Source organism: Panthera pardus, unplaced genomic scaffold (assembly GCF_024362965.1).
Source record: "Panthera pardus isolate Hobbes unplaced genomic scaffold, ASM2436296v1 HiC_scaffold_13, whole genome shotgun sequence".
Classification (NCBI taxonomy): Eukaryota; Metazoa; Chordata; class Mammalia; order Carnivora; family Felidae; genus Panthera; species Panthera pardus.
In genome coordinates this window covers 33,925,330-34,069,508 of record NW_026526688.1, presented here as the reverse complement: position 1 = coordinate 34,069,508, position 144,179 = coordinate 33,925,330, and the positions used below count along the sequence as shown (strand labels likewise).

Below are 144,179 nucleotides of genomic sequence, written 5' to 3'. Positions count from 1 at the left end.
ACTCAAGAAGGGAGTCACAATGGTAAAGTAGGAAAATGAAGACAATTTATTGAAAAAGACATTTTTTACAAAAAGAAAGGTGTAAGCAAAGAAATAAGACAACCATCCTAAACGAAACCTCCCCCTTACTTTGCTTTTAACCATGTCGATTTATGGACCAAAAGCCCGAGATCAATGGTTCCTCAAGTTCCTGGCTGAGCATTAGAATTATCTAGGGAGCTTTTAACAAACACCAAAGTCCGGGCCTTCCCTGTGAAATATGTGATTTAATTGGCTTGGGGTGACATCTGGGTGTTGGTATCTTTAATAGCTCTGCAGATGATTGCAATGTGTAGCCAGGGTTGAGAGCCACTAGTCTAGAAACTGTCTCAACTGCCTATATGAAATATATAGATAACGTAATCAGAAGTGTATTTTATTGAGATTTCAACTCAAAGTGTGAAACTTAAATGATCTTTGATTTTTTTCACTTTCAGGAAATGTTGTAGTTAGACGTTAAACACACCTGGGCATAATAGTACACCATAATGAATCAGATCTTTGGAGCAACAGAGAGGCATGGTCTTTAACCTGGTCTTAAATACTATTGGTTAAAATCTCCAACTGGCAGTAACTTCCACAGTGATAAGCACTGATCTTTAATAAAAACAGAATTGCACAATTTGTGCTCCTAAGACTAAACCTTAACTCTTAACTATAGTGATGGATACATAAATTGGAAAATTCTTTGGAAGGGGCTGTCCAGTGTTCATTCTGATGCCTCCCTCCTTTCCTTCTCTCTTTCCATATCTGAATCACCCGCAGCCATTGTCAGGGTGCCTATCAAAAATCCCTTCAAAATTCTGGTTCGCCCGATGAATACTTACATAACTTTTGACAACCTCAGTGTGTAAAGTGGAAATGATGTTACTAGTCTTATGGTTTTTATTAGAACAAAAATTAGAATGATTTATGGAAGGGTAAACTGTAGACTTTTGCTACTCAACTTTTGAGAACTCAACCTAGAAAACTCACATTGCTTATTTTCTTTGTTTTTACTGTCAAATATCGCTGTGGGAAGTATTCCAAAGATACTGATCCTACCGAAGTATTTATTTTGTTTCTATAAAATTTTATTTTGAAAATGTTATTTCACCTGAAGATTGTTCTGAAAACATTAAAAGTTTTTTTTTGTTTATTTATTCATTTTTTGAGAGAGAGAGAGAGAGTGCACAAGCAGGGGAGGGGCAGAGTGAGAGGGAGAGACAGAATCTGAAGCAGGATCCAGGTTCTGAGCTGTCAGCACAGAGCCAGACATGGGGCTGGAACTCATGAACCTTGAGATCATGACCTGAGCCAAAGCTGAACACTTGACTGAGCCACCCAGGCGCCCCTAAAAAAAATTTTAAGGTATAAAAATGTTATACAACTTATCTATTGCAGATTAATCTGATAATTACTTCTGCAATTAGGTACATTGTGTTGGCTCACCTGTGTAAAAAATATTGCACACTTTCATTTTGTCTCCACATGTGACTGGTGTCTAAACTATATATAGTTTATATATAGGACCATATATATAGTTCTATAGGATCATAGTACTATATATACGGTTCTATATATAGAATTCCAAACTATTTAAAAGTTATTCTGAAGGCACCTGGGTGGCTCACTTGGAGAAGCTTCTGACTTCGGCTCAGGTCATGATCTCACAGTCTGTGGGTTCAATCCCCCCATAGGGATCTGTACTGACAGTTCAGTCTGGTGCCTGCTTCAGGTTCTGTGTCTCCCTCTCTCTCTGCCCCTCCCCTGCTCGTGCTCTGTCTCTCAAAAATAAGTACATGTTAAAATTTTTTTAAATACAAGTGTTTTTTGTGAAACAATAACTTTATAAATATCCGAACTCAATGCACTGTAAAACAATCATTTTGGTAAACATTCATTTATTACAGTTGATTTATTTCCTCTAAATAAACGCATAACTGCTCAAAATTATTTAAGAACCTATGTAGAGGTACAAGAACACAGTTACAAATCTATTTCTAGCTTCATTTTGAAGAAACACTGATCTTGGCAAAAATCTGGTTTATGTTAGATGGATGATTGCTGGTGAGAAGGCATACAGTAAAACTGTTCCGTGGCCTGCACCTGCTCTTTTCTTTTTAAATTAAAATATAAAAGCATTTGTTTTCAGAGATGTATCTGACTATTGTGGCATAAGTGAATAATTACATAAAAACAGACCCTGAAAGCAGTTGAGCATTAAAATGCCTGCAGAGTCTCATTTTACTTGTAAGTTATAACTGCCTTAAAATAGCTAGACCAGGGGTGCCTGGGTGGCTCAGTCGGTTAAGCGTCTGACTTCGGCTCAGGTCATGATCTCACAGTCTGTGGGTTCGAGCCCCGTGTCGGGCTCTGTGCTGACCGCTCCGAGCCTGGAGCCTGCTTCGGATTCTGTGTCTCCCTCTCTCTCTGCCCCTCCCCTGCTCATGCTCTGTCTCTCTCTGTCGCAAAAATAAATAAAAACATTAAAAAAAAATTTAAAAAAAATAGCCAGACCACTCACTGATCATAATTGTAAGAAACTGACAAAACCAGACCATTTTAATGTTGTGAAATTGATTCAAACCTGCTGATACGGCATTCCTTCACTGAGCTGAGGTCATATTATATTTAAAAAAATACAAATAAATACATCGAACTGTGTGTGAGTCTTATTTCTATAATACACCCAGTGTTTAAAATAAGCTTCTCAAAGAGAAGTGGGTAACTTCAGAATACGGATCCGGACTTGACTATTACCCACTGAAGTATTCCATGCCAGTCTGGGTGTCATTGCTGTTCTATAATTTTTGAATTTAACCTTTTCAGTCTTCCTATTGTATTATTTAAAATGGTTATGTCATACCTTATCCACTTACCTCCAGTCTCCACTTCTCCCCCTTTTTAGCCCCTGTGAATAGATGCCTTCTCTCTATTAACAAGCATGATTGGGTCCATCCACTGGAGGGCTGCATTAATTTTTCTACGTTTTATCTGGCTATTTCCCTGAATTTTCATCTTCCCTATCTCTCTTTGCTCCTGCCAAAAAAATCTCTCCTCTCAGATTAACTTGACTGAATCTCATCTTCTCCTGCTCCTCTGGAACCTGCTAAGTCATCATATCCTCTCTGTTCAGCTTCTTCTCTCTCTCCCTTTTCATGGGCTTGTTGCCTTGAGACATATTCGTGCCACACCCTCCTAATATAAACTCTCCTTTCTTCTCTTTCTACCTTATATTACCATGATACTTTCCTCTTTCTTGGACCCTACATTTCTGAAGTGAGTAGTATCTCCTCATTCCCCTTTCAATATTTAACCTCTCATTATTCCTCTTCACCCCCTGTTCCCAAACTTTATGTCCTGTGGCTTCCCAGTTGCATTTCCTGCCATTCGTCATTCCTCTCTTTGTGGCCCTAGCCCCCGCTTTGTCCTCTGTGATAATGGCTGTCCTCATTTTTGCCTTACATCCCACGCCCTTCCACCGAAGTCATTTTTCTTTCTAGCCTTCCCAGTTCACTTTTACACTAAATGCATTCTACAACTATCTTCTCTTTTTTACACTTTCTCCCTTAAGATTATTAACCATTCCCACAAATTCTAATATGTCTATCAACTCTCAAATTTGTTCAATGCCAAATTTGACTCTTCTTGGGTCATGGCTTGCATTTTCAATTGTTTGATGGTCACCCTCACCAAATTCATGTAAAATTAATTCGTTATGTTTCGGTCAGGCACATTTTTTCTAGTGCTTCGTATTTCTATCAGTTGAATTATCAGCTATATAACATTATCACTTCGATTTCACTCAACTACCTACCCACCCATATTTACTCTAAATGTAATTGGATTCATATTTAAAAAGCATTTGTTCAGTCTAGCCACACAGTAAAAAATTCTCCTAAATATACATACCTTATGTTTTCTTTATGGTCATTTATTTTTATGAGTAATATGAATGTTTAGTAAATATTATTAGTATGAAATGGGTTACTAGAAATAGTTGGATTCGATGGAACAGTACTAATGGAAGAAGGGAATGGGTTTATAGTAATCTGACACACAACTGTTGTCTAGGAACTAAGCAAATCTAATATCTAGTGTGGCATGAATCTTTTTTACAATAATTACTGCATTCTGCCTTTAGCGTCTTTTCAAATTTATCTTATTTTATATCTCAGGTTGCAATGTTAAATGATAGTAGGGATTATGTCCTGTTCACCTTTGTTTTTTGTTTGTTGTTTTTTTTGTTGTTGTTTTTTGTTGTTGTTGTTAATATTTTATTTTTAAGTAATCTCTACACCAACGTGAGACTCAAACTCACAACCCTGAGAGTGAGTCACATGTTCTACCAGGGAGCCAGCCACGTACCCATAGCTCTGTTTTATCTATAGCCTCTAGAACATTCCCCTTATATAATAGGTAATCAATAGATAGTCACTAGCTTCACGAGGACACTCCGTTCTTAAGATATTGTGGAAGAAACCACCCCCAAAATGGAACGGCTGATGGGAAGATTGCCGATCACGGAGTAAGGATTACAAAAAACAATCATTGCTTGCAGATACATTTTGTCCTAGGCCTGGACATAGCTGTGCATCCTCAGCAAGAAACAGGAAATGAATACTAGAAGTACATACAATTCTGCCCTGTGTTACCACCATGTGTTTCTTATATTCCATTTGTTTCCTTTGTGATTGGCAAGCACTACATATTTAGCTTAACTATTCATTCTGGGAGTTCTTCCAGAAATATGAGCTTAGCTCACTTATGAAACTTGGGCAATTTCACTACATGATTATTACTAGTAATAACAACAATTAGTTAATAAAGAGAAACATTGATTCGGAACCAACAGAGCTCTGTGGAATCATTTGCTGTTTGAAACGTGATTGGACGTGGTGCCTGCAGTGCCCGTGAGCAGAGTGTAGACATTTTAAATCAGCCTGAGCCAAGAATTACGGACACAAACCTTAGGGGAACTAACTTCCAACTTTATAAATTTCCTCATAAATTTTCAGGGTTACCTTTTTGAAAATTTTCATGAAATCCCAGCACCTTCCATTTCATTTTGGAACCTGGATTGTCTTAGAATCAAGCCACTGTTTTTATCTGACTTTTACAGTTGATTTCATGCTGCCTTTCCATTAGTTTTACTGGTCCCGGCTCTAGCACCGTGCCTAAAAATGCTGGCATGTCAAGAAAATCCAACTTTGGGGTCTTATTGCCAGCATGTTATGTATGATCTCATAGAATGCTTAGTGGTTAAATGGATGGTCTTCGTTCATTGTGGCAATAGGAATTAGTTTTCAATATACTCATTTGCTGAAAACGAATGTGCCGGTGTAGGCTACTGCTTATGCCAGCAGTGTGTAAAATTACAAACACATTATAAGAAACCTTAGAACATGAAGACTTGACTTAAATCTTGAAGATATATATTTTTTTTAAGTTTATGTATTTTGAGAGAGAGAGAGAGAGAGGGCATGAGCAGGGGAGGGACAGAGAGAGTGGGAGAGAGAGAATCCCAAACACCAAACACGCTCTGCATTGTCAGCAGGGAGCCCGAGGCAGGGCTCGAACCCACCAACTGTGAGATCATGACGTGAGATCTTGTCCGACGCATAACCGACTGAGCCACCCAGGTGCCCCTTGGAGAGTTTTAAAATTAGTAGTTTGATATTTGATTTCTTAGACTCACACAGGAAAGATAGAATACTTACAGGAAAGAAGTGAAGGGGAGAAAAAGGAAAAGAAAAGAAAAATGTAAAAAAAAAAAAAGCCCTTCCTTTGAATTTTACTGCCTCTTTTAGCCTGTATAGGCAAAGCAAAGCTCAGAATTCATTACCAAATACGTATCCCGTGAGCCTAAGTCCAATTAAATGTTAGTGTAAACATTTTCAAAATGACAAATAGCTAAATAAATGGAATAACGTTTCAAGTAACACTGGACAATAAAGATCAGAAAATGTTTGAATGTTATGACAGATTGTGAGCTCTTCAATGCCGGGAAAGATATTTTGCTTCATCTTGGTATCTATTCAGGAAGCTGGTATATTTTAGGTGAAGACATAAATGTGAATATGTTAATATATAATTTGATATAAATAGATATGTGAATACATGTATACAGTTTATATATAGCTATACTTAAGTATGTATAACATATAAACGCATATGTGAAATTTACAAAGGTGTAGTACCGTCTCAACGAGCTTGTGTTTTCATGACCTTAATAGTCACAGCCGTATGCTTCTATTGCTCTGTGGAAACATGAAGAGTTAAATTCAGAAAAGTAAGACAAAGCGGGAGCCCAGCATTCTTTAGTGTGACACATTGGGAATATTCCTACAAAACAGAAATGTCTATGGCCTGATGTGTGTTACCTGAGAATATGGCCCCACAGAGATAACAGAATGAAGAAACATCTTGGTGACTTGCCTATTTTCAAGAGATGTGCTACAGTGTATTACAAATGGAAGGCATTCCTGCTCCAAAATAACACCCCCCCCCCACTCTTTATATAAAGTTAACCTCATATGTCTGTTTCTTTATGGAAAATTTTAAAGCCAGCTCCTAAAACACTTTGGAGATTTAATAAAGGTTTACCAAAAGGGTAGAATGGACTTTCTCCCCTGTTTATTAATCCTCCAAACCCAAGTCTCGTCTCACCTCCTCCTAGAGGCATCTAAAGTCCAGAAAGGGAAATTAAAAATCATCTTACTGGCTGTATTATTTTCGACACGAGAAAACTGAGATGGAGAGAGGTTAAGTGAATTACCTAAGGCCACACAGTCTGTTGCTCTGAGGCCAGAGCCTAAAACTTCCAGGCAAAGCCTACTCCATTTTCCTGGCTTCCTCGCCATCCCTAGTGAACTTCTCAGGCTTTGAAAATTACCAAAAAATGCAATAGGATGTTAGTATTCTGGGAAATGGGTGAAATGTTCCAGGACAAGCCGCCTTGCCTTCTCAGGAAGTGAGGCTTCCTGACAAAGAAAAGAGACGTAGGCGGCCCTTTGGAGGCAAGGCCTCCCTTGTCCTGGCTGGTTAATTCGAGGGGGTGATGATGAGAACGACAGCAGGGTAAGAACAACCTCCTTGCCAACATTATTATTGTCTACCTTTGGTATCAAGAATCGGTGTACGTTCTAGAACATTGATTTTGAAACTGGATCTCTAAATGGACTTCAGGAGTCAGTGTCTCCCACATAAAAATCTATGCAGAAATTTTCTCTTTTGCATTCATCTGGGATAAAATCCACTGACGTCCTCAAATTTTCTGAGGGTGTTATGAACCAAATAGGGGTTCAAAATCACTGATTTTACTTTCAACGAAGGTAAATGCTATGATACAAATTGTAATGTTGGGATTTTGTCTTTGGTATTTCCACCCTCTCCCTTCTGTAATGTTTTGCCTTTGTTAATACTCCGTTTGTATCATCCCTTACCATTTTGCGTACTCAGTATTCTCACTCTTTTTCTCCCTTTTAAAAGTTTATCTTCGAGGGAAAAAAAAAGTGCCCCAAACTTTAGACTCCCACTGAGACGGACGTCTTGGCTCAGTAATCCTTGGCTCTTTGCCATTCTCTCTTTTAGGCCAACTTGAATGATTCCAGAACTCTTTCTGTGTTTATCAATTTAACCTTCTAGAGAACATAGAGTTTTGTCTGTGGGAGCGAGGTCACATTTCTATTAAGTTCTAAGAATTCTCTAATATCTCTTGAGATTTGTGTTGTTTGATCTTCAGTTTTTGAGAAGTCTGTTCTTAAATTCCCAAGCATAAGCCTCCTAGAGATTCAATGCAATCTCCATTCTAAAGGCATTTAGATTCTAAAGGCTTTTTTTTTTTACGGAACTAAGAAAAACATTCCTAAATTTTTTTCAGAATCAAAAAAGACCCTGAATTGTCAAAGAAATCTTGAGAAATAAGAACAAAGCAGAAGGTATCACACTTCCTGATTTCAAGCTATACTACAAAGCTATAGTTGTCAAAACAGTATAGGACTAGCATGAAAATAGACAAATAGACCATGGAGCAGAATAGTCAGCCCAGAAATAAACCTAAACATATAGGCAACTAATGTTTTACAAGGGAGCCAAGTATACTCAGTGGAGAAAAGACAATCTATTCAATAAATGCGTGCTGGAATAATTACATGTTTGCATGTAAAAGAGTAAAGCTGCACACCATTCACAAAAATTAACTCAAAGAAGGTTGGTGACTTAAGTGGAAGACCTGAAGCCATGCAACACCTAGAAGAAAACATAAAAATTAAGCTTCTTGATATAGATTTTGGTAATTTTTTTGGATGTGACACCTAAATCATAAGCAACAACAACCACCACCACCTGAGATTACATCAAACTAAAAAGCTTCTGCACAGCAGAAGAAACCATCAACAAAGTGAAAAATAACCTACAGAATGGGAAAAAAAACATTTGCACACCACATATATGATAAGAGGTTAATATCCAAAATATAGAAAAACTCGTATAACTCAATAGCAAAAAGTCCATAACCCAATTAAAGAATGGGAAAGGGACTTGAATAGACATTTCCTGAAAGAAGACATATAAAAGGCCAATGGGTGCATGAGAAAATGCTCAACCTCACTGGTCATTAGGGAAATGCAGACTAAAACCACCGTGGGATATCCCCTCAGCCCTGTTGGAATGGCCATCATCAGAAAGATGAGAGATAACAAATGCTGGCATAAATGTGGAGAGAAGGGAACCCTTGTCCATTGTTGTTGAGACAGTAAGTTGGTGCAGCCACTATGGAAAATAGTATGGAGGAACCTCAAAAAAAAACTAATTAAAGAGAGAACTACCACATTATCCAACAATTCCATTGCTGGGGACAGTACAGCTACTATAAGCATCATGCTGTAAACAAACATTGCTTTGGAAACATAGGAAAGCTAAGCCTTGAAAATTTTATGGCACAGATTTTCCTTGACTCGCAATGGGGTTATGTCCCAATAAACCATTTTACGTTGAAAATATCCCAAGTTGGAAAAAATGCATTTAATACACTTAACCTACCCAACATCATAGATTAGCCTTAAATGTGCTGAGAACATTTACGTGAGCCCACAGTTAAGCAAACTCATCTAACACAGAGACTGTTTTATACTAAAGTATTGAATGCCTCATGTAATTTATTGAATACCGTACTGGAAGTGAAATACGCAATAATTGCCTGAGTCTGGAATGATTGTCGGTGTATTGGTCGCTTGCCACTGTGATCTGGGTGGCTGACCAGGGGCTGTGGCTTGCGGCCACCACCCAGCATCATGAGGAAATATTGCATCGCGTGGCAATAGTCTGGGGAAAAAGCTAAATTCGAAACTCAATGTACAATTTCTACTGATGGTGTACCACTTTAATGCCCTTGTAAGTCAAAAAATCATAAACCAATGCACTATAAGTCAGGGAAGGTCTGTCTTCTGATGATATCTGAGTAGGGGAGGTGAGCGAGTAACAAGGTATAAAGTAATTTTAGTTTATTTTGATTTTGTTAGCTTTTTTGAGAAAGAAAATTTGCATATATCTAAGGTGCATAGCAAGATGTTCTGAGATATGCATACATTATGAGCTCATTACCACAATCAGACTAATTAATATATCCATCACCTCTCACAGCTACCTCTTTTTTTCTTGTGGTAAAGACACTGGACACCTACCCTCTTGGTAAATTGCAAGTTTATGGCTCATTAGTGTTAATTCTAGTCACCATGCTGTACATTAGGTCTCCAGAATTTACTCGTATTATTACTTTTCTCCCACCTTCTCACCTCTGGTTACCACCATTCTACTGTCACTATGAGTTTGACTTCTTTTTAAACATTTTTTTTTTTTAGATTCTACATATAAGTGAGAAAAGGACTTCCAGACTAGCCTGGATAAAACAGATTTGCTTTGGGAACGAAAGGAAGGAAGGTGGAGCACCTAGAGGAAGATAAGTTATGTGGGGCCACCTATTCTGGAATAAATTTAAACAGTGTTATCACTACAGATTTAGGTACAAAATAAGGCCTGTTTGCACTGGCTTTGGCAAAAAAGATGCTGGGGAAAGTGACTTGCCTACAAGACTGACCCCAGAGATACAAGTGGGTGAAAAAGATAGTATATGACTTGGCAAATAACTCGGGTGGCCAATGAATCAGGCATCAGAACAAAATGGTGGGGACTTCAGGCAAAGGTTAATTTTCAGATTTCTGCAAGAAATTAAGGAGGCAATTATTATTTGTGAGAACTGCCCATGGATGTAAGATCTTTCACACTGATTTGGGTCTCGAGCAGAGCTCCAGGCTTAAAGTGAGACTGCGACAGGCCCAAGGGCCTCTCTCCCTGCCGAAAAGTAAACAAAATCCCAAATCAGAAACAGAGGACAGTGGAGGGAGGCCAAGACTTGGTTAAGTTGGAGAAGGGGTTTATCAGCCAAATAACTTGTATCTAGAACTCTTTTCTGGAAATATAAATGTCTGGATGACCAAAGGGACACCGAAACTGTCACAGAAATCTAGCAGGTATGATTAGACCATTTTATTCCTTAGTCTAGAAGGGGCAACAATTTCTACTAATAAGGTCTACCAGGTGCGGAACAGAATAGAGACAATAGTTTACATCTTACGTGCTATGCTATTTAGGATTGACAAAATTCTGGTATGAGACAGATTGAGTCTATGGGTGGTAACACCGGTTGAACTGCTGTGAAGAACTTAGGGTGGCTAGATGCAGGGGAAATTCGTGAAGACTACAGAAAAGATGGAAGTCATGTTTTGGAAAGATTAGTCTAAATGAGACAAGTAAAATATTCCTTAGGAGAAAAAGCTTAGGCTTAGGGGAGCCAATTTTTTAAAATATTTTTTTAATGTTTATGTTTATTTTTGACAGAGAGAGAGAGACAGAGCATGAGCGAGGGAGGGGCAGAGAGAGAGGAAGACACAGAATCCGAAGCAGGCTCCAGGCTCCGAGCTGTCAGCACAGAGCCCGACGCGGGGCTCGAACTCACACTGCGAGATCGTGACCTGAGCCGTAGTCGGGCGCTCAACAGACTGAGCCACCCGGGCGCCCCGGGGAGCCAATTTATACACTGGAACATTACAGAAGACCAGGCATAGCCATAGAAATTGAGAAAGGGGGGAATGAACATGACATAAAAACTACATGTGAGTAGAAAAGCTTGCAAGTATCTGATTAAGAGTTTGCTCATTTTGGCTAGTTTTCTGTCCCTTATGCATTTTAAAAGCTTGTTGTGTGCTCCGCACCTATAAGCATTGCTATATTAAAGGATGGTCATACACTGTCCAGGAGGTGTTTTTTCAGAGATTGTTACTTGCTCCCTGTTGTTGTACTTTGGTTATTTTATTACCCTGCTCGTAGTGATATTTTGGACCCCCCACCTGGTGTGCTTTGATTTTTTTCCTTGGAGTAGCCCTGGAAAGGAAAACAGAGAGACAAACGGGAGACAAAAACATGCAAACACACAAACAAATAAACAAAAACAAAAAACTAAAGACTAAAAACAAAAAAACCCCCAAACACCGACTACAAGTAAAGACGAGGGTGGGGGGTGGTGTCGATGGAAGAGCACGGACAAAGAGAGAAAGGACAGGGACGGGGGGGGGGGGGGGGGGGGTGTGGAGAAAAAATAAACATTGACTAGGCGGGGAGACTAAAAGGCTTAATCCAGAGAGAGAGAAAGGAAAATAAAGAAGGAGGCGGGGAAAACGAAACACAGATAAAGTTACCCAGACAGAGAAAGTATAGGGCTTGATTATTCCAGAGAGAGAGAAAGGAGTGTAAAGAAGGAGCTGTAGAACATGTATCAAGAGAATGGATTAAATATGTCTGTTTAGACAGACCACTAACCAGAGTAACCAGCCTAGGGGAGGGAAGAGAGAAGGAGGCTGTTGTTTAAGATAGCGTTGGAAGTTCTAGCATCAGCAACCAGACAAAATGAAATCAAAGGCATCAAAATTGGCAAAGATGAAGTCGAGCTTTCACTTTTTGCAGATGACATGATACTATACATGGAAAACCCGATAGACTCCACCAAAAGTCTGCTAGAACTGATAACATGAATTCAGCAAAGTCGCAGGATCCAAAATTAATGTACAGAAATCAGTTGCACGTTTACACACCAATAATGAAGCAACAGAAAGATGAATAAAGAAACAGATCCCATTCACAATTGCACCAAGAGTCATAAAATACCTAGGAATAACCTTAACCAAAGATGTAAAAGATCTGTATGCTGAAAACTACAGAAAGCTTATGAAGGAAATTGAAGAAGATACAAAGAAATGGAAAAACATTCCATGCTCATGGATTGGAAGAATAAATATTGTTAAAATGTCAATACTACCCAAAGCAATCTACAGATTCAATGCAATCCCAATAAAAATTGCACCAGCATTCTTCTCGAAGCTAGAACAAGCAATCCTAAAATTTGTATGGAACCACAAAAGACCCCGAAGAGCCAAAGTAATATTGAAGAAGAAAACCAAAGCGGGAGGCATCACAATCCCAGACTTTAGCCTCTACTACAAAGCTGTAATCATCAAGACAGCATGGTATTGGCACAAAAACAGACACGTAGACCAATGGAATAGAATAGAGATTCCAGAATTGGACCCAGAAATGTATGGCCAACTAATCTTTGACAAAGCAGGAAAGTATCCAATGGAAAAAAAGACAGTCTCTTTAACAAATGGTGCTAGGAGAACTGGACAGCAACATGCAGAAGAATGAAACTAGACCACTTTCTTACACCATTCACAAAAATAAACTCAAAATGGATGAAGGACCTGAATGTGAAACAGGAAACCATCAAAAGCGTAGAGGAGAAAGCAGGGAAAAACCTCTCTGACCTCAGCCGCAGCAATTTCTTACTTGACACATCCCCAAAGGCAAGGGAATTAAAGGCAAAAATGAACTATTGGGACCTCATGAAGATAAAAACTTCTGCACTGCAAAGGAAACAATCAACAAAACTAAAAGGCAACCAACGGAATGGGAAAAGATATTTGCAAATGACATATCGGACAAAGGGCTAGTATCCAAAATCTGTAAAGAACTCACCAAACTCCACACCTGAAAAACAAAAAATCCAGTAAAGAAATGGGCAGAAGACATCCAAAGACACTTTTCTAAAGAAGACATCCAGATGGCCAATAGGTGCATGAAAAGATGCTCAACATCACTCATCATCAGGGAAATAAAAATCAAAGCCACACTGAGATACCACCTCACGCTGGTCAGAGTGACTAAAATTAACAACTCAGCAAATAACAGATGCTGGGAGGATGTGGAGAAACGGGAACCCTCCTGCACCGTTGGTAGGAATGCAAACTGGTGCAACCGCTCTGGAAAACAATGTGGAGGTTCCTCAAAAAATTAAAAATAGATCTACCCTATGACCCAGCAATAGCACTGCTAGGAATTGACCCAAGGGATACAGGAGTGCTGATGCACAGGGGCACTTGTATCCCAATGTTTATAGCAGCACTTTCAACAATAGCCAAATTATGGAAAGAGCCTAAATGTCCACAACTGATGAATGGATAAAGAAGATGTGGTTTATAAACACAATGGAATACTACTTGGCAACGAGAAAGAATGAAATATGGCCTTTTGTAGCAACATGGATAGAACTGGAGAGTGTTATGGTAAGTGAAATAAGTCATACAGAGAAAGACAGATACCTTGTTTTCACTCATATGTGGATCTTGAGAAATTTAACAGAAGACCGGGGGGAGGGGAAGGGGGCAAAAAAAAAAAAAAGTTACAGAGATGGAAGGAGGAAAACCATAAGAGACTCTTGAATACTGAGAACAAACTGAGGGTTGACTGGGGGGGGGAGGGGTGCGGAGAGGGGAAAGTGGGTGATGGGCATTAAGGAGGGCACCTGTTGGGATGAGCACTGGGTATTGTATGGAAACCAATTTGACAATAAATTATATATATATATACATATATATATATATATATGTGTGTGTATATATATGTACATATATACACACATATATATATAAAATATGTATGTGTATATATATATATACATATATATAAAATATGTATGTGTATATATATATATATGTATGTGTATATATTTATAAAGAGTGTAGGTACAGATGAGTCATTATATAATTTACCATCCAAATCAAGCCATATTGAGAGTAAAAAGTGGTAATACCAATAGGTAGGCAAAGACAACAGGAGTAAATGGGGGCTGTCCTGGCATGTTTAGATGTATGGTCTGGATATGGGGTCAAAGTACAAGAAGGATTCTTGGGTTTGATCAGCTCATGGGAAAATCCAATCCAGCATACAGGAAAATAGCACTTTGAATTTACTCACCCTTTGTGTGGTATAGGATCACAGGGGTGTTAAATCACCTAAGTATGTGTTATTTCTACTTTTTAGACCCATTTTGTTATACCAGCTACTATGACTCATATGTGAAGTGTTAGTATTGTAATGCTCAAGGCTTTGCACTCATACTAACTAGTTCAAAAACTATCTGAAAGAGAGTTTCCCAAACCATACTGTAAGAAATGCTACCTGAAATAATATGGTGGTTTTAAAACATGTCCTCAAATTCTTTGACATTCCTTCCATGAAGAAGAGTCTAATTCCCTCCTCTTAGTGACTTGCCTCTAATAAATAGACTATGGTAGAAATTTTACTGCATGCTTTTTTAGGGTAGGTTATAGATACAACTTCCCCCCAGGTCTCTCTTGGGACACTTGCCCTTGGAACTGAGAGGCAGTGCTCGGAGGGAATGTCCAGGCCATGTAGGGAGACGTTAGGCATGTGGCCCAGCTGATACCCAGCTTGGGTCCCAGGCAACGGCCAGCACTGACCTCCAGACACGGAGAAAATGATCCTTCTCATGTTTCAAGCCCCAGCTGCTGTCACACTGCGATTGTATGAGATCCCAAGCAAGAACTGCCTAGCCCAGGCAAATCCCCGAAATGTGAGGGATAATAACACTCATATATGATCGTTTTATAAGTATCGGTGGGTGTGAGATGGTATATTACACAGCAAAAGATAACTGGAATAGATGGAAACTATTCTTCCACTAAAAAAAAAGAGTTCCATGACCAAATATCTTCTGGCAATTCTAGATACTATCTCGGCATGTCACCAGATATAGTAACATTGAAGTTTCTGATGGGTCTTACAGTCGAGAAAGCTGATTTGTCGTAACTGGTGCCTTCAATGACCACCTCTGCCCCACCATTTTGGTGGAAACAACTCGTAATATCAAAAGAATCACCCATTTTCACAGAGAGTATTGAAAAAAAAAAAAAACTAGAAAAGCTCTCTATTTCTATTCGGTATTGCAGGTTGTTACCGAATTATCTCATTACGAGCTAAATTCACGCTCTTATGTGCATCGCTATCTTTCTAATTTGGCCAAAATAGATACTGTTCAACTGAATAAAACCTTTTGCTCCAATTCACCAAATGTCCTTTCTGGACCAGTCAAGGTCTTTATCTGAAGAATGGGCTAGACAGAACCCAGGGGTGACAGCCCAGATTATTAGGCTGGAACAGAATAAAACTCAAGTCTGTGGGTAGCCTAAGCCCAAATGATCTACCTAGATGTCTCGTGAGTCTCTAGCTCTGATCTCAAAATGCCATCTGAAGTTTATGAGAAGTAAAGATCAGCAGGCTGAAACAATGCTGGAACAATAGTAAGGCGCACAGAACCATGATAATAAGCACGTAGGGCTCTGGGAGACGGTGATGAGTAATACACAATTCAGTCTGAGATCTAGCTTTAACGAGAAACGATAACGACAAGTGTGCATTAGTCACGACTCGCTTTGTAATCTGATTTAAGCCACACCCTCTTATGTCAGATGTGGCCAGCCCTGTTCCTCTTTTCCATCCACAACTGGTGGGAACAGATGGCTCTGAGAGATTTGTTTTGTAAGATGAGCTTCTGAATATTCTAGTGCACTTTTTTACGTGAGCTCTACCTCTAAGCACAAGGCCTTCAAATCCTTTATCTATCACAGTGTTAAGGGATGCCAACCTCTCTCAGTCTATGCTGACAAATCTCATACCCTGGCCCCCATCCGTTTCTGCCTAAATTAACAGATGAGAAAGGCTATAACTGGAGCAGAGGTTTGAAGGGGAAAAGAAGTTCTTGATTGAGAGGTAGGAAAACTAAGTTTATTTCCTTTTTTGGCAAAAACTGATGGTGGGATTTTTTTTTTTAAGTGACTTGGCCTCACCAACTTCAGCTTTCTTAGGAAAATAAGTGGGTTTAGCTCAAAGGCTCCCTAAGGATTCTTCCCACCGAACTTGTCATTCGGTAGCTCAGATCCCTGGTGCATTCAGCAGCACTCTGTTGGGGTTAAAAAGGGTATGTCGTGTTGTGAAAAGTGGGTTTGATTTTCACAGCTCAGTTTTTCCCCTTCCTGGTTCTATCTTCTCCGTCTCCTCCACCGATTTCAAATTCTCTTCTCCCCACACACACTATGTGCTAACTTTGCCCCGACCGGCCTCCCTGGACTTCCTGTCCCTTTTACTTTTCATTAGTTCTAAATTCTAAATATCTTGTCCTCATTTCCTCATCGGCTCCTCTCTCTCAACCTTCAGGCTTGTATCCAGGTTGTTAGCAATCAGTGGAACTGTTGCTTATGTCCTCAGCCTGCTTCTTCCTCTCTAAGCATTGTATCTTCTTACGACAAGTGCGTCCTGCCTGGACAGAAAGACTAACCCAAACATGACCAATGGCGATATTGCCTCTTCCCTGCCATCTTCTCCCATCTGTGGTATGCTATCTAGGATTGCCTACCCTTGATTATAAAGTCTCAGAGGAGGAGAATGTTCTGCACTTGAGTGCTGGGCGTATGAGAACTGAATTCTCAGGCTTATTTGTTACGGGCTGTGTGATCTCCGGCAAGGAACTGCTGTATGACCTGGGCAAATTTATGTTAATGATACCTGTAATATATTAGCTGTTTTCCTACCTTGCTCGAGTTTCTTCAAAGCAGCTGGCACTGTGCTTATAACAAGAGGGTAATCTGTAATCACTTATGAAGTGAATGAATGAAACTGGTTAAAAAATAGGAATCTCAAAAAAAAAAAAGATACGAAAACCAATGAAGCATTAAGAGTGTCATTTTCAGTTAATAAATGGAACAGAGAGACGCATTCACCTGCTAATTGACTGACTTCTCTAAGAAAAGCCAAAGTTTTGAAAAAGTCAGTAAGATTTCTCTGTAGCTCCCACTTTTCATGGTTCTTTTGAAATGTTCTAAATCCCACACCTTCACAGAAGGTGTATGTAAGGTTTCGAAACGGAAGTAAAATAAGACATGCTTCTGGAAAATATCACTATGCTAAGAATTAGTTGATTGCAAATTTGCAGGTGACCATCAGGTCGCGTTTCTAAGGACCGCATGAGTACGCTACACTGACCACAGATAGATTTGCCACTAAATACAGTTGACCTTTGAACAACACAAATGTGACTTCTGGGCTCACTTATGCACAGATTTATTTTGATAAATATAGTACAGTACCGGAAATATATCTTCTCTCCCTTCTTTATTTTCTTAATAACATTTTCGTTTCTCGAGCTTACTTTATTGTCAGAACACAGTATATAATACATATAACATATGAAATATGTTTTAAGCAACTGTGTGTATGATCTCTAAGGCTTCCAGTTAACAGCAGGCTATTCGTTAAGGTTTGGGGGAGTCGAATGGTGTATGGGGAGTTTTGACTATATAGGGGGTCGGTACCCCTAACCCTCTGCACAGTTCAAGAGTCAACTGCACATTTTTGTTTCCAGTGAATGTTGTTGCCCATTTTGGCAAGAGTGGGACTAATTTATAGATTACTAATTTGCTCTGATGTTGTGGGTACAGATATGCATATACAAACACATGTATATCGATCAATCCATCGATATACTAAAGACAGATATATCATAGATAGATGTAGATATACTTTCCCAGGAAACAGTAGCTCAGCTAACCAAGACTGCAATCCAATTTGCCAGTAGCTGAAGTAACAAGAGATGTTCTAGTTCAACTGTGTCTGTCTCCAAGCGGTAAGAGCGTTCACATGCTCATACGTGAACATTCCCTGTAACAATGTCATAGTGAAATTTTAGAAACAATCCCAACAAAAGGGCATTAGCTAAACTGCATGTCCATACAATGGATCAGTACAAGTGCTTCAGAACTGTACCCATTAATTTAAAGATTCTCACAATAAATTGGTAAATGACAGGAATGCCATAAAACTTAATATCATGATCTCACTTTGGAAAAAGCAATACACATGTGTAGATAAATAGATGTGTAGAAGAATTTTCCAGAAGAATATACCCTGGAGTGATAACTTGTCTCTGGTTTGGGGAAATAAGACCTTTAAAAGCCCTTTATTTTTCTTTTTTGCTTGTTGGTACATTACGTTTTTCTGTATTCAACATGAATTAACATCACAGGAAGGATATTTGGCCATGTATTTTAAAGCCCAGGAATCATCATGCCCTCAGCATAAGAAAATTTTTGTACTTTGGAATATAGCTCAAGAAAATATTAGTAATGTGTACAACATGCACAAAGTATTGAACTTTTTTTAACGGTTGTACCCTTGACAATATAAAGCATTATTATTTAAAAAAAAATTGCTGAGGTGCCTGGGTGGCCCAGTCAGTTAAGTGTCTGCCTTCAGCTCAGGTCATGATCTTGTGGTCTGTGAGTTTGAGCCCCGCATTGGGCTCTGTGCTGGCAGCTCAGAGCCTGGAGCCTGCTAAGGATTCTGTGTCTCTCTCTCTACCCCTCCCCACCCATGCTCTGTCTCCGTCTGTCTCTCAAAAATGAATAAATGTTAATTTTTTTTAATTTTGCCAATTTGATGGGTGAAAAAATGTTTATTTATGTTTGTATTTTATATATCAATCTTTAAGCAATCTGGAATTCATATTGGACAGAAATTCTAAGGTAATACTTTCCTTTTCTATATTAGTAGACTTACTAATTAGTAAACCTACTAATTAATATCATTTATCATTTATTGAGTATTCTAAACTTATATGAAATTGTAACCTTATTTTGCACTAAATTTTAAAATATATTCTGGTTCATTCCTGGATTGTGTACTTTGATTCTCTTATTTGTCTATTACTATTCCTATACAAGACTTTTAAATACAAAGCTTCATGATTGATTCTAACATCCGTTGAAAATTTACCTTCACTTGTTCTCACTTTAATGAAAGGGCCATTTACAAAGTTTGACACAGGTAAATTGCTGATATATTTCCTTAGGTGTCTGGGCCAGTAAGTTCATTATGACTTATTTACATGCATAGACAGGTTTCTGCTGCAGATCAGTGCTTCTCCTAATCAGCTTTTTTGCTATAAATTTCCTTACTCTCTGCCACTCAGCTTATTTCCTAGGAACAAGCAATAACAATGTAGAACATTCTTATAGCTCCTTGGATTCTGTGGTTTGTGTTTCATTCTATTTATTCTACTGTTCTGGTCTCATTCACAAGGTATCACTGCTCCTGATAAATACCTTTCCTACAGTAAACACATTCTAAAGTGTGTACCCAGAAGCTAAGGTATGTCAAGCAATTCTGGCAATGATTCATTAGGAAACGCATGCTTTAGACATTTGAGATTATTCTGGAAGCTTCTGTGATACGTGAAGATAATTCAAGGCAATATTTTTACATGAAAACTCTCATCTCCCATTTCTGCTTTCTTCTTATTTTTCTCCTACAATTGCATCTTGTCTCATGGAATTGCACATTTTTCCGTCAAGTCCTGGTATCCTTGGTTATCTTTCCAAACGGAAAGTACTTTGGTGAATATTTTTCTATCCTCTTGTCTAAAAATTTCTCCACCATCTTGTCACCTCCCCACTGCTCTGTCGTGCAAGCTCTCCAACGTGCCTTCCAGAATGAGTTTCACTGTTTACAAAACCTGCATAGTTTAACATCTCTTCACTTGATCCATCTACTGCAAGGAGGGTGCATATCTGTAGCTTCTTTGTAGGCAATCTTCATTCTGTTACCTCCTAGGAATGCAGCAGTGTGATTAGTTTTCCTAAGTTTCCCACTGCCATTTGCAAATGCTCAACTCTTGTACATGCTGCAAGCATGTCTTTTTCCTTGCAGTCAGGCAGCCCTCTACATGTCCTTAGCCTCCACGCTATTTCTCCCTTTTCACCTACAATTTAGTACACCCTTCACAGTGTTTCCTCTTTCGCACCCAGTTCCTGCCATCATCGCACGTGATTACGATGTTCACGTAATCTGATAGAAAACCTTAGCTTATCTCTCAGTTTCTGGATGCTCAGTTGCATTTATCGTCTCTCTTCTTACGCTGTTTGCAGAAATAACTTCATTCTTGACCTGTTCGTCCCTCTAAAATTCTTCAGCTTTGAAACATTTAAAAAAAGTTTTGATTTCTTACTATGTTATAAAAATAACTGTGCTCATTTTAGAAAATATTAAGGGATCACAAATATATAAAGAAAATACAAGTCACCAGTAAGCTCATGATATTGGCAATTTGTATTATATATGGACCCTTATATCTATCATCTATTTCACCACCTAAATGGAAGACCTCTTTAACTGCCTATAGCTCTTGAATAATCGCCAAGAGTGTGACAAGCAGCGGTATACCAACTGTCCTGCAGGACATCTAAACAGCCCTGTGTTCTCTACCTCTCCAGGGGACTTTGGAGTGTCCGGAGCAGAAATATTTGGTCCCTATGTTCACATTGCCGGCTTACATAGTCTTCTTTTGCGTGTTTTTCTCATTACAGGCAGCTCTCTTTGCATGTTTGAGTGTGGTTCCTTCCCATGCCTTTCTCTTTCCGTTCAGAGATTTTTAAAAATACATTTTGGAGGCCAGCATATGCCTCCTCAATCGTTTCTATTCCTTTCATAAAATTACTTTAACATTCACGCCTTTTGATTAAATGAGAGCATTCCATTGCCTTAATTCTCTACATATTTTCATAGACTCCAAGCTGGTTATTTTATCTATATTCAACTTGGATGGAAAGATATCTTTCTAGTTCTGATGTTTTCTAATACGTATGTGGATGGGACTGCGCTGCAGATTTACGGATCCCAACATCCAACATGCTCCTCAAGTCCCTCACTTAGAGCAGGAGACTTGGCTCTTTTTTTTTTTTTCTTAGAAGAAATATTTTTCATAGTGTGTGTACTGTTTTCATTAGCTGCCAATATTTTTTAGCTGTTTCCGTATGTGTAGCCACTTATAATCTAAAACTCCAGTGTAATCCATTTATAAACCCTCACATAAGTGGTCAACTGTTATTTGACAAAGGAACCAAGAATACTCAGTGGAGACAGCTTAGACTCTTCAGTAAAAGGTATGGGGAAAACCGGACAATCACATGCAGAAGAATGAAGTTGGACCCTGATTGTATACCATACACACAAAATAAACGCAAGAAAAGGATTAAAGACGTGTAGAAGACCTGAAACCATGAAAGTCCTAGAAGAAAACACAGGGGACAAGCTCATTTACAGTGGTCCTGACAATGACTTTTTGGATGTGACACCAAAAGCACCATCGGCAAAAGCCAAAAAATAGTAAGTTGGACTACAGCAAATTTAAAAACTTCTGGATGGCAAAAGAAACAATCAACAAAATTGTTGGTTTGTAACCTCCTCCGGAGCTCCCTGGGTGTAATCCGAAACTGGTCCCTGAACGTGGAGGGCTGGGAGAGACCAAAGAAAGAGGCAGGCCACTCCACGCTAGTAGGTGGCAGTTTTAAGAAGCAAAGGGAACTTGCATACAAGGCTCGTCTTGAGTAGCAGCAAGACAAATGGATCCTTGCACCTGCCCCTCCTCCCAATCTTAAACATTCATAAAGAGACCTTCGCTGGGTTCAGTCATGTACACTCTTCAGATGTTCTCCTCGCCACATCACTATCTCAAAAGCTGCGTCCTTGGAGCAGCTTCTGGGAGTGGGAAAGGCAGGTGGAACCCACATTCCAAGGATAGAGGGGAGGATGTGAAGCTTCTGATTGCCTGGGTCCTGTTCACAGGGCAACCGGCAGTCACATCTTTTTGATGACCTTCCCCAACACTCCACCCCTTGTGGCCAGCTCTTACAATCTCACATGCCACCCTCTTCTGCCATGGCCCTGCGTGGTCAACAAGGGGCTTCCCGAGCATGGAAGTGGCCCTTTCGATGGCTGTCTGGTTGCACTGAAGGCAGCTGCTACGGCCACAATACAGGCACATACATAAGAAAACAGAGATTAAATAATGATGCCCCAAATCAGTGACAGCTTTTTTCCTTAAGAGCCCCATGATCTGGACCATTGATTTATCAAGTTCCTTAAACTGCGGGTTGGATCACTCAGGATATTTACTTGTGTCCCCATGTGACTTAGGTATGAACACACAACATTCTGTTTAGATAATGGCACAGATGTCTCCTTGAGGCGTATATATCTATATCTATCTATCTACCTATCTATCTATCTATATATATAATGTCTTAGGCTATTCATTTTGGAAAGCAGTTTTTCTCATGAGAGACATTTCAGTGTTCAGTAAGGATGGGTTTCGTTGGCTAGCAGTTATGGCTTGCTGGGTGAATTTAGTAAAGGCTTCTATGTGCGTTATGCTATCCTCCAGGCAAATCAAGGAGACAAAGATGGCTGCCAATTGATCATACTAGTGGAATATAGTATCCATCGGCCTTAAAAAGAGGGAGGCTAGTAGTTTTAGGAACCTGACTTGGCTTTGCCTAGTGTACCTGTTGGCTAGGGGAAGCAGCCTTATCAGGCATGAAGTGATGGGCTAGGGGTGGGATATGCTAGACCGGGACGCCCGCCTTTTTCCCTCTTTCAATGATGTGTGCTCCATTTCAGGTATAAGACATTTTAGCAGGTCCAGGTTGAAGTAGGACATTGGGATCCTTGTGGAGACTGAGTAGTTCCCCTTGACCTGGGGGTGTGAATAACTCACCCATCTCAGCAAGACCTCCCACTGTAAATTCCAGAATGCTCTTGCAGCATGGTTATCCATGGTGGAAACCTCCATAACCATGGTTGTTTCCATTAACCTCCATACCTTCACAGTATTGGGTGTCTTGGCAAGGGTCCCCTGCTTGAACTGTGGGGCAACAGGACCTAGTGGGTGATTATTCACATGTATTCAAGCCTGGACCAATACTTCAGTCTACCTGGCCGAGATGGTTTTACCTGTTAATAATTTAACCTACTGCTTTAATATTCCATTTTTCTTCTCTGCCAGCCCTTTTGCTTGTGAGTTATAGGAAATATAAAAGCAGTCTTGCATGTTATGGCTTTTGAAATGTGTTCCTTAAGGACTGTCTTGTCAATGAAGGTATCCATAGGTGGTATATACCTTTTATAATCCTCTAATGGTGGCAGCCTAGTCTGCACAATAATAGAGAAAAGCTTAGATTAGGCCGGATGTAGTGTCCACACAAATCAAGGCACATTTAGATCCCTTACTCAGAAGGAAAGGGCCAAGAAAATCAGTATGCCAATCCCTCACTGGTTGGAAACTCCGGATTCTTTTGGGTGGTTGCCTTGGGCATTGTTTAAAACGCACAAGACATGGGGCGCTTGGGTGGCTCAGTCGGTTAAGCGTCTGACTTTGACTCAGGTCATGATCTCACGGTCTGTGAGTTCGAGCCCTGCGTCGGACTCTGTGCTGACAGCTCAGAGCCTGGAGCCTGTTTCAGATTCTGTGTCTCCCTCTCTCTCTGCCCCTCCCCTGCTCACGCTCTGTCTCTCTCTGTCTCAAAAATAAATAAACGTTAAAAAAAAATTAAAAAAAAAATAAAAACAAAACGCACAAGACATGCTGTTACTACATTAACCAAGTCACTATTCTTCAAGGGCAATTGGCATTCTTGGCAATATGCCATCTTATTTGGGCACCATGGTAGCCGCTCTTTTTACATACCCAATCTACTGTATGTACTGATGGGGTCAATAGCTAGGACTCATACCCGAGCTAGGACATCAACTTCCTAATTACCAGGGGCTCTCGGTGTCTTATGAGCGGAAACATGAAAAACACTGACGGCTGCCTTAGGCTCTTGTAGATAGACCCCAAAGTCTTTCCACAGATCTTGTCCCTAGAAGGGCTTATTTATGATCATTCACTCTTCAGTTGTCCAAGCCATAGGAATAATCCCTTTATAATAGCCCAACTGTCAGTGCAAAGGGTTAATGTTTAGGGCTCCTGAGGGATTGATCTCCAGCCAGCCTGCTCTGAGCTCAGCCTACTGGTGGCTTTGTGAAAGGCTTTAGCTGGAGGAGTGCCACATAGACTCCCAGAAGGGATATTGGGTTTCTACCCCTTCCAGAGCTGGGGCCAAAATTCTGGGAGCATTTTTTCCCTCCTTGTCTCTACCAGAGGGTCTGGCCCATACCTTCTAAATTCAAAGACACAGCTAACTCAAATGTTAACCCTGCTTAGGGGATCCCAGAACTTTAATCTGCTTTGTTGGTATTGTTGCCTTCTCAAAGGCAGCTTGTTGCTCTGATTCCCAGTCCCACACATGCCCTTTCTTTATCAGACAGCACAAGGGATGGGGGCACTGTGCCAGGTGTGGATTAAAAATCTTCCCAAATCCCCAAATCCCTACAAAGACTTGCACCTCTTTCACATTTTTTTTAACTTTTTTTTAACATTTATTTATTATTGAGAGACTGAGAGACACAGAGCGTGAGCAGGGGAGGGGTAGAGAGAGGGGGAGACATAGAATGTGAAGTAAGCTCCAGGCTCTGAGCTGTCAGCACAGAGCCCGACACGGGGCTCGAACTCACAAACTGAAAGATCGTGACCTGAGCCAAAGTCGGTCATTTAACCAACTGAGCCACTCAGGCACCCCAACCTCTTTCACATTCTTGAGGGTTGTATGAACTTGGACCTTATCAATCACAACTTTTGGTACAACATCCATTTTACCTGACCAGATGACTCCCAAAACCTTACAGTGGTGCCTGGGCCTTGAGTTTTTCATGGGTTTATTGCCCATCTTATCCCTCACAGATGGCCCAGCAAAGTCTGTAAGGTGTCCTGCTGCAGAGGCAAATCTTCACTAGTTAACATTCTACTATCAATGTAATGGACCCATTTTACTGATGGAGGAAGAACAGGGATGGGTCCCAGCTACTATCCTGTCACATATTCTGTATCTATGCAGGCAGCCTTGTGGGAGCAGCTGAAAAGTTCATCATTGTCCCTCCTACCTGAAAGCAAATTGATCTTCGTTATCAGAAACCTGTACTTCTTAAAGTCATTTCTTTTTTTTTTTTTTTTTTTTAATTTTTAACGTTTTATTTATTTTTGAGACAGAGAGAGACAGAGCATGAATGGGGGAGGGTCAGAGAGAGGGAGACACAGAATCCGAAACAGGCTCCGGGCTCCGAGCTGTCAGCACAAGGGCCCGATGCGGGGCTCGAACTCACGGACCGCGAGATCGTGACCCGAGCCGAAGTCGGCGCTCAACCGACTGAGCCACCCAGGCGCCCCTCTTAAAGTCATTTCTATGAATGTTGCTGAAGGAAGGAATTTTTAAGCTCAATGTGGAGCTCAGTGAAGGGCTCGATCCCACAACCACTGGATCGTGACCTGAGCCGAAATCAAGATGCTCAACCAACTGAGCCACCCAGGCGCCCCAGAAGATGAAGCACTTTTGTAGGAATACATTTTTTTCCGAAGCATCGGAGTGAAACAATAATTGTCTGCAAATGACCAAAGACTTAAAAATTGCCACAATTAAAGACGTGGTGAGAGTTCATTGTATTGCAATTGACAAAGGAATTTGATTATTTCTGTGACATACATGCTTACATTTTAAAATGATGACCGATGACATTATACCAGGACAAATGAAATGGAATGAGTCCACCTCAAGGGTCATCTTGTGGTCACGGCTTCTCAATGACCTCCCGCAGCACTCGCTAAAAAACAAAAGGATTAAAAGCACAGCTTTTAACCATACAAGTCCCTTTTGGAACACTTGGATGTATTTGGTGTTTAGTTAGTTGTGGTGGTGCATTATAAAGCAATTGACAAGAGAATTTCTACGTTTTAAAAGCCCCCTCCCTTCTTTTTCCTTAGTCTCTGTGGGCAGCGTTTTTGTTATCTTCAAAGACAGGAAAAGATTTACAACTTTAAAAGACAGAGAAAGAATGCAAGTTTTCTCCTAGGAGTTTGGGGGTGATTGCTATTTAATGTTTCCTTTGTCTTAAGGGTCAGAAGGCATGGGGCATTTTGTCCATTTCCACGTCAATTACAACACCCTCCTCTTTATTTTCATTACTTTCTCAGAGTTCCGTTTCTTAGTGTTCTAATCCAGCTTTGGCACCAGTGCATGGGACTTAAATGGAGGCATCTCGGGCCCTCTCGGTTTTGCAAAATAGCCTGTGAAGGCTCTAATTTGTTATCCTGCTCTCCCACCCGGTCAAACTCCCAACTGGTGATCAAGTTCCCACTGCCCTCCTGGGCCCTGCATCACCAGCACAAGACACAGCTTCACCACCAAGAGCCCCAACACTTTAAGATGCAGAGCCTCCCTCTCCCCAGGTATGCCCAAATAAACTCCTTGGGAAAATAATAATAATAATAATAATATAATGGTAATGGGAGTGGGAGTGGGAGGAAATGGTAGCAGGATTTTCCCACAGAGAGTCGTGACACCGAGGCTTTTCTTTCCAGGAAGCAACTTTATTCATGCCGGAACCACTCATTGGGTTCACACCCAAAGAACTGAGCCCCAAACGACCAGCAGCATAGTTTTTTTTATACATTTTCTATTTCTTTGTCTTCCATATATGGTAACACACACAAACATGTAGTCTGATTAAGTAGTCTCAGTTTACAAGGTCATGAGGGATGTTGTCACGTAGGCGCATAGCCAGGTTACCTTGAAGTTTTTTTGTTTTTTCCTTTTCTCTCTCTCTTTTTTTCCTCCTTAGGGAGGGGACCCTACCACAAAATTATAAGAGGAGTTAGATAGGTCTATGTCCTGGATAGTGGTGATGATATCATAGATGTAGACTTATATCCAAATTTATCAACTTGTATACATTAAATATGTACAGCTTTTTTTTACACGTCAATCATACTTCAGGAAAGTGGTTTTAAAAAAGTCTGCTGATTTAAATGTAAACCTCGTCAAAAATACCTTCATAGAAATATCCAGAATAATATGTGACCAAATATGTGGGCATTATGGCTCAGCCAAGGTCACACATAAAATTAACCATCAATATTTTTAAACGATATTCTGAATTTTAATTTCTTCAAACACTTTTCTCTCAGTTCCTTGACATTTAGTTACATTTATCTCCTCTCTTCTTAAGGCACTCTCAGATATGGCTTCATTCTTGACCTATTAAGCCACCTGTGTAATCCAAAAATTAATTGAATATATGAATAATTGGATGGTTTGCATTGATACATGTAGTGTATAAGTGATCACACATTGATAAGATCATGGGTTAACAATTTTGCTTAGTTACGTTGGCAGAGAAATCAGAAAAGATCGCTTTGTCCTGTATTTTGATCCTATCAACCTTACCGAACACTTCTTAGGAACCCAGCAACATGTGACACAGAAACAGAATTTGTAAAATGACTTAGATATAAAATTGATCAATTAGTTGAACAGTTACTCTCATCAAACAATGTTCTTCCATATAGTTTGTTTGAAAGTAAGACCCCACCATTAATCTTAGAGTTCCTCCAATGTACAGAAACAACCTAAAATCTATTGATGGATGAATGCATAAAGAAAAATTTGTGTATATATATATATATATATATATATATATATATATACACACACACACAATATAGTATTTTTCAATCTTAAAAAAGAAGGAAATCCTATTTATGACAAACATGGATGGACCTGGAGAAAGTTATATTAATGAAATAAGTTAGATACAGAAAGAGAAATATATAGTTTTTGTTCTTCCTGGCTTATATTGATCCCAACCTGCTCAAAAGAAGCATATTTGGGTCTCAGAGTCTACTCAAAAAACAACAAAAAACAAAAACATTTACTCAGGACTTGCAATCAGCATCTGGTGCTCAATTCCAGCTGTTTTTAGTTCATTTCTACGAACCTGTCACATCTTCAGGCATTATGGGGGGTGCTCCCATACTTTGGGGAGCCCCCCATACATGGGGGGTATCCCTTACTTTGTAGAATGGGTTCAGGATTTCTAATCCGGAGAAGCTGGCCCTCCTTGTCCTACAAAGGATCACTTGGAGGGCCTTCTTTGATATGCAAATGTAGGACACATTTTTCTAGGAATAGTGGATTAGTATATAACAAGTCCTTTCACTCTCTCTGTCTTTTTAATGGTTAAAAAGTTGCAATACCCATTTGGTATGCAGTAGATCTCTGTGGCGAACGTGACGATTTAAATAAAGAGCACTGGGTTTTCTAAGGAGGAAAAGGTCAAATCGCAACCTCTATGCCCTGTGATGATTAACTGCATGTGTCAACTTGGCTAGACCGTAGTACCCAGATACTTGGTGAAACAATATTCTGTTTCTGTGAAGGTATTTTTTCAGATGAGATTAACACTTAAATCAATAGACTTCAGTCAAGCAGATTACCCACCATAATATGATGCGTGGGCCTCATCCAGTTTGTTAAAGGCCTTCATAGAAAAAAGATTGACCTTCCTTGAGAGAGATGGCATTCTGCCAGCAGACTGCTTTCAGACTTGAGCTAACATCAGCTCTTTTGGGTCTCCAGCCCGCTGGCATACCCCGCAGAGTTTGGAGTTGCCAGCCTCCCGAATTGTGTGAAGCAACTCAGGGAATGCTTCGGGCCTCTGAATTACATCACACGGGAGAAAAGGGAATTTAAGCTGGAAAGCTGGGCTTTAGATAAAGATTTAAGTTTGACTGAGAAGAGTTAGGTTTGAAGCAGTATAGAAAGAACTGTTATCGCCTTTAGATCTAGTTACTCTGGAACGAACAAGTCAATGTGAACAGCATCTAACTAAGCCCATGTGAACTAAGAACCTTAATGCCCTATCTGAAACACCATCGTAGGGAAGTGTAGGGAAGGTCCAGGGCCTATAAAAATGCTTCTACAGTATGGACCAGTTTCAGATCAATAACTATACAATTGCAATAACAGACCAGTCAGAATCCAATCCTCATTCTACGCCCAATATCTTGGAAGAGCATGCCATTCTATCAACTATGTAAAGCTGTAAAAGTTATTGAATGATTTTTGGGAGTGGGGGTAAAAGAGGAATAAATGGACTTCCTGATAATAGTGTGTAAGGAGGGCTCATACGGGTTACTGAAAACTTTTCTAAAGTGAAAAATCTGTACCACAATTCTAGGTTAATAAGTAACAGAATTCTTCCTAGCAAAACTTTAAACAATCTTTAATTTAAATTTACTCATTTAACCAATATTAACAAATATTTAGGGGCGCCTGGGTGGCTCAGTCGGTTAAGTGGCCGACTTCGGCTCAGGTCATGATCTCACGGTCCGTGAGTTCGAGCCCTGCGTCGGGCTCTGTGCTGACAGCTCAGAGCCTGGAGCCTGTTTTGGATTCTGTGTCTCCCTCTCTCTCTGAGCCTCCCCCATTCATGCTATGTCTCTCTCTGTCTCAAAAATAAATAAACGTTAAAAAAAAATTTTAACAAATATTTATTGGACACTTGCTCTGAAGCAAGCACAGTTACAAGTCCTGGGAATAACTTGTTGAACAATTACTTGCCCTTATGGAACTTGACATTCAGGTGGGCAGGAGACAGACCATAAAAATGAGGAAATAAGTAAACAAATGCATAATGTAGAATGCTAGTGTGTGATAATTGCAGCAGAAAAAAATAATAAAACACAGGGGGGATAGGTTGTGCTAGAGAGGAGAAAAACGAAAATTTCTGATCAGGTTACCTCTCATCGAGAAGGCTATGTTAGCCCAAATACCTGATGTAACTGTTACTGGAGATGTCTGTGCTGAGTGCTTAATAATGCCTTTTACTTACCCCATTGGTGAGGGAGAGATTCCTGCCCTATTGTTATGGGGATGGCTGAAACATGACCCCATACACTGGAAAGATGAGATCAACAATTTATGTCACAGATACTCACAACCCAGAGCTGGAGAATGCCCATGGCATGCACCCCACACCCAAACACCCAAGGGTTGCACTTGGGCATGGAGTGAACCAGGGATTGTGAGAGGTAGGCTTAGTAGTATCCAGGGGATGGGGTACTCTCCACCACCCCCTGCCCCGAGCCCCCCTCCCCTTGCCCCGGTTCCCCTGGAAGTATGTGATTGGCTTGTTTGGGTAATTCTGTAGGTTCATAGGGAACTGAAGCCTGCTATTCAGGAGATAAGCAGGAACTGTGCCTGCCTGGTCCTGTTAACCAAGGGGGCCTGACCCACGGAAATAAGGGTAGAGAGGGAAACTCATAGTTAGGCCAATCCAGGCCCTCTGGTGTTTCCCCAGATGTCAAGGAATGCATAATATCGTATCTTAATTTTAGTTCTTATGCCAGATGGAGGGCTGGGGGGGGGGGGGCGGTGCAGGATGGAGCACAGAAATTGAAGGATCCGCTATGAAGATGGACAGTGTCCATCCTCATTGAACCTGGATGACAAAGTGATCTTCTAGCCCCTGGTACTTAATAAGCCCTCGTCAGCTTGTTAACTACATTAGATTATGCAAATGGCGAATCAGCTTGATTAGACCCAATAAGTCTCTGCTGATCACCTATTGCTTTTAGATCCAGATTTTGCATGTGGAAAGGAAAGACCACGTTGTATTATGCGTATACCTAGGAAATACTGTGGGTTCAGTTCCACAACACCGCAATGCAGTGAATGTGGCAATAGAGCGAGTCAAATACATTTGTTGGATTTTCAATGAATATAAAAATCATGTTTACACTGTACTGTATAGTCTATTAGGTGTGCAATAGCATCACGTCTAAAGAAACAACATACCTACTTTAATTAAAAAATACTTTATTGGGGCGCCTGGGTGGCTCAGTTGGTTAAGCGGCCGACATCGGCTCAGGTCATGATCTCGTGGTCCGTGAGTTCGAGCCCCGCGTCGGGCTCTGTGCTGACAGCTCAGAGCCTGGAGCCTGTTTCGGATTCTGTGTCTCCCTCTCTCTGACCCTCCCCCCCTTCATGCTCTGTTTCTCTCTGTCTCAAAAATAAATAAACGTTAAAAAAAATACTTTATTGCTAAAAACTGCTAATTGTTATTGAGCTTTTAGCCAGTCATAATCACTGATTACAGGTAACCATAACAAATACAATAATGAAAAAAATTTGAAATATTGCAGGAATTACCAGAATGTAACACAGAGACATGAGGTCAGCCAACTCTGTCGGAAGAAATGGCACCAATAGCCTTTGTTGGTGCGAGGTGGCCACAAACCCTCAATTTGTAAAAAAAAAAAACACAAAAAAACCCACACAATACCTGTGAAGTGCAGTAAGACGAGATATGCCTGTACAAAGAGCCTAATGGAATGTAGCAGGTTTTAAACTAGCTAATAATTTTGTGCCAGAGGGTTATTGGCTGGTTATAATAGCAAAACCTAAGCAAGAAACTAAACTCTTATGTAAATAGAGTACCTGAAAGGTGATAACAAAATCTCTCTGCCTTCTTATGTAAAAATGTATTTACTAAGCTTAAAAGCAAATCACTTCCTTTCATTCTTGTCACGGTATCTACTTACCACAGGTAGGAATATGATAAGTTAGAATAGGGAACCCTGAGGCTTTAAAGGGGTTTTGGTTTTAAAAGACTAATCGCTATTTTTCCTCCTTTTATTCTAAGACTCGGCTGTTGATGGCTTGTGGTTCACAGGCTCTGCTTGTTTTTTAAGTGATCCTCTTCTAACCATTAATTCAGTGTGCAAACACATATTTAGTAGCTACTCGTTTCGAAGAATTATGCTGGGGTCTTGGGATATGAGGATGACCAGCCCATATCCTAAAGGAGAGCTCAGTTTAGGGGAGGGAAGCCCTGTCAATAATTTTGTAAAATATTTTGATTTTTTGGTATTGATTATATAATGTTTAAATTATTAAAAACAAAATGGCAACCACTACTTAAGAATCAAGAAATACAGAAAGAAAGAGATAGAAACCATCCATCTCCCAGCACGTATAGAAAAGCTTCTTTCTCTAGGGGCACCTGGGTGGCTCAGTCAGTTGAGCATCTGACACTCATTTTGGCTCAGGTCATGATCTCATGGTTCATGAACTTGAAACCTGGGTCAGGGAGCCTGCTTGAGATTTCTCTCTCCTTCTCTCTCTGCCCCTCCTCCACGCATGCTCTCTCTGTCTCTCTCTCTCTCTCTCTCTCTCTCTGTCTCTCTGTCTCTCCCTCCCTCCTTCTCTCCCTCTCTAAATAAACAAACAAAAAAAGATTGTCTTTCTACCTTTCCCCATCCCCCCTCTCTAAAATGTAAATAAATAAATACATACATACATACATAAGAAAAGAAAACTTCTCCAAATATTTTGGCTTTTTTTTTCTTTGTTTGTTTTTCATTCCGAATAGGTTTGTGAGGTTCTATTCAGATTTTGATCATTTTGTATATAGCTTTATTGCTTTACTTTTGTTCTAGTATCATTATGTAGAGATTTCCCATCGTACCAAACTTCATCGCACAGGTAATTTAAAATAATGGTTTAATATGTCACTGAGTGTAGCAGGTTCCATAGCTACCTTCGTATTTGGGGGATAATTTGGTTTTAACCTTTTCCTTTAAAAATAATGTAATTAACATCTTGCTGCCTCAAACCCGTTTGCTACCTCAGACAATTTTCTTAGAGTCATTCTCAGTGGTGGAATTCCTTGTTTCAAATATACAAAAATATTTAAAAATGTTGAATCTGGCGACCCGTCTGTCTGCTCTTGGAGATTACGTTCCCACTTTAAGTTTGTGCTTTCGGTTGTTCTGTTACCGGAAGTGGAGGTAGAGACGTGACTAGGTGACATTTCAACATGTGTGCATCGTGTGCAGAGGACAGAGAGAAGGAATATATCCAGCCAAGTTAAAACCTGCGCTCCGTATGCCCCTTGCCATTAGCCTTTAATAGCATCCCTGGAGGCGCTGACTCAGCACCAGCTCTGAGCGGTTCTTTCCTAGGTGCAGGCTAAACAGTGGAGGCAGTGCCTCAGTGTTCAGGCACCTTATAGTCCGTCTTTGGCTTGAAGGAACAGTATGGCTGTGTCTGCTCCAGAAGCAATTGCAAATGCACAACAGTTCAGAAATGTTTTCATTAAGTGAAAACTTATATTAAAGATCCTGTACTCAAGGGTGCCAAGATTTGTCCCACATGCTTAGGAAAGATCAACTGTCTTTGGTTTTTCAATGCTACTTCCTTCTCAAGGTTGTGGCGAGAATGGATCCCTGCAACGACCTCACAGTTCTTGAGTTCGAGCCCCGCGTCGGGCTCTGCGCTGACAGTTCTGGATGTTCCGCTTGGGATTCTCTCTCTCCCTCTCTCTCTCTGCCCCCTCCCTACTTTGTACACTGTCTCTCGAAATAAAACAAGCAAGCACGCAAGCAAACAAACAAAAAGATGGAATGATCCATGCTAATGTGAAGACTGGCATATTCTGATCACCCAGAAAGACTTTGCTCCCTTCTCTCTTCCTCTTAGGAAGACCTTGCATCCTTGGCCTAAGTAGATGGTCACCGAATTATCTTTTCCTCCTGGTTCCGGTACTAACACCATCTGCTTGTATTTCTACACGACCGTCTTTGAAATAATTAAATTGGAAAGCAGAAAGGATAGTGAGGATTCTGGGTTGAAAAGAGATTTTCGTAAAGCGAGGAAAGATATCATCTTCCTCATGTGTAATGGAATTCCTTTTCTGCCCTTAGTGACTAGAATACCTGGGAGTAGAGGCATTATGGTCCTGGTAGTGAAACAGTTACAGTAATGTCTTCCTGGTGCTCCCGTAAGAACCAGAAACAGACTCAGTTTCCTGGAGCCCCAACATCACCCCTCCATAGTGATGCAGGGACCGAAGGCAAGAAGGAAATGGCAGATACAATGAAATTTCCTTATAACCTGCAGGCCATTGACAACTACTTGAGGAAGGCAGAGTGAAACTTTCTCCAGGAACTCCTTACTGTCTTAAGGCTAATGGTTTGCTAGAGGGAAAAATAACCTTAGCTTAACAATAGCTAGGCCTCCAGTCATCTGTGTCTTCTTTAGCCTATGAAAATCTCTTGGAAAACTTTCTCTTGACTTTACCTCCCCAACTCCCAGATATATAATCAGTCTCTCCTCAGGGTCCTGGGACAGCTCTTCCTGCTCCCAAATCCTGTCCCTGTGCTTTAATTGTAGTGGTGAGTCACACATAGTGAGTCCCTGGGGGACACCGAGGTTTTTCTTTCCAGGAGCAGCTTTATTCGTGCCAGCAGGGGCTCAGCGGGCTAAGACCCTAAAGTCTCCCGTATATGGTAACATACAGTCTGAATGGGCAGTCTGTGTTACAGTCATGAGGAATGTTGCACATGCGCATAGAGCCAGGTTGCCTTCCCTTAAGGTTTTCACCACATTCCTTAGGTAGGTGCTCTACCATATTAAAAAATCACCTTTTTTTTGTACCAAAGATGTCTCAAGAATTCTTTCTTGGCCTTTGGCTCCAAACTGCCCCACCATCGCCCCAAAACCTCATCAGGTGCTTTTCTGGCCTTTTGTATTTTAAGAGGCCTCTTCCCTTTTTTTAAAGTCTTAGGAATGGGGAATGATCTAGATAAGAGTTCCCAGCCATGTTGAAAAACTGTATTGTTGCTGGGGCCTCATTTCTAGTTTTTGCAAAGAGTTGCAAGGTAAGGACAGTTGCTTTCAATACTTCAAGGGATGTCAACCCAAAAGACATTGTAGGTTGCTATACCCATCTGGTTCCATTTCATCGTGTGAGTATTTTTAGAAACTTCCAAGTACCAATGAAAATATGCATCCTGCTCAGGTTGTTTAGTCTAATAGCTGGCTTTCTCAATTTGGGTGCGCGTATACACTCATTAGATATCTTTTAAAAGATCCTCATTTAGGCCATTTGAGTGTTAAAGTCATCCTCAGTGTAATCTTCTTAAAACTTTCTTTTGACATTCTTCATCTGGGAATTTCTAGGCTCTGCCTGAACAGAGGTATTCAATCTGCCAGTCCATTTACCAAAGGGGGGCTTTCTCTCTGTCTCGCTTGCTTGTTTGCTTCCTTCCTTCCTTCTCTTTCTTTTGTTCTTTCTTTCTTTCTTTCTTTCTTTCTTTCTTTCTTTCTTTCTTTCAAAATTTCTTTCTTTCTTTCTTTCCTTCTCTCTTTCTTTCTTGCTTTCTCTCTTTTCTTTCTTTCTTAATTTCTTTCTTTCTTTCCTTCTCTCTTTCCTTTCTTTCTTTCTTTCTTTCTTTCTCTCTTTCTTTCATCTTTCTTTCTTTCTCTCTCTCTTTTTTTTCCCTAAAAGGGTATTTCTCTTAAAACACTTCCCCAGAGATCTCCCTTACCCCCCACTGCTTTAGATAAGGGCAAAACCCTAAAGCTGATTTGTAGGGTAATTGCCTCTCACCTCCCTGAAGGAATTCTCTGATTAAAAGCTCCAGGGTGGCCACTGAACCTGTTCAGTGAACCAAGGTACACAGACTAGACAAATCAAGTGCCAAGGAGGATTCTCCGATGCCCCCCACCACCGGCTCCTGCAACATAAATGAGCTGGACCAGCTGAGCTGCGGCTGCCCACTGCATTGCCTACTGGGAGCTCGGGGAACCCTAAGGGGTTAGACCAGAGGTCCCACCTGGCTCCCCAAATCTGTAACTGAACTCAAAGGATTCACTGCTTGGGGCGCTTTAAATTGAACATTACTCAAGGGAGTGTTGAAAGCAACGATTACTAGCAAGGAGACAGGGAGATGGCTCTCAAAGTGCTGTCTCATGTAATCCCTTTCCTGTGGTGTCTTGTAATACACAGAACAATGGCCGAACTACTGCAGCAACAGTTTGTTCACTTTCCCTTTTCCCTTCCATCCTTTCCTCCACCATTTCCAATAGGATATCTAACAATCCCTTGGGCTTTTGGGGGGGGCGTCCTTATACTCATGTGCTAGTCTAAAATTGTCAAAAAACTGGGACAAGTCTCTCCACATAGAGGTGACTGGCCAGCTTGGGATTTCCCCCAAGGACAAGAGGCTTTCCCTGGGGAAGGGCCCCTTTACCTGTGCTTGTTTCGTTTTTCCATATCCTGGCTGGCTGGCCAACTGTTAGAAGACGGGGGAGAGGCAGCAGAGTAACCTCCAAACTGAGAAGGCACTTGGAGACCAAAACACAAAGCAGGACCCCGCATACAGTTTACACAGGGTTCTATTCAGAGTAACTTACTGACGGGGGAATCTGGCGGATGATGATCCTGACAGCTGCACAGACGTTCTCCACCAACTCCAAACCTGCGTCTGCAGATTTTGTAAAGTGAGGGGATCTGAAGAAGGTATGTGGCAAAGTCAAAGGGTCCACTTACTTGGCAGCTAACACTTAACAGATCTCGCGATACCACTGGTGCACAGGAGTGGGGGGGGAGGGAAGGGACCTATATTATCTCTACCAGTTATCTAAACAACTTTAGGGAAGAGCAGAATAAGCCTCCCTGCGTTTCTGTTGGGGTCTCCATTAATGTCCAAGGGGCCTGGAACATGTAGCCCAGGGAAGGTCATCTCACGAACATGGATGAGATGAAGGGCCAAATGTGGAGTCGGTATTGTGGGCACGTCTACAAAATGCTTTTCAAATGTATGATAGCCTCTGATCCTTGTCAACTCCAGCGAAGCAGAATGCTAGAAGTTACCCGTTACGTGACTTTGGAACCTAACTTTATCTATAATCAAGGTTTACGAGAAAGTCATAATCCCTGTATAATACAGCAAGTGGCAGAGCAGGACCCGAACCAAGATCCTGTGCTCTTCCTCACGATACAACACCACAACAACATCTACTACTGTAATTGCCAGATTTCGGTGAGAAATAAGGGAGATCGCATCTTCAAAGCATTAGCCAGGTTTCTGGCACTTAGTAAGTGTTGAAAGAATTAGCTCTCGCCATCATTATTTTGTTTTTAGGGGTAGTCGTCCAAATCTCTATTCTGATAATGTCTTGCAATGTGACTTCGGAAAACCTAATTTTTTTCTGAACAAAAATACCCAATCGCGCTATTAGAAAGAAGTTATTTCTGTGGATTAATAATTGGGAATCCCTTGCAAGGTGACTGTAAGCTCAGTCCATAGCATTGTTATAAATTAGTGTGCGTGGAGCAGGAGTAGCACAGGAGGAGTTCTCTCCTGGGCATGGGGATAATGTGACATGTGTTTCACTCAATAGGAGTAGGGGACCATGTCCCCAAATCACATGTCGCGTGATATTCATGGTCCCTGTAGGAGTTGTAATGAAAGAACTTTTTGGAAAACGAATTAATATAAATAAAACCCACAATGAGATGTTACATCATACCTGTCACAATGGCTAAAATTAACAACACAAGAAACAACAGGTGTTGGTGAGGATACGGAGAAAGGGGAACCCTCTTGCACCGTTGGTGGGAATGCAAACTGGTGCAGCCACTCTGGAGGACAGTGTGGAGGTTCCTCAAGAAATTAAGAATAGAAACTACCCTATAATCTAGCAATGGCACTATTAGGTATTTACCCAAATGATACAAAAATACAGATTCTAAGAGGCACATGCACCCCAGTGTTTATAAGAGCATTATCAACAGTAGCCAAACTATGAAACTATGGAAAGAGCCCAAATGTCCACTGACTGATGAATGGATAAAGAAAATGTGATGCGCACACACACACACACACACACACACACACACACACACTGGAATATTACTTGGCCACCAAAAAGAATGAAATCTTGCCATTTGCAATGACGTGGATGGAGCTAGAATGTATTAGGCTAAGTGAAATAGGTCAATCAGAGAAAGAAAAATATCATATGGTTTCACGTATATGGGGAATTTAAGAAACAAAACAAATGAACAGTGAAGAGAGGGAAACAAACCACAAAAGACTCTTAATGATAAAAAACAAACAGGGTTGATGGAGGGAGGTGGGTGCGGGGATGGGCTAGATGGGTGATGGGCTCTAAGGAGGGCACTTGTGATGAACACTGGGTGTTGTGTGTAAGTGAGGCATCACTGAATTCTACTCCTGAAACCAATACTGCACTTTATGGTGGCTAAAATTGAAATTAAAAATATTTAAAAAATAGATTAATAAAAATTCTTTAAGGATTTGGGATGCACAAGATTGTGCGGATCAACAGCAAAGACCGTGACATGCTTTTTAACCCCTAGTTTGAAATCTAAGTAAAGAGGCTCTTTTTTTATGAATAAAATAATAATTTGAGATAGCATAGAAGTATATTCATCCACAGAAGCTTATCAGTGATTGTGACAGGCCAGAGAATTCAAGAGGCCCTGTAGATGGCCATGTACAGGTCTGACCCTTATGGCATGCTGCTTGGGTCTAAAGCTTGCTTCTTTTGCAGAACAACTGCATGGTTTTGCCTCACATCTTTTTACCTTAGTGCATTCTTGTTTTAAAAAAAAAATGCTAATAAAAGTACCACTTAGCTCACAAGAAAGTTGTGAGGATAAAAATACGTTAACTCACATATAAAAACTCAATACGTGGAATCTATCATTCTTTGAAATAGATCTCTAGCTTGGTTCCAGACCTATCTGTTTATTTTTTAATTAACAGCTGGACATCCTGTCTCCATGTGACACATCCCAAACTGGTATTTTTCTTCTTACCTGCTTTACTGCATGAATCCACTCTTTCAGGGAATAGTACAAGTGTGTGTATAAGACATATACTTATATCATATGTATCATATATATATAAATATGTATGGCACCATGGATCACTATAGTTTATCACAGTCTCTGAGTGCTAACTGGTGCTTTTTCACACTGTACCGCAGTACTCTGAGCTAAGCATATTATGAAATGTATGTGGCTCACTCATGTAACTATTCTTTCTGTCATTTATTTTCTGCTCCGGCAAAGAGTTTGACCAATAACGATGATAAAAGATATAAGTGGTAACGTCGCATCTATCCCAAGAAACAAAGGAGAAAATTAAACTAAATGTCAGAATTCAACTTTTGGGGGACGTGGGTGGCTCCGTCTGTCAAGCGTCTGACTTGTGGGTTCAGCTCAGGTCATGATCTCACAGTTTGTGAGATCGAGCCCCGCATCTGGCTCTGAGAGTACAGAGCCTGCTTGAGATTCTTGCTTTGCCACTCCCCTACTGCCCCCCCTCCCCCCCGCTTTGCACACATTCTCTCTCTCTCTCTTTCTCAAAATAAATAAACTAAAAAAAAAAATCAATTTTTATGTTTGCTCCATTCATCTTCTAAGAAATAATGAGGAAAGTAGAGAATAAAATTCATTTAGAGATTGGTATAAATCATTTGACATTAGAGGATACTATAAATATAATTCTAGGCTATGCAGAGTGACCAAAGCTTCTGAGAATGACAGCTGGAAAGGCATGGCATGATTACAGATTTAAAGAGAACTGAAGGACGATCGTCAGTTTAAAAATGTCGTATGCATCCCTACGCAGACCGAGATCATTCTTCATTTCCAATGCACCGCCCACTGAAATGGGCAAGTGTGCAAGTTGCCACGTTGATTAGAACCTGTCAGTGGTGCCCATTCCCTACAGGGACAAAGCCAGAAATGAACTTGTTCTGTTTAGTAGGATCTCTTCCCATTCTTCCAGGTACTCTGCTCCAACAATGCTAAAGTATTACCGTAAACGAGAATGACATTACATCCTCATTTTTTCTCAAAGTTAATTTTTCATTGACCTCATTGTTCCTGCCTCCAGGAAGTCTTCCTTGCCCTGCTAAGGGTCGCCTCTGACCCCCATGCCTGCATCTTTCCTAGCCTAAAGGACAGTGTATCATAATGTATAGACAGCACTCACTTAGCACATCTTTGTGGGACATGTCCTTGCCTATCTCCCTCGCCAGGCTGTAAGCATCTCAAAGGGAATGACTACATTTTCAACTGTGATCTCAGGGTCTTTCACCTTATAAGTACTAATGAATGTGCATAGAATTAATGGGGAAATCATGTAATAATTAAAAAGTGGGTATAAACTTAAAAAAACATTTTTTAATGTTTATTTATTTTTGAGAGAGACAGAGACAGAATGTGAGTGGGTTAGGGGCAGAGAGAGAGGGAGACACAGAATCTGAAGCAGGCTTCAGGCTCCCAGCTGTCAGCACAGAGCCTGACCCGGGACTCGAACTCACGAGCCGTGAGATCATGATGTGAGCCGAAGTCGGATGCTCAACTGACTGAGCCACCCAGGCGCCCCAAAAGTGGGTATAAACTTTCTGTTCCCTGAAAAAGACAAAGCAGTAGAACTTGGATTGAGAGCAAAGAAACCTGGGAGATTCCTAATCCTACAGCTGAAATGCTCAGTAAGTAGATATAAAAATTCTCTTGTGGTTGTTGGCTGATGCCTATATGACATTTTGAGAAATCCCTTTTCATTGAAATCGCTCTATTACAAAAATGCGCTTCAGAATCCATAGAATAATGCCTAATTTTAGTGGATTAAGAATGGATTTAATAGTAATAACCTCAGGATTATCTCATGGAATGTGTATTTTATAGGAATATGTATATATATATATACATATATATGTATATATATATACACACATAATTTCTCAACAGAAATAAGACTGAGTGTATAAATCAGCTGTTAGAATGTGTGACTAAGAGCTCAAACAATACTAAGTTCAAATTCCACTTCTGCTACTTACTAGATAAAATGACTTTGGGCAAACTTTTTTTTTTTGTTTATTTATTTTGTGTGTGTGTGAGAGAGAGAGGGAGTGCAGGGGAGGGACAGAGAGGGAGAGAGAGAATCCCAAGCCCTACTTGGGGCTCGAACCAGGGAACCCTGATATCATGACCTGAACTGAAATCAATAGTGGGATGCTTAATCGACTGAGCCCCCCAGGCGCCCCTGGGCAAACTTCTTATTCTTATTTACTATATAAAGGAGGACAGCTGAGGCTTAATCTTTTGAATCTTTTATCTTTTTATTTTGAAGAGGCTTTTTTTTTAAGTTTATTTATTTTGAAAGGTGGGGAGGGGCAGGGAGAGAGAGAGAATCCCAAGCAGGCTCCACACCGTTAGGGCAGAGCCCAACGTGGGGCTCGAACCCATGAACCGTGAGATCATGACCTGAGCTGAAGTCACGAGTTGGACTCTCAACTGACTGAGCCACCCAGGCGCCCCTGAATCTTTTATCTTTTTAAATCCCAGGTTTTTAATCAACAAAATAGGGGTAAGATGGCATTTATCATACAGAAGTTGTCATAAGAATTAATATGATCGTAAGTATCAAGGACCTGGAACTTAGTAAGGGAGCTCACCACGAGCTATTTAGTGAGTCATACACTGTGCTATCTGGACATGCCTGCTCAGCCTCACTACCACCAATGACAGCCCCTCAAGGTTTTTTCTGGAAATTACGTCCTTTGAGTCTAATAAGGCTTTTTCCCACTCCTCATTGTTAGTGATGATACTGAAGATGCCCTTGGAGATCTGAACAACCTTGAGCTTGTATTGTCCTACATTCTTATTTCAGGATGGCTCAAGCTCCCTGAGAGCACCATTGTGGGAGAACAGAATACAAGATAACTGGAAAAGAGAATTTTATCTAGTAATTGGAGTGGATTAGAAATTGCTTCACTGAACCGCATCTGTATGTGCGGGAAGAATGCCATTTGCAAATACATATATAGCAAATACATCTGTAAACATAGCATATATTTAGCAATACATATATAATACATAGCAAATACATATATAAAAATTTGCATACATTTATAACATACATAATAAATGTGCACACTTACCAAGGTCCATCCAAGCCAGTTAGCCCAAGGTAGGTGGGCTATAGTCATATACTGGAAATGTACTACTCCAGAGTGGGGAATGTGGGGAAGCAAGAAAGAGAAACAATAGCTTATGGTAAAGGAGCCTTAGAGCCAGGAGGCAGCCAGAACTTCCTCCTGCAGGGCCATTGTTGCAGGACAACAGCTTCAGGGTTGTGCAACACCTTTAGTAAACACTTCCTGAAGCAGAGACAAGAATGAACCTGGGAGTTTCATTTTGTCTCACTTGAGAGGAGTCAGGGACAGATCAAGCAGTGCACCCTGAGCGAGAAGGGCAGGCACTCTGCCCCTGGGCTCATCCAGCATGCTGCAGGGGCTTCTTCTGACGGTCACGGTCACGTTCCTCCTTTCTCCAGTTCCAGGTCGGTGTTTAATTCCTTTTCGGGTTCTGTTAGATACGGCAGTGAACTGCTTGCTTTTCACCTTCTCTCAATAGCTTTTTTTTTTTTTTAAATGAATTTTACTCACCAGTTGGGCTGGTTTTAGTCTGCTGTTTTGGAGGAGGGGGCTGTGACTGCTGTGAACCCTCAATGTAAAGGAGAGGGAAGGAGACGACTTGAATCCATTTTCCTATGTCTGATATGGGAATACATAGCCATCAAAGGGAAAACTTCATACAGCTTAATTGAAGCAGAGAATATGATCTTCGTGTCACAAAGTAGAATTCGTCAAATCCCGCTTGTCATTTTCAGAGCAGTAAAGACGCAGCGGATTTGACTAGCTACCGCTGTGCACAAGGCTTTCAGAAAGTATCTGCTGTAATTATAGGGACCAGTTTGGCTCGTCCTGTTCCTTTTGAGTGCACGTTTTGATGTTTGGTCCTGCCATTACTGGTGATAATAAGTATGACTAATTAAGAATAAACAGGTGACCAGCTTGATCTTTCTAAAGCATTGTGCTATTACCTGATCAAAACAAGGTTATCGTTAAGCTTAAATGGATCATTTATTTCTATTTTGCTGGTTATCAAACATGTAAGACTTCAAAAGGAGAGAAATTTTACTTCTCCGTAATAAGTCACTTCTGGCATGTCCCTCTATTTCTGAGAAATTCACCAATTAGATGTTGGTTAAATTTAATTGGGTAACACATTTCCTTAACTTATTTCTATTTCCAGAGCTTATTTAAGTCACCACATTAGCTTCGGTGCGTGAAAATCCTTCCCATTCAATCTTTTCTTGGGTTTTAGAGTGCTTGTGGAGGCGTAGGAATGGGAACAGATCATCAACAAGAAGTATAGTGTTAGGGAGGGAAAGATTCTCTTCTCTCTCACACTCTCCCTACTTGGTCACTAAAAGTAATTCTCCCCACCTCCTCCCCACTGTTTCTGATTTCTTTTCCAGGCTTGTGAGAGTTTTACTTTACATCATTAAATATAGAACTGTACTGGGCATTTAAGTTATTGACTTCAATTTCTACTTTGGGAGTCAACCTTAATAGAAACCTTCTTTCCCTACATGTCTCCAAAAGTGCTATCTCTAAAAATTCTTTGGGATCCCTCACTTGGTTGGACCCTGAGAATTGCTTGGGAACTAGCTTTATTGAACAGCATAAAGATCAAGCAGGATCCATTAACAGCTAATCCTGGAGTCCACCCACATGACAGGCTTTTCACCACATTGGGCATACTAGCTGATTCTGTTCTCTCGTCTTTGCATTCACAACATGACACCAAGGACAGCTTCCTTAGAAACCATGCCTAAAACCGTGATGTCTTCAAGTATTTGGTGGTGGGGACAGAGGGTTTGCAGTATCTCTTGTGAGAACAGGGTGACCGACAGACTGTTACTCCCTCATCTTCTATCTTGAACAGAGAGTCTCCCCCCACTTTACCTTCCATTTTTTATTTTCAAGACTGTCTCCTTGGCAGTGAGTATTATTCCCACTGATATTGTTCCTACATGGATTTCTTTCCCAGCCAGAATGTAAAAAATAAAGCAATTCTCATTTTCTCATCTCTTCCTTTTTGTTGATCTGCCCCCACCATGCAAAGAAAAAATATGTGCCTCGCACCACAACTTGTGCCCAGTTTCCATAGACATGAAATAAAAGAATGAAGTATAATTAGGCCAGCTGTTTGTACGCACTTCACAATCCCCTGAGAAAAATAACTTCTAGGATTTCATCATAGGAAAAAACCCAAATATTTAAAAGGATGTAACAGTTGTTTGGGGGTGAGATGTACGTGCACTGACAAAAGAGAAAGTTCTTTAATATATTTCAACAGGATATCCAGAGGGTACAGTACTTTTTAAAATTACTTTGCTTCAAATTAACAATTCTTTCTTATCTTCATAAAATGACTAGATGAGCCTCAAAAGCATTTATAATTTAATCTTCATAGCCAAAATGATAGATTTAATGAGGATGCATTTTTCCTCGATGTTTGCCGTCACTTTTACTACACTAAGCTCCAAATCACCAGAGTTTGAGGGGGTGCAGTGTAGCCCAGATCTGAAGTCAATATTGAATAAACTCTGATCCCGGGCTTAATGTCATGTGTTTAGTTTGGAAAGACATTCTTTAAACGATTTGGAACAGATTTGATCAAAAATGAAAATGCCAAATATTATATACAAATGTGCTAAACTCCAAAATTGCCCCCAAACACATTAAAACAGAATGTGGCAATCCAGACCAGTGCCTGTTATATTAATCTTGCCAATGAGTATTCACTTTTCTAAAGCCAATATACAGTAAAATAATTATCTCAGGCAATCTAAAATAATAGTTTTGTTTTTTCTCCATCTAGTGTTGCTGGTCAGAAGTAATCCAACGTGTGAGTTCTGTGGGAGAGAGAGAAAGCGAGTACTAAAATGAATTAGTAGAAACATATTGTGTTACATCTCGGATTTGTGTAATCCCAGGATGGCAGTTAGTTGTGTTTGTTCCACAGGCTTCCAAGTAATTAGCCTGATTTTATTCAGCTGGGAGGAGGCTGCGTCATTTCCATCAACCTTATGGATGATTGAGCCAAACAATATTTCGGTCTGCTGTGTGTCTCTAACTTGTGTAATCTGTGATCATTTGAATCTCATTCTTTCAGGGGCCTTCTTGGTCCCACAAAAATAAGAGCCATTAAGAGAACGTCTGTTTCCTGTAGAGAATGTACTATGTTGCAAGAGCTTGGGAAGAGCCGAAAATCTGTTGCTTGCACACTGAAGATAGTGAGAGGTTGCCAGAGGCTTTTTCAAGAAGTATTCTGGTTTCTTTGTTGATGGATTTTATTTGCCATTTGGAAGTGTGCAGCCATCAAAGAGCTGGAAGTAAATTTCTCCGCTAATGTACATATTTGACTTCATATAAGTCAATTGGTAGTTTCCGATTTCATGAAATGTTAAGATTTAGATACTAAGTAGTAAGCATGGAGATGAGTGTATATGTCACGAAAACTTGCATTGGCCGGATGGCCTGTTTCCCTCACCCCTTCTGAAAGGGGAATGTGTGTGTGCTATCATTTTTTGCTTTGATAAAAAGAATCAGCCGGATAGTTATTATTTTATGACCCAAGGGCAACTTGGGCTGATATTTACTCTTGGAATAGTGCATCATGGATGAAAACCAATTTTCAAACCGCATTGTTGGAAGAGTTACTTTGGCTGCACATTGGTGACTATATGGCTTCATGAAGTCCATATTAATGGGACTAATTGCACTGATTGGACATAACCCACAAGACAGCATGTGGTTGCCTTATGGTGTGCCTGTTTGGTATTACAGGTTTGCAAGAAGCTTCAGGGAATTGTGTCAATACCGTCAGTTAATTTGTGGCAAGAGTAATTTTCTGAACCTCTTGGCATCTTATTATTTTGACATAATTATGATAATTAGGAAAATTTTAACTCAATGCTAAAATGATCGATTTAATGTTCCTTTAGGCTTTTTAATTTCTGTTATAAAATTTGTTAATAAATACTTATTATTTTCCTTTACAAAAAAATAAATTCGATAGAAATAAAAATGCCCAGTGATTATCTCTGCAACAGCAAGAAGAAGGTCTTGAGGTATCTTATCTAGTTCTTGAAGTCTTGTCTATGTAATGAGACTTATTTTATCAAAACCAATTAAAACTTTATCCAAATGATCCTCATCTCTTCAAAGAGATTACAGAGAATTCGGTATTTGTTTGCAGAAAAACATGGACTACATGAACTGTCCTTAAAGGTCATTTAATCTTCTTTTTAACCAATTAAAAAATTAGAACCAAACTCAAAGTTCCAGTATCCTAGGGTTGATTCTATGATTTTAAATGTTTTCAAAATGTTTTTAAGAGTAAATCTCAAGTAAATCTCATTGAAAGAAAAGCTACTGCATATCCCTTTAATGGACTGGTTTTTACCTAATGAGATTTAGCCAATGGCTCTTAAGTGGTCAAGTGCATTTAGCCATCCTAAAATGATAAAAGAAAATGGACATAACTAGGAATTTTTTAAAGTTTCTGCTTTAGGGTCGCCTGGGTGTCTCAGTCAGTTGAGCATCCAACTTCTGCTCAGGTCATGATCTTGCGGTCTGTGAGTTTAAGCCCCACGTTGGGCTCTGTGCTGACAGCTCAGAGCCTGGAGCCTGCTTTGGATTCCATGTCCCCCTCTCTGTCTCTGTTCCTCTTCCGCTCGTGCTCTGTCTCTCTCTGTCTCAAAAATAAATAAGCATTAAAAAAAAATTAAACCTTCTGCTTTAGTTTCTAAACAACATTTAAAAAAATACTCTCTGGTACATCTTTGGAATAAGCGTACAAGTCACCCAATATGACTGACAAAAAATACTCAATGTTATTTGTTAAAAGATCAAAAAATAATATAAATTTATATTACCATAGAATTTAGGTTTGAGTGCTTTAATAAGTTGGGATTATCTTTAGAAAGCACTCTAGTCATTACCCAGAGAACTAAAGCCCTTCCAGACCACAGTGTTAGTAAATTGCCAGCCTGGGCCCATACTTTGATTTTTGGTTTCTACTGCATCTATATTCTGGGTAGACCAGTAGCCCCTTCAGAAGCCAAAGAGCTGACCTATTGACATTTACTTAGACACTATTCTACACGGAGGAAGGACTCCATCAAGTGGGAAAATAAAAAAGAAAATAGAAAATTCAGTGTTAGTTTTCGGAAAACTGAATTCATCTCAAAAATAACTTGTAGAAACAATGCTGAGATGAGAATTCAAAATATAGATAGAAGGTTTGGATGAGGTAACTGTTCAATTGTCTTTCCATATGGCTCCAGGCTCAAAGTTCCCTTCCAGACCAGTAATAGTGTTCTAATTGTTTGCTTCTCTAATTTTATTCTTTTCATGCTTTGTATGCAAAAATAAATTTACCTGTATTGCAAAAGCCAAGCATTCTATGGAGCTGGCATTGGAGCTTTATTACTGCATCATAGTTTTCTTCGTTAATGTAGAATATTGCTATTGGACAATACGAAAAAATATTAGAATCAGAAATGGCATACATCATTGATTTCATTTTTGTAACACTGTGTAGTTTTCAGAGTACTTCTACTCAATTATGCTGACACTGATAGAAGATTGTCTTAGAAGATTAGTTTGGTTTCTGCCTTCCTGTGCTGGCCTGTATTGCTTGCTACGTTCCTCCGCAGAAGATTCAAGGTAGCAAAGAGAAATGGAAAAATCCAAAAGAAATACTTTCACCAAATAGAGATACACTTGCAAGCTTTCAGTGGGGATGTATATGAAGGTCTAGGCTAAAGATCTGAGAGGAAGGGTGGGTTTCTGATTTTGTCTCTCTACTCTTAAATCACTCTGGCATAAAACTCAGTTAAGCCTCTGTATGTGGCATTATTGCCGAAATGCAATACGGCTAATTATTACCAACCGGCTTGTTTATTTCTTCTGCTTCACTCAATCTGTTCTTACCTTTTTTTCCCTCCTCAGTAAACGCGATAAAAGAACTCTCTGGAGTGAAGAACTATGAAGTGGTTTATCCCAGAAGACTTCATTCACTACATAAAAGAGAGGTCAAGGAGCCAGAACAACAGGTACTTCTTTTGACTTAACCAAGAGTCTTGAAAAAAAAATGCATATAATTACAGGTGGTATACATATAGATATATAACTCTAATACATAAATATATACACATATTTATATTTATATTTATATAGAGACATTTTCATTTGTTATTTGACCTATATTATTTTTATTAATCGTCACAATAACCCAATGTTCTATTTTGAGCCTCATTTTGCAGATTAAGGTTCTGACGGTTGAAATAAACTGTCCAAGGTCACACAGAGAGTAAACCTTAATACTTTTATGGTAATTTCTAATTCTGTGTACTTCCAAAGAAATGAGATACAGTTTATTTTATCTATCTATTATCTACTTATCGATCATCTGCATATCTATGTACACACGTACAAACAAAACCATGAACATTAAAACTGAAGTAGAAAATAAAATATTGTGAATCAATTAATATATATATATGCATATTAAGTTAAGATGAATTACTGTAATTAAACATGAAATTTATTTTTGTCTTTCCTAAAGAGAAAGTTATTAAAGTTTGTAGAATTCTTACTACTTAATGAAACAACACAGTCTCAGTCAAAAGCTAAAAGCTAAAACATGATGATCCATTCAACAGTTTTCTCATTACCTGCACTCAGGAGTCTTCTGCTAGGAGACAGGAAAAATACAGATAAATGAGACATAAATAATAACTTGTAGAAATATTGTAAGATGCAACTCACTGGGAGTACATATCCCCCCCACTGGATAAGCTTCCCCACAGATGATTTCTTCTAAAGCAAACATGTTTATAATAGCAGAACCCATAGGAGACCCTGTTTATTGAAATTATTCTCTCTCAACAAAATGTTTCTGGTAAATTTAAATGGGACCTGTATGCACTGGGTTCCTCATCAGTACGGCCCTCTTCAAATGCTTTCCAGTATTCTCTTAAAAACGCCAGATACCTTTTGTCACTGAATATTTTGAGGAAAGTTAATACACGTCCAGTGTTTTAAAGTGAATCCCTCATAAAACAAATTTAAGCTTTTGAACAATTTATTTTGTTGAAAAACTCTAGAATCATTACTGACGCCTATTAGATGATCAATCTTAAGTTTTGGAAGAATTGAGTGGATGGATGCAGTTGATACAATGTGCTTGATATTTATTGCCAATACATTATTTTTCTAGTCCACAACTTGATTCACGGATTGTATAAGCCTTATGTTTTCTTGATTCATAGTAAAAGTGGAAAGGATCCGAATTCAGAAGTCTTGTTTATATTCACATCTTAACTTTGTTAATTTTCTCTGTTAGACACTGATGAGCTTCAATTTTTTCATCTTAAAATCGAGATAATAATAGGAATGCTTATTTTATATGGCTATTTGGAGAAGACTTACGTGCAAAGCAAAGCAGGATGCAATTATTAACTCCCTGCTCATGATTATGCTATGGCACTGTCTTATATAACTCACCACCTTCTACTTCTGACTAACTGTCATGGCTCTTTTGCTTAATATAATGATTTATTAAGCCGTTTTGTTATCTTTCTGCTTCTCAACACAACCTCCTTTTTAGTCAGCTTTGGTAATCGCAAAGCCTTTCTTGGTAATATGTTTATTTCTACCACTCGGCCCTTCTTATGGATTTTTTTTTCCTATTTAACATGTTCTCCCCATTTGTAACACCCAGTTCATATTCTATTCTTGTAAAGTAAACATGGAATATTTGTATATGTACTGATAGATCCTTTTCCTGGAGTCATGCTTCAGGAATGGTCAGTGTTACACCATTTGGTTCTTGATTTTCTCTTAATATTGATTTCACTATCATTATCGTGTGTGTGTGTGTGTGTGTGTGTGTGTCCAAGTGACTGTGAGAATAAGTTTAATCTTCTCATCTGGGTTGAAACTGCCCACGTCAATAAAAAAAAAGTGTTTTTTTTTTCTACCTTTAACATGCCTCTGCTCCTCCTTACCCTCACCTGTCAACGTGTCCTATGGAAGGTATTCCATAAATGTTCATTGATTCAAGGAAATCCCCACAGAACACACCAATCGTACCTTTTGGAGGAAATAAAAACATTACACCAAATTCCATAGACAACCAAAGGGAAATGTGCCTAAACGATTGGAGGGCTTTAATGTTTCTTTAAAGGGTGAATTTTATTTTTATTTTTGTCGTTTTGTGGAGTATATTTGCAAGAGTTTCCTTGTTGCCTTCAGTTGTCGACAGTAGGAGGCAACATGTTATTAGCCATGAAGAATGTGACAGGGCGAGGACTGAATGCTTCCGACCATCTCACAAATACGTGTAACTCAATCATGTTTGCCTTTTAGTATTATTCAACTAGCATTGATGTTCTCAGGTGCTGGTTGATGCCTTTGAGGTACCGGCCAGCAAGAATGTGATCAAACCATTAAAAACCACTAAAAACAATTCCTGGCTGAAGAAACATTCCAAAAGCGTTGATCTGCTTTTCCCAGTCACTGTTTTCATCCTCTGATATTTCAGAATCTCACCTCCTTTCCCTCGTCACAGATGTCTAGCTCTCATTCTTACAGTGCCTGGACTACTGTGTATAGAATCACCAGATTCTAGCAAATAAAAATACAGGACACCCGGTTAAATTTGGATGTCAGATAAACAATGAAAGCTTTTTTTTTTTTTTTTTTTTGTATACGTCATCTCCAATATCATGTGGGTCATGCTTGTATTTAAAAATTATTCACTTTATCTGGAATTCAGATTTAACAATGCCCTGTATTCTAGGCGGCGATCATACCATGGGGCTTTTTTCACGTCCCTATGAACGTGTTCTGTCTACAAATATAAGGTCCTGTGCTGCTGCATGTCTGATATTTCAGTCCTGCCTGGTCAGGCTTGCTGAGTTCTGCCATGACACTTGTTTCACAAGCACAGACCATAGAAGCCAGGGCCTCCTTGTCTATCTAACACGCAGCAGGCACATTCTCTTCCCTTCCACAGAATCTTCTCTTTTTGTTCACATACAGCTTATGGCCAACAAGAACTCTGTTATACAAATAAGCCAAGTTGTTAGAAGCTATCTTCGTAGGGGAAGGAAAAAAAAGAGGTTAGAGTGGGAGAGAGCCAAAGCATAAGAGACTCTTAAAAACTGAGAACAAACTGAGGGTTGATGGGGGGTGAGAGGGCGGGGAGGGTGGGTGATGGGTATTGAGGAGGGCACCTTTTGGGATGAGCACTGGGTGTTGTATGGAAACCAGTTTGACAATAAATTTCATATATTGAAAAAAAAAGAAGCTCTCTTCGTGGCTTCTGCATTGAGACTATTGGTCCTCCTTGTGCAAAGGATTGATTAGCAATTATTCAAAATAACTAGAATTTGGAATGCATGTGACGGAAGGGATCTCTACACCCTGAAGATGTTATATACATTCTCAGTGAAATTAATCACTTCTCAAAGCAGGGAAGATGAGGACTTGTATACTTATTATTATTTTTTAAATATTTTTTTATTTTTTTAATAATTTATTGTCACATTAGCTAACATACAGTGTATACAGTGTAGTCTTGGCTTTGGGAGTAGATTCCTGTGATTCATCACCTCCATACAACACCCAGTGCTCATCCCAAGAAGTGCCCTCCTCAATGCCCATCACCCATTTCCCTGCCCTCCTACCCCGCCTCCCACCCCCATGAACCCTCAGTTTGTTCTTTGTATTTAAGAGCCTCTTATGGTTTGTCTCCCTCTCTGTTTGTAACTTATTTTTTCTTCCCTTCCCCTATGGTCTTCTGTTAAGTTTCTCAAATTCCACATATGAACACAAAGATATATGTCTTTTTCTGCCTGGCTTATTTCACTTAGCATAATACCCTCCAGTTCCATCCATGTTGTTGCAAATGGCAAGATTTCATTCTTTTTCATCGCTGAGAGGTTTTTCATTGTGTGTGTGTGTGTGTGTGTGTGTGTGTGTGTGTGTATCTATATCTATATCCGTATCTATCTATCTATCTATCTATCTATACCTTCTTTACCCACTCATCAGTTGATGGACATTTGGGCTCTTTCTGGAATTTGGTTATTGTTTATTTATCCAAAGGATACAGGGGTGCTAATTCATAGGGGCACATATACCCCTATGTTTAATAGCAGCGCTATCAACTACATACGTACTATTAATCAACTGTGCCCTCTACTGGTCTAGAGAACAGAGGCACTGGCTTTACCTTCAGCTGTGCCAAGAGCATGGCCCCATCCTTCTGACTTCATCATGCCTGGCATCATGAAATAGTCCTCTGAAAAATTTTCTGGAGGGAATACTCAGGGGCTGAGTAGAAACTTGCATGTTTTTTTCATTATTGTATTTTTGGTTATGCTGCGTATGCATGGCATAAGGAAAACTGAATAACTATTTGTTGAATAAATGAGCAAATGGATAATAAACAAATGAACAAATGGGCACATCCATGAATTAGTGTAACTGGAATATATTACCCATATATCTGCATAGAAATGTATTCAGTAAGTACTTAATTAAGGTCCCGGGTGCTGGGAACTTAATATTCAAAGGTAATTCCTATCTTCCCAGGAGTCTGCCTATAGAGCCCACACACTTCCTTTGAGGCCAAAACTGCCAGGCTGTTGGCTCATGTCACAAAATAAAACATCTGGCGGCACAGTACCTTCCTTATGTTGGGAACAATTTCAGGTCTTAGCTGGGTCCACCAGAGTTTCTGGAGGCCTCAGACTACTGTATGTCATGGCAACAGTTGTATTACTGGAACCACACCTCCCTGGGACTTTGAGGGCTTCCTTGGCTATTTATTTTCTGTGTGCATGGGCATCATCTTGACTTCATCCTCTTGCTCCCATCCCAGGAACGTCCAGGATGGTGGCCTTCTCAATCCACCCACTAAACCTTACCCATGGATGGTGTTTCTCCTGGAGGAAGTGTTTATTTATATGTCCCTATGGCCAGCTAACCTTATTCATTGGGCTCCAAATAATTTCCATCTAGTGGACACTGTCCAAATCAAGGTGCATCTTTCCTCTCCTAACCCATAGTTCAGGACCCGGGTTGTATACAAGTAGGATACGCTTTTTATTAGCAGGCATTGCTTTCCACTATGGACTTCTACTTGGAAAGTACAGTTCTAACATCACCTAGAACACCCTCTTTCATAAAGACTTGTTTTCTTCCTTGCTGTTTCCTTTCATCTATAATCTCTATGCTAGTGTTGGCTAAAACTTCCAGTCCAAAAGCAACAACTTTTCTAAAACCACCACCAAATAAATTTTAGGTGAAAATCTACAAAAATCCATTGCTGACAGGAAATGCATATCTGGAAGCCTCTTCTGGGTAGAAGATTACATTTACTATCCTCCAAATATTTTAATTCCATCTGGCCTTTCTTAAACCTGAATAATAAGTGGTTACAATGATTCCCTATAATTTTTATTTTCAACCCTCAGGCTTTTCTTCCCCCCCAGCTCCTGGTGTTTATAAACATGAAGTGAATTACAGCAGCCTCTCCTCATCTAGATCCACACATTGTACTTAGGAGTTTTTGACTTCAGAGAAGACTCCAATAATTGATCATTTAAAGGGAATGTGGGCCATAATGGTTGACTTTGGAGGTGGCAAACCCCGGCGTAATCCTCCTGATCTGGAGGCCCAAACTCACTATTGTCCCTTGCTGAGCTCAGGTATTGCTCTGGCCAGGAGACGGAGGAGAGAAGAAAAGCAGAGAAAACCACACTCAGTCATATTCGGTCTGCCGTAGTTAGATCTCTTTAATAACAATGTCCTGGCACTCCGCAGTGAGTTTTTAGATTCACTGTTTTATAGAACAGAATCAACGTTCAGTACACAATAACATCTTCTTTAACACACTGCTGTACAGTCCTATCTCCTCTTGTATATAAAAAAAAATCTCAATTTCCAACCATTCTCCTTTTCTCCATGAGGTTTATTTGAGGCAATACTTTCCCATTCTGAACTCCTAAGACTTATTTTCTTCCTGATGACTTCTTTCTGCTTTCGGATACATATTTCTGTTGTTTTGTCCATATTCTAGCTTCCATTTAGCCTTGAGAAGACCTCCAGACCAAAAATCATCAGTAAGAGTCGTTGAGGTCTCTGGGTCTGTGTGCTTACTATTCCTTCTTCTCAAATAACTTCCCCACCCTGCTTCACCTGGCTAATTCATGTCTCGGCTTACATGTTACTTCCTCAGGAAGGCCTTTTCTGACCTTAAGATGTTAGACACCCTACACTGCATTCCTATTTATGTCCCTTATCATATAAATCATTTTTATTATCTGTATTTCCAGAAGATTTTAAGCTTCCTGACAGTTGGCATCAATTTTTTCTTGCTTAGAGTTGAATTTCCGGAACCAAATAGAGTCATGCTTATAACTCAAATAATATTTGTATATATCATGCCTGTAACTGAAATAATATTTGTAAAATGCATGGGTGGATGGGTGGATGGATGGATAGATGGATGGATATACAGGTCTCAGGTAATTTGTCCATTCAGGTGGCAGAGTTGTGTGATTTGTTAAAAGAGGCCAGAAGCAGACATTTGCTATTATATGGACTACTGCTAAAGAAAGCAGGCATTGTTTGCTGATGATTAAAAGATGAACGCAGCCAAATCAATTATTTGTGTATTTATAATTACCAGCGAATGTTTGTGCATTTTTGCAGGAAAAATTTGAAACTGAATTGAAGTATGAAATGACAGTTAATGGGAAAATTGCAGTGCTTTACTTGAAAAAAAGCAAGTAAGTGTTTTTACTTCTCACATTACCCTCACCAACAAAACGTTAGCAGGTGGAAACTGTGCTGAATGAGTCTGTTTCTGCTTAAGGCTCTCAAAAACCTCGGCTAATAAGCTTTTTCTCTCGACTGGCCCACGGGGTTGGGTGAATATATGTTCCTACTGAAGTGGTTTACGTTGAGCAAAACAATAGTTTATTAGTGTTTCAATTCTTCTAGTAATAAAACACAGTGAATGAGGTACAAGCAGATATACATTTTATCAAGTTCAAGGAAAAGGCAGATTTCTAGACCTTCCCCTACATTATTTTGTTATTTTAATATTTTAATTTTAAATTTATTTATTCAAATTCAAGTCAGTTAACGTACAGTGTAGTATGGGTTTCAGGGGTAGAACCCAGTGATTTATCACTTGCATATAATCCACAGTGCTCATCTCAACAAGTGCCCTCCTTAATGCCCATCATCCATTTAGCCCACCCCCCACCCACCACCCTTCCAGCATCCCTCAGTTTGTTCTCTGTATTTAAGTGTCTCTTACAGTTTGCCTCCCTCTCTCTTTGTAACTTATTTTTCCTCTCCTTCCCCTATGTTCATCTGTTGTGTTTCTTAAATTCCACATATGAGTGAAATTATATGACATTATTGTATTTTATTTACTAGTACTGAAAGATTAGATTTGTTTATTTATTGAGAGAGAGAGAGACAGAGCACATGGGCTGAGGAGGGGAAGAGAGAGAGGGAGAGAGAGAGAGAGAGAGAGAGAATCCTAAGCAGTCTCTGCATTGACAGTGAGGCTTGATCCCATGAACCTCGAGATCATGACCTGAGCTGAAATCAAGAGTCTGACACTTAACCAACTGAGCCACGCAGGTGCCCCCTGAAAGATTAGGTTTTAAAACGATTCGCAGTCATTTCCATCAGGAAAAAAAAATATATCTAAGTTAAAAAAAATTTTTTTTTAACGTTTATTTATTTTTGAGACAGAGAGAGACAGAGCATGAACGGGGGAGGGTCAGAGAGAGGGAGACACAGAATCCAAAACAGGCTCCAGGCTCTGAGCTGTCAGCCCAGAGCCCGACGCGGGGCTTGAACTCACGGACCGGGAGATCATGACCTGAGTCAAAGTCAGCCACTTAACTGACTGAGCCACCCAGGCGCCCCAAGATATATCTAAGTTAAATAACCCCTAGGACCAATTGGGCTCTCCTGATTCCAACACCAGTGCTCTTTCCCACGCAGTTACACACTAACCCGCCCACTTTTCTCATGCAATTACATTGTCCTCGTGCTCCTCATTCTCTTTATTCACCCCGGCCACAGGCAACATTTCTTGCAAATTTCATGGCCTCTGCTCTTGCCCAGATCTTGATCATCCTACATCTTGACTATTTCAAACGTAGTTTCCCCACCGAATTCTGTGCTTTCAAGCTCTTTCAATCCTTTAATTATCCTATGTAGTACAGCAAGATTTTTTTTCATTCAAATAGACTCTTTGCCTTTTGCAAAACTTCACAACAGCCTGGAGTTTGGAAATCACGTGGCAGGGTGGAAATAGTACAGGTGTGGACTTGAAGCAGACCTAGATATGATCCTTTGCCACTGGAACTGTGTAATTGTTATGGAACCTGGCCTGGATCCACCCAGCCGAAGAACCAAGCGGCACTCAGGGATCTCGGAAGGCAGGAGGTTTATTTCACACCGGCAGGCTCAGAGAAGATCACTCTCCAGAGGTCTGAGTTCGTAAGCAGAGGGAACAATTTATAGTCTGTGACTTCCGCATTCCGCATTAGTAGTAATTTGGCCAGTGTGGCAAGAGGGGTAGGAAGAGGAACCGGGAAGGGGAGTCTTTGGGCAGAGACTGGAATTTCCCTATCAGTCCTGTCAGCCACCTTATAACAAATTTTTCCCTATCATAATCTCATCTGGAAAATAATGTGAGTCATATTTACCATGTAAGACTTCAGAAAAGATGAAATGAATGATCCATGTAAAGTGTGTAACTCAGTGGCTGGTATAAAGACGGCATTTTACACCTACTAGTTACTTCCTTTTCTCCCCACCCCGCCTCTTTAAAAGGTATATCCAGACTCTTATGTGCTGGTGGGTCATTGAAAGAACTCAGAAAAGCTCGGTCAAAATTCTGGAAGGGCCCTACCTACCAAATGCAGGTCAGTTCCCAATAGACTTTCACTGCTACGGTTGTTAGCAGTCGCTGGGAACTGAAAAGGACTGGCGAAAATGTAGTTATCGTAAACTGGTGAGAGACGCTGCCCTTTTTAGTCATTTTTATCAACTCTACCCTTCTTACTTCCATTTGGAAATGGAAATTTATCTCCCCAAATAAGTATAAAAGTCTGGTGAAAAAGCAGATACTGTTCATGGCAGTCAGGAATATCTCTGGTCCTCTCAGTCTTCATGCTTGTATTAGTCTTGAGGGGTTAGGAGGATGAGCTCAGGAGCTAGAACATTCCTGCGCATCCAGTGAAAGCTTTCATTTTGATAACTGGACTTTTAAAAAAAAATTTTTTTAAATGTTTATTTTTGCGAGAGAGAGAGAGAGAGAGAGAGAGAGAGACAGAGAGAGAGAGAGAGAGAGAGAGAGAGAGAGATGTGAGCGGGGGAGGGGCAAAGAGAAAGGGAGACTCAGAATCCAAAGCAGGCTCCATGCTCTGAGCTGTCAGCACACAGCCCGACACGGGGCTTGAACCCATGAACCGTGAGATCATGACCTGACCTGAAATTGGACACTCAACAGACTGAGCCACCCAGGCACCCCTGATCACTGGACTTTTCAATTAGCGTGAGTAACCATGAATTTATTTTTCTTTTTTTCTTCAGGGGTCTCCTTGCACCAGGTTACACGGAAACACATTATAATTCCACTGGAGGGGAGGTCACCACCAGCCCACAGATCATGGTAAAATAGAATATCCTAGATTCATTGTCAATCAGGGTATGACTCACACACCCAAAGGCAGTGTCATTGCCATACAAACAGGGAAAGTGAAAGCATTTACGACATTGGTGCCTTTTCCAGCGGTAGTAATTTCTTAATTGATCCTCCAATATTCGTACAGTTTGACAAGAACAAACGCATTTCTTGACCCATGGTCAAGACCCATGGTAACCCTTTCCAGCCTTCAGAGGCTCCCTCTAGGAGAGTAGGCAGGAGTCTCTCATCTTCATTAGAAGAGTGAAAAATTGAATACGTCTTGTGTCCTTTTTTTTTTCCACTTCTTTTCTTTTCTTTCTTTCTTTCTTTCTTTCTTTCTTTCTTTCTTTCTTTCTTTCTTTCTTTTAGAGGGAGAGAGAGAGAACAGGGGGTAGGGGCAGAGGGAGAGAAAGAGAATCCCAAGCAGGCTCTATACTCAGTGCAGAGCCCAACATAGGTCTTGATCCCACAACCCTGGGATCATGGCCTGAGCCAAAATCAAGAGTCTGACACTTGACCAAATGAGGTACGCAGGCGCCCCTACATCTCATGATTTTAGTCAATGCCAATCACCTCACTGGATTGTATAGTCTCTTGATCTCAAGACTATTTCCTCAATGACAGAACTGTAGAATTCTGTTTTTTTTGTAAATACTCTTTTTACTCTTAACTCCTATTTAGAGAAGGCAACTGTGTTAAGTAGTGTGAGGGGTATTTTATCATTTCCATCTTTTCTGAGCTCCATTTTACTTTTGGAAGGCTTTCACTCATTCTCCTCATAGTGATGGCACAGACATTTCTGTGGGTCAATACTCATCGGCCCCAAAGCAGAAAGTTTGCTTGATTAAAGTACATCCATATGGAAAAGTGCTACAGTTGGGCATTTTGCTCCAAATGGAAGCAGAGATGTCATACTAATCCAGTTAATCTGCTGAAACTTTTTGAATGAGTCAAGAAACAACAACACAATCTGGAAAACCTATTCATTGGAAAGAGCTTGTAGGTGTCAGAAAAAATAATTAATGAGCAATCAGCCCAGGGAAAGGATATTGATGTTCTGGGGACTTGGGTTTTCAATTTTCATCTGCATGTTGTTTCTTCCAGACTGAATTCACCCCTGTTACCCTTTTTTCTGGAAGACTCATATTTACACCAACATTTAACAAATGTTCTTTAAGCATTGGGCTAATTAACCAAATATTAAAGGTTTTAACCACAAAAAGCTTCTTAACCATTTTTTTTTTTTGTATCTCTAAGTTGACTGTTGTTCAGCACAAAAGGATTTGAAAATATTATAGATCTTGTTGCCAGATTTCAAATTCAGATTTAGGAGTGGATCTAAGAACACACACACTTTCCTTTACAAAACTCTTTTTTTTTCTTGTTTAGGATGACTGTTATTACCAAGGACATGTCATTAATGAAAAAGTTTCTGATGCCAGCATCAGCACGTGTAGGGGCCTAAGGTAAGGCTTCAAGAATGGTTTGTGTATATCTGCGGTGATGGGTGAGTGTGTGTGTTTTAATAAAGCTGAAGAATCTCAAATATAATGAATTGTATTGTAGTTAAGTATGAATCCTAAGGGCTCAAGAATTTTGAAATTTGAAGGAAACATGTCTCTTTTTTTATTTTTATTTATTTATGTTTTCAATATAGGAAATTTATTGTCAAATTGGTTTCCATACAACACCCAGTGCTCATCCCAAAAGGTGCCCTCCTCAATACCCATCACCCACCCTCCCCTCCCTCCCACCCCCCCATCAACCCTCAGTTTGGAAACAGGTCTCTTGATAGTAGTTTGTAAATTACACATTTGAATTACTTGCAGAAGTGTGTTTGTTTGTCTGCTTTTTTCAAAATACAGGGTTTTGTTTTGTTTTGTTTTTTTTTTTTGAGCTCGAATCCTTAGGAAACAGGAGCTCCTCTCCACCTTCTCTCTTTACTCTAAATTCCCTCTTCAGCTTGTCCTATCCAAGCCTATGACATCATTTTCTTCTGTAGGCATCTGTCTACAGTGAGATATTTCTTCTGATGCCCAGACTTGATTATCTAATTTTGTCTTCCATATCTCCACATCTCTTCCATATCTGGATAGCTTAATGAAATCTCAATCCTGATGAACCCCAAATCAAACTAATGATTTCCTCCCAAATCTGGTGTTTTTCCAGTGGTCCCTATGCCAGTGAATGGTATAATCAACCAACTTCTTGCCCAATCCAGAAACCTAGGTTCCTTGATGATTTCTTGCCTCTCAACTACCCACTTTGAATCCATTATCAAGCCCCATTGATTATACGTTCTAAATGTTCACTGAGATTATTCAATACATTCTCGTTCTACTGCCACATCCTACTCCAAGGTACCATGGTCCTTTATGCAGATCATTGCAACAAATCATCTACTTCTCTCTTCACATCCAGTCTTGTCTTCTAATTCAATGTACACTTAATCCAGTCTCTTGCTATATATTCTTATGCTTTTTCTTCATAGCAATTATCTGTAATTATGAATATTACATATAATATACGTACTTGTGGGTTAAATGTGACTCTTTGATCCACATCCATCTTCCTTGTTTGACTATAAGCTCCACAAGAGGAGAAACCACAACTCTTTTCTTTCTTACTGTCTGCCCTTAATCCAATGACTAATGAATAATGGGAAAGCCCTAAATATTGGTGAAATGAATATTAGCTTGGGGTTCCAGCAGGGATAATTGATAATAAATTGATAATATTTGTTGATCAAGTGCTTTATATATTATGTCCTTCAATCCTTACAATCATTCTAATAGGTAGGTACTTTTCTCATTTTATAAAAGGAGAAACTGAAGCTGTGTGAGTCTAGGTAATTTTCCCATAGAATCAGAGCTAAAAAGTTATAGACCCAGATTTTTAATCCTTATTTATAGGACTCCAAAGTCTTAATTTTCAGGCACCTTTAGAGCAGACAAGGCTTGAGAATTGGAAGAACACTGGGTGAGAATCAGGAAGTTTCCATTCTAGTGTCAGCTCTGACACAACAGGTGAGCTATGTGACATCACAATAGTCGCTTCTCTCCAACGGGCCCCATTTCCTCATAGAAAAAATAAGTCGAGGTCATCTCTAGGTATATCTTCAGCTGCAATGTTACCCTATTTTCCGTGGCCGTGAGCTTGAAATTATACGGCGTTGGTAACTTTTTGCGATCTCTAAGTCTATAGTGCTTTCAAAAGCAGGAATATTTTTTAAGAAGCCTGGGTTCTCATGTTTTCCAGAGGCTACTTCAGTCAGGGAGATCAAAGGTACTTCATTGAACCTTTAAGCCCCACAAATCAGGATGCACAAGAACATGCACTCTTCAAGTATGATCCCGAGGAAAAGAAGGCTAACAGCACCTGCGGGACGGATGACATATTGTGGGTACACGGATCTCGGCAGAATGTGGTTCCACCTGCCACCAGTCTGGTGGTATGTATATTTTTATTTTTTATTTGCAGCGCTCTCATGTATCTCGTCCTGGTTGCCCCGTCTTCCAGTCTCAGTAGTTGCGATTAATGGAAACTCGATAGTCATTGTCGAACTAGTAGCCCTATAGTAGGCTCTAGAGACACTAACATCTTGTTGTACATTGATGATTTATTTAATAAGTATTTACGGATCGACTATTATGCGTAAGGTTAAAATGCATAAGGTTAAAACCTATCGATGCGTAAAGTTAAAATGAAGTGTAAATATGATGCTTGCCCTCTAGGAAAAGACAACTTTGCCAATGCTACAACACACAACAAAGGTCTAAAGTATTACTTTGACGTTAAATATCCTGCCGTCTTCATGAATGAACTCATTCAACAGATTTCTTTCTTGGAGTGCTGCCATGGGTGCTGGGGATGTAGCAGTGAGCAAAAATAAACACAGGATGTGTCCAGAGGAATTTAGAATACTCTTACATACATGAATTCATCTTCCGGTCACAGAAGAAAAGTGAATATGGCTTGTTTGAAGCCACAGGTGGATCTAAAAGGTCATTGCCATAATCACTCTCCTTTCCTTCCGGAGACACTATATCTAATCATTTCTTCTGTTTTCAGAATCCATTAAGCACGGGGCAGAGGTGGTCTGAATAAAAGAAAATCTCAATCCGCTGGGTTTCATTTGAGTTCACTTTGCTGGGGGTTTAAATTCTACCCGTGATATGGTATCTAGGAACCCAGAGGAACCACTCCTAGAGACGAAGACTCAAGGATTATTTCCAGGTTTTGGCCTGAGCAAATGATGAATGGGAGTACTGTTAACTGATGTGGGAGAATGAGGGAGAAGCAGATTTTGTCTGCAGTTTGGGAATCGGTGGTTGTAATTTTGACCACGTTAAGTTGTGGTATCGGACATTCGAATGGATGCATGAAGTAAGGAGTTAATTATAAGAGTCTGGCCTTTAGAGAAGAGGCCAAGACTGGAGATACACGTTTGATAGTAATTAGTGCAGGGTTCCTATTTAAATAAGGCAGAACACGTAAAAAGCTACCGATGCCACATAATTTCAAGCTCATGGCAGTAGACTATAGTATAACATTGTGATTCCCTAGGAAGACTGCCTGGATAAAGCAAAGGGTTGAGCTTTAATGACAGCCTCTAATACTTAGTGGTCAGAGGAGAGGGTTACAGGAGTTACAAACCCCAAATGGTTAGGGCCCCGCTTCCCTCCGTAACCTCACCTACCTTCTGCTCCCCACCCACCGATGACCTCCCCCATTATGTTCTGACAAACACATCCTTTTTTCTCTGTGCTTTCAACATGCCAATATCAATTCGCTTTAGAGTCTTGTTCACTTTTTTTTTTTTTTCCCTCAGCTGGAATGATCTTCCAATGTGTCTTCCCTTTCCTGGTTTCTCATTTTCATTAATAATGTCTGCTGCACGACCAAGTCTTCAGAACTAACCATATATTCTGAAATAACTCCCTTGTCACTCAATATCCCATCACTCCATTTACTCCTTCGAGTAGCACTAAGATCACCACCTGATAGCCCTATGCCTGTCTACTGGGAGCTGCTTAAGCCCATGGGCCATGTCTGGTTCACTGCCTTATGCCTGGTGCCCCCAGCACTGGTGGTGGGGTTAGGTGCTAAATGAATGTGCTGCTCCTGTGGAGGGTGGGAGGGAAGTGCATAGCTCACCAGATGACGCCTAGAAGTCTTGCTCATGGAAGTTTATTTACCTGTTAAAAGACAAGCACTTCCTGAAATGCAACATGATAAACTTTGATAGTTTATCAGTTAGTATGAATAATGTATCTGCTACTTGTCAGTGGCAAAATCCACTTATGAAATGTGTCTTTTGCTGTCGTGGTTTAGTGGAGAAAAGGGAACAGAAACTAGGGAAGCTTGGAATGTGGGAAAGAGATCCAGTTCTGCTTAAGGAGAAGCAAGCAGAGGGGCACATGGGTGGCTCAGTTGGTTGAGCGTCCAATTTCTGCTCAGGTCATGATCTCCTGATTCAGGAGTTCAAGCTCCGCCCTGCGTCAGGCTCTGTGCTGACAGCTCAGAGCCTGGAGCTTGCTTCAGATTTTGTCCCCTGTTCCCCCCCGCCCTGCCCCTCCTCTCTCTCTCTCTCTCTCTGTCTCTCAAAAATAAACATTTAAAAAATAAAAATAAAAGAGCAGACTAGGTGCCATGGTAGCTCTGGACATTGCACCATTGCTAAGGAAGGAGGTATTCACTGGGAGAGGAATGAAAGGCTACTTAAAAACAAAAACAACATGAATAAAACACTGGGAGGTTGCAGAAGTCAGAGTTTCTCTATTTCAGGGCAGGAGAGCGGGAAGAGTCCATGGTTCAAAAAAATCCAAAGACTTTGGTTTTAGTTCCAGCACACTTATTAGTTGTGCAATCATTTAAATTCTGGCAAAATGAAGGGGTCAGACTAGAATATCACCGATATCCCTGCTAGTTCTGGTATTCTGAGCCTCTCATCATAGTTAATTCTGGTTGGTTAGAGTTCAAATGATAATGTTGTCTTTCTTTATTGCCAAGTATCAACCCATCTCTTAGAAAATTACACATTTCAAAGAAAAGAATGACTTTTGCGGAGAATGATGTTGTCTCAGTAATTTTCCTTTTTATATTTATTATAGAAATCAAAAGACCGGAAAGGTTGGGAACGTAAGAAATACATAGAGTTTTATTTGGTCCTGGATAATGGTGAGGTAATTATATCAGATACCTATGTCTTTTCAAATCTCCTATATAAATTTATTGTGTGAAATATTAAATATATGGATCAGTTTTCAAAAGTCATGAATATGAGCTATTCCTTTTTTGAATTGTTCTGACCCTAGGAAATTTGACATTTAATTAGAGTGTTAATGACTTCTCCTTTTCAGGAATGTACACCTGATATGATAGGTATAAAGTGAATTCTTTGCACTTTATCCTTTATTTTTGTCTCCAAACTTAGCCTCCAATTAAGTTCCTTTGTTATTTTGTCTTTCATTAAGCGGTTAAATCATTGGCAAGTTAGAATATATGCTCATCAGAAAGTGGTAAATGCATAGGACTCATGAATGGAATCTTCTGAAAAAAGGCACTTTTGGGGGGTAACATTCATTGTTTATATTCTTTTGCAAGAATTCATTTTCATATATTGGAAATCTAAGGTTCACATGTATGCTCCCACAAGGAGAAGTTTTATGCTATGATAATCTAAGTTAATTTGTTTAAGTCATAAAGCTTGGCCTCTAATTCTACTAAATTCATTTACCATTTACCATTCATATATATATTTTTAATGAATAGCATATTCCTTGCACTGAATCTGCACAGCTTATGAAACCATGATATTTAAGTGAACATACATTTGGGATAATTCCATAGAGACTTACACTGAGCTCCTACTGCAGGCGTAAAACATCATCTCTACTCCAAAAGTGCTTTAATTTAGCTAAAGCAGTAAGGAACCATTTTGCATCTTTTAACTGTTAACTTTCATAACTGTTTGTTCATTATAACCACTGATAAGCAAAATAACCCGAAGTTGCCTTTTTTCACCTTCTAATGATATTCATTTCTACCAATGCCCATATCTTGTCTCGTTTCTTGTTTGTTTGTTTGTAGTTTAAAAAGCACAATCAAGATCCAGAGGAAATAAGAAAGAGGGTGTTTGAAATGGCCAATTATGTCAATATGGTACGGTATATTTTATTAAGTGCAATTTCAACAATTTGTGAGGCGGTGCCATTGGGTTTTTCTACGAATGCTCTTGAAGCAGGGAAAGAAAGTCACCACTCCTGACTAACAATGCTTGATTGGCTCTTGAACTTTTGCTACTTAATTGAATATTAATATTACATGATAGAGATATTTCTCACCTACTTGCCACACTGTTCTCAGGTTGAAGAACGTATAAGAGATGATTTTGTTTGAATTGTTTTTGTTTTTCTAAAGCCTGGGGAGACATCACTGACCAGCAAATCCCAACAGAAATCCAAATCTATGGAAGAACATGGAAAAACAAACAAAATCAGCAGAACGCTGGCACAGAGTTATTTCATTTAATCCTCAACACAACTCTGAGATATTTCTAAGCCTTAATATTATAGCTAAAGAATTAAATCCTGGGAAGCAAAGGAGCTTGCCTAAAATCACAAAGTTAGGAAATGGGAGACGTAAGATTTGAACTTAGATTGGTTGGATTTCCAAGTCCATTTCGATCGGAAAGATGTTGATCTTGGTCTGTTAGTGTCTTGTTAGTTAAACATCTAGTTAGTCTGCCTCCTTAGATGGGTGAGTCACTTTGTGGCAGCCTGCAAGTTCTCTAAGGATAGAGGAAAAAATGAAAGTGGATTCAAGACCAACATCATCTGGGTCTCGTCTTCTCACCACAAAGACTTCTCCCAAAGAACCCCAAGAATTGGCCATATTTACTGAGCATCTCCTTTGTAAATTTTTTTTTAAACATTTATTTATTATTGAGAGACAGAGAGACACAGAGCATGAGCAGGGGAGGGGCCGAGAGACGGAGAGACACAGAATCCGAAGCAGGCTTCAGGCTCTGAGCTGTCAGCACAGAGCCCGACGCGGGGCTCGAACTCACAAACCGCGAGATCATGACCTGAGCCGAAGTCAGTCGCTCAACCGACTGAGCCACCCTGGCGCCCCACTGAGCATCTCCTTTGTGACAGGAACTTTTTGATGACAGAAATAATGTGGGGAACAAAACTGACAAATAACCCTCCCTTCAAGGGAGTTTACATTCTTGTCCAAGACAAGCATAAAAATACCAAATAAAGAGTAGGTAGGATGGTGATTATAAATGCTATAAAAAAGTAAAGCAGGATAAAAAAGAGAGAGAGAGAGAGAGAGAGAGAGAGAGGCAGGTTCCTCTTGGGTGCTGTGTTAAATAGGGAAGCCTAAGTCCAAGATGTCCAAGGTGACATTTGAGTATGGAAAGGAAAGGAGAGAAGCATCTGACCCTAAGGGAGGGTGTGCAAGGCAGAGTGAGGTTCTGAGGACAGAACCCAGATTGTCCTATTTGAGGAACAGCGGGAGGGCCATTGTGGCTGTATGCGGTAAGCCACGGCAAGGGTGGGAGCAGATGACACGTGACAGGCAGTGGTGGCTGGAAACTGCAGGTCCTTATAGACCTATGTAAGGACTTTGTTATGCTGCATGGGTGAGGAAGACATTGGAGGACTGAGCTGAGGCGTAACATGTTCTGATGTGTGTACTTAAAAAATCACCTTGGCCACCGCATTGAAAATAAACTGAAGGAAAGCAATTGGCAGAAATAAGACCCGATGGGGGATTGTTCCCTAATTCAAGGCAAGAGATGATGGTGGTTTGAGAAAAAGCAGTGATGGTGGATCTATTGAGACTAGCTGGTCTCTGAATACAGTCAACAGAGTATATGAGGTAGATGAGAGATGAGACGTGTGAGAAAAGGAAAAGATGAGGTGACATCGAGGATTTTGACCCTAGCAACTTGAAGAATGGGTAACGTATTGGCAATAGTGACTCAGAGGAACGATTAGCATTTCCATTTTGTACACATTCATTTTGAGATATCTTTTTGTATAAAGATTTCCAAGGGGACATCATTATGCTGTATACCTAAAATAAATATGATGTCATAGGTCAATTGGATTGACAAAAGTATTGTTTCTTAGCGGAGGTGACAATGGGCAGTGGGTTGCTACTTTTTATTAACTGTTCTATGACTAAGTACTTTTTAAAAATTCGTTCATGTTTCATGTTACATTTTTATATTTAAAAATGAAAATATCGGAGACCCTACATTTCAAAAATCAGAGAAAATACTAGGAAATTTCCCTGAGATCAGGGGTAGACATGTCCATACTGACAATGACCCCCACATGTCTAGAACCTACGGGGTGCCACATTATATCAATGTATGTATGTGCCGATGAATCATTAAGGATTAAAGAGAAGATTCGTGGGTGAAAAAAGAAAAAAAGATATCCAGGTAAAAATGCTAGATATACAAGATTGTTTGAAGTTTTGAAGTCTGGGTGGAGAGATAAATCCAAAAGCCTTTTTTTTTTTCAAGTTTATTTATTTATTTTGAGAGAGAGAGAGAGAGAGAGAGAAAACTCGCATGAGCAGGGGAGGGGCAGAGAAAGAGGGAGAGAGAGAGAATCCCAAGCAGGCTCCGTACGGTCAGTGAAGAGCCTGATGCAGGGCTTGAACTCATGAACCGTGAGGATATGACCTGAGCCAAAATCAAGAGTCGGACACTTAAATGACTGAGCCACCCAGGTGCCCCTCAGTGCTCAGAATGGCGTGAGATGTGGGTCAGCGAACTGTAGCCTGTGGGCCGTATCTGGCATGCTGCCTTTTTATAAAACGATTTTATTGAAACATGGCCACACCATTTGTTTACGCATTATCTATGGCTGCTTTCCTGCCACAGTGCCAGTGGTGAGGAAGAGTTACAACAGAGACCACGCAGCTTCAAAGCCCGAAGCAGTCTCTATCCGGACCTTTAAGGAATAAGCTTGCCAACCTTGGTGTAAGATAACCAAAGGAATGGTGTAGATAAGTAGAAAAGAGACCTAAGAACACGTCCTTGAAGTGCTTCTTTGAGGAGAGGTCAGAGTACAGGAGAAACCAATAGAGACCAGGAAAGAGGAGGCAAAGAGCTTCAAGGAAAACCAGGGGATAGTGTTGTTCTGGAAGCTGCTTGAGACAAAAACCCATCAAAGGAAGAAATGATCAATGACGTTAGATGCTTCTGAGGACTGAGGATTGGCCATCGGATTTAATAGCGTAGAAGTTACCAGTCGCCTGGATGAAGCACAATTCTGTGGAGCGTTAGAGTACGGGCACGATTAGAGTGAGCCCTACGAGAATAGGAAGTGGAATTAGAGACAGCAGATACAGAAAATTCTCTTCAAAAATTTCGCTATAAATAGAAGCAGAGAAATGGTGCGTAAGTGGGGGGGGGGGGAAGGTCATAAAGAGATCCTCCCCACTGTGATGGGCATTCTTTTTATGCTGATGGGAACGGGTCCGTGGAAGGCTAAGCAGAGACAATGCAAGGAGGTTGGAAGAATTGTCGAATCATCTCCTTGATCTGGGGAGAGATTGGAGGTCTAGCGCATGAGTAGAGAAGCTGGCCTTCGGCTCACACAAGCATTCCTCTGTAGAGTAAAGAAGGTGAGCACAGGTTGTTGGAAGAGGTTTAGCTCAGTAGGTAGACAGTGGTGGGAGCCACTCAAAGTTCTCTTCTGATTGCCTCTTTACTCTGAGTTTGGAAGCAAGGGCACCTGCTCAAAGTGAGGTTTCGATACTTTAAAAAAATTTTTTGTTAATGTTTATTCCTTTTTGAGAGGAAGGCAGAGTGCAAGGAGGGAGGGACGGAGAGACAGGGAGACATAGAATCCGAAGCGGGCTCCACGCTCTGAGCTGTCAGCAAAGCCTGACATGGGGCTCGAGCCCATGAACCTCGAGATCATGACCTGAGCCGAAGTCGGAAGTTTCACCAACTGAGCCACCCAGGCACCTCAGATTTTGACTTTTCTTTTGATGGTTACTGCATTCCTCAATGCTTTTATTGTTTTCCAAACTACTTAAAAACATTTCTTCAGGTTTCTCAGCACATAGTTGACCCATGAGGAAGCCTGTCACCATGGGTTTTTTTTTCTCCCCCAGCTTTATTGAGATGTAATTGGCATAGCACATTGTGTGGGTTTAGCTGTTCAGTATGTTGGTTTGATATACTCATAACACTGCAAAATGATTTCCACCATAGGTTAGCGTCATATAATTACCATTGCTTTTTTGCGGTGAGAACATTTACGAATTACTGTCACCAATGTTAAAGTATATAATATGGTATTATTAACTATAAGTACCAAGCTGTACGTTAGATCTCCAGAGCGTGTTCATCTTATAACTGGAAGTTTGTACTCTTACCAACACTGTGCAGTTACATCAACTATAGTAGCAATTTAAACTTTTGAGAGATATTGTCTCTTTAAACTTTTGAGAGATATTGTCTTATAAGGTTAATCGATTATTTCTAAAAGTTACCCTGTATGCATCATTGGTTATTTGGCTCATTCCAGGTTTAAGAATCAGAGGGCCACTTCATTGCGACTCACGGATGCAGAACTTTTTCATATAGCACGCTCTTTCTCCAATGTCCAAACCAGCACTGAGTCACCCTTGCTAATTCTGGAATGTTCTGACTCAGGGAACAATGCAAAGCATTTGAGTCATTACGCTTACATTGAAGTCATAGTAGTGAACTACTAACTGAAACTTATAATCTGCCTTAAGGTGGCAAGCAAGAGAAGTTTATTTTAATAGGACTTTTGCTCTGAAAAACAGCAGTCTCCAGACCTGAAATACCTAAGGGTGTCTGCCTTGCCTGAGTATGGGGGTGCTAGCATCCGTGAAAAGAGGTGGTAACTTCCATTTCACAAGTATGTTTGGAAAGAAAGTTTTTACCGTGCTGGGAGAAATAGGTTTGAAAATCTAAAGTACATTGAAAATATTGAAAGATAACATTACCACCTATGTCATTCCTTTGACATGTATTCTCTTTGGACAGCTTTATAAAAAGCTAAATACTCATGTGGCCTTAGTCGGTATGGAAATCTGGAATGACAAGGATAAAATAAAGATAACCCCAAATGCAAGCTTCACCTTGGAAAACTTTTCTAAATGGAGGGGAAGTGTCCTCCCAAGAAGAAAACGTCATGATATCGCTCAGTTAATCACGTATGTAGAGTTTTTCCCTTTTGTGTGTTAAATGGTATTTAGCGTAGAAAGTTTCCAAAGCCTTGGCAAAGCAGGTGGTTTCTTGGGGTATAGAGTAAGAGGAAGTGGCTTACACAAAGGGGATAAAAGTTTAAAAAGTATTAGATCGAATCTTATGTTGAATATGCCCTAACTTTTGTTCTGTTTCTTTTTTTCTTTTTTAAAGAAAAGCTAACAATTTAAAAATGATTCATCAGAAGTCTGTTTTGATTGGGTATACAGAAAGGAAAGACAGGTTTAGATAATGGCAAGAGAAGTTTCAATTCAGTGTTTTAAAAGTCCTGACTAGCTTTAAGTATTAGTGGGGACAAACTTCTAGGATATAAAGAAAACTGCGTATCATATTCTTTTTTTTTTTAATTTTTTTTAACGTTTACTTATTTTTGAGACAGAGAGAGACAGAGCATGAACAGGGGAGGGGCAGAGAGAGAGGGAGACACAGAATCGGAAACAGGCTCCAGGCTCTGAGCTGTCGGCACAGAGGCCAACGCGGGGCTTGAACCCACTGACCGCGAGATCGTGACCTGAGCCGAAGTCAGACGCTTCACTGACCGAGCCACCCAGGCGCCCCTCATATTCTAATCCCACACCTCTCTACCATCCTGCTGAAGTGACTAATCAAAAACAGGGGCAAGGAGGAGAAATAAATCTAGTGACTATAAATTAACACAAAACCGCTGAGCATATGCCTCAAAAGAAATCGAGAAATTTCTTTTGAGGCATATGAATATGCCTGGAATAGTTTGCAGCTGGAATCAGATGGAAGGAAACAGCAATGAATAATTGAAAATTATTCAAGTGTTACTTCCTAAGAAAACAGTAGGTGTCATAGCACATAAGAGGACTAGGCCCTGTCAGAATTAATTAATATTCTGAATTGGTTATTTACTACAGATGACACATCAACCCACAACTCCCTGACTTAAAATAAGTCTTCTTGACTTGTGTGTCTGGTTCCTTGCCTGGTAAGGCTGGAGCACAGGGGCTGGTTGCTCATCTCTGTCTATATAACTTTCAAGTGGCTAACTTGGACTGCCTCCAGCATGGCAGCCTCAGGGGTCTGGACATCTTACAAGGTGATCAGTTTTCACCCAGAAGAAGCATTGTAAGAAGACCAAGAGAAAGCCTCAAGTCTTTTCATGAGCATACCTCAGAAATTATAGCGTCACTTCTGGTATATTCTGTTGGTCAAGAGCAAGTCGTAGATCTACCCATATTCAAGGGAAGGTACTACACAGGATAGGAATACTGCAAGCCTAGCTCATTGGGGGTTATATCTGAAGAATAGCTGCCATAGCTCCTTAATTTTGAAAGGTGAGTTCCTTAAATTGTCAAGGGTTCACCGCAGGGTGAGCTCATTTTGTTTGGAGAAAGTTAGTATTTTTTTTCAAGGACTCACAGCTCATAAGTAGTAAGGTAATTCAACTCTTACCAGACTGCCTCCAGGGCCATGCTCAAATTATAGTAAACTCCCATACTTTGAACCAACAGGGTAGAGAGATAAAAATCACAGACAAGATGGCAAATGCATAGATAAAAAATGACAAGCCAACAGAAAGAGATTTCCTGTCTAGACTGGAATAAACAGGATAAAAGTACTAAAAAGATATGGTGGAAAGAAATAATTGCACTTTCATTCAAAAATTTACCTAATCGGGGCGCCTGGGTGGCTCAGTCGGTTAAGCGTCCCACTTCGGCTCAGGTCATGATCTCACGGTTCGTGGGTTCAACCCCCGCATCGGTCTCTGTGCTGACCGCTCAGAGCCTGGAGCCTGTTTCAGATTCTGTGTCCTCCCCCTGTCTCTGCCCCACCCCTGCTTGTGCTCTGTCTCTCTCTGTCTTTCAAAAATGAATAAACATTAAAAAAATTTTTTTAAAAAGAAAAAAAATTGCGTAATAAATTAACAAAAGGTTGTGTCTATACCTAGGCATAACAAGGTAAGAACTTTGTGGTACAGCTATAATCTATCCACTAAAAAAGAGTAAATAGCTAACTCCATAACGGGGGAAGATTTATTTATTATAAATGAGCTGGTAGTGAGAATTGAACCCACACAAATGCAGACTTAAGTATAAGTAATTTTTTTTAATATGAAGTTTATTGTCAAATAGGTTTCCATACAACACCCAGTGAAGTATAAGTAATTTTATAACATAATTTTTAAAGAGGATATCAATACTGCAAATCTTTAAAATATCAGGTATAATGCAAAATATCATTTCAAAACAACAGGTATCTGAAAATTGCCCAAAGGAAGTATAAAGTGGGACGAAGTTCTCTAATTTTCCTTATTCTGCATGGCAAAATCAGTACTCTCCATTATTGATTATGATAAGTGGGAAAATATAAGTTCAACTTTTTATGTAAATGCATCTACTAAGGGCATTTTTTAAGTAATGCATTCTTTGAAAATTACTAGAGGCAACCCAGGGTCAGGATCTTGATCAGATCACAGAATAATAACAAAGGCAGCACATGGAATCATTGCAAATGGAAAGAAAAAAAATGAAGAAGACTAAAAAAAGAAATTAACATTACTAAAACCAAACCAATAGTCTATGCAAATAAATGTAAGTGGCTCAAATTCCTTTTAACAAATATCTCAATAACATAAATGCTTCGTAACGCAAATACATTCAGAATGGGCCCAAATTCCAAATCCCACTATAGCTTAAAACAGTGCTAAAAGTGAACAAAAGTAAATGATATAAAAATATATGAGAGAAAAACATAAATTAAAACAAAGCATATGTGAAAATATTAATATTCAAATTATATATATATATATATATATATATATATATATATGGACAAAAACATTCCTGTTTATTTACTTCCTGGCAAGAGATGAATTCCACAACAAAAAATATAAAATAATGAATGAGAGATATAAAATATTTTTAAAAATTTTTTTGAGATATAAAATATTAAAAATGATTATATCCGGTGATTATATCCGGGTGCTTATATTTAGTTGATATGACAACCATTGCACATTAAAAAAATGCCTAATGCAAATTCAAAAACTGAAGGAAATATTTAAGAGTTATTATTTACAATGTGAGTTTCTCTGTTAACCATTTAGAGTCCTGGATGAGTTGTCTATAGAAAATATCATTTAGAATCATAAGTTGTTATATCAATTATTTTCTTTCTTTCAGAGCAACAGAACTTTCTGGAACAACCGTGGGCCTTGCCTTCATGTCTACAATGTGCTCTCCTTATCATTCTGTTGGCATTGTTCAGGTTTGTTTGAAGATAAATAGTTGGTTCTGCAGTTCAAGTCTGTCAAATGCTCTTTTTTTCTGAATCATGAAGGGTTTTTTTGTTGCTATGGCAAATAACATGGATTGAACTTCAAATGTTGAAACAGTCTTGCATATCAAATATAAACACATCATTGCCATAACGTATTATCTTTTTTATATATTGCTGGATTCAACACACTAACATATCTTGAGGATTTCTATAGTCTGTTTAATCCTGAGGGATACTAGTGTGTAGTTGTCTTTTCCTGTTATGTGTTTTTCATGTTGTGTTATTAGAACAAATATCGGGTAAATCTGGCCACATAAAATGATGTGTTCCCAACGTTTCAAATTTATGGAATGTTTTAGTAAGATTGGTATTACTCCTTCCTAAAATGTTTGGTACAATTCATCAGTAAAACTATATGGGTCTGGCATTTCTTTATGTTTTTAACTATGAATACAATTTCTTCCATAGATAACAGAAGTGTTCAGGTTATTTATCTTTTCTCAGATGATATTAGCAATTTATGTCTTTTTCTTATGATCTTACTAAGGACTTATTAATTTTATTGATTTCAGAGAAAGAGCTTTTGCTTTATCGACATTCTCTACGGTTTCCTTGCCTTCAGTTTCATTGATTTCTGCTCTTGATTATTGAATTTCTTTTGCTTTCTCTGCATTAATTTGCTATTCTTTTCTATTACTTAAGGAACATTTTTAGATTATTCATTTGAGGCTTCTCTCTTTTTCAAATATGAACATTTAATGCATAAATTCCCTACCATGCACTGCTTGACTGCATCTGTGATATTTGGATATGTGTGTTTTTATTTTCAGTTAAAATATTTTCAGTTAAAAATATTTTCTAATTCCTTTTTGGATCTCCTTTTTGACTAATGTATTATTTAGAAGTATACTATAATGATTTCTATTATGATTTTCTTTTAGTTTCATTATATTATGATCTGAGTATTCATTTGCTAGGGCTTCCATAACAAAATACCCCAGACTGTATGGCTAAAACAACAGAAATGTATTTTCTCAGAGTTCTGGAGGCTAAAAATCCAATATCCAGGTATTGGTAAGTTTGGTTTCTCCGGAGGTCTCCCGCATTGGTTTGCAGATGACTACCTTCTTGCTGTGCCCTCACATGACCTTTCCTCTTTGCACACATCCCTTCCTCTTCAGTCATGTTGGATTAGGGCCCCATCCTAACTTATATTCTCATTTAACCTTAGAGGCCCGATCTCCAAATATGGTCATGTTGGGGGTTAAGATTTTGATATATGAATTGGAGTGTGGGGGGGGGGGGGGTGGGCACAATTCAGTTCCTAATAATCTGGAGCATACCTCATAGAATGTTAATATTTTTAAATTTTTTGAGGTTTGTTCTTGGTCAATACTGCATATGATCTTGAAAAAGAATACCTTCTGCTGTTACTGAATGGAGCATTCTATAACCGGCAACCATGTCAAGTTAACTTACAGTGTTCAGTTCTTTTGAATAGTTTATAGAGAGTGGTTAAGTATCCAAGTATAATTGTAGATTTGTCTATTTCTTCTTTCAATTCTACAAATTTTCACTTCACGTATTCTGAAGCTCTATGGTTAAGCAAATACACAAAAACAGTTGTCATGTCTTTTTGGAGAATTAATCCATTATTGTTTCATGTTCCTCTTTTTTCCTGACATATTCCTGTTCTGAAGTCTATTTTGTCTGATATCATTAGAGTTACTCCAACATTTTGTGGCTAAAGTTTGCTTGATGCAACTTTTTCCTTACTTTTACTTTTAGCATATATTTTTCTCTACATTGAAAAGTTTCTGGCATATAGTTGAGTTTTACTTTTTATCTAACCTGACAATCTCTGTCTTTTTTTTTTTAATTTTATTTTTTATTTTTTAAAAATTTACATCCACTATCAACAATAGCCAAAGTATGGAAAGAGCCCAAATGTCCATCGATGCATGAATGGATAAAGAAAATGTGGTGTATGTATATATATATATAGTGTAATACAATATATATTAATGCATTAATGTATTAATGTAATACATTATATAATATAATGTATAATAGTAATAAAATGGAGTATTACTCTGCAATCTCTGTCTTTTATTTCATATATTTAAATCACTTATATGTAATATAATTATTGATATTGAACTAAAAGCTTCAATTTTTTTTCTAGATGTTTTCTATTCCATCTGGTCTATTTTTTATGCCTTCTTTAGGATTGAGGATTTTTAAAAATAATTTCTTTTATCTCCATTATTAGCATTTCACTGTTACCTTTGTTTGTTTCTTTTTAATGGTTGCCCTGGTTTATTATATACCTCTGTTTGTTTTACGTTGAAATAATACTGAGCTGCATCACTTGTAATATAAGGATGTTACAAAAGTACACCTCTAATTACTCCCTTCCAGTTTTGTGCTATTTTTATCATTTGTTTAACTTTACATACGCTATAAATACACAATATATTGTTACTAATTTTTCTTAGACAGTCATCTTTCAGCACAGTTTAAAGTAAGAAAAAAATTGAGGCACCTATGTGGCTCAGTTGGTTAAGAACCCAACTCTTGATTTAGGCTCAAGTCATGTCCTTATGGTTTGTAAGTTGAACCCTGTGTTGGGCTCTGTGTTGACAGCATGGAGCCTGCTTGGGATTCTCTCTTTCTCTCTCTTTCTGGCCCCTCTCTGACCTCTCTCTCTCAAAATAAATAAATAAACATTTAAACATAATAAAAGAAAATAAAAATAGTATTATGTTTATCTTAGCTTTATCTAACTCACCTCTATTTCATTCTCAACCCTCTCCGTTTCTTTGCAGAGTTTCTATCTGGTATGATATTTTTTATTTCCTCCCAAAGATTCTTTGAAAATATTTCCCGTAACACAGGTGTGGTGTGGATGAATTTTTTAGTTGCTTTCAGATGACTTTATCTCTCTTTCTTTTTTGTATACATTTTCATTGAGTTTATCATCCTGGCTTAAGAATGTTTTTTCTTTCAATACTTCTAATAATTTCACTTCACTGTCTGCTAGATTACAGAGTTCCTGATGAGAAGTCCGCTGTAAACTTTATCTTTGTTGCTCTGAAATGTATCTTTTTGTTTTCTACTTCAAGATTTTCCCTTTCTTTTTAATTTTCTTTAGTTCGATCACAATTATGGTATAACTAAGTGGACCTTGGGAGAAATGGGTAATATATCACACTTAGTGTTCCTTGAGCTTCTTGGTCTTGGGGCTGTATCTGTGATTAATTATGGAAAATTCTGGGCCGTTACTTCATCAAATATTTCTTCTATTTTATTCTCTTCCTTTTTTTCTTCCAGGGATACAAATTCCTATATCTATGACCATTCTATATTGCCCCTCAACACTTATATGCTCTGTTTTTCTGTTTGTTTTCTTTTTTATCCTTTTTGCACTATGTGTTTTCACTTGGGTAATTTTTGTTGAACTGTTAAGTCAAGTAATTATTTTCTCAGCTATTCCAAATCTACTGTTAAGCCTGTTGCAGATATCGTTCGTTTCAGTTACTGTCTTTTTCATTTCTAGCATTTCCATTTGATTCTTTCTTATGGTGTCCAGGTCTGTTGAAATTTGTCATCCAGACTTGTGTGCTATTCATCTTTTCCACTGGAGCTTTTACCATATTAATCGTAGTTATTCTAAAGTATCATCTGATAGTTCTAACATCTGTGTCAGATATGAGTCTGGATATGTTCATTGGCAAGGTAGGCCTTTTTCTTTATTTTGTTCTTTTTTTTTTTTTTTTTGGATGCCTTATTATTTTTTGTTGAAAGTCAGACATCCTGTGAAAGGCATTATCTGAGGGGGGGGTGTGTGTGTGTGCGTGTGCGTGTGTGCGTGCGTGTGTATTTTTTCCTTGCCTGGAAATCATCACTTCTTTCCTCCCTCTAGGCCTCTTGAGTAAGGTTTGAATCAATCTAGCAGGAGTTCAGTTGGATTGGGGATTTTGTTGTTGTTGCTATGACTAGCCTCAGTCCATCACAGGCTTTAAATTCTTCTCACATTATTTTATGTTTAGGGTGAAGGCTGGTTTTCCAGAGGGTTTTTCTCAGTGTGTGCTTCATACTCATTTTTAGGTCTTTACTGGATCCCCCAGAGAGTTTCTTTATGCTGCAGACTCTCTCCCTTTGGTAGGTGGTTGTTACTTGTTACTGGATGATCGTTAGAATTTTGGTGGGCAGAGGGCATTTTCTTTCGCTTTACTAAACCTCGGTCTTTGGTAAGTCCTGTGTCCTATAGTGTCGGGGGTAGGTCCTTTGAGTGCTCCTGCTCCACTGCCAGAGGTAGCGACCTCTAATGGACAGAGCCCAATATGTATTCCTGCCCTTCCTTCTCCTTCCTTCCAGGGGTAGAAGCTTTCCATGTGTTTTATTTTCCTTTTTTATAGTTGTATTGAGACTTTACCAGTGCCCTGGGTGACAGGATTTGTTGCTCTTTCTCTCAGAAGCTTAAGCCCTTGGTTTAGGGCTAGAATTAGAATGAGGCGAGTGACACGTTCATTTCACCCTGGACCTTGTCACGTTTGAGCCATGCAGAGAGAGGAGAATGATCTTCGAGTGATTTCACGCCTTTTAATGCTCCTGTTCCCCTCCCCCAAGGCCCACACTAGGAGGGAGGCTTTCTCAGAGCTTTCACGTGGTGAGGTCTGTGTGGAGAAAAACCCATGAGTAGGTGAGAATTCCCCTATGTCTGAAGCTCCCACGTCTGGTGTATTTTCTTGCTGTACCACACAAACTCTAACTATATGGGTTTTAAGATTATTTTATACGAGTTATTGCTGGAACCTGGTAGCGTCTGAAGCTCCCACATTTGGTGTATTTTCTTGCTGTACCACACACACTCTAACTATATGGGTTTTAAGATTATTTTATACGAGTTATTGCTGGAACCTGGTAGCGTCTCTTCAGGTAAACAAATATTCATGTCCCGACTTTCCCTGTAGCTGCCAGCCTACCTTTCCTTAGATTTCATTTTGTTTGTTGCCTTGTGGCCTCAGCTCTGGATGAGTTCTAGAAAATTGTGAATTGATGGTCCAGTGTTTTTATTGATTGTAAGTTTGGAAGTGATGCTCTCCCCAGACTTCTACAATGTGGTGGTAAGGAACAGAGGTGGGGGGGGGGGTTCTCCTTTGCCTTTGTCTGGTTTTGGTCTTAGGCAGGTCCTGGGTCTCAGAAGCAAAGCTTTCTTAAGGATTCTTTCCATCCTTCCCACAGCAGCAAAATTCTGCCTTCTATTTTTTGCAGATCTTTTGAGGAAGAGTTTTCTGACCATCCCTCAGTAGGAGAAAAATCTCAATGAATATTGATATAGGATCCTGGGCTCAAGATTTTTGTCTTTTGTCTTTTTGTTTCAGGAGTAGAGGATGTGTGTGTGTGTGTGTGTGTGTGTGTGTGTGTGTGTGTGTGTTTAAAGCCATCCCTTAACCATGTTGGGTCTTCCGTTCTACCCTAGGTTGTCAGAGATTACTATTTCTTTCCCCAGTGGCTTTAGGTTTCTATTCCTTAAAGGAGAAGGGTCTGGATATGGCTTCAGGCTCTTTTCTTGCAGCAGTTGCTACTTTACTCCTTCTGGACTACTCCACCAAGACAAGTTCTTTCTGTTCTACTACCTGGCTCCCAAAGTGTGCCCTGAGCTCCTAGAGGAGGTCCTTGGAGAAGAGTCTCTAAGTGTATGCAAAGCACCCTTGTTTCTGAGGTCCTGCGGATTCTATACTCCGGCACTGGCCTGTCCCAGGCCTTTAACAATTCACTTAAGAAGTTAAGTGAATTACCTTCCTCACTTGTAGGATCCCTGGCATCTCCTCCTCTACACTTTGCTAGAGACAAGCCAGTTCCGTCTGTCCTTGGGAGGGGCTATTTTTACTTTTCAGGTTCTGTGGATGTTCTGCAACCACAACTGACTGATAGAGTCAAGGGAAATTATCATTATCTGGCTGGTCCTTGTTGTTAGTACAAGAATAATGCTTTCTTCAGCTTTGTACATCCTAGGTGGAAGTGGAATATATATATATATATTATATATTATTATATATATGTGTGTGTGTGTGTGTGTGTGTGTGTGTGTATAATATATCCTATAAGTCTGGGTTTGTGACAAGCTTTGTAAGATGAACAGAGGAAATAAAATATGTACTTTCTAACCTGAAAGAGTTTACCATAAAGTCGGAAGCGGAATCGCACTACTTAAAGCAATACTTAAAATATATGATGATAGAATTGAAAACTGCAGTAGGAATCCAGAGGAGAGAATTACTGATGAAGATTCACGTGGTCAGGAAAAGTTGCTTGAAAATAAACTTCAAAGGGTGGATAGGGGGAAGAGAGAATAGAGGTCACTCCAAAGGAAAGAAACATTTCAGTTATGCGAATAATGAATTAAAGGAAGACACCATGCATTTAAAGGGACCTCAAATAAGGCAATCTGGAAAGTCTAAACACATTTACATTTTTTCCAATTTTTTTTTTGGTTTGTTTTTGTCCCCGTTTGAGTAACTCCATCTTACTAAAATAGCAAGCTTTACTGGTTCTTCTTGACAGGACGATACAATATCGTGAATTGTAAATATGAACTTCCCATCTTACACAGGTGTTCCTCGTTTGCCAGCCTTGTACTGCGCCTTCTGGATCCCTTTATTTGGTTCTTTGACATGAAGTAGATAAGGAAATCAGGCGTCTGTGCGTGGGTGTCATTGGCAGATTCCTGTCTCCCCTGTGGGAATTTAACAACCTTCAGTGATTCTCTAGTGTTGTGTTATTGCTCTTGAAAAACCTGGAGCCCCCAGTCCAACACTTCTAATCAGAAATCATCTGGTAATGAAGTTGGCTACGGGCTGGACTTCATGCCATGGGGCAAGTCTAGAACTGACTGAGGTCTAGCTTGGCAGTAACAGAACTGAGAGAGATACCAACGGTACTAAAGTCCTAGGTTAACAAACACTTTTGGATCCCTATTAGCTAAACACATCCAAGACCTTCAGTCAATTAGAAGACATTGAAAAACAAGCCGAGGGGAGGGAGGTAGATCAGTTTTAAGCAATTCTGATTCCTTATCATTTTTGAAGACATTTTGCCACTGTCTGTCATGGCAGGAAACAAAAATGTTTCTCATTAAAAATATTCCCCATTTACAAGAATAAAGAGAAAGCAGTGTGCCCTGTAATGGGCATTCAGTACCAAAGTTGTGTGTGTGTGTGTGTGTGTGTGTGTGTGAGAGAGAGAGAGAGAGAGAGAGAGAGAGAGAGAAACAGACAAACAGAAATAGAGACAGACAGAGGCAGGAGGGGAGAGGAAAAGGTGGGGAGGGAAAGAGAGATGGTGATTAGTGAAAAATCTGAAGCTGAAACCATTCGATCTAGCCCACTTAGTGGAACTATTTAATTATACCCTGAGTGATAATTTATTTTAAAAACCAAAGGTCTGTTTTCCCTGTTCTTGCCCTTAGGACCACAGTGAAAATGTGCTTAGAGTAGCAGGAACGATGGCCCATGAAATGGGTCATAACTTTGGAATGTTTCATGACTCCTATGTTTGCAAGTGCCCTTCTACAATATGTGTGATGGACAGAGCACTAAGGTGAGGCTTTCTTGGAAAGATGCATTCATATCCCTGTTTTTGGTTCACTCTGGACTGTGCTGTTCTTTTATGTCATCTTTGGCAACACATTCAAGCTTTTAAATATCAAATAGCATAATCATGAATGAATATCTACACCAAACCGCCTTCCCCCTCATCTATGTGCATTTTTTTTCATTAACTAAAGACATCATTTAAACATATTGTGTCTTTGCTGTTGGGGTGACTTGACATTTTTAACTTCAGATTATCTACACCAGATCTGGTTTCGGAAAATAACTGGTATTTATCACATTTTCAATAAATTCAGATTGGGTAGTGGTAGGGAGAAAGTTCTGGGAGAAAAATCTAATTAAAGAAGAATGTTCTCAAGGAGCCTGGGTGGCTCATCGGTTGAGCGTCCAACTTCGGCTCAGGTCATGATCTGACAGTTTGTGAGTTTGAGCCCCGCATCAGGCTCTGTGCTGACAGCTCAGAGCCTGGAGCCTGCTTCAGATTCTGTGTCTTCCTCTCTCTCTGCTCCTCCCCTGTTCACACTCTGTCTCTCTCCCAAAAATAAATAAAGATTAAAAAAAAAATTAAAAACAAAAAGAAGAACGTTCTCCCAGAAGGATAAAGAGATTATACATTCCTGCTTCGCCTAAGTAAACTTACCGTGGAATTTTATCCTTAAAAATCCCACAGTCCCTTTCATATATATATTTCCTCTCTTGTATTTCCCTTTCCCAGCTCACTCAACCTAGAGTTCCACAAAATTGTATTATGGCAGCATGCCAGCTACATATCTTATGTTATCTCTCTCAGATACTACTGCATTTTTAAACCTCATCTTTATTTGTGAAAAGAAGAAATTCTATCAAAAGTAATTCATCCGGGGTGCGCGTGTGGCTTAGTTGGTTAAGTGTGCAACTCTTGATTTAGGCTCAAGTCAAAATCTCACGGTTTGTGGGTTCGAGCCCTGCGTCAGGCTCTGTGCCGACAGCTCAGAGCCTGGAGCCTGCTTCAGATTCTGTGTCTCCCCCTCTCTCTGCCTCTCCCCCGCTCGTGCTCTGTCTCTCTCAATCTCAAAAATAAACATTAAAAAACAATTTAAAAAAAAGTTGGAGGTGTTTGTGTCCATTCGGAAGGGCTAATTTAGGCACAGAAATGAGCTCATGATTTAGCCATTGGGCACTGGATTGGATTTCATCTTTTGGGGCAGGTTTGGGGTATATCATCCCCAATGTGTGACATTGCTCCCTTCATGCTCAGCATGACTGTGTTTCATTCTCTTCTTCCTTGCCTTCACAGCTTCTATATTCCTACAGACTTCAGTTCCTGCAGCCGTGTCAGCTATGATAAGTTCTTTGAAGATAAATTATCAAATTGCGTCCTCAATGTTCCATTGCCTACAGATATCATATCCACCCCAATCTGTGGGAACCAGTTGGTAGAAATGGGAGAAGACTGTGACTGTGGGACTCCCGAGGTACCACCAAGTACTCTCTGTGGTTTTTTAAAATAATGTCTGTTTATTTATTTATTTATTTTGAGAGAAAGAGCGTGAGCAGGGGAGGGGGAGAGAGAGAGGGATAGAGAGAATCCCAAGCAGGCTCTGTCTGCCCTGTCAGTGAGGAGCCCGAAATGGGGCTCGATCTCCCAGTTCGTGAGACCTGAGCCAAAGTCAAGAGTCAGACACTTATCTGGCTGAGCCACCCAGGCGCCCCCAACCAAGTACTTTCTAAAATGATCGAATGTGTTTTTCAATTGTTAAGAAGATAAACCATAAACCTGTATTACGCAGGCTCACTCTGAAATTGTGTGTTTCTATAATTTTGCATATGTTCGGGCCAGCTTTTCTAAAAATGAATGATGCATTGCTTAAAAGACTTCCTACTTTCCATCTTGGGGTTCCTCCCTATTTCTTTTTCTTTTCTTTTTTTTTTAAGAACATTCAACAATTGAGTTTTGTACTCTCTTCCCTCCCATCTGGCAGACATACTTAATGGCTCCTATGTGCCTATGACCTCTTGAGCGGTTACTTGAGGCACAGCACTGTGACAGTGCTCAGAGTGCAAATAGCTTGGTCAAGGTCACAGAACTGGTGAAGGGAGGAGCCGAGACGTGGACCCAGGTGTTTATGTCAGCAATCCCAGAACCACCCTGCCCTGGGATTTAGTTCTTCTCTTTGGGACTGAAGAGTTTTTATCGTTAGGAGTCCTGACTTGATCCCACCCTATTGATATGGCAGCCAGGGTTCTGAATGGGACCTTTGCCCCCATTTTGTGAAAACTTAACATGAGTAACACGTCAAGCCCTCGAGGGGTCAGCTTTTCAGTAACTTCAAAATATGACCATAAATTTATTCATTCTGTGAGAAAGAAGAATCTTTCCAAGATGATGTGTATATTTGAAATAAGGGTAGGGGCGCCTGGGTGGCTCAAGGGCTAAGCGTCCGACTTTGGCTCAGGTCACGATCTCGCGGTATGTGAGTTTGAGCCCCACGTCGGGCTCTGTGCTGACTGCTCAGAGCCTGGAGCCTGTTTCAGATTCTGTGTCTCCCTCTCTCTCTGACCCTCCCCCGTTCATGCTCTGTCTCTGTCTCAAAAATAAATACGCGTTAAAAAAAAAAAAAGAAAGAAGGGCGAGAGTTTTAACCCTAACAAGTTGTAACTCTAAATATATCTTAGGGATACTAAGCAGCTATAAGAGGAACTTTCTGAGGTAGGAATTTCCCCAAAACCTCATGCAGGTACCTGATTTCCTAGAAGCAAGGTGGGGAGAGCAAGACAAAGTCTATTGTTTAACACAGAGTTGGTTAAGTGTCAAACTTGGATAAAGAACTACACTTTTAGCTTTTTAGTGTCTGCCCTGGAGATTAAATTTACTGCTGGGTAGGTTCATGAGTTCAACTAATATGTTTTTAATTATTTAGATAAATTTTATTTTATTATTTTTTTAAATGTTTTATTTATTTTTGAGACAGAGAGAGACAGAGCAAGAGCAGGGGAGGGGCAGAGAGAGAGGGAGACACAGAATCCAAAGCAGGCTCCAGGCTCCGAGCCATCAGCACAGAGCCGGATGCGGGGCTCGAACCCACAAACTGTGAGATCATGACCTGAGCCTCCTTTTGTTTTCATTCATATTTTACTAAAAATAGATCACTTGCAGGGACGCCTGGGTGGCTCAGTCGGTTGGGCGGCCGAGTTCGGCTCAGGTCATGATCTGGCGGTTCGTGAATTCGAGCCCTGCGTCGGGCTCTGTGCTGACAGCTCAGAGCCTGGAGCCTGCTTCGGATTCTGTGTCTCCCTCTCTTTCTGCCCCTCCCCTACTCATGCTCTGTGTCTCTCTGTCTCAGAAATAAATAAACATTTAAAATTTTTTTTTTAAATATGAAATGAGAGCAAAATTTGAGGCCCAAACCAGCATTTGTATTTATTTCTGGTATTTCTTAGGAATGTACCAACATTTGCTGTGATGCTAAAACTTGTAAAATCAAAGCAAGTTTTCAATGTGCATCAGGAGAATGCTGTGAAAAGTGCCAGGTAAGATTATTACTTTAGTCTCTTTTAATAATTAAATACTGTGTATTTTTCTATATTAAAAATCTCCGAGATTATGTTGAATAAAATAGCAGAGTTTTTCTGTCTATAAAGTAACGCTGCTTACCATTTATATATGAGTGCTTTACAAATACAGGCTATTCGATTCTCCAACGACCTTTTGAGTTAGATATTATCATCTCATTTTGCTTTTGAGGGAATAGAGTTTCAGAATAGAGAACGTGTAAGATAATAGGGCCACTGAATTGGCAAACTCCAAATACTATCCGTTCCAAAGCCAAAGCTGGGAACTCCTACCTGCCACTGCTTCTGATGAAGGGCCTTCTTGCACCAAACGTCATAATTGGTTGCATATTTCTTTTGGTGGCAAAGCTTTTATTTTAAATCTTGTGGAATCTCCCCTATCTTGAAACTTAGAAGTCACTTCAGGGTGAAAGTCTTGGAAAACAAATATAAAGGATTCTGTGTCCTTTTCTCTGTGGGGCTCATTGACTTTCCTTTCAGGTTCAAGTTTAGAATTTTATATTCCATTGTTGCATAGGATTCTCTATTATGATTATTTGTTTATGTGTCTCTTTCCTTAGTTAGACTGACTCCAAAGGGCAGGGGACTGATTCCTTCTCGCCTAGCACAGAGTTTCATGCATTTTAAATGCTCAAAAACTGTTCTTAGAAGGAATGTGTAGAGTTTTAACGTACCAGATTGTGGGTAGTATTTGGGAGAGATTGGTTTCTTTTAATATCAGAGGGAGAGGAAAGAAAGAAAAGAGACCAAAAGGAAGAAAACTTGAGAACATAAGTAGCTTTCAACAAGCGTTGAATAAGGGCTATTTGTTAGAGATTGTGGGAAATTAAAAAAAAAAGTAGTCTTTGACTTCAAAGAACATGCTGTTTCTTTAGGGTAATGACATACATACCTGAAACATATGAAAATACCATGCATGATTAAATGCCCAGGTAGACGTTATGAAGATACATGCCCTTTGTGTAGCTTTTCACTTAATTTTCATAATGGCTCTGTAAAGGCGATATTAGAAAGGGAATTGGGTTTTCAGAGTGATGAAGTCCATTTTCAGCACCTAGCCCCTGGCAGAACCAAGATTCAAACCCGTATCTTCCAAATCCAAATTTAAAGTTCTTCCCACCCTGCGTAGAAAGGAAGGACTGCGTTGTGCACTGAAGAAGACAGAGGGGGCTTCATGGAAAATGAGGCTGTCGCTAGTCTTAAAGTAATGTGTAGATTTTAGATAGCAGACAGAAAGAAAAAAAATCCCCAAAAGAGGAGACTGAGGGAAAGAATAAAGATAGGACAGGAAGTATAAGTGTGGCTCAGGGGACAGCTGGTAAGAAAGCGAGTCTGGCTGGAGCAGTGGGGGTTGAATTTGGAGGGTGGCGTATGCTCTTATTAAATTTTGGATTCCATTCTATCATCACGGTAAAGATTTTGAAAGTTTTCTGATGATAGGGGAGCATGCCTGCTCACCTCACCTAGGGAAAGAGATGCCTCCAGTGTCCACACGGCCCTCCTCAGATTTGCATAAATGGCAGAATTGGTTTGACTAAGATTTCTCTGAGGAAGTAAGACCAAAGTTTGCAATAATAGATGGCGATGCAGTTAACACATCAAATGTTAATCTGGTTATTTCTTCTCCACAATAAATCATTTCTTAGGAAGAAGTGAGTTGAAAAGAAATATTTGAGCATACAATGAAAGGAATTAAGGATTAGGAAACATGACGCCTGGGAAAGTCTCAGAGCATGCTGATCTGGTGCTTGTAAAAACTTATTTTCTTTTCTCCAGAAGGTTCACTTCACCAATACATCTCGGAAGTTGCACATTTAAATCTTGAAAATCTTGACAAAGATGCATTCGGTAAAGGAAAAGATAAATCCCTTCTTTGCATTTAAGATGAGGCTTGGTTTTCTTCTGTATTTTTCTCATTGATATTTCTATAGTGCTTGCATTATAAATTCAGAAATATTGATGACTTAAGGACTCAGGCCATTGGGCAAAGCCAACAGAAGTGATACGATAGACGTCTTTAGTTTATACAATGCAAATGTAAGCATCATTCTATCTTACCGAAAGGCAACTCCTTGCCCCCCAAAAAAAAGGCCAAAAGGAAAAGATTATGCGCATCAATTTGAGATATCAGGGTAAGTCAGGTGGGGAGAAAACAACAACAACAACAACACAACTTTCTCTTCACTTTTATTTCCCTGCAGCTTAAAAAGCCTGGTGCAGTGTGCAGGCCAGCAAAAGATGAGTGTGACCTGTCAGAAATGTGTGATGGCAAATCTGGTATTTGCCCTGATGATAGATACCGAATCAACGGCTTCCCTTGTCAAAATGGGAAGGGCTACTGTTTGATGGGGATGTGCCCCACTCTTCAGGAGCAGTGCACCGAGCTGTGGGGACCAGGTAGGAGGGCAGACCCCCGTGTTGCGGGCATTCCTGCCTCTCTCTCTCTCTGCACACGCAAGGAAAAATCGTATTATAACGGGCAACAGTGTTTAATCATGGCCAAAGTAGTCTTCTGTCCCAGTCTTCTTTCTTGGAAATGGTGCATCCGCTCAGAATCCGGGATAAGTGCATTTTTAAGACATATGGTCAATTTGGGGACTGCTAGATTCAGCAAACAAAAATAAGGATGGCCCAGTTAAATTTTAATTTCAGATTAACAATGTTTTTTAGTATCAGTATGTCTCATGAAATATTTGAAGTAGACTTATACTAAGAAAACTTGGTTTATCTGAAATTCAAATTTAATGAGTAAAGCAGGAAAGAATATCCAGTGGGAAAAAGACAGTCTCTTCAACAAATGTTGTTGGGAGAACCGGACAGCAACATGCAAAAGAATGAAACTGGACCACTTTCTTACACCGTACACAAAAGTAACTTCAAAATGAATTAAAAATCTAAATGTGAGACTTGAAACCATAAAAATCCTAGAGGAGAACAAAGGAAGCAACCTCTTTGACATTGGCTGTAGCAGCTTCTTTCTAGATATGTCTCTGGAGGCAAGAGAAACAAAAGCAAAAATAAACTATTGGGACTTCATCAAAATAAAACGTTTCTGCCCAGAGAAGGAAACAGTCAACAAAACTAAAAGGCAACCACTGGAATGGGAGAAGATATTTGTAAAAGACATATCTAGTAATGGGTTAGTATCCCAAATACATAAAGAACTTATAAAACTCAACACCCAAAAAATGAATAATTCAATTAAAACATGGGTAGAAGACATGAATAGACTTTTTTCCAAAGAAGACATCCAGATGACAACAGAGACATGAAAAGATGCTCAACATCACTCATCACCGGGGAAATACAAATCAAAGTTTATAATAAGATATCACCTCACACGTGTCAGAATGGCTAAAATCAACAACACAAGAAGCAACAGGTGCTGGAAAGGATACGGAGAGACGGGAACACTCTTGCCTTATTGGTGGGAATGCAGACTGGTATAGCCACTCTGGAAATCAGTATGGAGGTTCCTTAGAGAGTTAAAAATCAAATTACCCTATGATCCAGCAATTGCGCTACTAGGTGTTTACCCAACGAGTACAAAAAGACGAATTCAAGGGGATCGTGTACCCTGATGTGTATAGCAGCATTATCTACAAGAGCCAAGATATGGAAGCAGTCCAAATGTCTCTCAAGTAATGAATGGATAAGATGTGGTGTGTGTGTGTGTGTGTATATGTGTGTGCATACACAGATGTGTATACACACACATATACACACACACATATGTGATGTATATACATATAAGTATATACATATATACTTACAGATGTGGTATATATATATATACACATATATATGTGGTATATACATATAAGATGTGGTATATATATGGTGTATATATATACGGTGTATATATATGGTATATATGTATATATATGGGGTGTGTGTGTGTGTGTACCCCCCATACACACAATGGAATTTTACTCAGCCATCAAAAAGAATGCAGTCTTGGCATTTGCAATGACATGAATGGAGCTAGAGAGTATAATGCTAAGTGAAAGAAGTCAGAGAACGACAAATACCATATGATTTCACTCATGTGGAATTCATGTGTTCTTTGCACAGGGACCATGTGAATCTCTGTATCGTTCCAATATTAGTATATGTGCTGCTCCAGCAAGCACACTCACATGTGCAATTTAAGGAACAGAACAAACAAAGAGGGAAAAAAAAGAGGGAGGTGAACCAAGAAACAGACTCGTAGCTAAAGAGAGCAAACTGATGGTTCCCAGAGGGGGTTGGGGGGCATGAGTAATAGAGGTGATAGAGATTAAGGAGGGCACTTGTGATGAGCACTGGGTGACTATGAAAGCGTTGAATCACTATATTGCACACCCGAAACTAACATTGCAACTATGTTAACTAGCTCGAATTTAAATAAAAACTTAAAAGAAAAACAAATTTCACTGGGTATCCTGTGCTTTATCTGGAAACCCTGATCAAGATCCTTCTCAGATGAGTACACCCCTAGAAGTCTGTGGAGGGGGGGGAGCGGTGTGCCGGGAGATGGGCAGAGTACAAGGAAAGGGGAAGAAAAGAAAAGAAGGCTGTGGGAATGCAGAGGAGCAATCTGGGAAAGCCAAATCTCTTAAATGTCCGTTTTGTCCGTCATACTGGAATTTTAGAAGACATATTCTCTGATTACACCATAAAAATAAATTAAAAATAAAAGCATAACTTAATCTCCAAAACTATAAACCGAAACTTCCATTGTGCTCAACAGATTGATCAGAAAGGCAATTTTAAAAATATCAGTTCTCCGGACTTTCTGCATAGGATGTCCATTGTGCATGTATATTTAATTTTCATACCCTCCTCTGCAACACTTCCAGATTCTTACCTAAGTGGCTGAAGGAATTTTTTAAACAGGGGAAATACGTCTTCCTAAAAACACTTGATGAGGGCTGCCACATGCCAGGAACTTTTCATAATCCCTGAAAATATACATAAAACAAGAGAAAGGAAAGCAACATCGATCGCTGATTTACAACACACCCGGTCAAAGAGAAAAAGAAAAAGAAAGAAAGAAACCTGAGAAATACATGGACTAGAACTTAGAAAAAAATTCCTGAATAAAACCCTTTGGATCAGGCAAGGGTGGGCTGAGACACAGTTTGAGGAGAACGCTGGATACCCCTGGTGCCCCAGGAAGTGTGCTGACCCCTGGATTCTGGCCTCAGCAAACCTCCCGATCACAGGTCAGGCTGACACGAATGCTAGACACAAATGCTAAGTCACAGATTTGGAAACAAGGATGGTTTTGCGGGTTAAAGAAACATGGCTTCCTTGGCTGACGTCAGTAGATAGCAGAAACCTGGGGAAAGAAAAACTTGAGCACAGAGGTGAAGCTCTGAGCTTCCCCTTTAGTATCTGGGGACAAAACCCTGCAATAAATGCTTTTACATGGTCCTTTTGCCCGACCCTTCACTATCTGCCTCACCTGCGAATCTGTAAATTTCCCAGCACCTAGACACTATGTATTTTGTTCACAACTGTGTTCCCAGGGGGTCCTAACACATTGCCTGACTTTAGTCAATGTTCAAAATTATTGAATCAATGTGGAACACATTTATCTGATATTAGAATAGGAGAGATCTTTTAAATCAGACATTCAAAGGCAGCCCTTATAAAAGACCAGAGAAGCAGAGTTGCCTCAATCAAATTCCAAATTTTGCCGTTCATAAGGGCTCACAAATTTATCTCAAGTTAATTTTCAAAGTTTGAAAAGTCTATCGCATATATAGAAGGAGGTCTCGAGATCACTATTCAATATCAAACCATTTCTGTAAGTCAGTTGCCGTTCCAAATATTAGAAATGTGGCCCAGGCATTAATAGGCAATTTGTCATAAAGAAGTACAAACATCTAAAGAACATTAAAATCATCTTAACTCACTAGCGAGAAGTAGAAGTACTGACACATTAATGAGTCAGGAGACATAAATATAGTAAGAAACAGGAACAAAAAGTTGATTCCTTCCACGTTTGTCAAATTGGCAAAGCTTTTCTACAGTTAATGCTCAGTTTCAGTGAAGCTGTGACAAAACACCCAGTTTTATAGTCTGGTAAGAACATGAGTTAGCACAGTCTTTCCAGGAAGAATTGGAAAAATGTATGTAGAATCTAAAAAGAAAATGCAGTCCTTTCCCCGGGAATCGTATTCAGGAATATTTGTTTACGAAGGATTTTCAGCCAGCACGTTTTACAAAAATTATAATGGGTAATTGGGAAACATCTCAAGGTCCAAGAGTAAGCATGAGTGAAAATAAATTATATAATATTTATGCAATGCAATTTTTATAGCTATGATACTGCAGAATATGTAGTCATTGGGGAAAGGACAAGTGTGTTGTTAATTGGGAAGCAGCGTGGTACCGGGAGTATCATTCATACTTCCACAACATTAGCACCAAGACCTCTGAAGCTTGGGATTAGGAATCTGCTTTTCCTTATTATCCAGGCCTAGTTATTCACTTTTCTCAGTGTAGATATTTTATTAAATAACAAGGAGCCTGTAAATGTTACTGAGACCAAACAACTAAGAAAATACGGTGATAAAACTCATTTTATCATCTTGGACATTGTTCAGGAAGGGCATGGACAGTGAGTTGAGTTACAGATAAACCCAGAGGTTAAGGCACTTGGCCAAGGTCACACAGCTGCGATTTAGCTCCTGAACCCTGAACCACTGTATTCGGTTGCTCATCTGATGGGGCTCTAAGAAAGATTACATGAGAAATGAAATACGTGATGCTTATTGTTGCGCGTGCACAAAGCAGTTTGGCTAAACGTTGTAAGAAATGGTATTTCTCCTGGCAAGTATTACCAGGAGAGCATTCCAATGTCTGCCTGTGGGTTGTTAATGTAATGATTGCAGCTCTCCAATTAAGTCTTTACATTTAGATGGAGTTTTCTTAATCTTCAGCATGTCAGCCATATTTCCAAATGTGTAGCTATCCATTGTTCAAAAAATAAATATTTAAAACATTATTTTAAATTCTAACCAGCTTTCTTAGTAACAAATTATCGCAGCCTGTATTTCTGACAATGGTCAATGGGATTATGCCCTAACAGTGCTTCTCATGCTATGTATTTCATTAATTTGACGTTTCACGAACCCTCTGTGGCATCGAACGCCTTATCTCTTTTCTTTTCTAACATGTCCCTGCTGACCCTGCCTGGTTCCAGGGACCAGCGTTGCAGATAAATCGTGTTACAGCAGGAATGAAGGTGGCTCGAGGTATGGGTACTGTCGCAAAGTGGATGACACACGCATTCCCTGCAAAACAAAGTAAGTGGCCTTGTTGTTTGAACCTTCCTGCTCCACAGACTAGGGGACTCACTCTCTTCCAGACACACATTCTGATTCATTCCAGTTGAACAGAAAGTGAATTTGGACATCGCCCATTTGATCAGCATCCATTAGGTGACTATTATGTGCTAGGGTTTCAGGCTACCGACGTAGTTAAAAAGACAAATAAGAAACGATCTCTTTTTTCCAGTCGCTCATGGCCGGTGTTTCAGATGACATCGAGTACAGTCGTTGTTAAATAGAGTGAATGTTTGGATGAAACACGCAGCAGTGAATGGGCCTGGCTGGAAATCGATACGTGGATTTTTTTTTTAATTTTTTTAACGTTTATTTATTTTTTTGAGACAGAGAGAGACAGAGCATGAGCGGGGGAGGGTCAGAGAGAGGGAGACACAGAATCTGAAACAGGCTCCAGGCTCTGAGCTGTCAGCACAGAGCCCAACGCGGGGCTCGAACTCATGGACCGCGAGATCATGACCTGAGCCGAAGTCGGCCGCCCAACCGACGGAGCCACCCAGGTGCCCCGATACGTGGATTTAACAATATTCCGTAGGTGCTTTTCCACCTAAGTCTTTCATTATGATTCAAGGAGTGGAGACATTTATCTACTCAGAAGAATAACCAATATAATGCTTATATAGTTTTATTTAAACTTGCCATGGTAAAGCATAAGAAACTCTTAAAAACTGAGAACAAACTGAGGGTTGATGGGGGGTGGGAGGGAGGGGAGAGTGGGTGATGGGTATTGAGGAGGGCACATTTTGGGATGAGCACTGGGTGCTGTATGGAAACCAATCTGACAATAAATTTCATATATTGAAAAAAAACTTGCCATGGTATTACAGAAAGAAAAAAAATACAGTAAGAAAAGATTGACAGTTCATCTGGAGAATTTGTTTTACTTTTTGTATTGATATTCTGGTGGGAAAAATTCTAGCATATCACAAGCAATGGGCTTGAAATTTCTCTTGACGTTTATTTACTTATTTGGAAAGAAAGAGCAAGAGAGTGAGTGGGGGAGGGGCAGAAAGAGAGGGAGAGAGAGATTTACAAGCAGGCTCCGTGCTATCAGTGCAGACCCAGCGTGAGGCTCAAAGTCACAAGCTGTGAGATCATGACCTCAGCCGCGATCAAGAGTCAGACATTTAATTGGCTAAACCACCCAGGTGCCCCAGGACTTCAGATTTTTGTATAAGATCTTTTTTTAATTCCACAGTTTTAAGACGACTTTTAAAATTCAAATGATCACAGATTAAACTTAGTACCTGCTCCAGATTTTACACACACTAAGTACTGCATAGCAAGAGACTGAAGAAGGTTAACATTTCTCAACGCTTTTCTATTAAACAGTAATTGTTCTAGGTGATAAATATTAACAAACTGTATTTTGGACATAGTATCATCTCTTGGGGGTCCGGGTGGTCTCTCCTTTATAAGAAATCGGGACAGATTTAAAAGGGAAGACAATTATGTAAAAAGAAATGTGTACGTGTTTTGGGGGGACCAACGTGTGGTTTGTGAGGTGGCGAGTGCAAAAGAGAGCAGAGTAGCTCCGTTTCCCTATGAGCATGTGCGCACGCTATTGTCCTGTATAACCGTTTGTATGAGCACTGGGTCATTTCCGCAACTAGCGGCACAAACGTATCATTCTTTCCACGGCCCGACCTCCTAGTCACTTCTGAGAAGTCGTTGGCTGTAGTGGAGACTACGCCTGGAATTCTCTGTGCTCTAGAGCCTTCTGTATCAAGTGACTCCAGAAAAACACCTTCTCCGTTTTGGAGAGAATGTATGCCTTTCTCCACTCCGCAGTCACATTTCCTACCAGAAGCATTAGAAGAATCTGATTCTGTCACTCTCAGAATAGTTTTTCTGAGCCCTGCTCTGAATTCTGCATGAAGCAATTGACTCCAATTTTATTGGCATCAACTTTATTCACCTTGGCAGTAAGTGGATGGCTTTACTGAGTGCTGAGCTGTGTCATCTTTACTTGCAGGGAGATAGTTCTTCCAGTAACCACACATGATGCCTTGGTGTGTCACCCAAGACTCAGCCTTAGATAGACACAGTTACAGTGGGGAAAATTCCTCAGTGCAGTTCATGAAAATAAGAAGTAACCTTAGGGCACCTGGGTGGCTCAGTCGGTTAAGCGTCTGACTCTTGGTTTCCGCTCAGGTCATGATCTCTCGATTCGTGGGTTCGAGCCCCGCATCAGGCTTCATGCTGGCAGCACGGAGCCTGTTTGGGATTCTCTCTCTCTCTCCCTCTCTCTCTGCCCCTCCGCCATTTACACTGTCTCTGTCTCTCTCCAAATAAATTAAGTAAAAAAAAAAAAGTACCTTAGCTGAAACAAAATAGAAACGGACTCCCTGTGTGCCCTTCATGATGTTACAAGTCCATTTTCCTTTATCTTGAAAATGACCTTCATTCCCAAGTGTTTCTTTTGGTCTGTCATGGCTTCTCCAGCTGCAGCCACTGCATTCCAATAAGCCAAAATGAGGAAAAAAATGAGGAATAAGACATATTCTTTCATGTAAGGCCACCTGCAAGAATTTGCACGCAAGATTCTGCTTTCTTCCAGTTGGCCGGAACTTAGTTAGGCACTTGGCCAAAAATTAGCTGCCCGAGAACCTGGGAAATCAGGATTTTGTTGTGTTTTGTTTTTTGTTTTTGAGTAGCAATGTTTCTTGTTACTATTCTCTAGTTCTATTACCAAAGAACAAAGGGAACTTTGATATAAAGGAGAACTAGGAATCTCTGCTCTAGGGAGAAATGCCATTAATTAAGTACCGATAGGGAGCTGTGTTACATTTGGGGAAAACTGCAGTTTGGATCCTGGTATTCTAACTGCAGCAAATTTTGGCTTTTCCTCAGCGATGCCCTGTGTGGGAAGTTGTTCTGTCAAGGTGGGTCAGATAATTTGCCCTGGAGAGGACATATAGTAACTTTCCTGACATGTAAACTGTTTGATCCTGACGACAGCAGTCCAGAAATAGGCATGGTAGCTAATGGAACTAAGTGTGGACACAGGAAGGTAAGTTGAAAGTGTAGCTTTTAATCAAAATGTTCTTTGGTCTTGTTTTTTTGTCTTATGTTTGCTACTCAAGGCCTCCTTCTGTTCCACGGAGGACAGTTTTCAAAGCAATGCTTATGCCATTCTTTTATGCATGCCTACATTCACCCCGTCAGTATTATTTAACAAGCAACTATTATGTGCTTAGTACTAGGTTATTAAACCTAGGTAAATTTTATTACCCCCAAATCAGTAGGGTCTCAATAAATTATAAGCCATTCTGATAATAATAAAGAGAATAATAAAAAATACTAATTTTTAGATAAATGATAATTGTTTTAATATTCCAGATGACATGCTATTAACATGTTTTCCATAATGTTTTTGTTTGGAATGGGTGCCTTGTATCATGTGCAATGCTTAGCTCAGTGCTAAATATTTGTCTCAGGAGTGGACTGAAGGGGTAGATAAACAGAATGACCCATGAGGAATGAAGTCAAATAAGGAAATATTCTCTAGAGAACTTTCTAAATATTTAAAATAAGTATTATCTAGATCCCATATTCTTATTTGCAAAAGAATGTTGTGATTTCCCCAATAAAAAGGTCAGTTTGGGGACACCTGGGTAGCTGAGTCAGTTAAGCATTCGACTTTGGCCCAGGTCATGATCTCAGGGCTTGTGGGTTTGATCCCCACGTTGGGTTCTGCACTGATAGCTCGGAGCCTGGAGCCTGCTTGGGATTCTGGGTCTCCCTCTCTCTCTGTCCCTCCCCCGCTTGTGCTCTGTCTCTCTCTCTCTTTCAAAATAAAAAATAATAATAATTTTAAAAAATTTTTAAAAAGGTAAGTTTGATAACAATAGTAATGGCTAATAATATAAGACTAAATTCCAAAGGCTGAACAATTTGCAGAACCGAAGCCATTGGGGATTGATGTGAACTCAGTGTTCTTTTCACATCACTTTCAGGTTTGCATTAATGCAGAATGTGTGGATATCGAAAGAGCCTACAAATCGACCAACTGCTCCTCCAAGTGCAAAGGGCATGCCGTAAGTTTTGAAAACGTTTCCCCAAGCTCGCCGAATCTTTTGGAAGTTCGGGTCAGTCCTGACGATGCTGAAGTACCGTTTCAGCGCTCAATGATACTAAGTTTGCCTAACCGCTCAATAGTTTGGTTCGATGAAAAAAAATTTCTTCCACGCATCTGGTATTGAAATTCCCATGATGGATCCAGACACTATGTAGGTAGTTGCAAGGGTGCAGAGCAGGGGTTAGTCCTTCTTCTGAACGGATGAACAGGCTCCTTGGGTTGGTGGTCAGCCTAGTGTGGAAACTGACAGGATCACTGCTTGTCTAGGTGTGTGACCATGAGCTCCAGTGTCAGTGCAAAGAAGGATGGGCCCCTCCTGACTGTGATGACTCCACAGTGGTCTTCCGTAGGTAACATTACGCGTCTTGCTCTCCTCTTCTGAGCTTGTAGTTCGTAGTACATTAGATTTCGTCACCTTTTTTCTCTCCTCTTGGAATTCTTGTTCCGTAAATATGGAATCTAAAATATTAATCTTCAAGGTTTCTAACAACTTTTCAATCATATTTTCTAGTCCTTATGCTCCTGCTCGACATACGAAAAGATCTCCTCAAATTTTAGAGTTGCAATCCTATTTTAATTTCCCCCATTTTCTTGCTTTATGATTATTCTATTTTCATAGCGGGCTTGGCTTAATGTATAGATATAGAATCCTCATAAAACTCTCTAAGAATCTGGCTTCGGTTATTTTTGTAGGTTCACTGCTGTCCCTTGAATCATCTCTATTTCTTTTGAGTTTGATTGATTTGTCTTTCACCCTGTCTCTTATTTCACTGTGCTGTTTTTTTCTTCAGAATATGGGACCCTTGTTGAATGTGGGATTAGGCTGACTCGAATTAGCTTGCATGGGTTTTCTTTGTATGTTTTTGTGCTTGTTGTACCTCCTGATACCTCTCTGGATGGGACATCCGGATGTGAGCTCTATCGGTAGATAGAGAGACCTCCCTCTAGGACTTCGGAGTGGTAAGCAGCCAGGGTGGGGAATCCTCACCTCCAGTCACCATGGTGAAGAGTACTTGGCCCAGGAGAGAGCTCTTCATTGCATTTACTTCCCCGAGAGAGCTGCTTTTCCTCCACGCTCTTTCCTTGATCCTCCCTTTTCTGTCTAATATACTGTGGGCATCTGCAGTTAGCCTCCATTCTGTTCTTCAGGCCCTTGAATCCCCCATTGCTTCTAGAGAGCAGTTCTTGGGTCTTTGCCCAGAGGCATAGCCCACTATTATTCTGCATACACAAGGGATGGGGTTGCTGATGGGGACGGGCCTGACCAAACCATCTGTCCCAAGTTCAGATTCTCTGTTGGCTTCCCAAGAAAAAAATGGCATCTACTTCTGACGTTTGGGCTATTTTTTTTTAAAAAATTGTTGGTTCTGGGGTGCCTGGGTGCCTCAGTTGGTTAAGTGTCTGACTGTGGCTCAGGTCATGATCTCATGGTTCATGGGTTCAAGCCCCGCATCGGGCTTTGTGCTGAACGCTTGCTCAGAGCCTGGAGCCTGCTTCAGATTCTGTGTCTCCTTCTCTCTCTGCCTGTCCACCACTCGTGCCCTGTCTCACTCTGTCTTTCAAAATTAAATAAATGTAAAGTTAAAAAAAAAATAAAAACAATTACTGGTTCTTTGCTAGACTTCTCAAGAAAGAATAGCATTTACTTCTGATGCTTAATTATATATATGCTTTATTACATATATATATAATTCTGATGCTTCTGAGCTATAATTTACTTTGTTTCTGTCCACCTAAATCCCCTAAAAATCCTTTTAAACTATGACTTCCCTCATGTTGAACTTTGTTTCTTCTCTTGATTAGCTAAATCACTTCCATTAGTAATTTCTTCTTTCTTTTTACATGAAACTTAACATTTTTAAGGATTTAACTCTGTTGCTAAGTAGAAAACATGAATAGCAGGTAGGACTGGATTAGATTTTTTAACTCACAGTTTTAACTTCATGACTCTTGAGAAGTAGATACTGATATGCAAAGTTCAAAACCTGAGGCTACCCTTATTTTGTTTGTTGGTGTCATTAAATAACCCTTTAACAATAGTGTTTCTTTTCTCTTAAATGTTTTTAGAATTGCTACTTAATGAAAACCAGTCATCATGTTATGCCTGGGTAATGTTTTCTTTTTATTATTTCGATTGTTTGACAGTGAGGTCTTTCAAAGTGAGGATTTGATTCTTCAGTTCCAGGAATGTGTCTATTATTACAGATTTTAAAATGGATTCTGTTCCACTTCTTTGGTTTCTAATTCAGAAATATAAATTATTTGTATCAAATATCTTGACTAGGTGGCCTTATTATCTTTTTTCTTGGCATTGTCTATTGCCTGTTAATTTTTGGGAAAGTCTTTCAAAATTATTTTCTGTAAAATACGGTGAATTTTTGGCAATGTTAAGACTCCTATTAATTAGTTATAATGACATTTTATTATATTTTATTTTTTTAGTTATAGTGACATTTTAAAATATTCAGTGACATTTTTGAGTTTCCTTAAAGCACTTTTTAAAAAAAAATCTTTATTTATTTTTGAGAGAGAAAGAGAAAGAGAGCACAGCGGAGGAGGAACAGAGAGAGAGGGAGACACAGAATCCAAAGCAGGCTCCAGGCTCTGAGCTGTCAGCACAGAGCCCGACATGGGGCTCAAACTCACGAACCGTGAGATCATGACCTGAGCCGATCAGATGCTCAACAGACTGAGCCACCCAGGCACCCCTCCTTAAACCACTTCCATATCATTCTATTATCTTCTCATTTCATGTCTTCTTTTTTTGTAATCTGTTGTGATTTTGTTCAGAAGACCAAGCAGATGCCACCCTAAATTTACTTAGACTCTTTATAGCTTTTTTTTCTGAAGGCATAGATTCTATATGTATTCTACCTCTGCATATTATTTTAAACCTAATCTTTTTTTATATTTTTATGCTTTTTTCCCCTCAATTGCATATCATCCAATAAAGGAGAATAAACTCCAACACACATTGTTAAAGTATTTCTTGAAAACTTTAAATCCAAGGACTGGTGATGCAGAGATACATTATACTACATCAAATTTATATCTTAAGGGAATCAAGGAGGCAGCTGGAGTGGTTCATGATACAATCGGGGACGTTTTTCTCCGAATCACTTATTCTCCTTGTTAAAACCACTGTGTCAAGATTCAACTTCATCCGTTAGGTTTTCTTTTTGTTTTGTTTTTGTTTCCATTTCTGGTACTACCTTTGACCCAACCGTCAAGGAAAGCCTCCACCAGACTGGTGAAAGTCCTCTAATTCAGGAAAGTGTCCTGTCTCCAAAAGGACAGACCTCAGTGGATAGTTTTCATGATATCCAGGCTTTGCATCTCAACCTGAATGAGAAAAATTACATTTCTATTTTTATTAAATTCTAACTAGAATTCAGAATTTTCTATGATTACCGGGATGTAAGGCAACAAACCACCATGGTATTAGTAGTTCCCATGACTTTGTCACCCATACAAATTATATATATTTTTATATCACATTGTGGTTGCTACATAAATCTTTATTTTTTAAAAATTTATTTAAAAAAATTTTTTTTAACGTTTATTTATTTTTGAGACAGAGAGAGACAGAGCGTGAACGGGGGAGGGTCAGAAAGAGGGAGACACAGAATCCGAAACAGGCTCCAGGCTCTGAGCTGTCAGCACAGAGCCCGACGCGGGGCTCGAACTCACGGACCGTGAGATCATGACCTGAGCCCAAGTCGGCTGCCCAACCGACTGAGCCACCCAGGCGCCCCAAAAATTTATTTATTTAAATTGAAGTTAGTTAACATACAGTATAGTGTTGGTTTCAGGAGTAGAACCCAGTGATTCATCACTTACATATAACATCCAGGGCTCATCCCAACAAGTGCCCTCCTTAACGCCCATCACCCATCTAGCCCATCCCCCCACCACCTCCCTCCAGCAACCCTCAACTTGTGCTCTATTGTTAAGAGTCTCTTACGGTTTGCCTCCCTCTCTGTTTTTATCTTATTTTTCCTTTTCCTTCCCTTATGTTCATCTGTTGTTTTCCTTAAATTTCACATATGAGTGAAATCATATGATAGTTGTCTTTCTCTGACTGATTTATTTCGCTTAGCATAATACACTCTAGTTCCATCCGTGTTATTTCATTATTTTTTGATCACCAAGCAATATTCTGTTGTGTGTACACACACACACACACACACACACACACACACATACATATATATATACACCACATCTTCTTTATACATTCATCAGGTGATGGACATTTGGGCTCTATCCATAATTTGTCTATAGCTGACAGTGCAGCTATAAACATCGGGATTTCCCTGATGATGAGTGATGTTGAGCATGTGTCTGTTAGCCATCTGTATGTCTTCTTTGGAGATGTGTCTGTTCATGTCTTCTGCCCATTTCTTCACTGGGTTATTTGTTTTTTGGGTGTTGAGTTGGATAAGTTTTTTTATAGATCTTGGATACTAATCCTTTATCCAATATGTCATTTGCAAATACCTTCTCCTGTTCTGTAGGTTGCCTTTCAGTTTTGTTGGTTGTTTCCTTAGCTGTGCAGAAGCTTTTTATCTTGAGGAGGTCCCAATAGTTCATTTTTGCTTTTGTTTCCCTCGCCTGCGGAGACTTGTCTAGTAAGAAGTTGCTGTGGTCAAAGAGGTTGCTGCCTACATTCTCCTGTATGATTTTGATGGCTTTCTGTCTCACATTTAGGTTTTCCATCCATTTTGAATTTATTTTTGTGTATGGTATGAGAAAGTTGGTCCAGATTCATTCTTCTGCATGTCACTGCCCAGTTTTCCTAATACCATTTGCTGAAGAGACTGTCTTTTTTCCATTGGGTATTCTTTCCTGTTTTGTTGAAGAGGAATTGGCCATGCATTTATGGGTCCGTTTCTGGGTTCTCTATTCTGTTCCATTGATTTCTGTCCATTTTTGTGCCAGTACCATACTGTCTTAAGATTACAGCTTTGTAATATCGCTTGAAGTCCAGAATTTTCATGCCTCTAGCTTTGATTTTCTTTTTCAACGTTACTTTAGCTATTTGGAGTCTTTTCTGGTTCCCTACAAATTTTAGAATTGTTTGTTCTAACTCTATGAAAAATGCCGGTGTTATTTGGATAGGGATTACACTGCATGTGTAGATTGTTTTGGGTAGTATAGACATTTTAGTAATATTTGGTCTTCTAACCCATAAGCATGGAATGTTTTTCCTTTTTTGTGTGCGTCTTCTTCAATTTCTTTCAGAAGCTTTCTCAAGTTTTCAGTGTACAGATCTTTTACCTCTTTGGTTAGGTTTATTCCTAGGTATTTTATGGGTTATGGTACAATTATAAATAGGATCGATTTCTTGATTTCTCATTCTGCTGCTTCCTTATTGGTGTATAGAAATGCAACCAAATTCTGTATATTGTTTTATATCCTATGAATTTGCTGAATTCATGGATCAGTTCTAGCAGTTTTTTGGTGAAGCCTTTTGGGTTTTCCACATAGAGTGTCATGTCATCTATGAAAAGTGAAAATTTGACTTCCTCCTTGCCGATTTGGATGCCTTTTATTTCTTTTTGTTTTCTGATTGATGAGGCTAGGACTTCCAACACTATGCTGAATAGCAGTGGTGACAGTGAACATCCCTGTAGTGTTCCTGACCTTAGAGGGGAAGCTCTTAGTTTTTTCCCATTGAGGATGATATTATCTGTGAGTCTTTTGTATATGGCCTTTATGATTTTGAATTATGTTCCTTCTATCCCTACTTTCTTGAGGTTTTTTATCAAGAAAGGAGGCTGTATTTTGTCAAATGCTTTTTCTGCATCCATTGAGAGGCTCATATACTTTTTATCCTTTCTTTTTACAATGTGGTATGTCACATTGGTTGATTTGTGAATACTGAACCAGACCTGCAGCCCAGGAATAAATTCCATTTGATTGTGGTGAATAATTCTTTCAATGTACTGTTGAATTCAATTTGCTAGTATCTTGTGGAGAATTTTTGCATCCAGTTTTGCCAGGAATATTGGCCTGTAATTTTCCTTTTCAGGGGGGTCTTTGTTTAGTTTTAAAATGAAGGTAATGTTGGCTTCATAGAATGAGGTGGGAAGCTTTCTTTCCATTTCTATTTTTGGGGGTCAGTTTGAAAAGAATAGGTATTAACTCTGCTTTAAATGTCTGGTAGAATTCCCGTGGGAAGCCTTCTGGCCCAGGACTCGTGTTTGTTGAGAGATTTTTGATAACTTATTCAATTTCTTTGCTGGTTATGTGTCTTTTCAAATTTTCTATTTCTTCCTGTTTCAGTTTTGGTAGTGCATGAGTCCCTAAGAATTGGTCCATTTCTTCCAGATTGCCCAGTTTGTTGGCGTATAATTTTTCATAGTATTCTCTTAAAATTGTTTGTATTTCTGTGGTGTTGGTTGTGATCTCTGTTCTTTCATTTGTTATTTTATCTGTTTGGGTTTTCTCTCTCTCTCTCTCTCTCTCTCTCTCTCTCTTGATAAGTCTGGCTAGGGGGTTTATCAATTTTGTTTCTTCTTTCAAAAAACCAGCTCTTAGTTTCGTTGATCTGTTCTGTATTTTGTCTGTTTGTTTGTTTCTATATCATTTATTTCTGCTCTAATCTTTATTATTTCCCTTCTTCTGCTGGCTTTAGGCTTTATTTGCTTTTCTATCTCCTTTGGATGTAAAGTTAGACTGTATATTTGGGACCTTTCTTGCTTCTTGAGATGGACCTGAATTGCAATGTATTTTCTTCTTAGGATTGTCTTTGCTGCATCCCAAAGGGTTTGGACTGTCATATTTTCATTTTCATTTGCTTCCATGTATTTTTTATTTCTTCTTTAGTTTCCTGGTTAACCCATTCATTCTTTAGGAGAATATTCTTCAACCTCCATGTATTTGAGGGCTTTCCAAACTTTTTCTTGTGGTTGATTTCAAGTTTCATAGCGTTGTGATCTGAAAATATGCATGGTATGATCTCGATCTTTTTGTACCTGTTGAGGGCTGATGGCTACATGAATCTTTAAGTATCACATATATGTATCTCTAGTTTGAAATTATGGTGGTTATTAATCTACCATTAGATCTTATAATTTAGGGCTTAAAAGAAGCAAATATTTAACTATATCACAGATTGTTTTATAATATTTTGACAAGTGTATTCCAATATCATTGGCTTCCTTTTAGTGCTATACATTTTATTAATGAATTTAAAAACATTCAGGGAGGGGTGCCTGGGTGGCTCAGTCGGTTAAGCGTCCAACTTCGGCTCAGGTCACGAACTCGCGGTATGTGGGTTCGAGCCCCGCGTCGGGCTCTGTGCTGACTGCTCAGAGCCCGGAGCCTGTTTCAGATTCTGTGTCTCCCTCTCTCTCTGACCCTCCCCTGTTCATGCTCTGTCGCTCTCTGTCTCAAAAATAAATAAACGTTAAAAAAATTTTTTTTAATTAAAAAAAAAACATTCAGGGAAAGGGCTTACAGGTTTTATCAGATTTCCAAAATGATCTGTGGCACATAAAAGGTTAAGATCCCTGCTCTATAGTATGGCCATATATAACCATGGGCTTTCAAGCTTACTTAATTAAAGCCATTTTTTCAGTAAAATTTATACAGAAAACATATAAATAGATACATTCCATATATTATTTAGATACATTTATACTATAACATATATATATATATGTAATATAAATTATAAAATGAGTATTCATACAATGCAATCTGGGCAAAGGAACAGAGCATTGCCAGCAGTCCAGACATCTCCTCCCTTGGCCCCATACCTGTCCTAATGTCCTCTCTCCTTCTGAAGGTTAACCCTTTCCTCTATACCATGTTTTCAAAATCATCCATGTTCTTACATGTATCTGGAATTAGTTTATTTTTGCTATTGTGCATAATATCACAATTTTGTCATGTATTGGTGTAATTATATATCTATATCTTGATATCTATCTATATCTATATCTAGATCTAGATCTAGATAAGATATAGATATAGATATATCTATACCTATAGATATATCTATATAGATATATCTATACCTATATATCTATATAGGTATATATACCTATAGATCTATATAGATATATAGATATAGATATAGATATAGATATAGATATAGACAATTTCCTTTCTTACTGCTTTTATGGATACTTCAAGGCTATGTTGAAAAAAATTTCCATAAATGTTATCATTCAAGTCCAGTTTTTTAAATGCTTATTTATTTTTGAGTGAAGATAAGTCGGGGAGGGGCAGAGAGAGAGAGAGAGAGAGAGAGAGACAGAGAATCACAAGCAGGCTCTGAGCTATCAGCACAGAGCCCATGTGGAGCTCGAATTCATGAACCTTGAGATGATGACTGGAGCTGAAATCCAAGGTCGGAGGCTTAACTGGCTGCGTCACCCAGGCACCCCACATTCAAATCTATTTATCTTAACTATATCATACCAAATTGTTTCCAGGGTGGTTGTACAAATTAACATTCCCAGCAGCAGTGAGTATAAGTTCCTATTGTTCTACGACCTTTAAGCCGTTTGCCATTGGCAGATAGCAAATTTTAGCCCTTTTGGCTAAGTTTTTGTGACGGCATGTTGGGTTTTTAATTTTGCTTTCTGTAACTACTACCACTCTGAATAATAAAAGAATATTTCCTTATCTTTTGGCCATTTGGATTATATTTTCTGTGAAGAATTTGTTTAAGCCTTTTTGTATTTCTAGTGAGTTGTCTCTCCCCACCTTTTTATTCACTTGTATATGTTTTAATATTATATTTTTCATATAAACTCTTTTCAGTTATATATGTTAAAAATAACTTCCCTCCTTCTGAGTTTTCTTATGCTTTTTGTGGTGTTATGTGATTATCAGAAGTTTTTAATGCAGTAGAGTCAATTTTTTCATCATTTCCTTATTGTTAGTTGTGTGTGTGTGTGTGTGTGTGTGTGTGTCCTTTTTAAAGGAAATTTTCCCTACTCTGAAATTGTGAATATATATTTGTGTATTGTCTTCTAAAAAGCATTATTTTATTCTCTTTTCAAATTTAAGTCTCTATCTGAAATTGTTTTGTGTATGATGCAAATGTTTAATTTCATTTTTATCCCAGATGGATGCCCAATTGTCACATCATCATTCATATGATGATCCTTCCCTAAGGACCCACAGTGACACTTATCTAATAAAGCAAGTGTTCATATATGTGTCTTTCTGGGATATCTGTTCTTTTCTGGTGGTCCTATTTATCTGTGTACTCTGGCACTCTTTTACCACCAGGTCTTTGAAATAATTTTGATCTAGGTGGTCCTTTAACTCTGTTCTTTATGAATGATTTGGTGAGTAGTTTTTTGTACTTTCACATATATTCTCAAGTTACACACACAATTCCTGTTGGGATTTTCATTTAACATAGACCACATCTGTGGTCTCTATGGGAACAATGAGCACATATAAGCTATTGAATTCCAAATCTATTGACAAAATGTCTATCCGTTTATTTAGTTTTTCTTAATTTTGTCAGCTAATACTTGGTAGCTTCACCACAACAATTTTGCATATATTTTATTAGGTTTGTTTCTAGGAATTTAAGTTTTACTGTGTATTTTAAATGGGCTCTTTTGAAAAATATTTTTCAGCTATTACTAGAATATAGAAATTCAACTAATTTTTGTATATTCATTTTTGTGTCAGGCACCTATACTACCTCTCTTAATAATTCTAGTAATTTATCTGTAAATTTTAGCAGATTTCCTACATAATCATATTATTTCAGAAAATGACAGCTTTGTTCGTATCTCTCTAATCTTTACAATTTTAATTCTTGCATTTGTTTTCCTTCACTGAATAGAGCCTCCCGTACAACGCAGAATAAAAATAGTGATAAAAAGTTTCTTTGTTTTTCTTCCAATCTCAAAGGAGAGACTTGCAGTATTTTGTCCCGGTATATGAAGGTATTCTGTACATATTTAGATCTTCTTCAGATTAGGAAAATTCACTTCTATTCCTACTTTGCTGAGAATTAAATCAAAGACATTTTCTTTCTTTATTGGGTGAGATTTCTTACCCCTTTATTCAGCTAGTATTTCAAAGTAAATTGATTGATATGTGAACATGTATTTAACTTTGCAATCTTTCTCTTTTTAAATATCATCCAAATACAAATTTTCAATTGTTATTATTTTTTTATTATTTGTTTTCCTTTTTTTACATTTTGTTTGCTATTTCAATTTATACTGTAATTTATCCTATTCCAGTCCCTTTCCTTAAGTTTATTTGTCTTAAATAAATTCTCGAAAGGGGTATTTGGTTCATTAACTTTCAGCCCCCTTTTTCAATACATTTTTTTGAGGTTTATAAATCCATACATTTTTCTCTAAGACCTCTCTTAGTTGTCGCCCATTTGCTAAAGGATATTTTCATTATCGTTTGATTCAAATTATACTGTGTTCTCCCTTTTCTCTCTTCTTTGGCCCTTGAAATGCTTAGACATATGTTTCTTAACGTGTGTGCTTATTCAGACTTTCCACGTGTTGTTAGATTAATACTTAACATAATCCCATAAGGATCAGAGAAACGACTAGGGTAAGAATCTGTTGATATATGTGGAGACTTGCTTGCTGCATGGCTCGGCATGTGCCCATGTTTCTGTCTGTGCACACAAAAATATGTATTCCACAGTTGTTCTCTGCAGCATTTTCTATGTTTGTGAGGCCACCTTTGTTCACCGTGTGTGTGTATATCAATCCCTACTGATATCTTGTTTGTTTGTGCTATCAGTTACTGAGCCAGGAGTCTTAGAATCCCTCACTATAACTGTGAATTTGGTTATGACTTCTTGTTCTACCAGTGCTTATATATTTTGCGACCACGCTACGATTACATAAAAGTTTAGAATTGTTATGTCTTCTCAGTGAATTGGCACTTTAATCCGCATGCAATGCTTCTGTGGATCTCCAGTCTTCTTCTTTTACAAGTTTTTTTTTAGTGTTGGCTTCTTTTTGAGAGGGAGGAGGACAGTGCGCGAGAGGCGGAGGGGCAGAGAGAGAAGGCGACAGAATCCAAAACAGGCTCCAGGCTCTGAGCTGTCAGCACAGAGCCTGATGAGGGGCTTGCACTCACAAGCCATGGGATCGTGACCTGAACTGAAGTCGGCCGCTTAGCTGACTGAGCCACCTAGGAACCCCTTCATGCTTTTTAAAGTCTATAGTAAGACTAATATAGCTGTACCAAATCTCTGTTGGTCTCCTTTGCATTGGCATAACATTTTTCCATACTTGTACTTTCATTCTTTCTGAAGCATCGTGTTTTATATCTGTCTCTTGTTTTTGAAAAGTGTGGAAATATACACATTCTTAAAATTTTAGTCTTACGATATATATTTTTAAACCAGGGTACTTAGTCCATTTAAATTTAAGGTAACTACTGATATACTTGGGTGTAATCTACAATCATATTGTATGATTTTTATTTGTTCTCCTGTTCTATGTTCCTTTTTCTCTTCTTCCTTGCTTTCTTATGGACTTACTGAGGATTTTAATCATTCCATTTTTCTTTTTATTAATTCAGAGATTACGTATTTGTTTTATATTATTTTAGTGGCCATTATGAACATATTCGTTTTATTTGGTGTTGTAAAAAATCGACATTACCTTTTAGAAAAGTTTTGGGTTCACAGCAAAAGTGAGCAGAAAGTAGAAAAGGATGCCTCGCCATCCTTCCCTGACGCAAAGCCTTCCTCACTATCAACATCCTCCGCCAGAGTGGTACGTTGTCACAACCAATGACACACAATTGTCACTCAAAGGCCATAGTTTAAATTCGGGTTCATGCTTGGTTTATTTACTTTTCATTCCTTCCTGCATTTCTGAACTTCCAAGACCAGGATCATTTTCCTTTCTGTCTTTCTGGGTTCCTGCCCTCTCACTAATCTTTCCAAGGTCATTTCCCCCTATTTTTTAAATTTAATTTTTTTAATGTTTGTTTATTTTTGAGAGAGAGGAAAAGCACGAGACAGGGAGGGGTAGAGAGAAAGGGAGACACAAAATCTGAAGCAGGCTCCAGGCTCTGAGCTGTCAGCCCAGAACCCAACGCGGGGCTCGAACTCACGAACTGCAAGATCATGACCTGAACGAGAGTTGGACACTTAACCAACTGAGCCACTGAGATGCCTGTTCCCCATTTTTTTTTTCAAATATTTCCATAACTTTGACAACTTTTGTTTTTGGTTTTTTTTTTGGAAAAATGTCTTAGTTGCTCTTAGTGGGAGAGTTAGTCTGAATTTCCCAGACCGCCATTACCAGAAACAGAAGAGTGTATTTACTCTTCAATTATTTCCATCTTCAAATGCATACCTACTTCCAATTACGATACTTCTCATCTGTCTTATACCCCACCTTTCTCTGCAGACCTTGTCCTTTCAAATTAGGGGTGTTTGTGAAGCAGTCAATTTCCTCTTTCCTCTGGTGCCATGTTAGTCTTCCGAAAATAGTTACAATTTTAATGTTAGTGCCAGTCCTTTTTTTTCATTTTTTGATTCTGAATATTTCTATACCATATTCAACACAAACCCTTCAGAATTTTATTTCCTTTGGCCTTTTTGATCGGAATTGTTATGCAAGGTGGAAAACATTAGATGTTTGTCATTATCTTAAAATTCTGCTTCTGACATATTTGCCTCCGTCTGCATGTATGCATGTTCACACTTGGGAGTTTTTCTCGCATTTCTGCAACATTTAATTTTATTATTGCTCTGCTGAGCTCTAATAAGAAAGCAGTAGTTGTTTGCATTGCCCCCTCAAACTTGTACCTCCTGGTCTCTGAAGCTTCTGACTATTATAAGAGAAATTAATGTCTGCGGTAGCAAAAGATTGAAGTTGCATTCATTACTTAGATCAGGAATTAAAACAGAGGAAACACCATCTAGATCCAGGAAATGTGTTCAAATCATTCCGCAGTTCACTGGGTCACATAATCTCTTTTCTGTCCGTAATCATTCTGCTCTGGAGCCAACATCAGTAAGACACTCGCTTGTGTCGCTCTCAATTCTGGTCTTCGTGTCTTCACTCCTTATTGGCTACCGACAGGAATATGATCTCAAGCCTTCCTTTGCTTTTTCTCTGATTCCAAGGCTGAGTGTGAAAAGTGTGCCACTCCTTTTCTTCCATCTCCTGACTTCGTATCTCCTCTCCTCTCCCAGCCCTACACTTTCCAGAGGTTACAGACGTCGAGCCTTCTAAAAATTCTCAGCAGCATGATGCCTGACCTCCCTCATATGCAATGTTTAGTACAATATGGATTTCCCCTTTACTTTCTCTATCTGCATAACATTACAACACTCAAGATCAAAATGCATTTTTATTTTATTGACTATTAGAGATTTTCCAGGGAATGCGTGTTTTGGACGGGGCGGGGGGGGTGGGAAACGGGAGGTGGAATTTGTGATGAGAAAAGAAATAAGGACTAGAGTGATGCATATTTGTGAATTTCTCATGCCCTCACCAGCTCTGCTTCTCTTTGTTGCAGACTTCTCCATTGTGGTCGGGGTGCTGTTCCCCGTGGCTGTCATATTTGTGGTGGTTGCTATAGTAATCTGGCACCAAAGCCCCAGACGAAAGCAGAAGAAAGTCCAGAGGTAGCCTTCTATCTTGCTTTGGGGACTTTTTGGCCTCTAATTTATTTTAAATTTAAGGAGCTGACCCAAATTCTCAAAGTTAATTAGGGTTCCCTTCAAATACTCTGAAATGAGTCCAGATGCATTTTTTCTTGGACCAGATGCTGGGTGTCAGTTTTACTGGGAAATCCTGCACAGTAAGACATGTCTTTTTGTGTTGATCACTGTATTTATAATTAATAAATATAATTAATAATATAATTAATAGAGTTATTCTATTTATTTATTTTATCTATCTATTCTATTTATAATTAATAAATATAATTAATAATATAATGAATAGAGTTATTCTAACTCTCATCATTAAGGATTTTACACCCATTGTAGGAATAAAATATGGAACTCTTATCGGTCGCTAGCTTATGACACGTGCTGTGCTAAGTCTTTTTGCATTCATTATCTCTAATCTTCACAAGAAGGTTGTGAAGTACTAACTGTTAATGCCATTTTATAGATGAAAAGGTATTGTATATTAATTCTTACAACACTCTTGCAAAGCCAGGCACTTTACACTTGTCCTAAAGTGGAAGCAAACGTTCAGAGAGGCTAAAAATATGTTCAAAGTTTTACAAAGTAAATCGGTGGAATCTGGCTTTCCACCTAGATTGCCTCGTCTTTCAAACACGGTCTTGACACTGGAGCGTCTTTCTAGCATTTTTAAAACACCGACTTACTCACATGTAATGGGTTTTCCTAAATATTGAGTGAATAAATCATTAATGAAATAACATAATTTTTACAACCGTTGATTCAGTGCCATCGTTATTAGGAATTCAGGGCTCTGTAGAGAATCACAAAGAAAATTCGTGGTGGTGATTATGAATTCCAGGACAAGGAAACCTTAAGAATGTCCTAGAGAACAGAAGAAAGGCCAGTCAATGACCAAAGATGATGCAACAGGCAAAGGAAATTGGCAAACTTCTCTTGAATGTCCTCATCATGGTGAAGGAACTGCTAAGTCAATGTATATGATATGCTTTCATATACAGGCCAGCGTCTACCACTGGCACCAGGCCTCGCAAACAGAAGAAGAACCCACAGACGGTGAAGGCTGTACGACCCCAAGAGGTGAACCATAGTTGGTAGTGTGTTTGCCTTGGGCCCCGGTTCATGATTCTCTCATTGTCTCTTCTATCGTTCCTACTCAGCGGCGTTTTACAAATCCAGCCACCAGTTAGTATATAGTAAGAATTTGGGGCTCCGTAACTACACATTCAGAAATTTCTCCTTTGCCTTTGTTTTAAATCCCAAAGAGTCTTCCCAAAATGCAGAGGCTCCTTGCTGAAGTTCACAAATGCAAAGAAGTAAAGAGAACAAGGAGGGCAGACTCCAGATCTCTCTCTCTCTCTCTCTCTCCCCCCCGCCCACACACACTGACTGTAGGTGGACCCTTTCCCTTTTGCAAATGTCCCAATAAAGACAACGATATGTATAGTTCCATGACAGCATATATAATATGTATAACCCTTAAAGCCCTGGCTGTGTCTTGCAAGTTTAGAAATTCGGGCAGAGGTTGGTTAATGGCAATGCCATTGGCCGTGATGTTTAATGGAAACTTACCTGTCTCTAACAGCTCTGGTTACAGCAGAATGCAGCAGCGGGGCCACTGTGATTTCCTGTCTGGTCTCTTGTGTCATCTCAGTTTCTGATCTCCCGTGTCTTGAGAGGACTGCTTATTTGGAAGTTGAACTTAGGAAACCGATCATTTCATTTTAAGATATTATTATTATTATTATTTTTAGATGACTCAGATGAAGCTCCATACACCTGATCTGCCAGGAGAGGGCACTGAGCCTCCAGCTTCTTTTGTGAGTTAGCAACCTCTCTTAAATATCGCTTCCAATCTAATCGCAAGGAAATACCAGCAAGAGACATAACCCACGATAGCCCATTGTTTCCTCAGAAGAATGTGAAAATCTGTGCAAATATTTATATGAAAGCTAGATTTTCCTGCAAAACTTTTTGAAAATGCAAAATGTGAGAAGGTGGGCTTTTCCACTACATTCCTACGTTTAACCTCTGAACCTGAATTATGGCGGTCGGAAAAGTTGGTAACTTAATAATACGAGAAGAGTAGAAATCTGCTGTATAGAGTGCCGTCTTTGTCGTCTGTCTCCTGGCGCTGAGCTTATTTCTGAATCGCACGTGCATACCTAAATGAAAGCACTTGAACCTACAGGTTTAGGCTATTTTCATGGGCAGGATCATGAGTTCACCATGTCTAGAAAGGATTGAAGCCTTTCCATTCAGCACATCTCTTTTCAAGGCCCCATCTTTGCATTATTTTTTATTCTATTTTATTTCTTTTACCTTTTCACTAGCTAATTACGAAGCCAGATTTTCCACCGCCCCCAATACCTACAACCGTGTCCACTTCGTCTTTCCTGGTAAGTATCAGGTAGTCACTTAAATGACTCCTTAAATGTCATCTGGGCTGGATGTGAATGGCGTCTGTAAATCTATAGATTCTTTCTCAGGATATGTGCTCCCTAGGTCAGCCTGAGGTATTGTAGCACACAGGTATATCTGAGAAAGCAAGGCCTACTTACTATCTATAAATTAGTATGGGTATTAATTTTCTGTTGTTAAAAATAATTCTTTTTTATTTTATTTATTTTATTATATGAAATGTATTGCCAAATTAGTTTCCATACAACACCCAGTGTTCATCCCAAAAGATGCCCTCTTCAATGCCCATCCCTTCCCCTCCCCTCCCTCCCACCCCCCATACGTTAAAAATAATTTTACTGTTACATAATCATCAAGAAATGATGACTAGTTCTGCTATAGGAGGTAAACAGTGTCCTTCAAAGGATAGTTTCTAGATGCTTACTTTGGAGAATATAAAATTTTATTATAAATTATATTTTACTTTTTAATATGATATAGACAGAATAAGCCCCATATTAGCCACAATTGTCTGTGGAAGATAGGATATTAAAAAACAGACCAGGGGCGCCTGGGTGGCCTGGTCGGTTGGGCGTCCGACTTCGGCTCAGGTCATGATCTCGCGGTCTGCGGGTTCAAGCCCTGCATCAGGCTCTGGGCTGACAGCTCAGAGCCTGGAGCCTGTTTTGGATTCTGTGTCTCCCTCTCTCTCTGCCCCTCCCCTGTTCATGCTCTGTCTCTCTCTGTCTCAAAAATAAATAAATGTTAAAAAAATAATAAAAAATAATAAAAAATAAAAAATAAAAAACAGACCATATGTAGGCAAACCTGCAATAAAAGTCAGGCACTACGAAATAAAAAGTAGGATTCATTCACTTGAGTAATTACTGAGCACATTGTTTCTTCGTACTTGGTACTCTGTTGTGGGTAAATGGGAAAGAACTAAATTTTTTTTTTCAAAAAGTTTACATGCTTAATGTGTAAACTAGGCATATACATATAGAGCACTTAATTCCTCGTGTATTTTTTTGCACCAAAGCAAGTCATACGAATGAGAAAAATGTGGTCAAAAGGGAAATGAATGGGGTCAGATTAATTTAAAGTAAGAAAAAGATCCATTGACTATGTGGTTAGAATTTGAACTAGACCCTGAAAGTTGGGTAGAATTTAAATGAGTGATGGGGAGGTAAGGAATGATTTAAATTAGGAAATAAATATACCGAAGATTGGAAATGCATAGCATTTCTAATGACCTACTATTATTTTTGTCCCTAATATAGTATGCCACAAAAGTGCTTCCCTCTACTGTTTTTAAGGATAAAACAACATCAACACCTAAGGTAAGAGATCAATAGCCAAACTGTTGTAATCTTGTCACACTCCTACTATGAAGGAGAGAAGTTCTAACCATGTCTTCCTGGAACATGTTCACTAAGAACAGTGTCTGTATGATTATAGGATAGGAGCTAAGATGTCTTCCTTCTTTTTTAAAAAATTTTTTAAAAGATTTTTTTAAAGTGTATTTATTTTTGACAGGGAGAGAGAGAGAGACAAAGCATGAGTGAGGGAGGGGAAGAGAGAGGGAGACAGAATATGAAGCAGGCTCCAGGCTCTGAGCTGTCAGCACAGAGCCCAACGCGGGGCTGGAACTCATGGACCGCGAGATCATGACCTGAGCCGAAGTCAGACGCTCAACCGACTGAGCCACCCAGGCACGCCTAAGATGTCTTCCTTCTAAGTTTGGTCAAACCCAAGAGGAAGATGGAAGGGTTTTATCTGGAAAGGGATGATGATCCTAATATTCGTCATTTTTTCAGAAATATATCCCAGGGAAGTGAAATAGAGGGCATTTCTCATAGAATAATCATCCGATGTCTCATAAGTTTTCTGTTGATCCCTCACCTTCTTCATATTATACAAATTAGTCAGATGGATATTTGGATCCCAGTGTGAGGTTTTTCTCACTTTCTTTCCCTACCTTCCCATGTTTCCACCCCTTCACTGTGATATATCAAATAATCTATAAAATAGGATGTGTGACTACACAGAATTTATTTTAATTTCTTAAGAGTTCAAAAGTTATATAATATCTAAATTTTTGGAATAAGTTGATCATTTAAGAACTTGTCTTTTTCAGGGTTCCAACCCAAAGGTCTGAAGCAGCAACTAAGCAGGTGGTGGGTAATAATCAACTTAGAGGACTGGACAGTCTGGACGGAAGAGAAATGTACTTACTTTCCCCTTATTATTTGCTCTTGATACCCAAGGATGTTAACATTTCTTTCTTTCTTTCTTTCTTTCTTTCTTTCTTTCTTTCTTTCTTTCTTTCTTTCTTTCTTTCTTTATTTTTGTTTCTGGATGGGAGAGGGACTGGGAGTATGTTAACATTTCTTGATTCATGTTCTACTTTGAGGAGATTAAACAAAAATTTTCTAGAGAGACATACTCTTGAGAATCTTTGTATGAATTTAAGATTTCTATTCTCCATATTCACGGGAAAGAAGATGATTCTAAACAAAGAGCTATGAATCTGACATGTCTAATTAGATGACTTTCCTAGACACCCCCCTCTTCTTACTGTTGTATTGATTACTAGTTCCTCAAATATTTTGAGTATCTTGATTTTCTCATTTAGTAAGAAGTAATTTACCCTCTACTTAAAACCAGCAAACAAACAAATAAAAACCCTGAGTAAATTACAGGAAACTGAGAGGGATGGAAGAACATTGTATATTCATCATTAGATAACTAGGAACATCTCGATTGTTTTGACAATTAACCTGTCAAATTAGAACGCTGACAACAAAATCATATAAACATTCTCTGATTCATATAACATCTTTTTTCCTACACCATTTATTGCAATCCTTATTAGCTATGTCATTTGAAGTTTACTGTAAGTGAATAAAACTTTATTAAAGTTTTTTTTTTCCCAGAAACTTGTCTAATTCAGTTACTGGCAAGGTTAAAGTGAACTTTGCTTTCTAAGTAGAGAAAGTTTTAGTTACATAAATTCATAACGTAAACCAGAGGTCATAAACTGGTAGTTTGCAGGACATATCTGGACTACAGAGTTGTTTTATTTGGATGGGATGATTTTGGTCATAATGTATTTTAAGATGTTTTGAATGCATTGCCAATATTTAAAAATTGGGAGATCTTGCATAAACATCCAGAGTTCCAGCTTTTTAAAAGTAATCAAATGATTTGGCAGCCCTGGAATCACATTGCCCACAGCAACCATTAGTCTAGTTGACTGGTGTTGGCATAAACATTATTGGTTGCCTTCCTTGCTTTCAGAACACCAGTTTTATTCAGTTGCCCATGTTTTAGAAAAGGCACTCCAGACTCCATCTCCAGAATAAATTGCTATTACTGTAAAGCAGTCATAATAATCGTATATCCTTTACTAGTGCTTGATTTGGTAAGTGTATGACTTCGCTCTTTTTTGTTTTGTTTCGTTTTGCCGATGAGACAAGAGAAAAGATACCTTAGGAAATTTCTACAAAATATATTCTTCTGGCTGTCGGCATCTGGATAGCCTATCTGGTATTGTTGCAACCATGTTGCGATTATGAGGGCAAGGCTGATATACTCAGTAAGATAGAGCAGAAAGGTAAAAAGAATAAACCTGGTCTCTTGATGATGTCATTGAACTGGTAGATTAATAACTGCTGAATTTACCCTATACTTTATTGGGATTTCCTGTTATGTGATCAATAAAATTTGCTTGCTGTTTAAGCCATTTCAAGTTGGGTTTTCTTTTCTTTTCTCTTCTCTTCTCTTCTCTTCTCTTCTCTTCTCTTCTCTTCTCTCTCTTCTCTCTTTTCTCTTCTCTTCTTTCTCTTCTCTTCTCTTCAAGAGACAGAGCATGTGCACGTGAGCAGGGGAGGGGCAGAGGGAGAGGGGGAGAGAGAATCTTAAGCAGTCTCCATGCCCAGTGCAGACCCCCTATGTGGGGCTTGAGCCTGTGAACCTTGAAATCATGACCTGAGCTGAAATAAAAAATTGGATGGCTTAACTAACTGAGCTGCCCAGGTGCCCCCCCCCCCCCCCCCCCGCCCCACCACCCTAGATTTTCTTAATTGCTGCAGAAGTCATCCTACCTAATAAAGTAGCTGCTACCATTATCGGGGCACATGCTTTCCATGTGGGCAATTAGGGCCACTTAATCTTCACCGCTTTGTTTGTTTGTTTGTTTGTCTGTTTGTTACACTTGGCCCGTTTACCAACTTCCACCATGGACCTGGTCCCATACACCTTCCTTTCCATGGGGGACTTCACCCACCAGAAATTTGTTTCCTCTCGCAGTGTGAGTTTCTATATAAGCTCATTCTGGCCTCAAAAGTGAAACTCAGTCCCCAGCAAACCCAGAATCCATCTGTCAAATCACTCCTATTATAGCACCCTTTCCTTCCATGTGGGAGTGTACTAAAGAACACATTAAAAAGTATAGCTTTATCTGTAGGGTGAAATTTCAGAAGACCTTGCCCTAACCCAGAAAGAAATCCCTATTTCCCATAAGGCCATAGTCTTACTTACGACTAGCCTATGGATCTTTCCTGTATTGTTTATTTTATTTCTTTGTTTGTTCTTCGGTTTTTGTTTTCATTCCTGTCCCTATCTCACTCTTTTTCATACTGATAAAATAGAAATCCTTCACTTAGGAATCTCCAACTAGCTACCGCATGACCCAAGCTAAAAATCAAACATCCGCTCTCAAGAGGAGGCATCTGAACTTCTCTGTAAATTCTGAAATGGTGGCCGTAGGTGTCTAATGCAGAGACCTCACAGCTCCTTATGAAGACAGATAACTCGAGGACAATGATGGTAAGATGATTCTCTTATCCTAAGACTTTGAACCCAAGCCCTGCCGAGTTTCCTACTGAGCTAACCTGTGGGACAATTTAGACAGTTCAAAGCAAAGACTTTGATTTCACCGTCCTGTTTTCCAAATTAGATCTGCCACTTAACCAACCTTAAGAGAATTCCTCGATGTGACAATTAACCACCTTGAGTATGTTACCGAACCTGCTTGTGTAATTGGTTATTTTTACTTTCTCTGCTTTAAGATGATAGATTAAACTATGGTCTTTTTCAGGTACTGTATGGCTGGTATAGCATGTGCTTTCTCTAAATACTCCTTAGCACCTCACCAAGTTACTGCTTTTTATGAGTTTTGAAAATGTTTTAAACTTTGCATGGACTGACGAAGTTTTGTGAAGTATGGGTGACAAAGAGTGCACCTTTTAGCTGCAATCAGAAATTGTGGACAGGGTGAAACTGTATTATTATTTAAGTGAGTAATAATGCCACTTATACGGTGACGACTTGAGGGTGGCCTCTGAGCGACAGACAGCGTGAACTGCACGTGTCAGGCCAACAACACGGAAGGGGCTAATTCTACCAATGAACATGGAATGAGCTCAGGAACAGCCCGCATCCCAGTTAGACCTCAGCTGCTATCTGATGAGAAAAACAGAAGCAGAAGACTCCGCTCCGATTTGCCCAGATGCTACAAAAATAGAAACTTTGAGAGAATAAATACATGTTCTTTTAAGCTGCTGTGGTTTGGGGAAAGTTTTTTGTGTTTATTATTTATTTTGAGAGAGAGAGAGAGAGAGAGAGAGAGAGGCAGAGAGAGGAAAAGAAAGAATCCCAAGCAGGCTCCGCAATGACAGCACAGAGCCCGACACAGGGCTCGATCTCACGAACCGTGAGACCACGACCTGAGCTGAAATCAAGAGTCGGACACTCAATCAACTGAGCCACCCGGGTGCTCAGGTTTGGGGAAATTTGTTATGCAGCAATAGATTAACTACTGCAAAGGAGTAGAGATCAAATGTTTTGAATATTCCAGACAGGTTTAGATAGAATTAACCACTGTCTTTAATAGGAATTCCATAACCTTAATTTTTTTTCTCTCTCTATATTCTCTTTCATTTATTCTTCTCTCTCTTTTTTTAAGAGTATCAATGATCTGGGGTGCCTGGGTGGCTCAGTCTCTTAAGCCCCCAACTTCAGCTCAGGTCATGATCTCACGGTTGGTGAGTTCGAGCCCCACACTGGGCTGTGTACTGACAGCTCAGAGCCTGAAGCCTGCTTCCAATTCTGTGTCTCCCTCTCTCTTGCCCCCTCCCCTGGTTGCACTCTCTCTCTCTCTCCCCCTCAAATAATAAACATTAAATTTTTTTTTAATAAAAAGTATTGGTGATCTGTTTGAGATCTCTGCTATCCAGTCTTCTCATATATCATGTTCTCTCTCAGATTTGTTCGCCTGTTTCCTTGGCATTTTTGAAGAATTCCTTAAGTTGATCTTTCGAATTTCCGGTTTTATGTTTTATACTGTCCGTGCTCCTTTTTACTAATTTTACGGCATTTTATCGTTGTTTCTCAAATTTGCTCCACAACAGTCTCTTCTTTCTCATCTTATGTTAGTCGTGTAAAAGCCTGCTAATGACCTAGTTTTGCCTTTGGTTTCCAGAATTTTACTTTTAAAATTCAGTTGACAAAGCAACTTCTGTTTAGACCTTGTTGGCGCTTCTCAAAGTATTTTTCAAGAGTGTGTCCTTCTTCAGCCGCTTGAGTACTACGCTGCCGGGATGCCACACACACAGATGTGGCACTGCCACTTTCCAGTTGGCTCCCCTTCATGTCCCGAAAGTTCTGTCCTGACCTGTAATATTCTCGCAATTTATATCCTTGTCAAAAGAATCAATCGCTTCAGCTAAAGAACTTCAGTACGCTAACATCCTGAGTGTAATCTACAAATAAGTTGGGCCATGAGTAAATCTTCCATATTCTCTTCGGCCCAGATTCTCTTTGCTTTTTAGCTAAAACCATCTACTAGGGCCAGACCAGGAGTGGCTGACCATGTCCGTGATACTGAAACCTACCTCATCAGGGTTTCCTGTTTCATTAGGGGAATGCCTCCATCGACAAAATCTGCAACCATCTTGGCCTATCCGCTCTTGAATTTGCCCAGTTTTTTCTGTTGCTTCCAGAAAAAGACCTTCCCTTGCCAATGACAACTTTAGACATTGCTTAGCAACTAGCCCCGGGCAGTCTGCTATGCTGACATCACTAATACAATATCACTCTTATTATCACGCTAAGTCAGGAAAATTGTTATAGAAGCTAAATCCTTAGGCAGAAGGAAATTTTGGTATGTAATTTACATGAAGGCATCTCCTTGTTGATATTTAACTCTTCTGTCTCTCACACCTCGTGTTGAAGTCCAAACTCTTTTTTTTAAATCCATTTAAAAAAAATTATTGTGGTGAGAACGCTTGACACGAAATGTACCCTCTAACAGATTTTTAAGTGTACAATAAATACAACATTGTTATCTATAAGCACAATGTTGTGCAGCAAATCTCTAGAGCTTATTTTTCTTACGCAATTGAAATTGTATGTCCGCTGATTAGCTGCTTTGCCTCTATGAGTTTGCATGTATTAGATACTTCATGTAAATCAATTCAGGTAATATTTACCCTGCTGTGACCGGCTGATTTCATTTAGCATAATGTCTTTCAGGTTCACCCACGTTGTTGCATATATCAGGATTTTCTCTCTTCTTTAAGGTTGAATAGTACTCCGTTATACGTATACGTCACATTTTGAAAAACCCATTCATCCATTGATGGACGTTTACATTGTTTCTACGTTTTTGGTATTGTACAGAGTGCTGCAATGTACATGGGGATTACAGATAATTCTTCCGGATTCTGATTTCGATTATTTTGGATAAATATCCGGAAGTGGAATTGCTGCGTCATATGGAAGTCTTATTTTTAAATTTTTGAGGATCTTCCGTACTGTTTTCCACGGGGGCTGCACCAATTTACATCCTACCCAACAGTGTAAAAGCGTTTCCCTTCTCAACACCCTCCCCAAACCATTGCTGTCTCTGGTCTCTTTTGATAATAACCAGCCCAGTAGGTGTAAAGTGATATTTCATTGTGATTTTGATTTGTGTTTCCCTGATTAGTGAAGTTGAGCACTTTTTCATATACTTGTTAGTCATTTGTATATCATCTTTGGAAAATATGTCTGTTCGGGTCCTTTGCCTATTTTTTTTTAAGTTTATTTATTTTTGAGAGACAAGAGGGAGGGACGGGGAGAGAGGGAGACAGAGGATCTGAAGTGGGCTCTGTGCTGTCAGCCCAGAGCCTGATGCGGGGCTCGAACTCATAAACTGTGACATCATGACCTGAGCCAAAGTCAGGTACTTAACTGACTGAGCCACCCAGGTGCCCTGCCTTTGCCTATTTTTATTTTTATTTTATTTTATTTTATTTTATTTTATTTTTTTATTTTTTAAATTTAATTTTATTTTTTTAATATGAAATTTATTGTCAAACTGGTTTCCATACAACACCCAGTGCTCATCCCAACAGGTGCCCTCCTTAATACCCATCACCCACCCACCCCTCCATCCCACCCCCCATAAACCCTCAGTTTGTTCTCAGTTTTTAAGAGTCTCTTATGGTTTGGCTCCCTCCCTCTCTAACCTTTATTTTTCTCTTTTCCTTCCCCTCCCCCATGGTCTTCTGTTAAGTTTCTCAGGATCCACATAAGAGTGAAAACATATGGTATCTGTCCTTCTCTGTAGGACTTATTTCACTTAGCATCACACTCTCCAGTTCCCTCCACGTTGCTACAAAAGGCCATATTTCATTCTTTCTCACTGCCACGTAGTATTCCATTGTGTATATAAACCACAATTTCTTTATCCATTCATCAGATGATGGACATTAAGGCTAAAATCTGGTTATTTGGGGGGGGGGTATTTTTTTAAACATCTACACAACAAAAAAGCTACTGTCTTAACCATTTCAAATTTAAAGTTCAGTGCATTAAATACGTTCACAATGCTGTATAACTATCATTACTATCCATTTTCAGAGCTTATTTATCATCCTACCCAGTAAATATCTTCCCTTCACTCTTTCCCCCAGTCCCCGATAACCTCTATTCTACCTCTGTCCATATAGATTTGCCTACTCTATACATTTGACGGAAGTGATAATATACAATATTTTGGCTTGTTTCACTTACCATACTGTTTTCAAGGTTCCTCCATGTTGTAGAATGTATCAGAATTTCATTCTTTTTAAGGTTGAAGAGCCTAATATGATTTTAATATATCTCCTTTTCTGTTTGAAGCAGCTGGGGATAATTTCTGGGTCTCCACATATGCATTCACATTAAGATTGCTCTTTATCCTTGCTTATTTTCTAGCCAAATAATGACTTTTACGACTTTGTTTTAATCTGTACTTCTGAGCAGGGGAGGGGCAGAGAGAGAGCGGGACAGAGGATCTGAAGTGGGCCTTGAACTCACCAACTGCAAGATCATGACCTGAGCTGAATTCGGATGCTCACCCCACTGAGCCACCCAGGCGCCCCATAAATCAGGATCAGTTCTATCTTCTTCTTAGCAAAAAAACAAACAAAAACATGCCTGAGATTGCTTTCTTAGACTTATCTACCTCAATCGTCTTATTAACCATCTGTATCAATTCAGTGTTGAAATCCACTGTGTACAACCCTGATGGGAGAAGGAGCGAGGAAGTTCGGAAATCTATCTTAGGTAGAAAACAGGGCAGTGACACTAGGGATAGAGAGAGTGGGCTCCTCCTGAGTAACTTCTGAGGAGAAATGATCTCAGCCTCGGAACTGCAGAAATCATTGTATTTCTCACAGTGGAGACCCCGGATTCACAGGCCAACTGTTGTGGCTTCGAGCCTAGCATGTTTCCCTGTAAGTCCACGCGTGCCACCAACTCGGCTTTCGAAACTCTTTAACTGCTGTGAAAGAGCTCACAGAGATGTGTGTGTCTTTTGGGACATGCTGTAGCTATCAATGGAATGGAGTCTACAGGAGTCAGTTCCAGGCAGAGACTTCTTTTGTTGTCTTTGCCAATGGCAGAGCCGACCAGATCCCGTGGGAGCTGAAGCATCAGACGGGGAACCAGGAAGGTCAAGAGAAAATTCAGTAGAAATGGGCAGGCGAAAATAAGAATTTTTTTTTCCCTGAAAACAGGGCTAAAAGCAGAGACAGACCCCTTGCTCTTCTAATAACTGGCTTTTTTTAGACCTAGTCAATAATTTAAACTCTTTGGGCATCTTTAAATTTCCTCACCCATGAAATGGAATGAACAATTCACGACTTCCCAATTTCCAGAGGGTTTTCTAAGAAACACGTTAAGGCATATGAAAATATAAAATGGATAAATGGGGCGCCTGGGTGGCTCAATCGGTGAAGCGTCTGACTTCGGCTCAGGTCCTGATCTCGCGGTTCGAGTTCGAGCCCCGCATCAGGCTCTGTGCTGATGGCTCGGAGCCTGGAGCCTGCTTCGGATTCTGTGTCTCCCTCTCTCTCTTCCCCCCCACCCCCGCCCCCCACCGCTGCTTGTGCTCCGTCTCTGTCTCTTTAAAAAAATAAACATTAAAAACATTTTTTTTAAATATAAAATTAAAAAAAAGAGAGATTCTAAAAGTATGCCTCTGTCCTTGGATTTGTCAGAGATGAGGCCCCTCTCTGCGTGGGCTACTGTTTCAAACAGCTTTGAGCAGGAACCCAGCCAAAATGACTTATTACTTGTACATAGTTCATTGGTGAGCCTGTATTTCTCTTGATGTTTTATTCTTCCTCTGAAATGTGTCAGGGAGTAAGAATTCCTTCAAGGGTCCTTCTAGCTGGACTGAGAATCGAATTGACACGAGACAGATTAACACGAGAAAATCAAATTTAAGAGTGTGACTACGGGGAATCCACCCAGACGGGAATTTCAAAGACAAGCAAAATGAGGTATAAATGCCACTGTGAAATAAAGAGAAGGGGTTCTGGGGCTTCAGAGGAAAGGAGTGCACTTCGCAGGGCGTTAAGAAAAAGGGCAGATGTTGGGTAACAAGATATTCACACTGTCACACAGATGGGTCACTCAGCTTAAATTGATCTCTGCTAACAATCCTTATTCTGGGAAAGACCCCCAATTTAGATTTTCTTAGGTAGTTAAGAGAGGGGCACAAGTTTCTCGTGAGCTTTATAGAGTCTCAGTTGCCTGTGGCACAATAATCTTCATGTCACAGGGGCCCATTTTGGGGTGGCCTTCCCTCAGCCGGTCTCCACCTTCTTACATTAAATCTAAATCTCAGGCAGAACTCCTGGGGTAGATCAAACACTGTCCTAGATCGGAGGCTGTCCTGTGCAATGATCCTTGATTCTGACGATTCTAATGGCCTAGATCTGAGGCTGGCCTGGGCAGTGATCCCGGATTAATGATTCAGGGACATCAACATGTACCTGAGTCCACAAAGCCATTAGAAACAATGAAATTACAGCAGTGATGATTTGTTAAATGAGACTATCATAGGGTAACCATAAAAGTGTACATTTGTAGCAAGCGATAGGATCTCATGGTCCTGCTTCAGATTCTGTGTCTTCCCTCCCTAACTCTGCCCTTCCCCCACTCATGCTCTGTCTCTCAAAACATGAATAAACGTTTTGAAAAATTAAGAAAATGGACGTATTCAAAAAGTCTTTGTTTTACAAAGTCTTCCGTCAAGATCCTGGATTTATGCATTGGGCAGTTATGCACTTACCTGGATGGGTTTTTTTGTTGTCGTTCTTTAATTCAGACATTTACAAAACCCTCATTCACTATGCTGCCACTGGGAATGGGAAGAGTACACTCTTTCCCTGCTTTCCAGGGATTCACAGCCTCTTTTGTTGTTATTATTGTTTTTGTTTTAAGGTTATTTATTTATTTGGAGAGAGACAGCACAAGCAGGGGAAAGACAGAGAGAGGAGAGAGAGAGAGAATCCCAAGCAGTTCAAGATCATGACCTGAGCCAAAACCGAGGGTTGGACGCCTAACTGACTGAGCCACCCAGGCTCCCCCTAAGCCTGCTTTTAAAGACTGACATAAATAAACGCATAAATAAAATAATTGCTAAAATAGAGGCAAGTTGTTAAAACACCAGCACTAGGGAGCACAGAGGAACTGTTCATCAAGGGAGGGCACAAGAAGTTTCTCAGGAAGGTAACATTTAAATCTGAAATTATAGGTGGTTTATCAAGACTGTAAAAGAAAACATACAAAAGGGGCTCATTCAATATAAATAAAACGATTTTTCTTCAGCCTAGCCTCAATAAACCTGATGAATCATGACTTCACACATTGTCGAACTCACGAAGCATAAGAAAAATCACATAAACAGAGCCAAAGCAACCAACCAAATAAAAGTCAGTGGCTCAGGAGTACAGCTCTTCTGCCTCTGAAGTCTGAAAGAAGTTTTCATGACCAAATCTGGGAACGTCTCTTCCCTGGGCTCTCACACTGATGTAGGCCCTAGGTATTTCATATATACAGACTCCTGGCTCCCTGTCCCAAGCCCCCTTCTGTTCACACCCAGTAAGAAAGGTACCCCAGCAGGGAACAATGCATACACTCAAGTTTGGGCATGGCCCAAACTTTTTGTCAGTGACTTTTACCACTTGTCAAGGTAATGGAGTAATTATTTTTAGTTTTATTTATTATTTTTATTATTTATTTTTGAGAAAGAGAGAGAGAGAGAGAGTCGGAAAGAGGCACAGAGAGAGGGAGACACAGAATCCGGGCAGGGTCCAGGGTCTGAGCTGTCACCGCAGAGCCCCATGTGGGGCTCGAACCCACGATCCATGAGGTCATGACCTGAGTGGAAGTGTGACGCTTAACTGACTGAGCCACCCAGGCGCCCCGTGGAGTAATTATTTTTAACTGAGCTGCACACCATGAATTGAGAAACCCAGTAATAGCGCCTTCTCAAGCTATGATCTCATATCAACCTTGAGCGAATAAAATAGGCATTTTCATCTGTTTTAAGGTATTTAAGGGAATTTTTGTAAGTTTAATTTAAATAATTTCTATACCCCACGTGGGGCTCAAAAATCACAACCCTGAGATTAACGGTTGCATGCTCTTCCAAATGAGCCAGCCAGGCACCCCTAAAGGAATTTTTTTAAATGTTTATTTCATTACTTTGAGAGGGAGAGATAGAGAGCAAGCAGGGGAGAGAGAGGGAGACAGAGAATCCTAAGCAGGCTCCACGCGGTGAGTGCAGAGCTGGATGCCGGGCTCAAACTCACGAACCATGAGATTATGACCTTAGCCAAAATCAAGAGTCAGACGCTTAACCAGGCACCCCAGGGATCTTTTTCAGGTGTACATCATAGCATATGTAAATTTTGCATGGAGGGAATTTAATACCTAAAAAAACAATGGCTTTTCTATCACTGCACAAACATTAGTTATAAATGTTTCTATCTCAATTAATTATGTGAGAGCCTTAATCTATTTTACTTTCTACAGAACCACTCCTAGGCTCGTTGAATTGATCTTTTACGTTCACTAATATATACAGAGGGTATCACAGTATTTTCTCTCTTACCCCGTAATGATTGCATCTGTCATCAATTCTGCTTGGAGTCAAATAAATAACAGCAAAGTTATATATAACATTTTTCATTTTCTAAAAATCAATAATGAGAGGGGTTTTCATGTATAATGATTTTTTATTGAATTACAATTGACATGAAATATTAGTTTCAGGTGTCCAACATAGTGATTCCAAATGTTTATGCTTTATGATATGATCATCTTGATAGATCTAGTTACCGTCTGTCACAATACGAAGTCATTATTACTGACGACATTCCCTATGCTGTCCATAAGTCCCTTGACTTATTTATTTTATAAGTAGGAGTATGTACCTCTTAATCCCCTTCACCTATTTCACCTGAACCCCAACTTACTCTCCCCTGTGGCAACGGCCCCTTTGTCCTCTGAATCTATGAGTCCATTTCTGTTTCCTTTTGTGCGTCTTTCTGCTGTGTTTTTTTAGATTCCACATGCAAGTGAAAGCATACAGTATTTGTCTTTGTCTGACTTATTTCACTTAGCATATACCCTTTAGGTCGCCCACGTTGTCTTTGTCTGACTTATTTCACTTAGCATATACCCTTTAGGTCGCCCACGTTGTCTTTGTCTGACTTATTTCACTTAGCATATACCCTTTAGGTCGCCCACGTTGTCTTTGTCTGACTTATTTCACTTAGCATATACCCTTTAGGTCGTCCACGTTGTCTTTGTCTGACTTATTTCACTTAGCATATACCCTTTAGGTCGCCCACGTTGTCTTTGTCTGACTTATTTCACTTAGCATATACCCTTTAGGTCGTCCACGTTGTCACAAATGGCACGTTTTCATTCTTTTTTTTTTTTAATGGCTGAGTAATATTTATATATGCCATATCTTCTTTATGGGTAGACATTTATGTTGCTTCCATATCTTGGCTATGGTAAAGAATGCTATCAAGCACAAAGGGATATACATATCTTTTCAAATCAGCGTTTTCATTTTCGTCAGATAAAAAGCCCAAAGGGGAATGGCTGGATCATAGGGTAGTTCTGTTTTTAAGTTTTTGAGGAACCTTCCTCCTGGCCTCCACAGGGGCTGCACCAATTTACATTCCCACCCACAGTTTACTCTTCTCCACGTCCTCACAGACACTTGTTATTTCTTGTCTTTTGGATAATAGCCATTCTGACAATTGGGAGGTTTTATGTCATTGGCATGTTGATTTGCAGTTCCCTGAAGATTAGCGATGTTGAGCATCTCTTCATGTGTCTTCTGGCCATGTGGTTGTCTTCGCTGAATACATGTCTGTACATGTCTTCTGTCCATGTTTTAATGGGCCTGTTTTTTGTTGAATTGTATACATTCTTTACATATTTTGGATATTAACTCCCTTTCATTGTATCGTTGACAAATATCTTCTCCTATTCAGGAGGCTGCCTTTTCATTGTGTTGATGGTTTCCCTCACTGTGCAAAAGCTTTTTAGCTTAATATATTCCCATTGATTTATTTTTGCTACTCTTGGACTTTGCAAGGAGATAGATCCAAAAAAAATGTTAGAAGTTCAATGTCAAGGAGCTTACTGCCTACTTTTTTTTTCCAGGACTTTGATGGTTTCACCTCTTACATTTAAATCTTTAATATATTTGAGTGTGCATGTTTGTGTATGTGTGTGTAAGCATATGTGTATACTGTAACAAAGTGGTCAAGTTTCATTTTTTTGCATGTACCTGTCCAGTTTTCTCAACACCGTGTAATAATGATTCTTGACCAAAAGTGAACAATGAAATCATCTATCTTACTTTAAAAAATACCCCTGGGTACTCCTGGTTAAAAATCAAAGGCTTAATGGGAATATTTCAGCCATTCTTTGCTACCTGTATCTTATTCCCATTGTTGATCTTTATTATTCAGGTAAGTTAATGCAGGAGTGGCAAAAGTAATTGGATTAAAAACACTTAAAAATATTTGTTTTCCAGTAATCTCGACTTCTTATCCAAAGCATTGTAATTAAATTCTAAACATAGGCTATTTCATTGGTGCTCTTGATAAAACCCCAGGGCTTTAATTGGAATAGAAGGAAAACAAGGTTAAGTATTAGCAACTAAAGCTACACACCATATTGAAAAATAAGCTTGTAAATAATCAAGAATAAGCAACATTTAGACTTGAGGCTATCTTTTTCTCTCTTAGTGGTTGATAAGCAAACAAAAAAAATGTATAAGGATATCAAGCATACACAAGAATATGCATGCAATTGTAGGGGAGGCCAAAGCACTTCAGGGTAATCTGGTAGGCTGTAATGCACACTCATCATTCCCTTGTTCCTTTGTGGTTTGTGCCCATGTTCAAACAGAGGAGACACAACTTTTTTAATAATTTAATATCTATAGCAGTTCTTGGTTCACAGGGAAACTGAGTGGAAGGTACAGAGATTTCCCATAGATTTCCTGCTCCTCACATGTACGGTCTCCCCCCCTCCATCGACATCCCCCTCCGGAGTGGTGCATCTGTAGAGTTGATGAACCTAACATTTTACATCATTATCACTCAAAGTCCATCGTTTGTCTTAGGGTTCAAACGTAGTATTGTACATTCTGTGGGTTGGACAAATGTATAATGGAATGTATCCACCAGTATAGTACCATACGGTGTATTTTCACTGCCCTGAAAATCCTCTTTGTGTCGTGGATTCAGTACCCTCCTCCCCAATCCTTGGCAATCACTGATCCTTTTACTGTGCCCAAAGTTTTTCCCTTTCCAGAATTCATATGGTTGGAATCTTATAGCATGTAACCTTTCTCATATAGGCTTTTTTCACCTAGGAATATGCATTCAAGTTTCTTCCACGTCTTTTCATACTTGATAGCTCTTTTTTGGCACTAAATAAATTTCCATTTTCTGGGTGTACCACAGTTTATTTATCCATCCACTCCCTAAAGCTTGCTTTGAATTTTAGTAATTATGAATAACACTGGTACAAACATCCACGTTCATGTTTTTGTGTCAATGTAAGGTTTCATTCCTTTGGGTAAATATTAAGGAATGCAGCTTGTGCTTCGTATGGCAAGAGTGTGTTATGTCAAACCTTCTTCCAAACTTCGCCATTTTGCCCTCCCACCAGCAATGAAGGAGAGTTCCCGTAGTTTCCCATCCTTGCCAACATTTGGTATCGTCAGTGTTCTGGCTCTTTTAATAGGGGTGTAGTAGCAGTATCTCACTGTTTTAATTTGCAATTCTTAATGGTATTCTTGATTCTCTTAATTCTTAATGAGTACTTTTTATGTGCTTATTTGCCAGACATAGCCTTTTGAACCGAACCCAGCCCCCTTTTATTTTGTTGCGACTGGAAATAATGCCACAAGAGAACTTACACTTGAATCCTTTCATCTCAAGTGGTGAATTTCCCACCTACTAACTCAAATGACCTCAGATAACCCCAGCAGCTTCCTGAAACAGTATCCCACAGCTGACAGCACGTGAGGGGTTTGGGTTTAGACTTCTGCTTTCCTCTTAAAGCACAAAATGGAAAAGCAAAGAGGAGGGAAGGAAGCTAGGCTGATACAAAGAGGCCTTATATTAAAAAGAGGTGTTGAAAGATCCACTCAACGGAATGATCTAAGTAAATTTAATAAGGAAAGACTACCTGTATATCTTGTTTGCATAAAAACAACATCCAGCCACTTCAAGCCAACTCACTAATGTGACACAGCCGCCCTTTTTCGCAGAAAGAACTTTGGAGAACTGGCAGGATCCTCCGGAGAACGTGGGAGTGGGGGTGGGTTCGTTCCCACACTTCTGTGTGGGACTGTTGGCAGTTTGGAAGATAGTAGGCAGTTTGGTAAGGCTCTGAGAGGGTGAAAGTGGAGGAGAAAGCGTTATTTTACTTCTCCAGGTGCTTTCCAGCGTTGTCTTGAACCCACGGCGTTGTCTGTATCCTGCAGCGGGGTGGGGGGACTAGGCCTGGTGGCTCAGGAATAAAATCAGGGCAAGAGAGAAGCCCTGTGCTGTGGAAAGCCAGGGGAAATGAGACCAACCCCTGGCAGTGGCTGTCTCACCCCATCCCCTTGAAACCCACAAGGGAAGTGGCATCTAAGGAGTTTATCTTTCTCATGCAGCTTCTCTGGGGACAAAATGTGATGATCTGACCTGAGAGCTCTCTGTGGGTGAGTAATTGACTGGTTTTCTAGTACCTTAGGTTTCCCCAGAAACCCGGTAGAAGATTCATCAACTCCCCACCCCCTAACCTTTTCTAGCTGACAATATAGGCTGCCCTTCTCCACATGCATTGTTTATTAGAATCAGCAATGGCGTCATGTAAAAATGAAACCCCAAAACAGCACATTAGAGAATACAAACATTTCCAAACAAAGCCAATATATTGGATTACAGATTCCAACCTCAACAGAAATGCTAGAAGACAGGAGCCAAACATCATACTATTAATAAGTATAAACATATTAATAGGTATAAGGGAAGACACTCCAAATATGAAACCAGAACCGGGAAACATTTAAAAAAATATATATTATGTGTAAAAAATGTGAAAGTTCACATGCAGAATAAAATAGAACGAATAGAAAAATAAATTGGTAAATTGCAAAGATAAAATGTAGAAATTTTTCCAGAAAGTTTCTGAAAAGTCATAAAAAAGCTAGTATGGCTGTGTAAATATCAGAGAAAAGTAGATTTTTTTTTTACAAGAAATACAGCTGGCAATAAAGAGGGATTTTCAATTTTTTTTTTTAACGTTTATTTATTTTTGAGACAGAGAGAGACAGAGCATGAACGGGGGAGGGTCAGAGAGAGAGGGAGACACAGAATCTGAAACAGGCTCCAGGCTCTGAGCTGTCAGCACAGAACCCGACGCGGGGCTCGAACTCACGAACCGTGAGATCATGACCTGAGCTGAAGTCAGACACTTAACTGACCGAGCCACCCACGCGCCCAATAAAGAGGGATTTTCATCACGAAGACATAATCATCTCAAATGTTGTGCACCTAGTAATAAAACTTAAAAATACATGAAACAAAGACTGATAAACATTAAAGGAGACATAGGTAAATCCACAGTCATTGATAGAATAACCAGGAAAAAATGTTAACAGTACAGTTACAGAAGATTTGAACAACACTATTGACGAGGCAGCTAGTCGGGCCTAATCAATAAAGAATACTACGTTCATGACCACAGAAAATATGTGGTCAATGTGTCTCATATATTTCAAGAGGTTGAAATATTACAAAGTATTGCCCAGCACACCACAGAAATATGTTAGAATTCCATTAAAATGTGATATCTTGGAAAGCTCCAAATATTTGGAAATTAAGTAGCACACCTCGAAATCTCATGAATGAATAATAAAAACCCTGAAATTTGGGGATATTTTTAACTGAAAAACATAAATACATGATACAGAAATGTATTGGACAATGCTGGGGAATAGATGCTTATGCTTCCCAATGCTTATGTTAGAAGTTTGAAATCAATAATTTATCTGAATAATTAAAAATTAATGATTTAATTTTTATTGTTTATTTATTTTTGAGAGAGAGAGAGAGACAGAGCACGAGGCGGGGGGGAGGGGCAGAGAGAGAGAGAGAGAGAGGGAGACACAGAATCCGAAGCAGGCTCCAGACTCTGAACTGTCATCACAGAGCCCCACGTGGGGCTCAAACCCATGAACCGTGAGATCGTGACCTGAGCCGAAGTCAGATGCTTAACTGACTGAGCCACCCAGGTGTCCCAAAATTTAATGATTTAAATAAAAATTAAAGTAAACTAAATTTAAAGTTGTAAAAAATAAGGAAAAATGAAGTGACACACAGAAAACCAATCAAGGAATTAACAAAGCCATAATCTGATTATTTGAAAAGAAAGACTAAATTGGTAAAAGTTTACCAAAACACATCAAGTGTAAAGAGCAAGTAGGAATTGCCAATATTAGGCATGAAGGAGATGACATCACAATTAGATCCTTTAGCTATTAAAAGGATACCAGTGAAGCGGCATGAACACTTTATTGTAAAAAGTTCAGCAGCTAAGATAAAAGAGAAAAAAATCCAGGGGCGCCTGGGTGGCTTGGTCGGTTGGGCAACCGACTTCGGCTCAGGTCATGATCTCAACGTTCGTGAGTTCGAGCCCCATGTTGGGCTCTGTGCTGACAGCTCAGAGCCTGGATCCTGTTTCAGATTCTGTCTCTCTCTCTCTCTCTCTCTCTCTCTCTCTCTCTCTCTCTCTCCTCCTTCCCTGCTCACGCTCTGTGTCTCTCTGTCTCTCAATAATGAATAAACGTTAAGAAAAAAAAATTTTTAAAGAGAAAAAATCCTTTAAAAGCCATTGAATCAGGAAGGCAGAGTAGATGCACTTTTTCCTCATTTCCCTTATTAAATACAACTAAAAACCCTATATGGAGTATAGATAGTAAATATAATAAAGTCTGAAAGGTGGAAAGGAAACCGAACTTCTAGGATCTCAGGATGCAAGAAAAGATATAGCAGTGGGTTCGCTGGGTTTTCTTTTACGCCCAGATTGGATCTAGAAGCCATTAACCTGAAAGTATCCATGGGCACAGAAAAGTCCCAACGAAAGTCTTTTTACTTTAGCCAAAGGACCAGGAACAACACCTGCGAGGCTGCCCCTAGCCCTCAGAACACCATCCTGGGGAGGGGGGGAGGGGGGCGGCGGTGAGACAGGGCTTAGTGGAAGCCTGGGCCTTTCATTCTCACCGGACAGTAATAAGCATGAATGCCCCGCCTCTCCTTGGTCTCCGTGGGAATGAAGTAGAGAGCCTAGATTCTACTACGTGGCAATAAGGCGGTGGTCCCGCCCTACTCACCACAGGGGTGTTGTCAGAGGACTCCCAGTGGACAGTCAAGGATTTCAACATCTCCCAGGAGTAACAAGTCCGCCTTCCTGAATCAAGGTGTCCATGGAGGCCAGACAGAGGCCAGTAACAAGGTGATCCTACCCCTCCAGAGAGGGAAGTATCAGTGGAGACCTCGTGGAAGGCTAGAACCCCCATTCTTACCCAAGAGTAATGAGAAACACGCCCACTCTTAGGTGTCGTGAAGACCACCAAGTAAAGAATATGGATTTCCACCTGTACTAGGAGGTAATGAGGCAGTTTCCCCCTTCTCCTGTCAGGGTGGTGTGAGAACAAGCCAGCAAAACAGAAAGCCTAAGTACTATCGAGTTTCAAAACATAATATCCCCAGGGTGCAAGTTTAATAAGAAGCACCTAGATATCTCAAGCTGAATTAAGACAAAACAAAACAAAAAATCCCCCCCCCCAAATAAAACCCACGTTATTTATGACAACATTGAGATGACAGAGATTATAGAATGATCTGATGAAGGTTTTAAAGTAGTCATTATAAAGATGCATAAAGAAGCAATTATTAACATGCTTGAAGCAAAAGAAAATAATAGAGATTCTTAGCAATAAAAGAAAGTCCCCGCTGAGGTGCCTGGATGGCTCAGTCAGTTAAGTGTCTCTTGATTTGGGCTCAGGTTATGATCCCAGGGTTGTGGGATCAAGTCCCACATCCAGCTCTGTGCTGAGCATGGAGTGTGCTTAAGAGTCTCTCTCTCTCCCGCTCCCTCTGCCCCTCCCTGATTAGTACATGCTCTCCCTCTCTCTCTCTCTTTTATTTTTTAACATTTATTTATTTTTGAGAGACAAAGAGAGACAGAGCACGAGTAGGGGAAGGGCAGACAGAGAGAGACACACAGAATCTGAAGCAGGCTCCAGGCTCTGAGCCATCAGCACAGAGCTCAATGCGGGGCTTGAACCCATGAACTGTGAGATCCTGACTTGAGCCAAAGTTGGATGCTTAACTGACTCAGCCACCCAGGTTCTCCACCTCTCTCTCTCTTTCTCAAGGGGAAGAAAAAAAGTCCCAGTAAAGAAATAAAAGACATAGAGAAGAATCAAATGGAAATTTTAGAACTGAAAAATATGGTCACCTAAATTAAACAAAAACCTCGAAAGATGAATTGAAGAGGAGAATGAAGAAAACAGGAAAGAGCCCGTGTATTTGAAGATAGAACTATAAAAATTATTTAGACAAAATAATACTGAGAAAACAGACTAACAAACAGAACCTCAGACCCCTGTGAGGCTATAACAACAACAAACAAATAACATCCATTCCATTTGAGTCCCAGAAAGTAAGGAGAGGGCAGCACTGAAAAAGTAATGAATAAAGAGGTAACTACTATCCAAAAGCCAAACATATTTAAAAATACATTTAATGTTGCTAGGACAACTGCATAAATACATGTAAAAACAAAGCAAGAAATATCGAGAAAAGTAACTACAGTAAATAACACAGGGTACTTTACAATAGTGTGAAACAACTAGCAATAAATCTGAAAGCTATGAAGAATGTTTACAAGAAAAAAACTATGTTTTTTTTAGATATAATAAAATCATTACTAAACAAATTAATAGATCGATCATGATCTTGGGTAGGAAAACAATATTTTAAATATACCAACTATCCAAAAATTGATCAGTAAAATTTCAATAAAATTCCCAGAATTTTTTTTTTTTAATTTCAAAATGATTTTAAAATGCGTGTGCAAAGGTGTGGCAGAGGAAACACGATGCATAACTTTTTACACTCTTGTCATCAAGAATCAGAGCCTGTTTCCCGTTCTCTTACACGGTGTTTTGGTGGCCCGGCCAATCGAGTGATGTTAAGCCATTTGTAGGCTTAGCCTTTAAGGGAACTCACAGCTTTTGGCTGGGTCCTCCTGAAGTTCTAAGCCACCATGACAGAAGTTTGTGTACTCTAAGTCTCCCATATACTCTGAAGAAGGCAAAACTAACCAGAGACAGACCGTAGTCACCTGATTACTTCTGGCCAGCCCCTAACCATTTGGGTTAGTTCAGCAGAAACCCCAGGGATATCATGGCATGGAGGCAAATTGTACCCTATCTAAATTCCTGACCTACAGAGTAGTGGGAAATAATTAATAATAATAATAATAATAATAACAATAATAATAATAAATTCTTGTTTTAAACCATGAAGGCTTTAAGATAGTTGGTTATACAGCAATAGGTAAGAAGAACCATATGAAGATTCAGTAAGATTATTGCAAAAAGGAAAGGAAAGGAGTGATGAACACAGAATTCAAGACAACGCTTAAATTTAGATCGGGCAGCAGGCAAATAGATGTGTCAACCTGATGGATGGGGTGAGAGGTACGTTATCGTCAAAGGTTGTAGATTTGGTTTTGGGTGGTGGTTTCTCAAGTACTGACACATTACTAAAAATGAATAACTGACAAACTAAATCTTAATCTTTATTTTAAGTGAGCTATGTGTAGACTGATAAGAATGTTATAAACCAAATGTTGCAATTAATCCAACTTTCATCCCATGATATCCAATAAAAAAAACCGATCACTATCTATGACAATAGTATATTAGGTTGTATAAAATTTCAAGTCTCGGATGTTATTAGGTCCTAGTAGAATTTCGAGTCTTTTTTTTTTTCTTACTCTTTTTGTCTTTTAGTACCTTTTTTCAGGGTCTTTTTATTAGTTAACAGTGCTTTCCCAAGGAAAATAAAATGCACACTTGACTTCCTTAGACTGAAATTGCAGAATGATTATAGGAATTTCAACAGATGGAGAATGTTGGCAGAATTTAATATAACTCTTTCTTGATATTAATATTTGTTTTATCAGACATGTTAATCTTAGGGATAGGTTAAATCATTATGTTCCTTCCAGGAATAAATCTGGATGAAGTATACACATTTGAAAAGATATAGTAATTTCCTTTAGTGAAAGCCTTTATACTAACAGCCTAAAGTGTGTAGAGGCTCATAGAAATGTTTTCTTTTTAAAGAATGAAGATTTCATAACAGCCTCTTTAAAATGCATTCTTTATTGCATAAATAAGCCTGTAGCAATAACAGTTTAAAAAAATTTTAATAAAGTACCCAATAAACCAACTGTCTTAAATTGTTGCTATCCTATTCAAGACAAATATATATACATAAATACAAACGTTAAAAATTTTATGGAGGTGAAATGCATATGAATATTCAGAAAAATACACAAAATTTCTCATGGTGCAGCTCAATGAATTTTTACAAGGCATATATCCTATGTAATAACACCTCCATTAAGAAATGTAACATTAGAGCTGCCTCAGTGGCATAGTCAGCTGAGCCTCTGACTCTTGATTTTGGCTCAGGTCGTGATCCCATTGTCTTGGGATCAAGCCGTGCATTGGGTTCTGCACTTAGTATGGAGCTTGCCTAGGATTCTCTCTCTCTGTCTCCCTCTGTCCCTCTCCCCCACTCATGTGCGCTCTGTCTTTGTCTCTCTCTCTAGAAAGAAAACAGAAAAAAGAAAAGTAACATTAACATTGCCCTGGAAGACTCAGTCATATATCTTTGCAGTCACTATAGATCTTCTTTCCCAAAGGAAACAATTATATGATATCTAAAAACTGATTTTTGCTAGGTTGGGAATGCATTACAGTAGAATCATAGAGCCTGGCTTTTTTTTCAAAACATGTATGTGATATTTACCCATGATTCTGCATGTGGCACTTGGTAGACTTTCATTGCTGTCTGGTATTTCACTATGTGGATATATCAAACTGTACCTTTCCTTCTCGCAGGCGGTTAGTATCGATGTAGATCACTCTTAGTACAACCTGGGACTAAATTGACCAGAAGCTAGTTTTCAACCTCTGTAAACACTGGAGTATTTTTTGTTTGCCTTTACTAACATGGTGAAGTCTTTCAGAGATCCCAACTAATCCTGGGAAGTTTATTAGACTCCTCTCCTTCTTGGGGGACACCTAATTCCAATTTTTGCTTTTTTTAGTACTTATAAGACCACTGAGAACTCTGCTCAGCTTCTTAATGTCTTAGCTGAAACCTATGAATTGCCAAGTGCCTGGCTATAAACAATATACTATAGTTTATATATATATATAAACTATAAAATAGTATATATATTATATATATTGTATATGATCGTATATAATATATATTATATACGATCGTATGTACTATATATTATATACGATCGTATATAATATATTTTATATACGATCATGTATATAATATATATAGTATAGTATATATAGTGTATCTATAAAATAGTTTATATATATAAATGTATATCATATATGATATATATACATATGATATATATGTACATATATGTATGATATATGCATATATGATATATTATATATCATATATACATATATACATATGTATATGATATATATGCATATGTATGTATAATACATATATACATATGTATATGATATATATGCATATGTGTATATATGATATATACATATACATATATATATATATATATATATATATATATATATATATCACTTGTGGAGGACTGGTCTGATTCAAGTTCATCCACCAGAGCTGGAAGCATTCCTTCATTGATACCCACAATACCCCCTCTTCCCCAACTTTATATTCTCCCCTTTTGTGTTGTTCCACTTACTGTTCAGAGTAATTTTCTCCAAATTCTACTCTTCAATCTCACATCCCCCAAAACACTTGCACAAAACCTGGAGTATAAATAGTTCTACATACTTGTTGACTAAATGAGCAAACCCTACGGAACCCTCTCTCACTCCTTTTACTGAAATATCTAGAGATCTTTCTTCACTGCAAACTTACCCCTCATCTTCAATTCCTTTACCATCCATAATACCTGAAATCTCACTCTCCATGCAAAGACCCTGTTACCTTTCAGGGATGTTTTTCTCACACTCTGCTTATTTCCCACATAAGCGGGAAAACTGCAAGTTCGCTACAGATGGTTTTAAAACTTGCTTTTTCACTTCTATTTCTCTTGAGTTTCACATTGCTCAGCTATATCACCTTCTGTTCTTCCTCATCTGTGGTACCTAACAACTTTTTATTTAACAAACACACATTAGAGCTCTGTGGCATATTTCTTCATCAAACCCACTTTCTTTTCCTCTGAGTCATATAGCTAGACTGTTGTCCCAGCCTCTCTAACTGCTCTGTGGGACCATGCATGCGACCGAGTCTGGCCAGTGGTGTTCCACGGATGTGATGTCATCATTTTCAGCTGAGCCTCGTAAATGCTCTATTCTTTCTCTTTCCCCATCTTCCAGCTGGGTATTTATTTCCATAGTAACATTGCAACTTACATGTGGAAAATGGCACCCCCTTCCCCCCATCATCTTGTGTCTCTGAATGACTGTGTGGAGCAGAGCCCCTTGCTGCTGGTTGGATTTTCAATAAACTATAATCTGTATAATCACTGGGATTTGAAATTTACGCGTCCCTACCCTTAGAATTACCTTTGGTTATGTACCATGCTACTTCTCCATATTGATAAATTCTGCTATAATTCTAGAACTTTTTAGGATTTTAAGACCAAAAAAACACACTAGCATTATAGTTCTTGGACCTTACTCTGGGAAAACGTTCACTCTAATGGTAACAAACTTTATTTCCATTTCTGAAAACTAGAGAACCTAACACATTCTCTAATGTGAAGCTCCTATACATCTAATCCTTCCTGTGATTTGTAACCTTAGTTATTTTATCAATACTAACCAATCCTTTCACCTGTCCTTAGCTCTCCTTCCATTGTTCTCAGCAATTATTCTGAGTTCTCTCTTCTCATCTCAAAATTTTTACCCAGCCCACTAATTCCTACCCTCTCATATTTTCACAATAGGCTTCCTGAGGCATTGAAACCATCATAGATCTCTCCCACAATAAAATAAATATTTGAATGACTTTAGTTCTCATATCAAACCCTCTTCTACCTCCGTGACTTGGGAAATATATTGCAGACTCTGTAAATCATTTGAAGTAAGTCACGTAATCTCTTTGACTCGTCTGTAAAATGGGATCTGAAATCTTTGAACTGACCACTTAGATCTATTATGATGACCAAATAAGGTAATATGTATGAAAATCATGACTTTTTAAGGGATTATTGCAATTTTTATCCGTGATACTGTTCTATTTTCATTTCTAGTTAGACAGTGTTTAAACACGCACCTCCCATTATCAAATATGCTTTATTATGAAAAATTCCAGAATGTGAGTTGTAAGTTTTATGGGAACAAAATTCTCTGTGGTCAGGAAGTGGATCTGATTTCTTAGTTTTATCATGATAGAGTAAGTCCTATGTTTAGTCATTCCTTGGATATTGTACTCATAAGGGTACACATATATGTCATTCCTCATTGCCTCCAGATGCAGCAAATAAACAATCTCTTCACTGTTGTTTTCACAGTTTGAATTTATAGGGTGGTAGTTAACTGTCTAATAAACAACATTCGTATTCCAACCAGAAGGTTCAGTTTACAAACCTCTCTCACGATGTGTGTGTTCAATGAACATATTTGAACATCTATTATCATTGAGGAGATGCACTTCCAAAGGATATGTCTTTAGGAGATATAACTGTGGGAGATATAACTAAAATGAAACTCCCATCAACTGACCAGACTGGAGGATGCCATCTATAAGATTCATACAGTTGCTTCGGCCACCCTTAGAACCCATTCCAGATTCCTCTAGCTCCCTCACTTGCTACACCCCATCAGTGAGCAAGCCTGACAATTTTATGAGCTAGATGTTTCTCAGATGTGTTCCTTTTTAAGGTCTTCATCATTTGTCTCCCCATAACTTGACCCCACATGTATCACAAGTTTTATGTGATATGCCTATTATTTCTAATGTTATATCCAAGTCATGGAGAACATATTATAGTCTACAAATATAATATGATTTTCTACATACCCATGGCTTTGCTCACATAATTTTTTCTCACCAGAATGTCTGTTCTCCTATTTGTTTTTCAGTTAATATTATTTGGTTCTTTCCACCCACCAAATGAAGTGCTTCTAAAATCTACCTGTACACAATGCACAAACCTCAATCATCATGTTTACCATCTGTATAAATTGTATCTGTTTTAAGTTTATCTTAATTAGTAGACTTTGTTGTGGGGATATCTCAATAGTAAGACAGTATTAGGATCATCTTGGAATGCCCAGAAATGTAGTATTAACTTAGTATGAACTCAAACTTAACATGGTCTCAATAAATATTTAACTTATCTTGTAATACTTAATAAACAAAATAATCTCAATGAATAATTAATTAATAAAATAAATTCCACTTAATAAATTGAAAGTAGAATTTTCAACTCTAACAATAGTTGTCAAAAGATAATAAAACAGCTCCCAAATACTGAAAGACATTAATTGTCATTCTAAAACTGTATTCCAGCTAAACTATCATTAAAGAAGAGGATGAAATAAATGTCCTCTCAGCAAAAATTTAAAAGGAAACAAAGTGTTTCTCTAAGAAAATTTTAATGCAGTGTTTATCAAAGAATACAACTGACCCAGAACAACACAGGTTTAAATTGCATGGGTCCAATCCAAACACTTTGGGTTGCAGCAAAAGCAGTCCTGAGAGGAAAATACATTGCAATCCAGGCCTATCTCAAGAAACAAGAAAAATCCCAAATACAAAATCTAACAGCACACCTAAAGGAAACAGAAGCAGAACAGCAAAGACACCCCAAATCCAGCAGAAGAAGAGAAATAATAAAGATCAGAGCAGAAATAAACAATATAGAATCTAAAAAAACTGTAGAGCAGATCAACGAAACCAAGAGTTGGTTTTTTTGAAAAAATAAACAAAATTGATAAACCTCTAGCCAGGCTTCTCAGAAAGAAAAGGGAGATGACCCAAATAGATAAAATCATGAATGAAAATGGAATTATTACAACCAATCCCTCAGAAATACAAGCAATTGTCAGGGAATACAATGAAAAATTATATGCCAACAAACTGGACAACCTGGAAGAAATGGACAAATTCCTAAACACCCACACACTTCCAAAACTCAAACAGGAAAAAATAGAAAGCTTGAACAGACCCATAACCAGTGAAGAAATTGAATCAGTTATCAAAAATCTCCCAACAAATAAGAGTCCAGGACCAGATGGCTTTCCAGGGGAATTCTACTAGACGTTTAAAGCAGAGATAATACCTATCCTTCTCAAGCTATTCCCAAAAATAGAAAGGAAAGGAAAACTTCCAGACTCATTCTATGAAGCCAGCATAACTTTGATCCCTAAACCAGACAGAGACCCAGTAAAAAAAGAGAACTACAGGCCAATATCCCTGACGAATATGGATGCAAAAATTCTCAATAAAATACTAGCAAATCGAATTCGACAGCATATAAAAAGACTTATTCACCATGATCAAGTGGGATTCATTCCTGGGATGCAGGGCTGGTTCAACATTTGCAAATCAAACAATGTGATACATCACATTAATAAAAGAAAAGATAAGAACGATATGATCCTGTCAATCAATGCAGAAAAAGCATTTGACAAAATTCAGCATCCTTTCTTAGTAAAATCCCTCAAGAAAGTCGGGATAGAAGGAACATATTTAAACATCATAAAAGCCATTTCTGAAAAGCCCACAGCTAATATCATCCTCAATGGGGAAAAACAGCTTTCTCCCTGAAGTGTGGAACAAGACAGGGATGTCCACTCTCACCGCTGTTGTTTAACATAGTGTTGGGAGTTCTAGCATCAGCAATCAGACAACAAAAGGAAATCAAAGACATCAAAATAGGCAAAGATAAAGTCAAACTTTCACTTTTTGCAGATGACATGATATTATACATGGAAAATCTGATAGACTCCACCAAAAGTCTGCTAGAACCGATACATGAATTCAGCAAAGTTGCAGGATACAAAATCAATGTACAGAAATCAGTTGCATTCTTATACACTAATAATGAAGCAACAGAAAGACAAATAAAGAAACTGATCCCATTCACAACTGCACCAAGAAGCATAAAATACCTAGGAATAAACCTGACCAAAGATGTAAAAGATCTGTATGCTGAAAACTATAGAAAGCTTATGAAGGAAATTGAAGAAGATATAAAGAAATGGAAAAACATTCTGCGCTCATGGATTGGAAGAATAAATATTGTTAAAATGTCAATACGACCCAAAGCTATCTGCACATTCAATGCAATCCCAATCAAAATTGCACCAGCATTCTTCTCGAAGCTGGAACAAACAGTCTTAAAATTTGTATGGGATTACAAAAGACCCTGAATAGCCAAAGTAATTTTGAAGAAGACCAAAGCGGGAGGCATCACAGTCCCAGACTTTAGCCTCTGCTACAAAGCTGTAATCATCAAGACAGCATGGTATTGGCACAAAAACAGACACATAGACCAATGGAATAGAATAGAAACCCCAGAACTGGACCCACAAAAGTATGGCCAACTAATCTTTGACAAAGCAGGAAGGAGTATCCAATGGAAAAAAAGACAGTCTCTTTAACAAATGGTGCTGGGAGAACTGGACAGCAACATGCAGGATGAAACTAGACCACTTTCTTACACCATTCACAAAAATAAACTCAAAATGGATAAAGGACCTGAATGTGAGACAGGAAACCATCAAAACCCTAGAGGAGAAAGAAGGGAAAAACCTCTCTGACCTCAGCCGCAGCAATTTCTTACTTGACACATCCCCAAAGGCAAGGGAATTTAAAGCAAAAAGGAACTATTGGGACCTCATGAAGATAAAAAGCTCCTGCATTGCAAAGGAAACAATCAACAAAACTAAAAGGCAACCAACGGAATGGGAAAAGATATTTGCAAATGACATATCGGACAAAGGGCTAGTATCCAAAATCTATAAAGAGCTCACCAAACTCCACACCTGAAAAACAAATTATCCAGTGAAGAAATGGGCAGAAAACATGAATAGACACTTCTCTAAAGAAGACATCCAGATGGCCAACAGGCACATGAAAAGATGCTCAACGTTGCTCCTCATCAGGGAAATACAAATCAAAACAACACTCAGATATCGTCTCACGCCAGTCAGAGTGGCTAAAATGAGCAAAACAGGAGACTATAGATGCTGGAGAGGATATGGAGAAACGGGAACCCTCTTGCACTGTTGGTGGGAATGCACACTGGTGCAGCCACTCTGGAAAACAGTGTGGAGGTTCCTCAAAAAATTAAAAATAGACCTACCCTATGACCCAGCAGTAGCACTGCTAGGAATTGACCCAAGGGATACAGGAGTACTGATGCATAGGGGCATTTGTACCCCAATGTTTATAGAAGCACTTTCAACAATAGCCAAATTGTGGAAAGAGCCTAAATGTCCATCAACTGATGAATGGATAAAGAAATTGTGGTTTATATACACAATGGAATTATATGGGGCAATGAGAAAGAATGAAATATGGCTTTTTGTAGCAATATGGATGGAATTGGAGAGTGTTGTGCTAACTGAAATAAGTCCTACAGAGAAGGACAGATTCCATATGTTTTCACTCCTATGTGGATCCTGAGAAACTTAACAGAAGACAATGGGGGAGGGGAAGAAAAAAAATGGTTAGAGAGGGAGGGAGCCAAAACATAAGAGACTCCTAAAAACTGAGAACAAACTGAGGGTTGATGGTGAGTGGGAGGGAGTGGGTGATGGGTATTGAGGAGGGCACCTGTTGGCATGAGCACTGGGTGTTGTATGGAAACCAATTTGACAATAAATTTCATAATAAATAAATTTCATGGGTCCACTTTACTAGGATTTTTTCCAAGAAATACAGTACAGTACTGTAAATCTATTTTCCCTTTCTTATGATTTTCTTAATAACATTTTCTTTTCTCTAGCTCACTTCCTTGTAAGAATACAGTATACAACACGTATAATATACAAAATATGTGTTCATCCACTGTTATCGATAGACTTCTGGTCAACAATAGGCTATCCATAGTTAAGTTTTTGGGTGGTCAAAATTTACACGCAGATTTTCGACTGCATTTAGGGGGTCAGTACCCCTATGCCCTGCATTGTTCAAAGGTCAACCACATGTTTTACTAGGAAATTTCTCTAAAAAAACAAACTGATGTTCAAAGGATTTGTGAAGAAATTGGCATATATGTGATTTCAAATAGCATCATCTGTATAAAACATACAGCTAATGATAATGACTCACTTGGTGGTGAGAATCATGTTGGAACTAAAATACTTGAGAACAACGCGTACGGAGGCAAGGGGTGGGCTGTGGTTAAGTGTTAAACACAAAAAGGCCTTGTGTCCTTTGATAGTGGAGATGTTAATTAAGGCTGTTAAATTTTAATGGCAACCACGCTAGGATGCATATAGAATGTGGACCTTCTGGACCAGCAAAATGTGCATAAAATTACAGAGAATATTTAAATGGCTCAAAAGGATGTAAGAGGACATAAAAGAGTATAGACATGGAGAAGTTTCTACAAAACTTGCATTCAGGAGCTAGCAAGTTCCCAAGCCCATTGGTGCAAAGTAATCTCAGCAGTTAAAAAGCAGGGCTTTTTAGATTGGGAAAACTATAAATGGAAATGGACCTTGGCAACAATTGTCTGAGAAGTACCAGGTCAATGGATACAAAGAATCTCACGTCGATTTCCCTATTTTAACTACATAATACTATTTCTAGTAATGTATCTGAAAGAAATTATTAGAAATGGTACGCAAAGAAATACACGCAGAGACGTACATTGAATGCAAAACTGCTTCATGCTATGCAAAAAAATAACAGGTTCCCCGAGCCCTCTCTTACTACAATAAGAACTAACAGTTATAAATTTTAATTTTCCTTTATTTCTTTTCTTTTACCAGTACATAGAAAAGAGGTAAAAATGCCACAAGGTTAGCAGAAGTCCTTTCTTGAGAATGAGCCATTGGGTGATCACTTTTTTTCTTCAATATTCTCTTGATATTTGTGACCATGAAAAAGCATTATTTTTGTAATCAGAAGTCGACGGTAATTTTTCTGCAGTAGAACTCATAGTA

At 39.2% G+C, this 144,179-nt stretch overlaps 1 protein-coding gene and 1 non-coding gene across 4 annotated transcripts; one reads left to right on the top strand and one right to left on the bottom strand.

Annotated features, from left to right (window-relative positions):
- Nucleotides 1-42,270: 42,270 nt before the first annotated feature.
- Nucleotides 42,271-115,625, top strand: ADAM28 (ADAM metallopeptidase domain 28). 3 transcript variants are annotated; one of them, XM_019466919.2, is made up of 24 exons: nt 42,271-42,421; nt 47,949-48,052; nt 54,726-54,802; nt 57,639-57,717; nt 59,122-59,198; nt 60,991-61,183; nt 63,846-63,917; nt 64,825-64,896; nt 69,785-69,954; nt 73,156-73,240; nt 80,727-80,857; nt 82,148-82,325; nt 84,292-84,381; nt 86,625-86,820; nt 91,619-91,721; nt 94,614-94,773; nt 95,720-95,800; nt 96,109-96,187; nt 109,339-109,447; nt 110,476-110,554; nt 111,229-111,294; nt 111,808-111,873; nt 113,155-113,214; nt 114,012-115,625. In XM_019466919.2, exons 1-24 carry the CDS (start codon nt 42,364-42,366, stop codon nt 114,030-114,032), a joined length of 2,406 nt encoding a protein of 801 aa, XP_019322464.2. In that variant the 5' UTR covers nt 42,271-42,363; the 3' UTR covers nt 114,033-115,625. The 3 variants fall into 3 exon arrangements, with proteins under 3 accessions (XP_019322464.2, XP_053756929.1, XP_019322465.2); XM_053900954.1 differs by lacking the exons at nt 113,155-113,214; nt 114,012-115,625 and having other exon boundaries at nt 96,109-96,191; nt 111,808-111,875; XM_019466920.2 differs by lacking the exons at nt 96,109-96,187; nt 111,229-111,294; nt 111,808-111,873; nt 113,155-113,214; nt 114,012-115,625.
- LOC128776809 (U6 spliceosomal RNA) lies at nt 88,452-88,556 on the bottom strand. Its single transcript, XR_008421971.1, has one exon. It is a non-coding gene; the product is annotated as a U6 spliceosomal RNA (small nuclear RNA).
- Nucleotides 115,626-144,179: the final 28,554 nt, after the last annotated feature.

What these genes read in the sequence shown, in the direction of transcription:
- ADAM28 (XM_019466919.2), top strand. Translation starts at nt 42,364, where the DNA reads ATGCTGCAGGGGCTTCTTCTGACGGTCACGGTCACGTTCCTCCTTTCT. An exon ending in CCACCAGCCCACAGATCATG is followed by an intron (nt 57,718 to 59,121) that starts GTAAAATAGAAT and finishes TTTCTTGTTTAG; the next exon opens with GATGACTGTTATTACCAAGG. An exon ending in TGGTCCTGGATAATGGTGAG is followed by an intron (nt 63,918 to 64,824) that starts GTAATTATATCA and finishes GTTTGTTTGTAG; the next exon opens with TTTAAAAAGCACAATCAAGA.